This window comes from Rhinoraja longicauda, chromosome 4 (assembly GCF_053455715.1).
Source record: "Rhinoraja longicauda isolate Sanriku21f chromosome 4, sRhiLon1.1, whole genome shotgun sequence".
NCBI classification, from domain to species: Eukaryota; Metazoa; Chordata; class Chondrichthyes; order Rajiformes; family Arhynchobatidae; genus Rhinoraja; species Rhinoraja longicauda.
This window is the reverse complement of record NC_135956.1, coordinates 43,230,978-43,375,156: the sequence shown is the minus strand read 5'-3', so window position 1 is coordinate 43,375,156 and position 144,179 is coordinate 43,230,978. Positions and strand designations below refer to the sequence as shown.

General features: G+C 45.0%; 2 protein-coding genes across 3 annotated transcripts; one reads left to right on the top strand and one right to left on the bottom strand.

The window, feature by feature from the left end:
* Nucleotides 1-29,031: 29,031 nt before the first annotated feature.
* Nucleotides 29,032-105,572, top strand: dpy19l1l (dpy-19-like 1, like (H. sapiens)). Of its 2 annotated transcripts, XM_078397608.1 has the most exons (23): nt 29,032-29,437; nt 30,006-30,030; nt 33,612-33,699; nt 34,996-35,133; nt 36,376-36,496; nt 36,589-36,682; nt 49,514-49,571; nt 53,234-53,325; nt 53,434-53,533; nt 55,266-55,343; nt 58,504-58,590; nt 63,441-63,503; nt 69,736-69,816; nt 70,958-71,059; nt 73,004-73,075; nt 86,957-87,058; nt 93,670-93,722; nt 96,115-96,139; nt 98,618-98,737; nt 99,894-100,068; nt 102,411-102,510; nt 103,934-104,059; nt 105,208-105,572. In XM_078397608.1, exons 1-23 carry the CDS (start codon nt 29,179-29,181, stop codon nt 105,374-105,376), a joined length of 2,328 nt encoding a protein of 775 aa, XP_078253734.1. In that variant the 5' UTR covers nt 29,032-29,178; the 3' UTR covers nt 105,377-105,572. The 2 variants fall into 2 exon arrangements, with proteins under 2 accessions (XP_078253734.1, XP_078253736.1); XM_078397610.1 differs by lacking the exon at nt 86,957-87,058.
* Nucleotides 105,101-143,468, bottom strand: bmper (BMP binding endothelial regulator). Its single transcript, XM_078397611.1, has 16 exons — nt 143,426-143,468; nt 142,883-143,243; nt 142,712-142,797; nt 124,911-125,010; nt 121,704-121,786; nt 120,341-120,431; nt 119,929-120,011; nt 119,412-119,511; nt 118,102-118,211; nt 117,623-117,760; nt 116,637-116,741; nt 115,830-115,875; nt 113,799-114,125; nt 112,106-112,442; nt 110,920-111,050; nt 105,101-106,825 (listed from the first exon to the last, which is right to left on the bottom strand). Exons 2-16 carry the CDS (start codon nt 142,986-142,988, stop codon nt 106,647-106,649), a joined length of 2,022 nt encoding a protein of 673 aa, XP_078253737.1. The 5' UTR covers nt 142,989-143,243; nt 143,426-143,468; the 3' UTR covers nt 105,101-106,646.
* Nucleotides 143,469-144,179: the final 711 nt, after the last annotated feature.

Here is a 144,179-nt window from a genome sequence, read left to right as displayed (position 1 = left end):
CTTAGTGTTGCTCATGCTGTGCTCACGTAGCCTATGTAGAAGCATGGGGAGAGGAGCAGGAGAAGGTCGTCTTTCACAATATCCAGCATTTGGTGTGTACTGAAGTCAGGTTAATTGGTCTGCAGTTCCTTGTTTCTTTATCACCTCTTAAACAGTGAGGTTAGATCTCCTGCCCTGTGATCTGTAGAATTTCAGAATGCACCTACTGTTTCCATGCCACCTCTTCCAATTCTCTGGGATGCAATTGTTATGCCTTGGAGATTTACCTCCGTCCCTCCCTTTAATTTCTCCCTTCCTGCTTTACTAATTTCCTTTAATTCATCCTTTTCATTCAACTCTTGGGAAGTTACTTGTATCCAATTCTGTGAATCAAAACTAAAGTTTTTGTTTAATTACTCTAAACTTCCAGATCTATCTATCTATCTATCTATCTATCTATCTGTCTGTCTGTCTCTCTGTCTGTCTGTCTGTCTGTCTGTCTGTCTGTCTGTCTGTCTGTCTGTCTGTCTGTCTGTCTGTCTGTCTGTCTGTCTGTCTGTCTGTCTGTCTGTCTGTCTGTCTGTCTGTCTGTCTGTCTGTCTGTCTGTCTGTCTGTCTGTCTGTCTGTCTACTATTGAAACTCTTGGTTTGTTTGTGTTTATGTTTGTACCATGCCCTCTACACAGCCAAAACGGTACATGATCGCGCCACGGTTGTAGGCCCACCCTACTCACCATTCCCCTGTGGTGTGAATAAACCCACTTTTGTTACTTTTTAAAAACAATTTACCTATAAACCTTAATAAATGCGTCCCTCCCTCCCCCCCCCCCCCGGAGGACCAGCGGGAGGACCGGCGCCCGTCCCGAGGTGCCCCGCGCCTGATCTTCCTCCCATGCTGCAGCGCGCCACAGAGGCTGTGGCAGAGGGTCCAACAAGATGGTTGTCGCCGCCGCTCGCAGCCGAGCTGCAGGAGAAATGGGGCCGAGGTCAGTGCCTTCTCCCTGTCCACTCTCACCCACCCACGTCCCCGGGGGTTACTCCCCGCCCGGCAACGGGTCCATGCAGTCGCCACCGTCTTTGGGAGGGGGAGTTGGGGGGAGGGGAGGTTGGGGGGAGGGGATGGCGGAGGGGGTCTGGGGGATGGGGAGGGAGGGGGAGGGATAGGGAAGGGTTGAAGGGGAAGGGGAGGAAGAGGTGCTGCACCAATGCAGGAGAGGTTTGGACACAACGGGTCCACTTGGTCTAGTCATTATTAATTCCCCCCTTTCTGAGTTGGGATCTATGTCTCTCTTCAGTCGACCTCCATTTTGCAATCCATCATCATGTCCACTGCATTCCCTCTCATTCAAACTCTTGGTCCCTTTTTTGTTGAATTCTTAACCAGACCCAATCTTTAGGCTGTTTTTTCGGGAAAGTTTACCTAACGTCTCTTTGGATCTAATGCCAACTTCAGCAAGTGGAGAGAATTCCATTTTATTCCTTCTGCTGTTTTTTTTTTGTAGATGCTGGTCATTGGAATGTTTTAAGTGAGTCATTTACTGCAGGATACACAGCCTCTGATCTGATTTTTGCAGTTGTCTTATTTCTGTGTCTGCTCCCTGCCCCCCCCCCATGATGTTGATGATGGGGGACTGGATACTGGTAGTGCCGTTGGCTGTCAAGGGGAGGTGGTTAGATTCTCTCCTGCTGGGACTTTGGCAGCACAAATCGTACATGAACATTGTGCAATTATGAGTGAACATCCTCGTGTCTGACCGCATGGTGGTTTGGAAGGTCGTTGATAAAGCAGCTGATGATGGTTGAGACACTGCCCGTCAACAATCACAGTCATCCTCTTTTGACCAAGAAAAGACACAAAAGTGGGTCAGGCAGCATCCCTGGAGAATACGGGTAGATGATGGACACAAAAAGCTGGAGTAGCTCAACGGGTCAGAGAGCATCTCTGGCAAAAAGGAATAGTGACGTTTCGGGTCGAGACCCTTCTTCAGACCCGAAACGTCACCTATTCCTTTTCTCCAGTGATGCTGTCTGAACTGTTGAGTTACTCCAGCGTTTTGTGTCTATCTTCGGTTTAAACCAGCATCTGCAGTTCCTTCCTGCACATGGATACGTGCCATTATGGTCAGGACCCTTTTTCAGGTTGTGAGAAAGCCTGGTGGATCTGATGAAGCAGGGTGGGTCTGAGGAGATTTCCCAGTGTCCTGAGAATTCTGCAGATGAATAACACCCACCACCCCCCCTCCCTAGATTATTCTAGATTGTTTAAATAGTTGGACTCAAATTTTCAGGCCTTGATTAGGAAGAATTTCAGGGGATAAAAATGCTGATACCACAGAGTGGATTGTATAAAGTTGAATTTATGAAGCGAGACAGTGGAAATTGGCTGTTGTGCTTGGGTGTTAAGAGGAGTGGTAGCAGAGGTGTTCTGGAGCAGAACCACAGGAGATAAAAGCAGGAGAGATCACTTGGCCCCTCAAGCCTGCCCCATCATTTAGTGTTCTCATGGCTGATCTGCCCCAGCCAGATCCCACAGCCTTCAACCCCCTGATCTTCCCAAAATGTTTCTTCCTCCAGTGTAAACATTCCTAATGATTCGGCTGCACAACTGTGCAGGCAGAGAATTCCGGAGATTTGCCACTCTCTATGTGGTGAGGGTTTTGATAAGATAAGGAGTGACTGTCAGCAGCAGAGTCGGTGACCAGAGGGGGGATGGGTGATGATTCTCAACACTCCAAAAGGGTGACAAAAGCAGATTCAACTGAAACCTTTTGAGGGAATTGGAAAGGAAGAGGCGACGTTTGCAGGACCAGGGTGCAGAGACCGAGAGTGAGACTCACAGTGCACTTGAGGAGTCTCTTGGATGCGGGTGTGTGATACCCCAGCAGCTGCAAGAAGCAGGCAGCACAATGGCACAGCGCTAGGCTTGTTGTCTTACACCGCCAGAGACTTGGGTTCAATCCTGACTATGAGTGGTGTCTGTCCAGAGCTTGTACATTCTCCCTGTGACCGCGTGGGTTTTCTCCAGGTGCTCTGGTTTCCTCCCACACTCCAAAGACGTACAGGTTTGTAGATTAATTGGCTTTGGTAAAATTGTAAATTGTCCCCAGTGTGTAGGATGGTGCTTGTGAACGGGGTGATTACTTGGTGGGTTGAAGGGCTGGTTTCCACGCTGTATCTCTCAAGTCTAAAGTAAGGTCTAAAGCCTCCTGCAGTTACGGAGCTGACCCACGTCTGTGGGTGGTCCAGTCTGTGTCAGCCGTCAGCTTGTGCAGGATTAGTTGGGCATTTCCAGGGCCCCAGCCTGTCTCCCCCCTCCCTCCCCCTCGCAATGTGACACCAATTGTCCTCACAATCATTGCCTGGGCCTTCTCATCTCCAGCCTGATCGTATTGTCCACAGCTCAGCGCTGAATCCCCCCTGAGATTAGCCCGCTGACCCCACAGCTCCACTCAGAAGCCCAACACTGTGTCAGTGGATGACGGGTTCTTGCAGTTAATCCCCCCACCATCACAGTAACCAACCACGCCAGCTCAGCCTCCCGGAGTCGGGCTTTAATGAACAAAGTTACACCCAGGGTGAAAATCATGATCCATTCTGTTGTGAACGCTCTGATTCACCGAAGAATTGGGTGAACCTCAGACTCCCGGGAGAACCCCCCCTCCCCCCCCTCCCCCCCGTAAGAGCTGGCTTGTTCCCTCTGGAAGAAAGCCTGTCAGGTGAGGGGGGAATCACAGAATTACAGTGAACAAGTACAACTGTCATCCACAGAGGGTGAGGGAGCTTCACGGTGCAAACAGTGAGGGAGGTCCTTCACTATATACATTCAGGGTGAGGCAGCTTCACTGTGCAAACAATGAGGGAGGTCCTTCACTATACACACTCAGGGTGAGGGAGGTCCTTCACTGTGCACACTCTGGATGAGGGAACTTCACTATACACACACAGTGGGGGAGCTCCTTCACTGTGCACACTCGGTGAGGGAACTACGGTTTGCACACTCAGGCTGAGGGAGCACCTTCACGGCGCACACTCAGTGTGAGGGAGATCCTTTACTGTGCACACTCAGGGTGCACAATACATGCGCATTTGCATGCACGTACATATACACCAAACCACACACATACCAAACACACATACGCACTCAGCAAAAACAATACATACATATGTACACCGACAAAAACCCTTATATGGTCACATACAATATAAACACATGCCCACTCAGACAGCAAATACACAAACACACTCTTGCTTTTTCTCTCACTTTTTCTCTCGCTTTTTCTCTCGCTCTTTCGCTCTCTTTCCCTCTCTCTTTTTCGCTCTTTCCCTCTCTCTCTTTCCCTCTCTATCTTTCCCCCTCTCTCTTTCCCTCCCTCTCTTTCCCTCTCTCTATTTCCCGCTCTCTCTTTCCCTCTCTGTCTTTCCCTCTCTCTCTTTCCCTCCCTCTCTTTCCCTCCCTCTCTTTCCCGCTCTCTCTTTCCCTCCCTCTCTTTCCCTCTCTCTCTTTCCCCCTCTCTCTTTCCCCCTCTCTCTTTCCCCCTCTCTCTTTCACTCTCCCTCTCTCTCTTTTTCTCTCTTTCCCCCTCTCTTTCCCTCTCTCTCCCTCGCTCTCTTTCCCCCTCTTTCCCTCTCTCTCTTTCCCCCTCTTTCTTTCCCTCTCTCTCTTTCCCCCCCTTTCCCTCTCTCTCTTTCCCCCCCCTCTTCCTCTCCCTCTCCCTCTCCCTCTCCCTCTCCCTCTCCCTCTCCCTCTCCCTCTCCCTCTCCCTCTCCCTCTCCCTCTCCCTCTCCCTCTCCCTCTCCCTCTCCCTCTCCCTCTCCCTCTCCCTCTCCCTCTCCCTCTCCCTCTCCCTCTCCCTCCCTCTCCCTCTCCCTCTCCCTCTCCCTCTCCCTCTCCCTCTCCCTCTCCCTCTCCCCCTCCCTCTCCCACTCCCTCTCCCCCTCCCCCTCCCTCACCCCCTCCCTCTCTCTCCCTCTCTCTCTCGCCAGAATCAATGAAATGACTTGCCTTTAAGCTGATGAAGGAGATTTGTAGTCTGCACAGTGAACTACTTAGCTACAGATCAGCACTCAACTCTGTATCTCAATCAAGATTAATGACTGCTTCTTTATTGTAAATTATTCAATATTTATGTTAACTATTTAGCTTTCTTTAACAAGTGTAAATTAACAAACATAAAAGGAGTTTAATGATTCCTTGCAGTTTGGCTGAGATACTGTGACTGGCTGGGACAACTCACTCACCTTCAGAGGACCAGGCAGCAGGCTGGTCGCCTCATTCAAAGCAGGGACCTGTCTCGGTCTGGTTGAGGAATCCAGCAGAAGCTCTCTCTCACCTCACCAACGTTCTTTGACAGGAAACATCCCAATCTCACAACTCATCTTTCTGTTAACTTGGAAGCAGGAGGATGCTGCTCATCCCTTGACCTCGTCCCACTGTTCAAGTGGTCACCATGACAGCTTTGGTGACTGTTCAAGTGGTCACCATGACTGCCTTCTCCCCTTTCCCTTCACACCTGTTCTCATCAAGAATTTGTCTATCTCTGCCTTTAACATATCTACTGACATGGCCTCCAGAGCCCTCTGTGGCAATGAGTTCCAGTTTAACTACCCTCTGACCAAAGAAGTTCCTCCTCACCTCATTTCTAAAAGAGCGTCCTTTAATTCTGAGGCTATGACCTCTGGTCCTAGACTTTCCCACCAGTGGAAACATCCTTTCCACATCCACTCTATGCCTTTCATTATTCTGTAAGTTTCAATGAGGTCCCCCCCATAACTTCTAAACTCCAGCGAGTCGAGGCCCAGTGCTGTCAAATGCTCATCATGTGCTAACCCACTCATTCCTGGAATCATTCTTGTAAACCTCTGGACCCTCCCCAGAGCCAGCACATCCTTCTTCAGGGTGGCACGGTGGCGCAGCGGTAGAGTTGCTGCCTTATAGCGAATGCAGCGCCGGAGACTCAGTTTCAATCCTGACTACGGGCGCCGTCTGTACGGAGTTTGTACGTTCTCCCCGTGACCTGCGTGGGTTTTCTCCGAGATCTTCGGTTTCCTCCCACACTCCAAAGACATACAGGTATGTAGGTTAATTGGCTTGGTAAATGTAAAAATTGTCCCTAGTGTGTGTAGGATAGTGTTAATGTGCGGGGATCGCTGGGCGGCGCGGACTCGGTGGGCCGAAGGGCCTGTTTCCACGTTGTTTCTCAAAATCTAAAAATCATATGGGGCCTAGATTTGCTTACAGTGCTGCAAATGCGGCCGGACCAGCGCCTTATCTCTCTCTGTAAGCCCACTACGTTCCTACACTCCTCCCTAACTTAGCAATCCTTCTAATTCCTACAGCCCTCCCAATCTCTATATCCCCCATCGACCCCTAGACACACCCCATCTATGTTACCACCTCTGGTCCTTACATCCCTTTCCATCTAACTCTCTCTGACTTCTATACCCCTCCCTATTTCTGTAACCCCCACCCACCCTGTACCACATTCCTGTAATCACTTCAACTTCCAGCTGTCAACTTGCACCATTTTCACCGCAGTGGGTTGGAGTAGTACAATGCAGAAACAGGTCATTCAGCCCATAATATCTGTGCATTGCCGAATTAAACCAATTCCTCTGCTTTCATATGATTCATATTCCTCCATTCACTATGCATTCATCTGCCTGCCTAAATGGTCCTTAAATGTCACTCTTGTGTCTGCTTCAAGCAAGACCCCAGGCAGTACATTACAAGCAACCACAACCACAACTGTATGTAAGGAAAATTGCTCTTTAAACTGTCCCCCCTCTCACATTAAAACTATATCTTTTAGTCCTTGACATTTTCACACTTGGGAAAATGTTCTGATTGTCTAATCTCTCTAGGTCTCTCGTAATTTTACAAACTTCTTTCAGGATTCAATTTGGCCTCTGATGCTCCAAAGAAAGCATTCCCAGTTGTCCAACCTCTCCTAAAAGCTAATACCATCCAATCCATGCAGCACCATGATAAAGCCTCTACATCGTTCCTGGAATGAGGGCAACCAGAACCGCACACAATACTCCAAATGTGGTCTAACGAAAATGTTACATAGCTATAACTTGACTTCTTGACTCTTATACTCAGTGCCTCAACCGATAAAGGCAAGCAGACTAGACATCTTCTTTAAAATTTAATTGATCTATGTTGCTACTTTCATGGAGCTATGATGGTACATTTTATCAGTGCATCTCTGAGCACATCCTTGAATATCTGCCTCTGTCTGCCTGATGCCTGCTGCTCTTGTTCCTCTTGGAACAGAGTGCCTGCTTTGAAAGCCTGAAAAGGTTTTGCCATGAACTGCTTCCATTGCAGAGCAGCGTGATGGAGTGGCCTAGGATGGTCTTTGGAAGTAGAGTGTGAAGCCCACTCTCTGACCAAGTATAAAATGGTTTGGAGTTGGCCTCTGAGTGCATGGAAGTATGGAGTGGGAGAATGTTGCCTGGCCCCAAGCCGTCCAGAACCAAGGAGTCCCACAAGAAGAGACATTCCACAGGGTCAATGTATGGAACTCTCTCACCCAGGGGCTGTGGCGGCTTAGCCACTGAGTTCACACAGAGACAGACCTCTGGATATTGAGGGGATCCAGGGATCATGCAGGAATATTGCACTGAGGGATTAATGAATGGGGTTACATTTGAGTGTCTAAATGGTCTCCTCCTGCCTTGAATTCTGAGTGTCTCTGCACAGGCATCACGGCATCGAGTGAAGGTCATAAGGTAGGGCCCAAGTATTGGTATTGATTTATTATTGCCATTTGTACCGAGATACTGTGAAAAACTTTGTTTGCGTGCTATCCATTCAAACCATATTAACTCCAAGGAACTTAAAGCTCTCGACCATCTCCACTTCAGCACTATTGATACAGACAGACGTATCTTCAACCATGCTTCCTGAAGTTAATAACTAGCTCCTTTATTTCAATAACATTAAGGGAGACATTGTAGCCTTCACAGCATGTTATTAAGCTCTCCACCACTGTTGAGAATTATCATGGAGGGTATTTTGTCACATCCTCATTGATTGTGGACTTTGGGCCAGCGAGTCAAGATCTGGGAGATGCCGACTCCTTGGACCAAGGGTTTGGAGATGGGTTTTGTCACTGCTGTCATGATGAAGCATCAGGAAGACCATTTTCACCTATCTCCACTGCGTTGTTCTTTGAACTGCAAACCCTTCAGGACATGTAGAAGGCAGAGAGGAAGGGGAGGCGGGAGTGAAGTAAGGGGAGGAGTGGAGGGACATAGGGAAGAGGAGGCAGGGCTTGGAGGGGAAAAGTACAAGAGGAAGGTAAGTCCTCCTTTCCTTGTCAATGCACCAATTGCCCATTCCCCCTTGCTCACTCTCCCTCTCATCCATTCCCCCTTGCTCACTCTCTCTTGCTCACTCTTTCCCCTCAGTCACTCTCCCTCAAACATATTCTGCCCATTACCCATTCTCCCTTGCTCTCTGCACACCTTGCCCCCTCTCTTGCTCATTCTCCCCTTTCATTTATGATTGAATGGCGGTGGACTCGATGGGCCGAATGGCCTAATTCTACTCCTATAACTTGTGTGAAGCTGGAAAGGGTACAGAGAAGATTTACGAGGATGTTGCCAGGAAAGGAGTGTCTGAGCTATATGGAGAGCTTAAGTAGGCTGAGACTCTATTCCTTGGAGCACAGGAGGATGAAGGGTGATCTTATTGAAGTGTATAAAATCATGAGAGGAATAGATCGGGTAGATGCACAGAGTCTCTTGCACAGAGTAGGTGAATCAAGGACCAGACGACATAGGTTTAAGGTGAAGGGGAAAAGATTTAATAGGAATCTGAAGGGTAACTTTTTCACATAAAGGGTGGTAAGTGTATGGAACAAGCTGCCAGAGGAGGTGGTTGTGGCTGGGACTATCCCAATGTTTAAGAAACAGTTAGACAGGTACATGGATAGGACACGTTTGACGGGACATGGGCCAAATGCGGGCAGATGGGACTAGTGAGCTGGGACATGTTAGCCAGTGTGGGCAAGTTGGGCTGAAGGGCCTGTTTCCAGGCTGTATCACTTTATGGCTCTATGACTAGGGAGCTGCTCTGCACCAAACAAACAACCAATGGGTAACATGACCCTGAGGTGCAGGACTTAAAGAGGCAAAGGATTTCTCTGAGTGGGTGGTGTTATTCCCAGAAGGACATCCCAGGATGGTAAAATCCCAGAGTCTGGAACAACCTGCTGATGACACGGCTGCTCCCCCCGCTCAGTGTGGTCTGCACCTGTCAATGTGATTGGAGAGATATTGTTAGCATTAAATTTACCATTTACATTTCATTGTTGACATAATTGAAGGATGGGTGCTCTTATGAAAATTAAACTTGTGGTTCTCATGGGCAGCAGTAACCCTGTTAAAATGTAATGAGATTTTTTATGCGTCTTGTTTTGATTTTTATTAAATAGAATAAGGGAATGAGTAATTCCGTGAGTCTGGAGTCCGACAGAAGGTTATTGATAGCTCTGTGTACAATAGGCCTCTCAATCCAACCTTTAATGGTTTAATAATGCATTATACTCCAACCTAAAATACTTTTTACTCGAGTGCTTATTGTGATTATTGAAAACACCTGGATCAACCATTTATCACGGTTCCACGCAAAAAGGTCCATCTATCATTAGTCTGTCGCACGCTCCTAATTCAATTACTCCAGAGTGCTCAGTGCCCACACAGTAACTGGTCTGGTTAAACATTGCCCGCACATTAACAGGGCTACTTAACTAGTGCCTACACAGTAACAGGGTTAGTTAAGCAGATGCACTGAGGGAACGCTGCACTGTAGGAGGGCAGTACTGAGGGAGATCAGCAGGCAGGGGCAAAGCTGGGGGAGCATAGCATTGCAGGAAGGAGGTACTGAGGAAGCACCACACTGTGGGAGGGGCAAATTTGACAGATAACCGCACTGTCGGTAGGGCAGTGTTAAGAGTGCCACTGTGAGAAGGTGGAAGTGAGTAACTGGATGAATCAGTCTGAATCCAGGACCTGAGTGGGAATGTGGCATGGACACAGTGTGTGGCAGGATATGTCCTAGAGTCTTTGATTGGGTGGTGTGAGTGTGCTGAAACCAGTGTGGAGCGTTTGGAAAGCGCCAGTGTGGCATGGCTGCAGTGACTGGCAGGGACGGGTATTGTCTGTTATGGTGGGAAGGAGAATGAGAGATTTGGAACACACGTCAGAGGGTGCCAGCGGTCAGGCAGCACACTGCTCAGGGAAGGGCATTAGTGATGAGATGGAAGAGTTTGTGTCAAAAATTAGACTTGCAAAAATTGATTCGATTTAGTTGTTTGTGGACAAAGTGCCTTCCGTCAAATGGGGCATTTTTATAAGAATGAAAGGTAAGGGTGGCAGATAAAGCATTGAGGATGACAAGCGATATAGAGGCTGTGGTTGGAAAAAAGGGGGCTTTGGTCAGGTACAGGCAGCTGGGAATGTCATTCCCTGGAGGAGTATCGGGAACGCAGGAATATACTCAAGAAGGAAATCAGGAGGACAAAAAGACGACAGAGAGGATTAAAGAAAATCCAAAGAGATTTAATAAATATATTAAGAGAAAAAGAATAACTTGGGAGAGAGTAAGACCTCTCAAAGACAAAAGTTGAACTCCCAGTATGTTCCTTAATGAATATTTCTCCTCTTTTTGTCTAGGAGAAAGAGATGAAGACCAGAGAACTTGGGAAAGTTAATGGAGATGTTTAGGGGATAGTTTGCATTATAGTCAAGGAGGTGCTGGATGTCTTCATATGTATGAAGGAAAGTGAATTTCTTTTGGCTGATGAGGTGTATCCACGAACACTGTGAGAAGCTACAGAAGAAATTGTGGGAGCCCTGGCTGAGATATAGGACCATGGTGAGTTGCTGGAGGATTGGAGCCTCTTTGTGCCTCGATTTAACAAGGGTGCAAAGAAAAACCAGGTAACATCTGCCCAACATCTGTATGCAAGTTACTGAAGGGGCCCTGAGGGATAAGGTATACATGCATTGGAATGATAGGTTGTTTGTGTATGGGAGATAATGTCTCGGGAATTTGATTGAGTTTTTGACGAATTAAACAAGATAGTCAATAGGGCAAGTGGTAGACATAGTCTTTGTGGACTTCAACTATGTATTTGATAAAATACAGCACGATAGGCTGCTCTGGAAGGCTAGATCACATGGGATCCAAGGAGTACTAGCTAATTGGATATATAATTGAAGACAGGAGAGGATGAAGGTGGAAGGTTGTTTTTCAGTCTGGAGGCCTGTGACTAGTGGTGTGCCTTGGGGATCAGTGCTGAGCCCATAGCTGCTTGTCATCTATATCAACAATTCGGATGAGAATGTACAAGGCATGATTAACAAGTTTGTAAATGATGTTATAGGTCATAACAGGTGATATTGGTGGTAAAATAGGTGGACAGTGAAGAAAATTATCAAGAATTAGAGTGGGATCTTGATCAGCTGGGGATGTGAGCCAAGGAATGGCAAATGGAGTTTCATTCAGATAGGTGCAAAGTATTTAATTTTGGGAAGTCAAAGCAGGATAGGGCTTTCACAGTGAACAATAGGGCCCTGGGCGATGTAATAGAACAAAGGAATCTAGGGGTACAAATATATAGTTCCTTGAAATTGGTGTATTCAAGATGGTGACAAAGGCTTATGGCACACAGGCTTTCTAGTCAGTGCATTGAGTACAGACATTAGGATGTGATAATGCAGTGGTATGAGATGTTAGTGAGGCTGCACCAGGAGCATCCTGTTCAGATTTTTTCACCCTGCTAACGGGAAGATGCCATTAAGTTGGAAAGAGTGCTGAGAAGATTTAGGAGGATATCACCAGGACTCAAGGGACTGAGTTATAGAAGAGGTTGGGTAGGCCAGGACTTTATTCCTTAGAGTGCAGGAGATTGAGGGTGAGTTTATAGAAATCATGAGAGGCGTACATCGGGTGACTGCACCATCTTTTTTCAATGTTGAGGTATCAAGAAATGGAGGGTATAGATTTAAGGTGAGAGGGACAAGGTTTAATAGGAACCTGTGGGGCACCTATTCACAAGATTGTGGTGGGTCTATGGAAATAGTTGCCAGAGAAAGTGGTTGAGGCAGGTACAATAACAACATTTAAAAGACGTTTGGACAAATGGATAGGGAAAGGGACATGACCCAAATATAGGCAAACAGTACTAAGCATAGATGGGCACCTTGCTCGGCATGGACAAAATGGGCAGAAGGGTCTGTTTTCATGATGTGTAACTGTCAGTGCGCTGGGCCCAGGCTAGGGGTCAGTCACTGGAGGTGAGGCTGGGGCAAAGCCTGCAATCAAGGCCAGGGGGCAGAGAATGTCTGGAAACGGCTCAGGACATAATTAGATTCCACATCAGAACTGGAAAGGAGAGTGAAAGGTCAAAGATAAAAGGAATTTGATTGGATAAAAGCCAATTACCAGAAGACAAGAAGGAACTGAGCTGGATAAATTGGAAAGTAAAACTGTCAAATGAGACAATGGGGCTGGCATAAATCTGGCTGCTGCAGCAGTAAAGGGGGGAGCGGGGGAAGTCTTCAGGCAGCTACTCTGTCCACATCTGGCCAGTGCAGGAGCTGTAGAAGGGACAGCAGCACAGGTGTGTGCAACATCAGGGCAGATGAAACCTGGTTAAAAGGAGAATGGTCGAGGAATGGGTGAGCATGACATTGTGAGGAGGGAGGGGACTTTCGGAAAAGTTAGTGAAGAATTAGGATGAGCGACTGCACGCCTTCTCATTCTGCAGTGTGAGGTCTGAACCCAAGGGGTGTGATGGTGTGGGTGGAGGAGAAGGTGCAGTCAGCATCAACTGGACATCTGTGAATCCTCCAATCTCTCATTTACCTGTTAACGCCGGCAACGTGTCCTCCAATAAAATCTAATTCAGTACAAAGATGTGGCAGATTCTGAGAAAAGGATCAGGAGGAGAAAGGTCTCCCAAAGGCCTCCATGCCGATAGGGTTATTTGAAGGGAGATTGTCGGAGGAGTGGAGACATTAATAAAGCCATCAGTGCAGGTTGTAGAAGTGTGAACCCAACGGCTGGTCCCAGCACAGACAAATGCCCCAGGCAGCCAAAATCACATCAGCACATTCCCGAGACCTCCAACTCCCACCAATGTTCTGTGAGCAGCAAGTAATCCAGGTGTTTTGAGGAGACCACCCCTCATGTTGGCCGAGGTGCCCGATGAGGAGCAGATCACGTACTGGCAAACATGTCTCAGAGGGAGTAACTTCCAGAGAACCATCCCAGTGTGTAGCCAGTATGTAGTGCGTGGTGAGAAGGTCTCGGCGTGCTGCAGCCCCAAACAACTATGCTGGCTCTGCCACTGTGGAACTGGGAATCTGCCCAGAGAGGGATGCCCGGCGAGCCAGACCCCTACTAACCCCAGAAAACCGGGAATCAGAGAGGTGACGGAGGGAGTCGGTGACGGATGCTGGACAAAAGGCCCGGTAAGAAGAACTGGGGGGGATCTTACCTTCTATACCTTCAAGGTCAGCTGCAGGATGTGCCCCCGTGGAACAAGGGCTGAAGAGGGTTGTGCAAGGAGAGGGACGACTGTTCGCGGGATGGCCGGAATGGAGGTGACAACTGAAACGGGCCTATGTGGTTAGCTGCAGCTGGGAGAGTGAAATGTCGCCTCTTGCACATGGACTCTGTGGGGTGTTCGGTACAAACTGTACTAACTGGGAGATGGTGCTTATGTATGGTAATAGTGTTGCTGATCTGTATGACATAAAAAGTATTGCACAGTACCTTGGTACATGTCATAATAAATAAACCATTGAACCATTGAGGATTCAAGGTCTCCCGGGAGGTTGCTGATAGATTTCTCAGTGATAACCTGGCAGTAGAGTGGGTAGGGGCCACATCTAAGGATGAGTGAGCTGCTCAGCGCTGTTAATCCCAATGGAGTTCCCAGGATCGTCAGCAGTCAGTGTTTGGCACCTGGGCACACGTTGGATCCTGGGACAGTTCCATCAGGCACATCCGATTGAAGGAGAGTGAACGAGGTGCAGGGAGAGGAGGAGGAGGGAGGGGTGGAGCGGTGTTGGCAGGGAATCTGGGTTCGGGGCCTGGGCAGGTGAAGTCACGGTTACCTGTGCTGGAGAAATTAAGTTCAGTGACGTTCAATGAATGATTGAATGAATAACTTTATTGGCCAAGTATGCGCATATACAAGGAAAGTGCCTTGATGCTCCGCTCACAAATGACAACACAAACATATAGTTAACAATTAAGAATAAAACTTAAACACATCAAAACAATAAGGATACAACATTACGGTCTAAACATGTGGGTGAAAGTAAACCAGAGCAAAAAAGAGACTACAGACTTTGGTTATTGAGTAGAACTACTACTCGTGGAATAAAGCTGTTTTTATGTCTGGCTGTGGCTGCTTTGACAGTCTGGAGTCGCCTTCCAGAGGGAAGTGCTTCAAAGATTTTGTGGCCAGGGTGAGAGGGGTTAGAGATGATCTTGCCCACTCGCTTCCTGGCTCTTGCAGTGTACAGTTCGTCAATGGGGGTAAGGTTGTAGCCAACAACTTTCTCAGCTGATCGAACGATCCATTGCGGCCTCCGGATGTCGTGCTTGGTGGCTGAGCCAAACCAGACCATGATGGAGAAGGTGAGGACGGACCAATGGATCAAAGCTGGAAAGAACCAAGGAAGCAGGAGGGTACAGAGAGGGGTGGGCGACATCTCAACAGCAGACTTGGAGTGGGTCAGTGTAACTTGGCGCAGGTTAGTGTGTGTTCATGATTGTGAGTGTGAGCTGGTGTGTCAGAATAAGTTGGTATGGGTGTGTTGAATGTGGGTGAGTATGATATGGTCTTGGTGAGTGTGAGTTGGATGTGGGTAAATGTGAATTTAGAGTGGGTCAATGTGAGCTGGTGTACAGTATGTCATTGTCTGCTGGTGTATCGGTGTGAGTTGGAATGGGTGAGTGTGAGTGGATGTGGGTGAGTGTAAGTCGGGCTTGGTGAGGTTGTGCCAAGGTGGAAGGTGTTGGAGTGGCCAGACCAGGTTGTATGGCCCTCCTCTCTCCTGGGCACCAGTGACCCTCCGGCTGAGGAGGTCAGCCCGGGTTTGTACATAGGGCAGCACCCACAACGGGATCCCACAGCAGGTCCTGTTTCCCACTCCCACTGGAACTCCCTTACATTTCCCGGCTGGTACAGTGATAGGGCGTGGTCTGGGCCCTCCTTTGGACTGTACCAATCACTGGGAATGATTCTCTTGGACCTAACCCTCCAGGTGAACGTGGTGGGAGGAGGGCGTACCCGGGTGTCCAAGGGGTGAATGGGTAGAGAAGGGGCGAGAGGAGTGCAGAACTACAGTGCAGGAACAGCTGCAGCGCTGCAGCTCGGCGAGGGTTAACCCACAAGCAGTGCGCGCTGGGCTGGGAGAACTGGTCTTGTGATCCCAGTCTGACCGTGCTAAGCTGGTCATGTGAGCAGGGGCGCTCGGAGGGGACCAGACGTCTGGCCCAACTCGTTAGACAATAGGAAGTGGGCAGGCAAGAGGAAGTGGCCTTTGGACGGGGTCGTCAGGGAAGGGGGATGCGGGGGGGGGGGGGGGGGGAGAGTGAGGGGGGCAGTGTATGACCCAGTCTTTGCTTAACTCCTGAAGCACCACTTCCGTTGGCTGAGTTAATTTCAGCTGTGAGCAACCCAGTAGACACTGCATCCCTCACTGCTGCATCCCATGTACAGCAAGATCCCACACGCAAGGAGCCGTTCCAATTAAAGTGTGAGCTGAGGAGAAAATGCCAAGGGCAGGCAGGTAATGTAGCTCCTCTTCCACTCTGCCACCCTGGTCCACAGCACAGGTGGGGAGCACTGTGGCACTCCCACAGGACTGCACGCAGCCCCGCTGCACAGTCAGGGTGAGGGTCAGGTGGACTCTGGTAAGGACACCGACTGCACTGGGTCTCCCCAGTGAGGAGTGAAGCAAAGACTGGGTCATACACTGCCCCCCTCCCTCCATGGGTGATGGTTAAGTTAAAGGGGTCATCTTGTGAGCAGCGGCAGTGGGGAGCTGGGGACAGAAGGGCAGGGGGCGAAGGTAGGGGGCAATCCAAGGTGCTGGAAATAACATTTATCCCTCATTGGCCATCAAGGCAAGGGCAGCGATTTTTGCTTGTCCTCAACTGCCCTGGAGATGTGTGGGTGAGCTGTCTTGTCAAATGTGGCTTCCTGACTATTATACTAAATGCCTAACCGATGAAGGCAAGCATACCATACACCTTTACCACTCTACCTACTTGCGTTGCTACTTCCATGGGACTATGCACTTGGACTCCAGGATTGGTCTGTATATCAAGCTCTTAAGGGTCTTGTCATTAATCGTATAATTTCCCCTTGCATTTGACCTCCCAAAAATGCATTACCTCACATTTGCTTGGATTAAATACCATCTGTCATTTCTCCACTTGTAACTGCAACTGATCTAAATGCCCCTGTATCTTTTGACAGCCTTCTTTGCTGTCTGCAACTCCGACAATTTTTAAGTCCTCTGCATGCTTACTAATCAGCCCATCTATATTTACTCAAAAAAACCAGAAGTTCCAGCACTGTGGAACACCACTGGTCACAAACCTCCAGTCAGAATATCACCCTTCCACCACTGCCCGCTGCCTTTTAAGGAGAATTCAATTCTAAATCCGAAGTACCAAGTCACTGTGGATCCCATGCATCTTAAAGTTCTAGATTAGTCTACCTTGACGGACTTTATTAAATGCCTTACAGAAAATAATATCCTGGGTTGGAATGATTATCTTCTAGCAACTACAGCTATTCTTGGAGTGAGGAGTGAACCCAATGATTGAAGCCTCTTGATTTTGCAGTTCAATTACTTCAGGTTTACCAATGCTCCTTGGTGCCAGATTTTGGATGATTGCCACCTGGATGTCAAGAGCAGACATTCACACCTCACCCCTGGAATTCAGGTCTTTTGCCCAGGTGTAGATCAAGAGCACTTTGAAGGGTGGAGTTATTTGGTCCCGGCGATAACCAGATCAAAAAAAGCTGCACGTACTGGAAATCTGAAATAAAAACAGAAAATGTTGGAAACACTTAGCTGGCCAGGCAACTATTCTGATGAAGGGTCAGTGACCGGAAGTGTTTACTGCTTCTTTCCACGGGAACTGTCTAATCTGCTGAGTGTTCCAACACTTTCTGTCTTTATATTGAAGGCATCTAAATTGAGCACTGCTGAACAGGTCCACCCCCAGGATTCAAATGTCAGCACTGTGATGAAGCAGGTGATTACAGTGGCACAGCCTAGAGAATGGCTGTGTCCTGGGACAGGTGAATTCAGTATTCAATCAGTGCAGGGGTGTGTGTGTGTGTGTGTGTGTGTGTGTGTGTGTGCATGTGTGTGCGTGTGCGTGTGCGTGTGTTTTTGCTTGGTATGAATGGTATGAATGTTCATGTGTGTATATAAATGTGAGAATGTGAATGTATTTGTGTGCAAGCTGGAAAACCATTCTTCCCAGTTACTGGTAACTCTCAAATCTGCAGACACCAGACCGTTTCCCAACCCAGAGCCGCATGTTTAAACTAGATTGTGGGAGTGGTGCCTTGAGAAGTTGCTATTTTATAGGTGACTCAGTAAAGTGAAGCCCACCCTCCTTTAGATGGACCACACAACCCCCGTGTGTACTGTGCAAAACGAGAGAGTGGTCGCCAATGAATGGCCAGTGTTCATTCCTCAAGCACTCTGTGGCCATTCAGCCCATCGATGTGGTGAGATATTGCTGTGCCTAGCGAAGCCCTTGAGTGAGTGCCAAGGATAAACAGTGAATGGTGGAGGGGCAAAGGGGGGAGTCTCCCTGGCTGGGGTTGGACACATTTGAAGGTGGGCTGCCCCACAGCACCCTTCGGGACGTTCCACACGCCGCCCGCGGTCTCCTGCTGTGGGTATCCCAGAATGTTCACTTTATTGTCTCTGAGGTGATTAGACTATGGGAGGAGGCTGGGAGGAAATACTGAACCTCCTAAAATATTTGCATCAGTCAAACATCTTGCACTAAACAACATAGTGTGAATAGTAAGAATCCTTAAAGTCAGCACGAAGGTTTTGGATCTTGGAAGGGGCTGAGTCAGTGAGTTCCCTCAATGTCGCTGGTTTGTCCTAGCCTCCTTCATTTACCTCAGCTGAAACAGTTGCTGATCTATCCCAGCCGGATGGTCATCCTGTGAATATAAATGTTTCATTTGCATACTTGCTGTTCTCTGCTTTGTAATCTTTAAAGCAATTTGCATTCCAAGTGCTTGAAAATTAAATCTGCAGTCTCCCATCGGGACCCTGCATTGAAAGGCTGGATCAACTCTTCCCATACCACAAGGAGAGCGACGGCAGGAAGTCTGTGCCCCTTCCTCAGGTGCACAACCCCTCCCCCACCCTCCCTCACCCTGGGGTGAGGGCTGGGTGGGAGGATATGAATCAAAATATGGGAGCGGAGTTTGGGTGACCTTGCGTGTAAATGATGTCTCTCTCCAGTGTCTGGTTAATAGACAATAGACAATAGTCAATAGGTGCAGGAGTAGGCCATTCAGCCCTTCAAGCCAGCACCGCCATTCAATGCGATCATGGCTGATCACTCTCAATCAGTACCCCGTTCCTGCCTTCTCCCCATACCCCCTCACTCCGCTATCCTTAAGAGCTCTATCCAGCTCTCTCTTGAAAGCATCCAACGAACTGGCCTCCACTGCCTTCTGAGGCAGAGAATTCCACACCTTCACCACTCTGACTGAAAAAGTTCTTCCTCATCTCCGTTCTAAATGGCCTACCCCTTATTCTTAAACTGTGGCCCCTTGTTCTGGACTCCCCCAACATTGGGAACATGTATCCTGCCTCTAATGTGTCCAATCCCCTAATTATCTTACATGTTTCAATAAGATCCCCCCTCATCCTTCTAAATTCCAGTGTATACAAGCCTAATTGCTCCAGCCTTTCAACATACGACAGTCCCGCCATTCCGGGAATTAACCTAGTGAACCTACGCTGCACGCCCTCAATAGCAAGAATATCCTTCCTCAAATTTGGAGACCAAAACTGCACACAGAACTCCAGGTGCGGTCTCACCAGGGCCCGGTACAACTGTAGAAGGACCTCTTTGCTCCTATACTCAACTCCTCTTGTTACGAAGGCCAACATTCCATTGGCTTTCTTCACTGCCTACTGTGAATTTTTTTTCTATTGGAACCTAATCAAATGTACAGCACTTTGGTCAACGTGGGTTGTTTTTAAATGTGCTATACAAATAAAATTGACTTGACTTGACTTGACTACTGTACCTGCATGCTTTCTTTCAGTGACTGATGCACTAGGACACCCAGATCTCGTTGAACATCCCCTCTTCCTAACTTGACACCATTCAGATAATAATCTGCCTTTCTATTCTTACTTCCAAAGTGAATAACCTCACACTTATCTACATTAAACTGCATCTGCCATGTATCCGCCCACTCACACAACCTGTCCAAGTCACCCTGCAGCCTTATTGCATCTTCCTCACAATTCACACTACCCCCCAGCTTAGTATCATCTGCAAATTTGCTAATGGTACTTTTAATCCCTTCATCTAAGTCATTAATGTATATCGTAAATAGCTGGGGTCCCAGCACCGAACCTTGCGGTACCCCACTGGTCACTGCCTGCCATTCCGAAAGGGACCCATTTATCCCCACTCTTTGCTTTCTGTCTGTCAACCAATTTTAAGTTATTATCCAGTGTTCAGTGGTGTCTTTCTAATGACATAGATTAATGCAGCATTCGAAACTGGCCCTTCAGCCCAACATGACCATGCTGACCAGGCTTCATGACTGAGCTAGTCCCATTTGCCTGCATTTGGCCCATATCCCTCTGAACCTTTCCTTTCATACTCGTCCAAGGTTCATTTGATCAATGGTTCAATGGTCCTTTTTTGTCACATGTACCGAGGTACAGTGAAATTTGCTTTACCATAGTCATACAATAAAAAAGCAACAAGATACATAACTACATAATGATTAAACATAGACTTAAACAGCCACCACAGTGGCGTGTGAGAATCCCCAAGGCACAGAGCATTAGTAGAGACCCACAGCCATCAGTTCGATGTCCGGGCCACACACACGCTCCTTCACTGTGATGTGACCAGAGATGTACCGACCGCTGTCACTCTCTCTGCAGTCCCTATCCCAAACAGTCAGAAAGCCATCCACACTGGCACTGGACTCCGGGATGTTCTCATGGAGTGATGTCGCCGCAAACACTGAGATCACTGCAGTCACGGCACCCCCTCCGAGTCCTCACCAGTGCAGGCAGCAACATCCATCCTGTTTTTCGGTGACCTCACATTCCCCACTGTGATGGAAGGCAAATAACGTAAACCTTCTTTCCTCCTTTTTTCCCGCAGTTGGGACGATCGAAGCTCCCGCAGTCGGCAATCGAAGCTCCCGCATTGGGGCGGTCGAGGCTCCTGCGATCGGGGCGGTCGAAGCTCCTGCAGTTGGAGCGCCCGAAGTCGATCTCTAACAAAGCTACCGCCAGGTCAACGATGTTAAGGTCGCAGTGCAGACGGAGATACGATATGGAAAAAGTCACATCTCCGTCAGGGAAGAGACAAAAAAGGTTTCCCCCAACCCACCCCCTACATAATACAAAACTAAAGATACACTAAAACATACAAGTAAAAACAGACTAAAAACAACAAAATAAGAAAGGGATGAGATAGGAGGTTGGCGAGGCTGCCATGTACGAGGCCACCCGGTGGACATCATCGTCATTCTGCCTGCTACTTCAGCTTTCCCTGGCAGCACTATCCTTATGCCCACTACCCTCTCCATGAAGAAATTGTCCCCCAGGTCTTTTATAATCTTTCCCCTGTCACCTTAAACCTTTTCCCTTTGGTTCTGGACTCGCCTACCCTGGGAAAAAGATCGTCACCATTCACCTTATTTTGTCTCTCATGCTTTTGTCTATCTCAATAAACTATAAGATTACAAACCTCTACAAGGTCACCCTCAGACTCCAAAGGAAAAACAGTCCCAGCCGATCCAGACTCTCCTTATAACTCAAGCCCTCCAGTCCTAGTAACATCTTGGTGCATCTTTCTGCACCCTTTACTGTTTAATTTTATCTTTTCTATAGCAAGGCGACCTGAACACACAATATTCCAAAAGTGGCCTTAGCAACATCTTGTATCATGACGTCCTCATTCCTGTACTTAAATACACTGACTGATGAAAGCATACATGCAAAACACGTTCTTCACTCTGTCCATTTTCAGGGAACTGTGTACCTCTATCACTCGGTGTCTCTGCTCTACAACACTCCCCAGGGTCTTACCCTGCGCTGTGTAAGTCCTGCCCTGGTTTGTTTTATCAAAATGCATCATCTCATCTGAATTAAAGTCAATTGGCCAGTCCTCAGCCCACTCGCCCAGTTGATCAAGATTATTTTGTAACCCTGATAGTCCACTATACCACCAATTTTGGTGATATCCATTAAATTACTAACCATGTTCATCAATAATGTCTTCCCAGTGTCCAGTGATATCTCAATTGTCCATTGGTCCCCAAATGCTTGTGGGGTCCCAAAACCTCTCTGCAAATGCTTAGTGTTGTCTCCTTCGGGAATGTGCTGTGATGTCTTGCTCCATTCACTGTGATTTGTCTGTAACACAAGTCAATCTTCTCTGTGTCCAGGGTCTTCCTTGTCCTTACAACACCAGCTGATTTTGTGCTTTGCCATGTATTGGAGAACCCCTTCCACATGCAGCTGGCCCACCATGCAAATCATATTTCACTACAGAAGATTGACAAGATTCCAGAAACTTCCATCAGTCAAATATAATGCTGAAATAGTCCAAGGAAGAGACAATTGTTTGTTTGGTGAAAAAACAAGAGGTCTTGGTGCCAAGCTGAGCTAACAAGAGAAATGTTTACGTCGACTTTGCTCCCACAGCCAGTCCCAGCCTTCTCTTTCCGCTCTGCTCACTTGAAGTCTAACCAGGGAACCTTGATCTCACCCCAGCTCATCCTGCCACTCCCACCCCAACCTCCTTGCCCGCTGTCAGCAAGTGCCCATAAAATCAAGGCAGACGTTTATTTTAAAAGATTGTGATTATTTTTGAATGAAGCAGCAGCTCCCTTGGTTTGCGAAAGACACCATTTAATGGTACATTGCATGTCTGGAGCGGGAAATAGGAATAACATTCAGGGACAGCACAGGGAGAGGGTAGAGGGGCAGACAGGGGTCACTTGCTCCACTGTGATCAACACTGAATCCCTCTCCCTGCTTCCTTATGCCAATTTGCTCACATACGACCCATTCTCATGTGCTTCACACAGGGTGATCCCTCGAAACCCAGGAGCAATGCAGAGACAAAACTCAACTCTATCCGATAGGAGAGCACTCAGAATTGAAGATGGATTTCTGTACCTTGGACTGTACTCCAGACAATATCCCAGACTGTACCACAAACTGTTCACCCCGGGCTGTAACCTGATTTTGTCCTGGACCGAACCCAGACTGTAATCCTGTCTTAACCTGGACTGCAACCCAGATTGTAACCCGACTGTACCCTGGTCTGTAACATTACTGTACCCAGACAGTATACAGAGCAGGATACTGGGCATAATCATGTGTGTGATATCTTTTCAAAGATTTCTGATAGAGCACACCCATTCATTTTCCTAAAAAAATCAGCAAATTATACACTTGTATGCATGCTGACCGCCTATTCCCATTTTCTAATTGCCTTGCTACCATTTTCTTAAAAGCAGATTCCAGCATTTTACCTGCCACTCAGTTATCTTGTTCCTTACTTTGTCATTCCCTGCATTTACATTTGCTGTTTTGTGGGAGCTGTCGTGATATCTGTGGAAGTTTGGAAGGTGATAACCAAGCAACCACAATCTCTATTGTCACCTCCTTCAGAGGATGCAGGCCATTGCTGTTGGGACGCGTCACCTTGATGACTCGTTCACTTCCTCAGTACTGGTTTTCCTTTGATAAATTCCTTTGAGCCGTTCACTCACTCCATTCCTGTTGCTCCTCACCTTTCCCAGGAGGTTTTTCTGTGAAGAATGAAGCAAAGCTTTTATTTAATTTCTCTGCTCATTCTTTACTTCCCATTATAATTTATGTTCCTTTTGTTAGGAACCGACATTAACTTTTTGCTATTTTTCATTATTACATCTCCATAGAAACTCAAAATCTGTTTCTCTCTCTCAGTTTTACTTGTATTCCCCCTCCCTTACTATTCCTCAGTGCTCCAGTTGCTGAATTCTGTTTGGTCTAACAGTAACCGTGAACCACCACAGAGAAGTTGTGGTTGGTCCGACACAAGCATTTGCTGCAATTTTTCTTGTGGCAATGGTCATGTGGTTGAATAATACCAGAGTCCAGAAGCAAATCTCCACATCGGTTCCTAAACATCTCTGGTTGAATGGGGACCGGCCTCACTGGATGAGGAGGGACCTCACTGAATGGGGCAAACCTCACTGAATGGGGAGGTTTCACTGGACTGGATTAAGCAGACTGGACCAAGCAGGAGTAAAGGGACTGGATTAATGAGGGCAAATTGCCAGCATTGGACTGCAGTAGTTCTGATGAAAGATCATTGACCTTAAACATTACCTTTGTTCCTTTCTACACAGATGCTGCCCGATCAGCTAAGTGTGTCCAGAATGTTTATTCTTGGGCTGCAGTAGATTGGACTGGATTGACTGGACTGAAGCATTTAAAGTGAATTGGACTGCACAGACCTATGGAGGGGTGGTGTAAATTATTGATTGCAGTGGAAGAGATAGACCATTCAGTGGATTGGATGAAGGAGAGACTGAGTACTGGAGTAGATTATTGATTGGAGTGGATGAAGAATGGACCTAGGACTGGGGTAGATTATTGACTGGAGTGGATGAAAGACAGACTAAATACTGGAGTGGATTATTGATTGGAATGGATGAACGATGAACCAAGGACTGGGGTGGAGTGGGGGATTTGTTTGGACTGGAGCAGCTGCCGTGGGCTTCATCTGGCCCGTGAGGTTCCTCCTGCAGACGATGTTCTGCAGGAGATGCAAAGCTGCCTGTGGTTCCGGCACCTTGACGCCTGCCCATCTAATCCTGTCATCAGCTCTCTGTGAGAGCAGTCAAGCTTGGGCCTACCGTTTGTTTCTTTAAGTTCCTTTCCCCAGACAGGAATCCAGGGGCCTAGACGGATATTATGCAAGTGTTATCCCAGCCACCCAGGTGGAAGGGAGTGAGGGGTAGTGTTCGGCCTTCAGACAGTTGTGATTGCAGCTGGAGACCTGGCACAGCTGTCCCACCAGGGGGTGATTGGCCCAACCGTTCCGATTCAAGTATTCAGCTGGATATTGAGGAGCATCTATGCAGGGAAGTATGGAGATTGCAAAAGCCAAAAATGATGAAGGAGGTGTTCAACTATTTGAACATTAACTGCAATAATAATAAAATAAGGGGCAACGTTACAGTGGAGATCCTCAAGATTGTCACTGGGACGGGTCCGTTTCTTAATAGTGTGGACTCGGACTAAAAAGCATAGGATCTGTGGTAAAGGATGTGTAAATAGTTTTGCAGTCATTCCTGATGCTTTCCTGGCCCTCCTACCCCCTCACTGCACTCCCTCCCCGCACTCCGTCCCACCCTACACCCTCCACACTCACTCCCTCTCACCCACATTCTGTCAGCCTACACTCTATCTAACTAACCACCCCATATGTTTCCTACACTGTCTTCGCCTGACAACACCCTCTCCCCTCTCTTCCCACTCCCTCCCCTTGTCCAGTTCTCCCCTCCATTTCCTCCAACACGACATCACCGCAGTCCTTAACCTTAGCAAGGGAGCAGCTTATCCCCCTTTGAGCATTGACAGCCTCCGCTGGAATCTAAGAAGGAAATGCTGACAATGGCATTATGTGGCCTTGTCTGCCCCCTAGTGAGGATACATCACTGTCAAGAGTTTGTGCCGAAATACTGTGGGACTGGAGTATGAATAAAGGAAGGGGGGCTATTACAGAACACTTTCAAAGTGCAGGCACAAACAAGAATGGCTAATTGGACCCCTCCACTGACCCCCCCCCCCCTCCCTTTGCAGGGTTCTACTGTAATTATTTTACTTTAATGTAATGAAAGTTAAAATGGCAGTCAGCAAGGGCGACACGGTGGCGCAGCGGTAGAGTTGCTGCCTTACGAATGCAGCGCTGGAGACTCAGGTTCGATCCTGACTATGGGTGCCGTCTGTACGGAGTTTGTACGTTCTCCCCGTGACCTGGGTGGGTTTCCTCCCACACTCCAAAGACATACAGGTATGTAGGTTAATTGCCTGGGCAAATGTAAAAATTATCCCTAGGGTGTAGGATAGTGTTAATGTGCGGGGATCGCTGGGCGGCGAGGACCTGGTGGGCCGAAGGGCCTGTTTCCGCGCTGTATCTCTAAATCTAAAAAAATCAATCAGAGGTCAGGGAGATTTCAGAGACAATTTAACTGTGATTATCTTTGAGAAAAGAGGAACATCTGATGGTAGTGATAGAGGTGGTCTGCCTGCTGCTGAGAGAGTCGCTGACAGAAGTGCCTCTCACCAGTGGTTGATCAGCTCCTCCCCAAACTTCATCCTCACCATTTGACACTTCCAATAGAAATACAGGAACTGCACCAACCATCGAGATTTTGATTCATCAAAAGCCTTTGATCTGGTCAGTCTAGAAGGATGTGGAGTATCCCCCTTTTAGGATTTGCTGCCGTAAGAATTTTGCTCCATCTTATGTCTGCTTCATGAGGTGTGAAAGTCATGATTTTATGCAATAGGCCCACAACAGACCCACTGTCAGCGCAGGCAGGTGCAAGGCTGTGTCATTACTCAACACTTTCTCCAATATACCTGCCATTTATAATGCACCATGTCGCTAACAAGATGGAGTGGAACCGATCTACAGAAAAAGAACAGGTAACTGTTCAATCTATGTAGCTCCCACCCAAATTTCCATCACCTAGTTGTGCCAGCATATGTATCCAATCAGGTGGTAAGCTCCGAGTCAATGTTAGCAACTTGACTGAAGCTTATGAGAGAATAGCCTAACGTTCGCAAAAGAAAGATCTAACGTCAACCTCTCCCCATTGTATGACACTCTACTGTGACGGTCAAGCCCGATGGCCTGGACCACTTCCGAAACCTCAATAACTTCTCAGCAGAGGAGAGGCATCCATGATGAAATTGACTATCATTTCTATTCTTTGGCCCAGTGAAGGGTGTTTGAAGAGCACAGTCTCACAGCCACTGGTAGAAACCTGTGGTCCATCAAGCAGCATTAACCACCCCTCCCATCCTTCCCACACAGAACAGTGGGTTGTAAGCTGCCCAAGCAAAATATCAGGTGCTGTTCCTCCGATTTGCATGCCACAAATTGGAGCACCTCATAACAACCCAGCGATATGAATATTGATCACTCTAATTGCAAGAAACCCCTGCATTCCCTTTCTCTCTGCCCCTTCCCTACCTTAGTCACCCTGCTTGTTTCACTGTTCGAATCCCTTTGTAATCACCTCCTCCACAGCCAACAATGGACCATCTTGGACTCCTTGGCTGGCTCTGATTTGTTCTGTACATTTTCATACTATAATTTTCCTCTCCCCTGACTCTCAGTCTGAAGATGTGTCTCGACCTGAAACGTCACCTACATCTTTTCTCCAGAGATGCTGAGTTACTCCAGAATTTTGTGTCTATCTTCGGTGTAAACCAGCATCTGCAGTTCCTTCCTACACAGTCACATGACTGACCCTAGCCTCTGAGAACAGTCACCGAGCCCCACCGTGGCCAGAGATCAGGCAGAGGCAAAAATCATTGGATAAATTCTCGGCCTCCTTGGAAAGGTTGACATTCCCACCAATCTGTAGCAACTCCAGGTAGTCATACCGGTTGTTGTCACAGAAGGGGCCATTTAAACCAATAAGTTCACATTAGCTCACACAGCAATCCCTTTCCCATCAATTTATCCCACCTTCACACCCCCCCCCCCCCCAACTGTGTGCCTGCCTGCCTGTCTTCCTCACGCCCAAGATTCTACCATTCACTTACGCACTCGCAGAAAAATGCAGAGGGAAATGAACCAACCAATGTTTGGGACATGAGAAGATACTGAGATGTGAATTGCTGGGGTGAATTGCTGGGGTTGAGTTGCAGGGGTGGTTGCTGTGGCTGATTTTCTGGTGGTGAGTTGACTGAATTACTGGCTACTAAGGGTGTGTTGGATGGTGGAATTGCTCAGGAAGACCTGCAAAGTGTGTACAGTATTACTTTGAGTGGGCTGTTAGAAGTAACTAGAGTGGTTTACGAGGAGTGTGATGACTAAGGTTGGTTGCCATTGTTTTATATTAGCTGTAAGTTTTTTTATAGTGATCTATGATTTGGCTACCAGCAAAGAGTGGCGCTGAGATAGGATTTTAAGGTTTTGAAGAAAGCTAATAGCATGTTGGCCTTCATTGCGAGAGGATTTGAGTTTAAGAGCAAGGGGGTCCTACTGCAGTTGTACAGGGCCTTGGTGAGACTGCACCTGGAGAAATATGTACAATTTTTGTCTCCTAATTTGAGGAAGGACATTATTGCTATTGAGGGTGTGCAGCATAGGTTCACCAGGTTAATTCCTGGGATGACAGGATTGACATTTGATGAAAGAATGGGTCGACTGGGCTTGTATTCACTGGAATTTAGAAGGATGAGAGGGGATCTTATAGAAACATATACAATTCTTAGAGGATTGGACAGGCTACATGCAGGAAAAATGTTCCCAAAGTTGGGGGAGTCCAGAACCAAGAGTCACAGTTTAAGAATAAGGGGTAGGCCATTTAGGACTGAGATGAGGAAAAACTTTTTCATCCAGAGTTGTGAATCTGTGGAATTCTCTGCCACAGAAGGCAGTGGAGGCCAATTCACTGGATGTTTTCAAGAGAGAGTACATTTAACTCTTAAGGCTAAAGGAACAAAGTGATATGGGGAAAAAGCAGGAACGGGGTACTGATTTTAGATGATCAACCTTGTATACACTGGAATTTAGAATGATGAGAGGAGATCTTATCGAAACGTATAAGATTATTAAGGGGTTGGACACGTTAGAGGCAGGAAACATGTTCCCAATGTTGGGGGAGTCCAGAACAAGGGGCCACAGTTTAAGAATAAGGGGTAGGCCATTTAGAACTGAGATGAGGAAAAACTTTTTCAGTCAGAGAGTTGTGAATCTGTGGAATTCTCTGCCTCAGAAGGCAGTGGAGGCCAATTCTCTGAATGCATTCAAGAGAGAGCTAAATAGAGCTCTTAAGGATAGCGGAGTCAGGGGGTATGGGGAGAAGGCAGGAACGGGGTACTGATTGAGAATGATCAGCCATTATCACATTGAATGGCGGTGCTGGCTCGAAGGGTCGAATGGCCTCATCCTGCACCTACTGTCTATTGTCATGATCATATTGAATAGAATGGCTCAAAGGGCCGAATGGCCTACTCCTGCGCCTATTTTTCTATGTTTCTCTGTTTGGTTGCTTGATGATAGACACAAAAAGCTGGGGCAACTCAGCGGGACAGGCAGCATCTCTGGAGAGAAGGAATGGGTGACGTTTCGGGTCAAGACTCTTCTTCAGACTTCTTGATTGCTTGAGGTGAGTTGCCTGCGGTTGGGAGTGAGTTACCCAGGGGTTGATTGTTAGGGGGTGAGTTGCCTGGGGTTTGGTTGCTAGTGATTGAATTGCCAGGGGTTGGATGCTAGAGGTTTGAATGTTTGCTGGGTGAGTTGCCTGGGATTTAGTTGGTGGGGCTTAATTTCCAGGGTTTGATTGCTAGAGGATGCGTTGCCATGCATTTGGTTCCGAGGGGATGAGTTGCAAAAGGTTGGTTGCTATGGCACGAGATGCAAGAGGTTGGTTGCTAGGGGATGGGTTGCCAGGCTGCGCTCCTCGCTTTGAACGCTGGGCCGTGCGTGTTGGGAGTCTGGAGGTTTCGCACTCGCGGCTCCGTGTCTCCTCTTGGCTGCGTCGCGCCGTCCTCGCCTGTGATGTTGCCGTGGTGACGGTGGCTGCTTCGTGCGCGGGAGGAGAGCGCAGGGCCGGCCCCGCCGCCACGCACAGCCCGAGGCCTCGGCCTGGCCTGCAGGCATACGCGGCGATGGCGATGAAGATCCGCATGAACACCAGGAACAGCCGAGGTCCCGCCGAGGAGCGGCAGCGCTGCCCGCCAGCTGGCGCCAGGGCCTTGCAGAAGGGGACCAGCCCGCGCCGGGATAGGCGCAAGGAGTGCACCCCGCCCAAGGCCAAGCCCACGCCCGGGCTTTTGGGGGTGTCTGGCAAGTGGGTGTCCGGCATTGGGGGGCACCTCTGCCTCGACGAGTCGGCGCTCAGCAGCTTGGGGACCACCATCCTGCTCGGTAAGGTGGTGGCAGAGGGTAGGATGGAGGAGGAAGGGAAGGCGGTGGCAGGAGAGGGAAGAGTGGAGGATGGAGAATGGGTGAGGGAGGAGGAGTGCAAAGGGGGGGGGGGGGAGGGTGTTAGAGAGGGGAGGGAAGGAATGGGTTTGGGAGGAGGAGAGGGGAGGGGGTGGTGAGGAAGGGCGAGGGAGGAAAGGGAAGGGATGGATTTGGGAGGAGGGAAGGGGGTGGATGAGGGAGGAGGAGAAGGAATGGGGTGGATGAGGGAGGAGGTGGGGTGGATAAGGGAGGGGGTGGATGAGGGGGAAATGGGTGGGGAGGAGGAGATGGAAGTGGGTGAGAGAGAAGGAATTGGGTGGGTAAGGGAGGAGGAGAGAGAAGGGGATGGGTGAGGGCTGGATGTTAAGAGGAGTTGTATGGAGGGGGGGGGGGTTATGGGAGAGGCACCACTTGGTCTATCTCTGGTGCACTGTTTCTAACTTTTGTGGAAGGGATTGGTGGTGAAACAGGATAATGTAAGAAAATACGTTGGGATCGCCTATTCACCATTTTGACTCCTCTCTCACAGCAATCATCGTGGGAATTTTGCATTGGTGAGTACATTGCAATAAATGTAAGGTTATCACAGCTGCTGGTTGGATACTGAATCCAATGACATTTTAGTCACATGAAAATAATTTGATGTAATGAACTACTGCATAGCCAACCTTATGAATGAAAATCAATATTGCTTATTCGTGGTGTACTAAGTATTCTATCTCCTTTTTATAAACTGTGATGCAGAATATGATAAATGGGTGGTTTTATTACTTGGATTAGTTATCAACTTGGTGAAAAGGGTTTGAAATTCAACATGTTCTGGGAAAAAATTGAGCAGTTTTAAGGAGAGATTTGAGTAAATCTGATTTTCCCACCTTTCACTGCCAATGTGTTGCAATTTGTTATTAAATGAATTGTTAGTCATGACCCAATTTGTGAGAAGACGTGAGTTTATTTTTTGAAAAGGTGGAAACTTTATTCCCATTGCATTTTGCGCAAGAAATTGCAGCGAATTGTGGACGCAGCCCAGACCATCACAATAACCATCCTCCCTTCTATTGAAGATAGACACAAAAAGCTGGAGTAACTCAGCGGGACAGGCAGCACCTCTGGAGAGAAGGAATCCATTTATACCTCACGCTGCCTCAGCAAGGCCAGCAGCATAATCCAGGATGAGTTGCACCCTGACCACTCCCTCCTCCCCTCTCCCATAAGGTGACCCACACCTCCAGATTCAGGGACAGTTTCTTCCCAGCTGTGATCAAGCAACTGAATCATTCTACCACAACCAGAGAGCAGTGCTGAACTACTATCTAGATCGGACTTTGTTGGCTTTACCTTGCACTAAACATTATTCGCTTATCATGTATCTATACACTAAATGGATCAATTGTAATCATGTATTGTCTTTCTGCTGACTGGTTAGCACGCAACAAAAGCTTTTCACTGTACTTCGGAACACGTGAAAATAAACTAACTAAAGAGATGTATTTGTTACATTAGATGTGTATTGAGTCTGATTCCAGTATGGTAATGTAAGAGCTATCATATAATTAATTTTTCTCAATGTTTGGTCAGGTTGGGGAGATGAAAAATTGCACTATAGTGGGTGAGATTAGTTTTTAGGTGGTGAAAGGAGCTCAGGTTCATTGTCAACCCTGCGCAGGAGGGCTGGGGAGGAAAACAAAGTGTTGACTAAATCCTGGAGTCTGAATCAAGGAAGAATGGCTGGTCACTTAAAATAAAATATGCCAAGAAAAAACAACGTTTAACAATTTTCTAGTTCGTTTGAAGATGTAAAAGCTGAGTTGATAGAAGGAACCTGTGGCTCAGGTGTGTTTGAAATTTGTGAACGCACACAATGAACTCAGGTTATTGAGGGAAGTGTGGAATGTAGATTGGTTATTACAGAGAAGAAAGAAAGTCAGAATAAATATGTCTTTTGGGGGCTAGAATGATGTGAGTAGTTGAGTGCTCCAAGATTGCTTCTTGACCCTTTGATTGTTTTCTATTTGTTTTAATGACTTGGAAGAGGGGTTGCAGTGTAACATATCCAGGTTTGCTGATGACATGAATGCTGTGGGAGTGCATGCAGTGAGGAGTTTATTTGGATTCCTTAGTGGGGTGTAGAAGTCCATTGGACAAAAACATAGCAGATGGAGTTTAATGTAAAAAGTTGTGATGTTTCACAGGCTCCCCAGATTTGTGGCTGTGAGTTTGCACTGATGAGCAGGCCATAGTGTTCAAACAATTGACACCATACACGCAAAACATAATGTAGAAAGAAGGAACTGCAGATGTTGGTTTACACAAAAGAGCACAAAGTACTGGAGTAACTCAACGGGTCAAGCAGCATCGCTGAAGAAGAGTCTCCACCTGAAACATCACGTATCCCCATTCTCTGGAGATACTGCTTAACCCACTGAGTTACTCCAGCATTTTGTGCCCTTTTGGGCAAAACAAAATTATGTTCCGTGGTGTGCCTTGTGTAATTGATGGAAGGAAGATGCCTCCTCTCAACCACCCACCAATCAGTCCTCTGGGACATCTCCCAGTTCCACATGGGTCTCACCAGTCACTTCAGAAAACATAGAATCTGACTGGAAGTAGATTGTCCTCAACCCTGATTAATTGCTGAGAGATAGGAAATTAGATTTATTAGCTTTGTGAAGAGGCTGAAAGCTAGTCAGTTCTCCTAAAGGTTTTTGGTTTGTCAGTATACTCTGACCCAAGGGTAGAACCATGTTGGTCGTTGTTCAATATTTTTGTCTTGGGCATAACTCAGGATTGAGGTTGATAGGATTCAATTGCTGTCCTTGTAGGTACTGAGGCAACTGATAAGGCCAATATGGATCTTGCGGCCTCTGCTGCAGTGGGCCAGTTGGTGGAGTTTGTGTGGTAGAGTCTCTGCCACTTACACTAGGTTCCATCAGTTTTAGCCAAATGGATCAGCCTCTGGTGCCATCCTAAGCACTACTTTTCCAACATGTGTGGTCAAGCACTAGGTTTCTCGTAGGTTTTGTTTAGTTTATTGTTGCGTGTACCAAAGTACGGTGAAAAGCTTTTTTGTTGCGTGCTCTACAGTCAGTGGAAAAACTCTACATGGTTACAATCAAGCTGTCCACAGTGTACAAAGACAGGATAAAAGGAATAACGTTTATTGCAAGATAAAGTTCGATTAAAGATAGTCCAAGAGTAGGTCAGGTAGGTCAGGCCTGCTCTCTCGTTAGTGACAGAATGGTTCAGTTGCCTGATAACAGCTGGGAAGAAACTGTCTCTAAATCTGGAGGTATGCTTTTTCACACTTCTGTACCTCTGCCTGATGGGAGAGGGGAGAACAGGGAGTGTCTGGGATGAGACTCATCCTTGATTATGCTAATGGCCTTGTCGAGGCAACGTGAAGCGTAGGTGGAGTCAATGGAAGGGAGGTTGGTTTGTGTGATGATCTGGGTGGTGTCCACAATTCTCTGCAATTTCTTGCGGTCTTTGGAGCTGTTCCCAAACCATGCTGTGATGCATCCCGATAAAATGCCTTTCTATGGTGCATCTGTAGAAGTTGGGGAGAGTTATTGTGGATGTGCTGACATCCTAAGCCTTCTTGGTGTGCTTTCTTGGCGTGCTTTCTTGGCCATTGCTTCAATATGACCAGTCTAGGACAGGTTGCGGGTGATATTTACTCCTAGGAACTTGAAACCTGAAACCTTCTCTACTTCGGCGCCGTCAATGTATACCAGGGTATACTTCACTTCCTGAAGTCGATCACTATCTCCTTTGTCTTGCTGACATTGAGGGAAAAGTTGTTATCTTGACACCAGATTATGAAGTTCTCAATCTCCTTCCTGTATTCCGTCTCATCATTATTTGATATCTGGCCCACTAAAGTGGTGTCATCTGCAAATTTGTAAATTGAGTTGTATATGTATTTGGCTGTACAGTGGTTTTCCCAGTAGTTGGTGACAAATAAATTGAAGGCATTTCTTAATTGTTTGAAAGCTAATTTCTAGCGGTTTATATTCACTGTTCAATTAGTGAGTAAAATTAAGTAAGTCTGCTGAATAAACAACTGTTTTATAGATCTTTTCTCAATTGTCAAAGCAATGCTTAAATTGTTCAATTTTATTCCAATTCACTTCAGGTACCATATAGCTAGTCTCTTTGAAAATAATCGACATTTCTCTCACCTTTCAACATTAGAACGTGAAATGGCCTTTCGTACTGAAATGGTAAGCATTTGATTTAACTTATTAGTGGTTGGCTTCAGGTTCCCCAGTATACCTACAGTCAATTGAATGGCATTGGGTAGTTTACCAACAGCTGGTTTTCTGCATCATTTGATCTATCAATCTGTAGCCTTGATTCTGAAAAAAACACCTGATTGCTGCAAATGAGCTGCTTTGTCAATCTCAAATTGATAAACAAACACAATCCCTATTACGTCTCGCACTACGGTCACAAATAGTAAATACCTCTGATTAAGCAAATTAATTTTGTATTTTAAATGAAGAATGCTTTTTGGAGGACATTGGTGTGACCTGACATTTTGATGGATACAATGGAGGAAATTAGATTAGGAAGAAGGAGAAATCCTGCAGTTAGCACTACATTCTGCTTATTGAGTATTAGAGCGATGGAAGCCTTTCCAGTTGAAAGGGACTATACAGTTGAGTGTGTCGTGGGCAAGGAGGATCTCAGTAAGCGTTGTAAACACCAGCGTTAAAAACATATTCCATATTTGACGGTCAGAATTGAGTACCATTATGCAAGCTAGTCTTATTACCACACTATATGGCCCACTGTGAACCAATTTTGCTGATTTCTGCTCCCTGTATTTTGGGATTTCCCATGTTCCCCAAATCTCTCCCACAATCCCTTCCAGTCTAAACAAAATCCAGCTGTTTACCTTAAGGTTGTAATTCTATTCACACTACACAAAGCCTCTCCAACCCTAATGTGGAAATAAAGTAAGATCATTGAATGAGGAATGGAACTAAGACAGTTGATCATTGCTGGTTGATTATTGCTCTTCATCTTAGTCTTCCTTTCCACCAGATGCCATGGAAATACTGTTAGAAGTCAGAGCATGAGCTCAATGAATTTAGAACTATTCAAATAACCACAGCTTGTAGAAATGAGGTATCTTTTTTGCCCAAAATTGTTAATTTAGAAATTAAATCTATTCATGTATTAGATGGTGGGGGGGGGGGGGGGAAGAGACTAAACAAATTAATTTTGATTGTAAAATAATTATTCTGATATTCTTTTAAATACTCTATATATAACCAACTAAAATGTCAGCTGTAATGTAGAATGGTTGGGCTTTCAACAGTGCTGTAATTGGAATAGAAAAAATAGTTTAATATTGCATGAACTTTCCATAGAATGTAGAATGTTCGTGCATTGAGCTGGAGTTCATTGTTCCCAGATATTTCTGGATTGTTTATCAATGTTAGTTTTGGACTTTGAGGTTTATCTTGGTCATATTGACTTATAATGCTTCTAAACACATTTTCTGGTTTTAGGGGTTGTATTATTCATTCTTTAAAGCCATTATTGAGGCACCCTCATATAATGAAGGTTTAACTTGCATAATGAACGATCGCTTGACTGAATATCCCTTGATTATCAACACCTTGAAGCGGTTCAACCTTTATCCAGAGGTTGGTAATTTATATGAAAGAATGTAGAGTATAAAAATGAAGACGCCAGCTGGTATTTAGTAAATTAAGCATTCTTTAATGTTCTCCCTTCTTCCCTTTACCCTGATATTGATTTCGCTTGCAGCTCCATTGCACATAAACACAAACTCATTCAGAACAGCACTCCTCAATGCTGGCTTGTCTGTGATCTTACATACTCGCCATCCTTGCTCTTCTAGATTTCCTTCATCTTCAAACTCAACCCCTTCACCTCCTCCTCAAATCCTCTGGTTTACTTTGTCTCTAGACTTTTACTTGGGAGATTGATTCATGTAACTTTCTGCTTGCAAAGCTTTTTTTTCTGTTTGGAATCAAGCATGTTGACTGTGACATGCATGGCTTCTGTAAGGCATGTTGCAATACTTAAAAGGCAGTGCCACAAATGATTTGTTTTTGGCATGAGGTGAGTTGTTGGGGCAATAATTAAAGAAGGACCATTGGCACGTTAAACACTTGGATGTCACTTTGTAGGAAGGAACTGCAGATGCTGGTTTACACCGAAGATGGACACAAAATGCTGGAGTAACTCAGCGGGACAGGTAGAATCTCGGGATAGAAGGTGACATTTCTTTTGATGTGTTGTTTTCACACCTTACACTTCCTTATCTCTGTGTCTCCCTCTCCCCTGACTCGCAGTCTGAAGAAGGGTCTCGACCCAAAACGTCACCCATTCCTTCTATCCAGAGATGCTGCCTGTCCCACTGAGTTACTCCAGCATTTTGTTGTCACTACTCTTTTATTAGTGCCTCCAGTTTTATAATATTTCCCTGCACTAACATTGTGGCTAGCGACTCCACTTTGTGGCTAGCTCAGTGTGGCACTGCCTGAGTATTGCGCCACGCACCTCGGAGCTCATGTCCTGAATATACTTGAAAACCCAAAGCCTTCTGCCAATTGGCTGGGATTGCTACTGATATTCAGGTGTGTCATTGTGATTGTTTTTCTACAAAACTATACATGTTGTTGACAATAATGATTGCTGCCTCATAAACAAGCTTTTGGGTGATTGTCACCAGATGCCAGGAGAAATTTCTTCAATGCCTGGGTGATGAACCCCATTAGTGGGATGGGATGGGGTAACATTCTTGAGCCTGTTTAAGCTCTTATCTTCAGGTATCATTTGTATGAGAACTATGGGAAGCGCAATATTTGGTTTAAAGCTGAACTCTGTGTAATGGGAAGACTTGACTCTTTTTTCGGTAGGTAGTGCTGTCTAGCTGGTACCGCATTTACATTGCCATTGCAGATTTTCTTGGCATTTCGACCAAAATATGTTGGCGTGTGGACCGAGGTCAGGGCTTCACTCCTGTGGAGAGTTGTGAAGGCAAGTTATTTGCATTGCACGTACTTCAAAACCTGCTTTTGAATATTTACACAGGTACTAAGCAGAAAATGTCTTTTGTTTTTATTCAACAGGAATGGGAGACCCTGCCTATTTTTATGTCACATTCGTTTTTATCCTAAATGGGTTTATGATGTCACTATTTTTCATTTATGGAACATACTTGAGGTAAGAATATTTCAGTACCCTTAATAAATGAATCTGCCACATGTTGGTTTGGAAATAATCATGTTTTTTTGTCCTAGGGCCAGTTACTTGACCTGCCCAACTAGCAGGTTCAGTCAGTTATCACAACCAGTAACTGGGAGATTGATCATTATTGAATTATTTTAGTAAATGCTTGTTGACATGTACATCTTTGCATTTATGGTGCAATTAATATGTTAATTGTTTTATGTAAAGTATCTTTTAGGAGGTTGCATTAGTTTGAAAAATCTAATTTACGTGAATTGTTGATCAATGTGAAGTTGGTTGCCTTTTGTGAGAGGTTTAGTTGGATCATGGCCAATGCTGCAGTATTTCAAGTCGAGTGTATTGTTACACGCACAAGTACAGAGAGGTACACGGTTCAAGGAAAACCTTTCTTGCTAGCAGCAGCAGCATAGGGTCAAGCAAACACACAAAATCATGTACAGCACAGAAACAGACCTTCGGCCCACAGTGGCTGTGCCAATCATGACACCAAGTTAAACTAAACTCCTCCGTGATCCAACTTCCACCATTTTCTGCATATCCATGTGCCTATCTAAAAGCCACTTGAACACCAGTATTGTATCCGCTTCTTCCATCAGTATGGGTTAGTATGGGTTGATTAGTACGGGTGTTAGAGTTTATGGGGAGAAGGCAGGATAATGGGGTTAGGATAGATCAGCCATGATTGAACGGCAGAGTAAACTTGATAGGCCAAATGGCCTAATTCTGCTCCTATCATTTATGATCTTATGATCAACTTGGCAGTGTTCCAGGCATCCGGTTGTAAAACAAAACATGCCCGATGTATTGCCTTTAAACTTTCTCCCTCTGACCTTTAAGATAAAGCCCTGTAGTCTTTGACATTTCCACCCTGTCTATCCTATCTGTGTCTCTCATAACTTTATATAGTCTATCAGGTCTCCCCTCAACCTCCAATGCTCCAGAGAAAATCCAAATCAATCCTTGCAGCTAATATCCTCTAATCCAGACAGCCGGCTGTTGGACCTTTTCTGCACCCTCTCCAAAGCCTCCACATCCTTCTTGTAATGTAATGATCAGAACGGCATACAATTCTCCAAATACAGCCTAACCAAACCTGCAACATGACTTCCTGATTCTTGTACTTGTGGCCCGACCAATAAAGGCAAACATACCATAAATAACCTTTACTAGCCTATCTACTTGTGTTGACACTTTCAGGGAGCTATGGATTTGTACCCTGAGATCCATCTGTACATCAGTGCTGTTAAGAGTCTGGTTTATTTTCACCTACATGTTTAGACCGTAATGTTGTATCCTTATTGTTTTGATGTGGTTATGCCTTAATCTTAATTGTTAACTGTGTGTTTGTGTTGTCATTTGTGAGCCGAGCACCAAGGCACATTCCTTGTATATGCATACTTGGCCAATAAACTTATTCATTCATTCATTCATTCATTCATTCATTCATTCATTCATTCATTCATTAACTGTATTCCTTCCCCTTAGATTCAACATCCCAAAGTAGAACACCTCACATTTGCTTGAATGAAACTCTATCTGCCATTTTTTGTGCAGTATCCTTAACTGCCTTCTGCAACTTAATCAATTTTGGTGTCATCTACATACTCACTAATTTACATTTATGCCCAAAATGTTTGTTTATACCACCCTCGATGTTTAAAAACTTGCCCCTCAGGTTCCTATTAAATCTTTCTCCTCTCACCATAAACCTCTAATTCTTGATTCCACGAGCCTGGGAAACAGGCCTTCTGCAGTCACCCAAATTATTCTCGTGATTTTTTTACACCTCTATAAGATTACTCCTCAGCCTCCTGCACTCCAAGGAATAGACTCGGCCTCCACAGCCTCGGTGGTAAAGAATTCCACAGATTCACCACCTTCTGACTAAAGAAATTCCTCCTTATCTCCTTCCTAAAGTAAAGTCCTTTAATTCCTAGGATATGACCTCTAGTACTAGACTCTCCTCTAGTGGAATCATCCTCCCCATATCCACTCTATCCAAGCCTTTCACTATTTGGTATGTTTCAATGAAGTCCCCCCTCATTCTAGATAATCAGTCATTTCCCAAGGATAGAAGAGTCTAAAACTAAACTGAGTACAGGTCAAAGCTCATCATCTGTTAACCCACGCATTCCTGAGATCATGCTTGTAAACCTCCTCTGGACCCTCTCCAGGGCCTGCATATCCTTTCTCAGATTTGGTGCCCATAATTGCTCACAATATGTCTTTATTCCTACTACCAAAATGCATGACTCCACACGTTGCTACACTATATACATCTGCCACTTCTCTGCCCACTGTCCCAACCTGTCCAAGTCCTTTTGCAGAGTCCCTGCTTTCTCTGCACTATCTGCCCCTCCACCTATTTTCGTATAATCCGCAAACTTGGCCACAAAGCCTTCAATCCCCTCATTCAAATCATTAATATACAACTTGAAGAGTAGCGGCCCCAGCACCGAACCCTGCGGAACTCCGCTAGTCACTGAAGTCATCCTTGTAAATCTCCTCTGCACTCTTCCCAGATTAATGGCATCTTTCCAAAGCAAGGTGAATATTCAGGGGTACACAACGTATAGAAAAGACAGACAGGTGGGCAGAGGGGGTGGGGTTGCTCTGATGGTAAGGAATGATATTCATTCCCTTGCAAGGGGTGACATAGAATCAGGAGATGTTGAATCAGTATGGATAGAAATGAGAAATTGTAAGGGTAAAAAGACCCTAATGGGAGTTATCTATAGGCCCCCAAACAGTAGCCTCGACTTAGGGTGCAAGTTAAATCAGGAGATAAAATTGGCGTGTCAAAAATGTAATGCTACGGTGGTTATGGGAGATTTCAACATGCAGGTAGACTGGGAAAATCAGGTTGGAAATGGACCCCAGGAAAGAGAGTTTGTAGAGTGCCTTCGAGATGGATTCTTAGAACAGCTTGTACTGGAGCCTACCAGGGAGAAGGCAATTCTGGATTTAGTGTTGTGTAATGATCCTGATCTGATAAGGGGACTAGAGGTAAAAGAGCCATTAGGAGGCAGTGATCACAACATGATAAGTTTTACTCTGCAAATGGAAAGGCAGAAGGGAAAATCGGAAGTGTCGGTATTGCAGTATAGCAAAGGGGATTACAGAGGCATGAGGCGGGAGCTGGCCAAAATTGATTGGAAGGAGGCCCTAGCAGGGAAGACGGTAGAACAGCAATGGCAGGTATTCCTGGGAATAATGCAGAGGTTGCAGGATCAATTTATTCCAAAGAGGTGGAAAGACTCTAAGGGGAGTAAGAGACACCTGTGGCTGACAAGGGAAGTCAGGGACAGCATAAAAATTAAGGAGAGGAAGTACAACATAGCAAAGAAGAGTGGGAAGACAGAGGATTGGGACTCTTTTAAAGAGCAACAAAAGTTAACTAAAAAGGCAATACGAGGAGAAAAGATGAGGTACGAGGGTAAACTAGCCAATAATATAAAGGAGGATAGCAAAAGTTTTTTTAGGTACGTGAAGAGGAAAAAAATAGTCAAGGCAAATGTGGGTCCCTTGAAGACAGAAGCAGGGGAATTTATTATGGGGAACAAAGAAATGGCAGACGAGTTAAACCGTTACTTTGGATCTGTCTTCACTGAGGAAGATACACACAATCTCCCAAATGTTCTAGGGGCTGGAGAACCTAGGGTGATGGAGGAACTGAAGGAAATCCACATTAGGCAGGAAATGGTTTTGGGTAGACTGATGGGACTGAAGGCTGATAAATCCCCAGGGCCTGATGGTCTGCATCCCAGAGTACTTAAGGAGGTGGCTCTAGAAATAGTGGAAGCATTGGAGATCATTTTTCAATGTTCTATAGATTCAGGATCAGTTCCTGTGGATTGGAGAATAGCAAATGTTATCCCACTTTTTAAGAAAGGAGGGAGAGAGAAAACGGGTAATTATAGACCAGTTAGTCTGACATCAGTGGTGGGGAAAATGCTGGAGTCAATTATAAAAGACGAAATTGCTGAGCATTTGGATAGCAGTAACGGGATCGTTCCGAGTCAGCATGGATTTACGAAGGGGAAATCATGCTTGACAAATCTACTGGAATTTTTTGAGGATGTAACTAGGAAAATTGACAAGGGAGAGTCAGTGGATGTGGTGTACCTCGACTTTCAGAAAGCCTTCGACAAGGTCCCACATAGGAGATTAGTGGGCAAAATTAGGGCACATGGTATTGGGGGTAGGGTACTGACATGGATAGAAAATTGGTTAACAGACAGAAAGCAAAGAGTGGGGATAAATGGGTCCCTTTCGGAATGGCAGGCAGTGACCAGTGGGGTACCGCAAGGTTCGGTGCTGGGACCCCAGCTATTTACGATATACATTAATGACTTAGACGAAGGGATTAAAAGTACCATTAGCAAATTTGCAGATGATACTAAGTTGGGGGGTAGTGTGAATTGTGAGGAAGATGCAATAAGGCTGCAGGGTGACCTGGACAGGTTGTGTGAGTGGGCGGATACATGGCAGATGCAGTTTAATATAGATAAGTGTGAGGTTATTCACTTTGGAAGTAAGAATAGAAAGGCAGATTATTATCTGAATGGTGTCAAGTTAGGAGGAGGGGGAGTTCAACGAGATCTGGGTGTCCTAGTGCATCAGTCAATGAAAGGAAGCATGCAGGTTCAGCAGGCAGTGAAGAAAGCCAATGGAATGTTGGCCTTCGTAACAAGAGGAGTTGAGTATAGGAGCAAAGAGGTCCTTCTACAGTTGTACCGGGCCCTGGTGAGACCGCACCTGGAGTACTGTGTGCAGTTTTGGTCTCCAAATTTGAGGAAGGATATTCTTGCTATGGAGGGCGTGCAGCGTAGGTTCACTAGATTAATTCCCGGAATGGCGGGACTGTCGTATGTTGAAAGGCTGGAGCGATTGGGCTTGTATACACTGGAATTTAGAAGGATGAGGGGGGATCTTATTGAAACATATAAGATAATTAGGGGATTGGACACATTAGAGGCAGATAACATGTTCCCAATGTTGGGGGAGTCCAGAACAAGGGGCCACAGTTTGAGAATAAGGGGTAGGCCATTTAGAACGGAGATGAGGAAGAACTTTTTCAGTCAGAGGGTGGTGAAGGTGTGGAATTCTCTGCCTCAGAAGGCAGTGGAGGCCAGTTCGTTGGATGCTTTCAAGAGAGAGCTGGATAGAGCTCTTAAGGATAGCGGAGTGAGGGGGTATGGGGAGAAGGCAGGAACGGGGTACTGATTGATAGTGATCAGCCATGATCGCATTGAATGGCGGTGCTGGCTCGAAGGGCTGAATGGCCTACTCCTGCACCTATTGTCTATTGTCTATTGTCTATTGTCAAGGTGTCCAAAACTGAACACAATTCTCAACACAAGTGTGGCCTCATCAATTTCTTGAACAACTGTAACATAACATCCCAAATTTTATATTCAATTAAAAACACAAAATGCTGGAGTAACTCATTGCATCAGGTAGCATCTTTGGAGGGAGAGGATGGGCGATGTTTCAGGTTGGAACTCTTCTTCAAATGTTTTTCCTTTGTTAAAAAAGAAGCTGACTGACCCACTGAGTTACTCCAGCACTTTGTGTTCTACTCAAGATTCCAGCATCTGCAATTCCTCGTGTCCACATTCTATACTTGTATCCCTGACACGTGAAGAACAGCATATCAAATGTTTTTGCCACCTTATCTGCCTCCACACTGCCTATACCTCTAGATCCCTCATACAGCTTTTTAACCTTTTGCCTAACACCCTATATTCACTCTGAGGAACTTCCTGCCTACATCATTTGCCAAAATGTAGGTGACATCTGGTTGCTCACTTTCCCCCCTTTGAATGTTCCACAGCAGCCTGCAACTTTGGCACCAGGGAGCCAACACACCATCTTGGAGTTCCGTTTACTGCCACAGAATCTACTGTCTGTCCTGCTAACTAATGAGTCTCCATTCATTATAGCCCTGTCTGACTTCACCCTACCCCACTGTGCTCAAAGCCTGGTGCCAGAGACCTGACTGCTGATGCTGCTCTCCTCTGAATGGTGGTCTCTCCCAACAGTATCCGACAGGGATACTTGCTATTAAGGTAAATGGACACGGGATTCATGCACTCTCTGCCTGTTCCCTTTCCTGATGGGAGAGTATTTACTTTTTGCCTGCACCTAGTGTGTGACAAAATCACTATAACACCTATCTGATACTCACATTCTCCTGGACATCCCTGAGGTCATCCAACTGCAGCTCCAGTTTCCTCAAGCAGTCAATCAGGCTTAGATTATTCTCACTAGAGTGTTGGAGATCGAGGGGTGATCTTATGGAGATTCATACGATTATGAGGGGCATAGAGAGGGTAGATAATCAGTCGTTTCCTAAGGATGGAAGAGACTAAAACTAAAGAACCTGAATTATTGACTGTTTAAATCCCAGTACTGATGATGCCTGACCCACTGAGTTTCACCAGCACATTGCTTGTTAAACCCTAATAGTTTTATATACAAAACTTGCATATTTTTACTCACTAATCAGAAGTAAAACCTGTAGTTTTCCACACTATACACAGTAAATAAATCTATATTTCATGTTTGATCACAAGAATTGCATTTTCATTGAGTGTTTTGGATTTGTTTAATTTTATTTTTGGAGCTGGTTTGGGTAGTCACAGAGGGAAATCTTGCTGGATTTTAATTTCCTGCAAAGCGTTAACTCCCTCTCAGCCACTTTGCTCCCGGATCTTACTGTTCCACATCCTGCATTGCTAATCTGCTGTTGTGTATATGTCACAGATTTTTAATTCTTTAAACGACTTAATGAAATTCTTGGAAGTTTACCATTTGGAGTGGCTGCAGCATTGGAACTTTAGCCCTTGTGAAGTGATAAATATATTTGAGTGATGGGATTGGCTATTGCAAAAGCATTAGTGGTTTGGTGACATTGCTTCCTCCTTCTATCCTTCCTCTTTTCCATCAATTCCTGAAAACTCTGGTGGTGGAGGAACTGGTACCAGGTATAATCAGTATGTTATTTTGATAACAAATGGTGCAGAATATAAAAAGCACAACAAAGTTATTTATTCTCATCTGGGAGTTGTTGACAAGACGAGCTATCTCCAATTTCTGTGAGAAGAAAAAGGCGTGAGTGGAAGTTGGACCACTGGAAAATGATACTGGAAAAGTGATAATGAGGAATTAAGAAATGGCAGAGGAATTGAATAACCTTTTTGGATCAGTCTTCACAGTAGAAGACGCCAGCAACATGCCTGAAATTCAAGAGACTCAGGGGGTGAAGTGGCTATTAATAAGGAGAAGGTGTTTGGGAAAATGGAAGGTCTGAAGGTAGATATGCCACCTGGTCCGGGTGGGATGCATCCCAGGGATCTGAAAGATCCTTTAGAGAGTGTGGAGGTAGTAGTAGTGACCTTTCAAGATTCACTAGTGATTCCAGATGATTGAAAAATTGCAAATATTACCCAACTGTTCAAGAAGGGAGCAAAGTGGTGAATCTGTGGAATTCATTGTCATTGAAGACTGTGGAGTTCAAGTCAATGAATATTTTTGATAGATAGATAGATTCTTGATTAGTAAGGGTATCAGGGGTTATGGGGCGAAGGCAGGAGAATGGGGTTGAGAGGGAAAGACAGATCAGCCATGTTTGAATGGCAGAGTAGACTTGATGGGCCGAATGTCCTTATTGTGCTCCTTGAACCTATGAACTGATGAAAAAAACTGGAGATTCATCCAGAGAGTTGTAAATCTGTGGAATTCTCTGCCTCAGAAGGCAGTGGAGGCCAATTCTCTGAATGCATTCAAGAGAGAGCTAGATAGAGCTCTTAAGGATAGCAGAGTCAGGGGGTATGGGGAGAAGGCAGGAACAGAGTACTGATTGAGAATGATCAGCCATGAATGGTGGTGCTGGCTCGAAGGCCGAATGGCCTACTCGTGCACCTAATGTCTGTTGTCTATCTGAAACAAAAGCAGAAAATATCAGAAACATTCAGGAGGTGGAAAGAGAATCTGAGTTAACATTTCAGATTGATGACTGTCAGAATGTCCTTTGCTCTTGTAGTTTAGCAACTGACTGGCTTGCTAACTAACCAACTGAGAGGGTATTTAAGAGTCCACTGGATTGGGCCTTGTGGCGCAGGGGTGCAATGGTAAAGTTGCTGCCTTACAGTGCCAGGGACACAGGTTCGATCCAGACTCTGGGTGTTGCCTGTATGGAGTCCTCCCTGTGACAACGTGGGTTTTCTATGGGCGCTCCAGTTTCCTCCCAATCTCCAAGAACTTACAGGTCTGTAGGTTAATTAACTTCTGTTATTGTAAAGTGTTCCTGGTGTGTAAGATCATCCTAGTATATGGGGCGATTGCTGGTCAGTGCAGACTCAGTGGACCGAAAGACCTGTTGCCATGCTGTATCTCTAAAGTAGAGGCAAGTTCCATATGGGCCAGACTATTTTAGGATCAACATGCCCATTACTTAGTTTACTGGGTTTATGTTTATTTTAGTTTTTCTATTTTAGATTTATTCAACTTGTTAAATTGAAATGCTCCTGCTATGAACTTGTTCATCCTCATTGTTGTTTTGAGCCTCTGGTCTTTTTGCATTTCTTTGGTGTTTTTCATAACCTTAAGGCAGCACAAAGCACTTTGTGGCCAATGAAGTGTGATTCCTGTTATGAACGAAAGATGCCAACCAATCCCAAGCACTGAAAGGTGATAATGAGTGGGCAGCCTCTTTATGTTCGTGATTATTGATTGTTGGATAAATATTGGCCATAGGATAATTTGCGTACTCTTTTCTTTTGAACAGTCACTCAAGACCTTGGTCCCCTCTTGACTTTCCTCATTCAGCTGTGCCTTGGTACCATCCAAAAATGGTGTTGCGTTCATTGTCCATTGTTGACAACTTTTCCTTTTAGCAAATCTTGGTCTCTATCCTGTTTCTAACTGATGAAATGTATTGTTCAATATTTCAGTACAGGCTGAGCAGAAATTCCCTTCCATTAAATATTCAAGCTACTGCCTGAAGTTGCGGTTACAGTTTGCATATTCCAACTCTTTCCCTGGTCTGATACTGCTCCACATTCAGGACAACTCTGGTGACCCCAAGATGAGATTGGGACTGACATCCCAGTATAGCAGCCACTATATTCCTGCAATTCATCATTTATGGTGAAATATATAAACAAGAAATGCGTATTTAGAAAGTCCTGTAATGATTTGGTATTGCATAAAGTGTGAGTTGTAGAAGCTACAAAGGAGACTATTCGGCCTATTGTGACCATGCCAGCCAAAGAAGGTTATTTAGTCACTCTGAAGCTTTACAGGCTGCCGCTCCAAGTGTTTAAACATCTACTATAAACCTACCGACTCCCGCAGGTATCTGGACTATACATCCTCCCACACTGCCTCTCAAAAGACACTACTTCCTACTCTAAATTCCTCCTTCTCACTGCATCTGCTGCCAAGATGAGACTTTCCATTCTAGGACATCCGTGATGTCCTCTTCCTTTAGTAAACATAGCTTTCCTCCACCTCTGCCATAGATTGATCCCTCACCCATGTCTTCTCTGTATCTTGTGGTTCAGCTGTTGCTTTCTGGCCCTCAGGCGCAAAAGGGGTAGAGCTCCCTTGGTCCTCACCTCATTAGCTGCATCCAACACATCACAACATTTCCGTCACCTCCAACGTGATCGCATCGCTAGTCATATCAGCCCATCTTCACCCCTTCCTCAGAGACTGTTCCTTCCACAACTCCTTGGTTTACTCATCCGTTCCCACCCAAATCACCCTCTCTCCAGGTATTTTCTCAGCAACCGCAGGAGAAATACCTATCCCTACACCTCCTCCCTCGCCTACATCCAGGAATCCCAGCAGTTCTACCAGGTGTGGCAAAGATTCATGTGTACCTCGGCTAGCGCCATCCACTGTGTCACAATGCAGTTCACAGTGTGGCCTCCTGTACATTAGCGAGACCAAGCGTAGAATTGCACTCGGTCCGCCAGGTATCCTGAATCTCCTGGTTGCTAACCATTTTAACTCCCTTTCCCATTCCCACGTTAACCTTTCTGTCCTGTGCCTCCTCCACTGCCAGAGTGAGGCCACAAGCAAACTAGAGAAACAGCACCTCATATTACGTAGCTTACAACCCAATGCTATGAACATTGAATTTAAAGTAACCTCTAACTAAACCGCCACCACTTCCCTTCTCTGTGCCCCACCTGGACATGCACCTATTTCTCCCCTCCACTACCCCCCCCCCCCCAAATTGGTTTGAAGAAGAGTTTTGACCCAAAATGTCACCTATCCATGTTCTCCAGAGATGCTGCTTGACCTGCTGAGTTACTCGATCACTTTGTGTCCTTTTGTGTTTAAAAATAATGACGGTTTTGTTGCCACTGTCCCTAAAGGCAGTGACTTCCAGAACCCCCCCCCAACAAAAAACGGCAATAAATGATATTAACCCCTATTTCTCTTTTCAGTGAGAGATATTGTATGGTAACAGGTCTTTGGGCCCATGGAGTCTGCTCTGACTATTGATCACCCATTTACACTAATCTTACATTGATCCTACATTCTCATCGTGTAATCTTTTCTGCTAAGAGAAATAGCAATTTCCTGTTCACCAGATTCGGGGCACTTGTTATGCAAGCAACTCAGTTACATTTTTCTGCTGTCACCCTTGTTGCAAAGTAAATAGCCTCAGTTTGGGCTGTCTCCACTCATAAGTAGCATTATACAGTAGTTGCATCACCCTCTTGAATCCTCACCTGTTAATACATCCTCCTTGTGTGAAAACCAGAATTTGGATTGTACCCTATATGTTGTTTTATCCTGCCATGCAAAGGGTGTCAGGGGTTATGGGGTGAAGGCAGGAGAATAGGGATGAGTAGGAAAGATGGATAAACCATGATTGATAGGCACAGTAGAATTGATGGGCCCAATGGCCTAATTCTGCTCCTTGAACTTATGAACCTTATCTTCAGTGATCCGTGCATACCGATTGCAAGGTCCCTCTGATCCTCAACACAATTCAATATTCTTTCAGGATCAGTCTGAAGAAGGGTCTCGACCCGAAACGTCACCCATTCCTTCTCTCCTGAGATGCTGCCTGACCTGCTGAGTTACTCCAGCATTTTGTGAATAAATACCTTCGATTTGTACCAGCATCTGCAGTTATTTTCTAATATTCTTTCAGGGGTTGTTTATTCCCATGCTTCAGCTGCCTCTTAGATTAGATCACATTTTAATTAGGAAAGAATCTCTGTAATGCAAGATCTGTCTCCCAGTTTTACCGTTAATTTAGAAAAAGTCTTTTAAGAAAAAAATCGAAAGCATTTTTAGCCAGACGTATTTCTGAAGTGTAATTCTTAATGAGTGCAGTGCTACAGTCAATTTGTTCACAGGAAGCTTTCACATATAACACTGGAAAATGATCAAAATTTATTTTTGATGATTGTGGTCAATGTGCTTTTGACCTGAATGTCAGGAGCTCTCATGGATTTTTAAATAGTATTGTGAGAGCTCTTGCATCTATCTTAAATATTAGATGGGTACTGTTGTTGACCTTTTATTTTATTCATTTGTGGAATAAGGGCAACAATTTTCCATTTGAGGGAAAGGGACAATTTTTAAAAAAAGGTTCTACTTGTGTCTCGTGGTTATTATGCACCTTATAATTACGCCGTTTTGTTTCTGTTTAAGTTGTCTGGTGATTGTGGAGAATTGTGGAGTGAATTGTTTCTGGGTTGATTGCGAGCTAAGGCAGATGTTCTGAGTTTCACCAGAGGGCGCTCATGTTGAACAGCCTGGTGCATCCACTGATGATGTGGCTATTTTGATCTGTGTGCTTGAGTTCATTGAAAGGTGATATTTTATTCCCTCTATTCCTTTTTAAGTGGGCCTGTATTTTATGTGTGAGTAAGTTAATAATTTTCAGTCTCTCGTGTATGCCCTCAGTTTACCCAGGATTTGTAATAAAGGCGGTTTAAGGCTGAGATAAAATATGAGGCTCAAGGTTATGAATGTCTGGAATAATGAGTTGCTGATTGAAACGGGGATGGAAGGGGCAGATGTGGATTTAAAGGGGTATGGGGACTCGGGAGGTATATGAATTGACATATGCAAAGGATGAATTGTAACATGGACTGGAGAAGTCGAATAGCTGTTTCCCTACCCCGATGATGTGTAATTCATGCCTGGGATTCTCATATATTGAACAATCATCAATTTATATCAGAAAAATTTACGTGCTCTGTCCAACCCTGCTTACTACCTGTATATTTTGTCGTCTTCTGAATCTGGTACTCAATTTTGCCCCTTCCTAATTTTGTTTTCAAATTTTAGACATGACTTCAGGAATAGAAACTTTGCAGAATGAGACAATTGAAAACTGCAGCCCACTTGATTCTATAGACCTTATGGGATTTATTAAAACTTAACTACAGGGTTAACGAAGATGGACTGAAAGATGCTGATTGTAGCAGCTCCAGGATAGTCCCTGATGGCTCCTCGTCCTACTTAAAGAATAGGAATGTTCTCCCAGTGTCTGAGCCAACATTCATCATTTGCCAACTTTACCAAAACAGAATATTCTTGTTGTTTTCACATCTGATTGGCTGCTGTGGTGGTGGGAACGAAGGTGCAGAAACGAATGAGTCCAAGCAGCATCACTTAGAGATCTGATTGTTTGCGTCTCGTTGAAGAGAAGACGGTTCTTTATTAACATAATTAGTTGTTACCAAACAGTGGATCTGCAAAAAAATTACAATGTGCTCTGAATAAAGAAATAAGATTATAAAACAATATTCTATTATTTTACAGTGGGAGCAGGCTTGGTGGCGTGATCACTGTTGCTTGCTTTTTTTTCAATCATGGTGAGGTAAGAATGGTAGTTACTTTTGAACTCCTTAAACATTCCCATATTAATTTCAATGTAAACTGCAAGGTTCCTGTGGGCTATGAAATCCTGATTTGTTGTTTTGATCAACTATATTATTGAAGGAACTGTATAAAATTGTAGGGGAATTGATAAAAAAAGCTGCTGCATTCCTAATATGATGCAGGCTTCAGTGGAGCTTTAACTCCTTGAAGATGCTGCAGTCCATTTCCTCACCAGCACTGTCCCCATTCCTCTTAACCTGACATTGTAGCAGCATTGACTCCATACATTCCATAAATTTATCTCGACCATAAGGATATTTTGCGACTGGATAATGTAAAGCTGGGTTTATCTGGTAGTTGGCTTTGTCCCGGAGTGCATACATGCAGACAAGTACTGTATGGTGATGTAATTTTTGATGAATGGTTGTGAAGGAATGGGTGACCACATGGAATGATGCCAATTTTTCTCACCTTTCCAACCTGCAGAGGCAGGATTGATGGGCAGTGCAGCATTCAGACAAGAATCTAGCTGTCACTAAGAATGTGGGTAGGCTGCATGAACAGTGGATCCCTGGATCTGTTGGTGCTTTGCAGAAGAGACCCAGTGTTGCCCAATGGTTGGTGACTTGGTTCTTCATAGAAACATAGAAAATAGGTACAGGAGGAAACCATTTGGCCCTTCGAACCAGCACCGCCATTCATTGTGAGCATGGCTGATCATCTACAATCAGTAACCTGTGCCTGCCTTCTCCCCATATCCGTTGATTCAACTAGCCCCTAGAGCTCTATCTAACTCTTTTAAATTAATCCAATGAATTGGGCTCCACTGCCTTCTGTGGCAGAGAATTCCATAAATTCACAACTCTCTGGGTGAAAAAGTTTCTTCTCACCTCAGTTTTAAATGGCCTCCCCTTTATTCTTAGATTGTGTCCCCTGGTTCTGCACTCCCCCACCATTGGGAACATTTTTCCTGCATCGAGCTTGTCTAGTCCTTTTATGATTTTATACGTTTCTATAAGATCCCCTCTCATCCTTTTAAACTCCAGTGAATACAAGCCTAGTCTTTCCAATCTTTCCTCGTATGACAGTCCCTCCATCCCATGGATTAACCTCCTGAACTTACGCTGCACTGCCTCAATAGCAAGGATGGCCTTCCTCAAATTAGGAGACCAAAACTGCACACAATACTACAGATGTGGTCTCACCAAGGCCCTATACAACTACAGAAGGACTTATTTGCTCCTGTACTCAATACCTCTCGTTATGAAGGCCAACATGCCATTAGCTTTCTTCACTGCCTGCTGTACCTGCACGCTTATTTTCAGTGACTGGTGTACAAGGACTCCAAGGTCTCATTGCATTTCCCCTTTACTTAATCTGTCACCATTGAGATAATAATCTGCTTCCTTATTTTTGCCGCCAAAGTGGATAACCTCGCATTTATCTACATTATACTGCATCTGCCCACTCACTCAACCTGTCCAAGTCACCCTGTAACCTCCGAACATCCTCTTTGCAGTTCACACTACCACCCATCTGCAAACTTGCTAGTGTTACTTCTAATTCCATCATCCAAATCATTAATATATACTGTAAATAGTTGCAGCCTCAGCCCTTGCAGCACTCCACTCTCCACTGCCTGCCATTCTGAATGGGACACGTTTATTCCTACTCTTTGCTTCCTGTCTGCCAACCAATTCTCTATCCATATCAATACCCTAACCCCAATACCATGTGCTCTAATTTTGCTCACCAGCCTCCCGTGTGGTACCTTATCAAAGGCTTTCTGAAAGTCTAGATACACTACGTCCACTGGCTCTCCTTCATCCATTTTACTTGTCACATCCTCAAAAAATTCCAGAAGATTAGTCAAGCAAGATTTCCCTTTCATAAATCCATGCCAATCCTTTTACCGCTATCCAAATGCGCCGTTATTACCTCTTTAATAATTGGCTCCAGCATCTTCCCCACCACCGATGTCAGGCTATCTGGTCTATAATTCCCCGTTTTCTCTCTCGCTCCTTTCTTGAAAAGTGGGATAACATTAGCTACCCTCCAATCCACAGGAACTGATCCTGAATCTATTGAACATTGGAAAATGATCACCAATGCGTGCATGATTTCTTGAGCCACCTCCTTGACTACCCTGGGATGCAGACCATCAGGCCCTGGGGATTTATCAGCCTTCAGTCCCATCAGTCTACCCAATACTATTTCTTGCCTAATGCAAATTTCTTTCAGTTCCTCTGTCTCCCTTGATCCTCTGTCCACTAGTATATCTGGGAGATTGTTTGTGTCTTCCGAAGACAGATCCGAAGTACCTATTCAACTCTTTCGCCATTTCCTTGTTATCCATAATAATCACACCCGTTTCTGCCTTCAAGGGACCCACATTAGTCTTTACTAATCTTTTTCTCTTAACATACCTAAAGAAGCTTTTACTGTCCTTTATATTCTTGGCCAGCTTCACTTCATACTTCATCTTTTCAGCCCTTATTGCCCCTTTTGCTATCTTCTGTTGTCCTTTGAAAGTTGCCCAATCATGTGGCTTCCCGCTACTCTTTGCCATCTTATAGATCTTTTCTTTTAGTTTTATTCCATCTCTAACTTCCCTTGTCAACCACGGTTGCCTCTTACTCCCCTTAGAATCTTTCTTCCTCTTTGGAGTGAAATGATCCTACATTTTCTGGATTATGCCCAGAAATTCCTGCCATTGCTGTTCCACCGTCATTCCTGCTAGGATCCTTTTCCATTCGACCTTGGCCAGCTCCTCTCTCATGCCTTCATAGTCCCCTTTGTTCAAGTGCAACACTGACATTCCTGGTTTAACCTTCTCCCTCTCAAATTGCAGATTAAAACTAATCATATTATAGTCACTACCTCCAAGCGGTTCCTTTACCTTGAGTTCCCTTATTAAATTTGGTTCATTGGACAACACTAAGTCCAGAATTGCCTTCTCTCTGGTAGGCTCTGGTAGGTTCACTACCTTGAAACTGTTGAAGGAAGTTACATTCATTACAGTGTCTTTCCCCAGCATAAATACCCCAGCAATGTCTGAAACACATCACATCAAAAACATGCTGCACTCTGAAATTTCCCTAACGTTCTGTAGTATGATTTAGAAGGACAACCTTCCCGGCAGCTGGTTGGGAGATATCATTTATTCATTGACTTCATCTGTGTCTGAGTGAGAGCAATGAAGGTGCACTCATCTCCCTGACAGTACTTTCATGATCAAATGTAGACACAAGGAACTGCAGATGCCACAAAGACAGAAAGTACTGGGGTAACGCAGCTCTGGACAACATGGATAGGTGTCGTTTTGGATCGGGGCCGTTCTTCAGACATTGGGTCCTGATCCACAACGTCACGTATCCAAGGCTATTTAAACCTTGTCCTTATACTTTGGAATGTCCACCCATGACATTGTGACCCTTCATTGAATAATTGAGTATCTCCCAGTACCTTTCCTCTGAGTAAAAAAAAAAAAATTGCTCATGTCAACTGGAACCTGAATCTGGGGGTGGGTAAGGAGATGTTACTGAGCAGCTTTGTGGGATGCAGCTGATAGTTTGAATGGTGAGGGGGCAAGGCTTGAGTAATGCATTAGATTTGATTTATGAAGAATATGTATGTTGAGCTGCTGTGCTTTCATTTTAGTGCACGAGAGTCATGTGGACCCCTCCTCTCCGTGAGAGCTTCTCTTACCCCTTCCTAATTCTGCAGATGCTGCTTTTAACCCACATACTAAGGTATTAACCTCAGTTTTGCTGCTTGAGAAATTTTCATGTTTATTGTATGTGCAAACATAAGTGATCTCTCGGTAAAAATGTTTGATTTGTCCATTTTTCTGTGAATAGAAGCCACTCAGTGGAGAAGAAGACATTGGCTGCATTTTGTATTGCAAATATCTTTTTCCTGCTTCCATGGCAGTTTGCTCAGTTTGTGCTGCTCACACAGGTAAGGATTGTTGGGACAATACTAAGAATACAAGATTACCTTGTCAACTTTGATGAATCAGTTTAGGGATTTAATATCAAACTGTTGTATGTTGGGTAAGCATGAACCAATGCAACTCCCTTGTTCAAAAAAGGACAGAAGGCAGGGAACTCTAGGCCTTTTTCTAGCTATTATTGGCAGGATTCTATAATTAATAATCAACGAGGAAACAGCTCATCATTTAGGAAAGCTGTATATAATTAAACCTAGTCAACAGTTGATAAAGGAGAACCTTGTAAATGTGCATTTGGATTGCAAAAAGGTATTGAGCAAGGAGACCTGTGCTTAAATTGGGCAAAATTTGGTAAATTGGCCAAAAGTGTGTTAGAGCAGGGATAATTTGTTGCATTTGTATCGAGTGATCGTGAGACTGCACCGGGATACTGTGCGCAGTGTAATTTCTCATACCTTAAAGATATTGTAACTGGAGCCAGTCCAAAGGAGATTATTTAATCTAATTCCTGGGATACAAGAGTTGTCCTTCTGAGATAGACTAAATAGTTTGTGCCTGTACTCCTTGGAGTTTAAAAGAAATGAGGGTGACTTTATTCAAACATATATGATCCAAAGGGGACTTGGCAGGGCAGATGTCATGATGTTTTCACCAGTGGGAGATTCTTTAACAAGGGCCATAACCATAAGATAAGGTGATGGACATTTAAAACAGGTATGTAGAAAATTCTTCTTGCAAAGAGAGGTGAGTATATGGCATACTTTACACTAGCAGGTGCTGAAAGCTTGTTTATTTGATGTATTTAACGTGGAGATGGATAAATATTTGATGGATGGAAGAAAGGAGAGGTGTGGAGAGGAGTTGATGCCAGCGTAGATTAGCAATGATCATATTAAATAGTGCGGCAAGCGTGGAGGACCTGAAGCCTATGTTCATGGTCTTGTATTCTAATACACATTCTAATCATTATATCTCAGATGCATAACTCAGAACATAAATGTCAGATTTTTTTTTTTTTAGCTGACATTGAGATTTTAATTTTTTTAAAACTTAACTTTGTGCAATCTCCAGATAATTTCACGGGCAGTTGATGTTGTTTTGTAGCTGCCTAATTTTGTCCAATTGTGGTCAGAATTTGTAGGGTTTCAGTTACTTGTTGATCTTTTTAATATAATCCTTGATGTACATGAAGGTGCAAGTAATTCGCTGACGCAAAATTCTTTGACAAAATTCTATTTGATGTGCCATTAGTGAAATGGTTGTTGAATCTGGTTGAAGAGAAATGACGTGTGATCTGGTTGATTGTGGTAAACATGATCATCGTGACTGGGTTGTCGATCTGATTGAGCAGAGGTGCTGAATTCCATTGTCATCACACAGCTCCCTGGCCTGCACCTTTCATCGATAATTGGCTCTCTGGGCTTTGAGAGGCCAGGTCAACCATTCTGAGAGCCTAAATTGAAACATTTTTGTGAATAATGTGACCTGAATTTGTATTTCAGTTTGAGTGCTTTCATACAGTGCATGTGTGTGGTTAAACGTAAATAAAATTCAATCATTTCAATAAATGCTTGGTCACAGAATTCTTTAAGTTGTATGATAGTAGTAAAGTATGTGCACTCTTTGAACATGTTCCCTAATTCTTACGGGATTTTTTTTCATTGATACTCCTTTTAAAATTATGGTTAGTTTCTCTGTTAAGTTGTCATACTAAAACTCTTCTTTTATTCTGTCTCTCAGGTCGCATCACTGTTTGCAACATATGTTTTGGGTTATATTGATGCCTCTAAGCTGCTGGACATTATAAATGCTCACATGGTAAAATGATCTGTATATTCAATTTATTATTCATTCATGTCTATCCCTAATGCTCCTTCATAAAATGTGGGTGAGCCAGCAGTTTGAACTGTTGCAGTCCACATGGTGTGGTACAGTAAACTAAGTGCATGTTAAGATGTTTCAGGACTGAGACCCTGAAATGCTATAGAATTGCTGATCTATTTTCAAGTCAGGGTGAACTTGGAGGGGATCCCGCAGGTGGTGATGTTCCCATGTATCTGTTGTCCTTGTTCGTTTGATGGTAGAGATTATTAGTTTGGGATGTGCCAATGAAGTAACCTTGGCAAGGATTTGCAATGCATCCTGAAGATAATACTGTAAGCATTGTGTGCCAGAGGAAGATGAATGAATGTTAAGGGTCACTACCACAAATCACTGCCACATAAGTGAACTGGAAGTGTGTTAATTCACGTGTTAAATGAATCGATGTTTTATAAAATGGACAGTTGCATAAATAGTCTGTTTAATCAGTTCATAAGTCACAGGAGCAGAATTAGGTAATTCGGCTGATCAAATCTCCTCCACCATTCAATCATGGCAAATCTATATTTTCCTCTCAACCCCATTCTCCTACCTTCTTTCTGTGACGTTTGTTATCCTTGCTAACCCAGAACCTATCAATCTCCACTTTAAAAATACCCAAAGGCCGCCAACAGCCCACAGCTGTCTGTGGCAATGAAATTCCACAGATTCACCACCCTCTGGCTAATGAAATTCTTTCTCATCTCCTTTCTAAAGATACGACCTTTTATTCTGAGGCTATGCCCTCTGTTCCTAGACTCAGCCACATTCTCTCCACGTCCACTCTTGGCCTTTCATTATTCGTTAAGTTTTAATGAGGTCCCTCCCTCACCCATATAAACACCCGCGAGTACAGGCCAGAGGCCATCAAACGCACATCTTGCATTAATCCAATCTGCCTTGGGACCATTCTTGTAAACCTCGTCCAATGCCAGCACATCCCTCCTCAGATATGGGGCACAAAACTGCCCACAGTATTCCAGATGCAGTCTGACTGGCGCCCAGTAAAGCCTCAGTATTTCATCCCTGGTTTTATATCTGGTCCTCTCAAAATTATTGCTAACATTGCATTTTCCTTCTGTCCTACTGATACAACCTGCAAATTAATCTTATGGGAATCCTACACCAACACTCCCAAGTCCCTTTGCAGCTCCGATTTCTGAATCCTCTTCCCATTTAGAAAATAGTCCACACCGTTATTCCTACTGCCAAAGTGCATGACCACACATAATGCTACGCTGTATTCCATCTGCCACTTCTTTGCCCACGCTCTCGACCTATCCACGTCCTTCTGCAGACTCCCTGCTTCCTCTGCACTACCTGCCCCTTACTCTTATCTTTGTATCATCCGCAAACTTGGCCATCAATTCCATCATCCACATTACTAATATATGACGTTAAAAGTAGCAGACCCATCACCAACCCCTGCGGAACACCACTGGTCACTGGCAGCTAATCAGAAAAAGCCCCCTTTACTCCCAATTTTTTCCTTCTGCCATTCAGCCAATCTTCTATCCATGCTAATATCTTCCCACAAATGGAAGAAGGATGAGGGGGGAATCTCATTGAAACTTACCAAATCGTGAAAGGCGAGATAGAGATGCATGGTACCAGGAAGATGGATCGGATGGAAGAAAGTGATGAGCCTGTGATTGACCGGGCTTTGTTCACCACTCTCTGCAGGTTCAGGCGGTCAAGAGCAGAGCAGTTGCCACACCAGGCTGAGGTGCATCCCGTCAGAATGTTTTCTGTAGTGCATTTTTAGAAGTTAGAGAGAATCCTTGTAGATAGGCCAAATCTTCTCAAATGCTGAAGAAAGTAAATAGGCTGATGCACTTTCTTGATCACCACATCAGTGTGATGGGACCTGGTATGGTGCTGGTAATATAGGTGCCCAGGAACATGATGTTGTTGACCCGTTCCACTGTAGCTCTATTGATGAGGACAGGGATGTCTTCACCCCATTCCCTGTTTGCTTAATTCAAGTCATGAAGTAAAATGTCCATTTTCTTTTAAAGACAAAGCTCGAAAACCATGAGGAGATGGTGATAAATTGCTAGAAGTCATAGGATTGCTGAGAAGGCTGGCAGGTAGGAGATGCTATCCCATAGAGGAGTGTGAAGTGATATCTTTGGCAGGAAGGAAAAGGAGAGATTATTTTCTTACTCAATTCCTTGGGATTGAGTATGACCTACATCCATTCCAGTTTTGTGGGTTCAAAGTGGCTGATGAGGCCAATGTGGGAGCCACAGACTATTCCAAATTAGTCAGTGGCCGAGCAAGTGAATAGTTGGTACTCTCCTGCTGCTTATGCAGGGGCTCTGCGGCTCCCAATGTATGGCTTTGAGACTCTCAGTATCTTCCCCAATGCTCCTTCACTACTTTGTGGTCAGGGAATTAGTGGGGATGTTGCATTTGTTTAAAGAGCACATTCTTGACTCTTTCCCTGTCTGCCTAGTAATCTCTTCCCTTGATGGACACTAATTGCTGGAGTAACTCAGCGGGGAGAAAAAGGATGGGTGAGGTTTCTGGTCGGGACCCTTCTTCAGACTCTGAAGAAGGCCCCCGACCCGAAACGTCAGATATCCCTTTTCTCCAGAGATGCTGCCTGACCTGCTGAGTTACTCCACCATTTTGTGTCTATCTTTGGTATAAACCAGTATCTGCAGTTCTTTGTTTCTATAACCTGTTCCCTTGATATAGATCAAAACGGAGTGTCCAATTGGTGAATGTGGTGTTGCGTGCATGAGCAATGTGGTCTGCCCAGATGAGCTGACAGAGTAAAATTAGGGCTTTAATTATGGAGATTGTTCGTTTGTCCTTCCAGCGAAGTTGGAGGATGTTGTAGAGACAGTTGTAGGAGTGACAAAAATGTCCCATTGTGGATGGAGGCTTGAAACCAAATAATCTACAGAGTTATGGAGAAAGAGCAGGCAATGGCACTACTGTGGAGGCTGGCAGAAACTCAGGGCTGAATGGTCTCCTGTACATTTACACTCTTTTGGCAGTATATGAGGGCTATGCTCCATGACTTGGACTGAGCGGATGTGAAGAGCGGGATTAGAAGAGCAGAATAGTCTTCCATTATTTACCTCTTGTTTACTTTTATTGTCCACAGATTTCCCTAGTGGTTTGCTTTATGCTGATGTTTGGAAATACCATGCTGTTAAGCTCCTATTATGCTGCCTCTCTGGCTGTTGTTTACGTAAGTAGATAGGGCCCAGTGGAACTTTTCAGTCTTTATTCTGTTTAAATCATTTTTATTAGTACTGTGATATCTTGTTTTTTTTTTTGTTTCTGTGGTCGGCATGTGTAACAGCCATTTTACTGATCCAAAGATTAGTTTGGAGCCTTTCTGCTACATCGACAAAGCCAGCAAAGCGAGCAAGTATCCTTTTCCCACTTTCCCTTGCTCTCCATGCGAAGGCAGTAATGTATTTGTCCAGAGACCAGTATTGATTCTTCACTGGGATGCGGAGCAAGAGCCTTTTATAATTTGCAGAGAGAAGGAATGCAAGTGATATTTTTCGGTAATAGATCTGTTCTGCTTTTTCAGCTCCCCTCCATTTAGGGTTGCCAACTATAGCACTCCCAAATACGGGACAAGGTGACGTCACCGCCCCACGTGACCTCACCCAGCCAGCGGTCACATGCTCCCGCTCCACCAATGGCTGCCCCCCGGGCTGGGAAACGGGTTGCTATGCAACCTCTGTTAGGCGGCGCCGGGACCTCCAGCTACACAGTCTGCAGGTAGACACAAAATGCTGGAGTAACTCAGCGGGTCAGGCAGCATCTCTGGAGAGAAGAAATGGGTGACTGAAGAAGGGTCTCGACCCGAAACATCACCCATTCCTTCTCTCCAGAGATGCTGCCTGACCCGCTGAGTTACTCCAGCATTTTGTGTCTATCTTCGATTTAAACCAGCATCTGCAGTTTTTTTTCCTACTCAGTCCACACTTACACTGCCCGGATGGTAGGCACAGATTTTAACCAGCATCTGCAGTTTTTTTTTCCCACTACAGTGTCCGGACCTACAGCGCCCCCCAGGCCTAATACGAGACAAGGGCGGTCCCATACGGGACATGCCAATTTAGCCCAAAATACGGGATGTCCCGGCTAATACGGGACAGTTGGCAACCCTACCTCCATTCCCCATTGTCTTAGGCCTAGATGGTAATATGTCTCTTCTCTCCAGCGCTCATTGTTCTTCTCTTCCCTTAAGATTAAGTAGCCATGTGGATTAACATAAATATCCATGATTACTGTAAGCTGTCGAGGTAGAGAGCAGCTCTGGAAGTGCTTGTGTCATTCAATATTGTGTCATTGTGTCAAACAAATGTCTGTTTCAGAGGATCTTCTGGCAGCATCACCGTTCAAATCTGGGAGGGGAAAATAGAGAAGTACTAGTGACCTAATGAAGAAGGCTTCTCTCAACCAGATAATTTGAGATTTAAAAAAGTGGCTGAGTCCTCAAATTCCCAATTGCCTTGAAGGCAAATGTGTTGTGACAAGAACATTCATCAGCTCCTTGCAAATATATAGACATTTCAAAATGTAATTGGAAATAAGTTCTACAACTCTTTGTGAGCATCACAGTAATAATACTGTTAATTAATTTGCATGAAATAATGCAGCGTTAGTCTATTGGAACTGCACTGGTGAACAGAAAGTGGTGTTTTAATAAATAGAAGTGGGCGGATACATGGCAGATGCAGTTTAATGTAGATAAGTGTGAGGTTATTCACTTTGGAAGTAAGAATAGAAAGGCAGATTATTATCTGAATGGTGTCAAGTTAGGAAGAGGGGATGTTCAACGAGATCTGGGTGTCCTAGTGCATCAATCGCTGAAAGGAAGCATGCAGGTACAGCAGGCAGTGAAGAAAGCCAATGGAATGTTGGCCTTCATAACGAGGAGTTGAGTATAGGAGCAAAGAGGTCCTTCTACAGTTGTACCGGGCCCTGGTGAGACCGCACCTGGAGTACTGTGTGCAGTTTTGGTCTCCAAATTTGAGGAAGGATATTCTTGCTATTGAGGGCGTGCAGCGTAGGTTCACTAGGTTAATTTCCGGAATGGCGGGACTGTCGTATGTTGAAAGGCTGGAGCAATTAGGCTTGTATACACTGGAATTTAGAAGGATGAGGGGGGATCTTATTGAAACATATAAGATAATTAGGGGATTGGACACATTAGAGGCAGGAAACATGTTCCCAATGTTGGGGGAGTCCAGAACAAGGGGCCACAGTTTAAGAATAAGGGGTAGGCCATTTAGAACGGAGATGAGGAAGAACTTTTTCAGTCAGAGAGTGGTGAAGGTGTGGAATTCTCTGCCTCAGAAGGCGGTGGAGGCCAGTTCGTTGGATGCTTTCAAGAGAGAGCTGGATAGAGCTCTTAAGGATAGCGGAGTGAGGGGGTATGGGGAGAAGGCAGGAACGGGGTACTGATTGAGAGTGATCAACCATGATCGCATTGAATGGCGGTGCTGGCTCGAGGGGCTGAATGGCCTACTCCTGCACCTATTGTCTATTGTCTATTGTCTAAGTGGCTTTGAGGTCAATTTACACAGAACAGCATGAGTGCCACAGACTAAGCGACCTTTTGGGCTGTAACCATTCTGAGATGCATCCAGCTCAAAACATATTTGCGCTGGGTTTTCCCACCTCAGATGCGATTGGTGGTTTAAATTTCAATTAATGGATTAAATGCAATGGGGAGAGAAAGAAATTTAAAAAATGATAATAATAACTGGTTAACCGTAAAGTGAAGTTTCATTTATAATGTATCTGGGTGACAGGCAAAGATAATAATAATAACTTTATTTGTTTTGCACTTTTCATACAATTGAATGCAACCTAGAGTGCTTTTCACAAAAACACAGGTCTAAACAAAAATACAATTTAAAACAGTGAGGGCATAGACAGTTAATAACATAAAAAGCACAGATTTATATAAAAATATAAAATAAAAAATAAAAATTGAGAGACAAAAACAACCATTGAAATCAAATACAGAGTTCCATATACTATCTGAGCACACAAGGTGCTGAAGAGTATGCTGAGATAAATACAAGAGAATAAAGGTGATTTTTACAAAGGCCATACTTTAGCAATATTTCTGAGGTGATAGAAAGCACATTTTGTTACCTAATTTATGTGAGATTTTAAATTAAGTACGTTGTCAATTTTTACCCCCAGGCTTGTGACTTCTTGTTTGACATAGGCACTCAAATTTCCAAGTTTACCGAGTAACGTCTCTCTCTTGGGTTTTGATCCATGTAATAAAATTTCAGTCTTGTCATCATTGAGTTTAAGAAAGTTAGCATTCATCCATTTTTTAATGGAAAATAGACAGGAGGTCAAAGAACTTAAGGCATTTATATCAGTGGGTTCGTCAGAGAGGTATAACAGAGCTTTATTTGTCATTCGGTACCAAGGTACCGAACGAAATTACATAGCAGTCATACACAAAAAAGAACACAAGACACATGACCCCAACACAAACGTCCATCACAGTGACTCCAAACACCCCCTCACTGTGATGGAGGCAACAAAACTTCCACTCTCTTCCCCACGCCCACGGACAGACAGCTCGTCCCCGACCGACCCGCACAGTCCCCGCGGCTGAGTCGCACCGGGCGCTGAAACATCCCGCGGCCGAGCCGGGCGATGGAAGGCCCCGCGGCCGAGCCGTGCGCAGCTAAGTCCCGCGGCCCCGCGGTGTGATGCTAGGCCCCGCGGCCGAGCCGCACCGGGCACCGCTAAGTCCAGCGGCCGAGCCGCACCAGCGATGTTAGGCCCCGCGGCCAAGCCGCGCCGGGCGATGTTAAGTCCAGCGGCCGAGCCGCACCAGCGATGTAAAGTCCCGCGGCCGAGCCGCACCGGGCGATGTTAGGCCTCGCGGCCGAGCCGCGCCGGGCGATGTTGCGCCCCGCGGCCGAGCCGCACCGGGCGCTGTTAAGTCCAGCGGCCGAGCCGCACCAGCGATGTTAGGCCCCGCGGCTGGGCCGCACCGGACGATGTTAAGTCCAGCGGCCGAGCCGCACCGGGCGATGGAAGGCCCGGCGGCCGAGCCGCACCCCGCGCCGTGAGGAAGAGACCTAAAAGAGAAAGGTTTCCCCCAAACTCCCCCACCCCAACACCCCCCCACCCACACCACCACCCCCCACACATACACAACCAAAAAAAAAAAAAACCATCCCAACACCGACACACAACAAAAAAAAAAGGAAAAAAGACGAACAGACTGCTAGCGAGCCGCAGCCGTTAGGCGCCGCCACTTCCGGGGTCACTGAGTGTCATCCGCATAACATAAAATTTACATTATGCTGTCTGATAACTCCTCCTGGCAGCAGCATATACAAGGAAAAGAGTAAAGGGCCAAGGCAGCAACCTTGTGCTACACCAAAGGGTATATCATGCAGCTGTGACACATAGTCCCCAAGGCTAACAAACCTCTTCCACTTATATATGATTGGAACCAATTTGGTACCTGATCTGATGGGCTGATCATTTTTCTCAGCGATCTATAGGAATGGATAGGAAAGACAGAAGGGACAAGATGAGCAAAAATATTTTCACTCAGAGAGTTGTAAATCTGTGGAATTCTCTGCCTCAGAAGGCAGTGGGGGCCAATTCTCTGGATGCTTTCTAGAGAGAGTTAAATAGAGCTCTAAATGGTAGTGGAGTCAGGGGGTATGGGGAGAGGGCAGGAACGGGGTACTGATTGTGGATGATCAGCCATGATCACATTGAATGGCAGTGCTGGCTCGAAGGGCCGAGTGGCCTACTCCTGCACCTGTTGTATATTGTCTATTCAGTAAACTTCAGATCTGCAGACTCATGGGTTTAAAATGGACAAGTTGGAGAAAGGAGGGAAGTCTGGAGAAATGGAGGCTTGCCAGTAAAGGTCATTCGAAAAGCTCAAACTATGAATAGTAAAGTATTAAATGACTAGGTTTTCTTAAATAATCCTACACATACTGAGTTAAGTTTAGAAATTAGCATTCAGTAACATTGTCAATACTCACTGACAAGGATTTTCTTTTTCGTTCTATTTAGGGAATGATTACCTTGAAATCACGTATTTCACAATGTTGGCCACAGAATGTTCTGGGTTCATGGGTAAGTTGTACCTTTTTACAGCTCTGTGTGATTTATGTGTTACAATACAATCTGCAACTTACAGGTGTGAAAATGTGGCCTTGCTTATGGAATCTCACTTATGACACCACTCCGTGAGGTATAACTAGCTAATTTGGGATGGATCCCTGATGGTGGGACTTTAGCGTGTTAATGTGGGCAACTGATGAATGCTGTTGCAAAAACTGGAGGAATTATATCAGGAATTTGTATGGACAATATTGTATTATTGTATGGACAATAAAATTCAGATGGGGGCGGCGGGTATTTCTGGTTCAGGTGGTGGGTTCAGACCTTTTGTTCTGGATGTAGTGGGTGCAGTGTGACTTGTGGTCTGGTAGTGCATGAGTGGTTCAGTGGGAGCAGAGGCTCTGCTAATGCAAAAAATACTAATTGTCTTTGATCCTTGTTTGTGTATACTGTTATAAGATACTGAGTGTAGGTTTCCCCACCCAATAGAGTGGTTGCCAGTAGCCTCCAAACTACAGACAGCGAGGAGTACCGTAGTGGCCATGACAGACTAGAGAGGACTTTCACATTGGCATGCATTGTATTAAGCACTGAGATGGCTCTTACACCATGCTAAGTTAGTCTCATTGGCTGCCTCTGAAATTGCATAATGTTCCTCACTTCCCAGACTTGAAAGAGGCTCTTCGTTGTTCTCACGATAGTCAGGCATGGAATGCAGTTATCTCTAGCTTACCCAAAGTTCACAGTTACCTAAATTCAAACACATGAATGTTATGGCATGTCACAGGAATAAAATGTACTTCCAGTCTTGGCATCTTTTCTCCAGAACATAAACAGATACTGGAGAGTGGAAACCTCTGCTAACTTCCAACCTTTTACCTGGAGATAAGTATATATAGCACATCCTGATAACTTGTTTCAGATGTGCATTGACAATGAACAAATGTGGGTCCCTTGAAGACAGAAGCAGGGGAATTTATTATGGGGAACAAGGAAATGGCAGACGAGTTGAACCGGTACTTTGGATCTGTCTTCACTAAGGAAGATACAAACAATCTCCTAGATGTTCTAGTGGCCAGAGATCCTAGGGTGACAGAGGAACTGAAGGAAATTCACATTAGGCAGGAAATGGTGTTGGGTAGACTGATGGGACTGAAGGCTGATAAATCCCTAGGGCCTGATGGTCTGTATCCCAGGGTACTTAAGGAGGTGGCGCTAGAAATTGTGGACGCATTGGTGATCATTTTCCAATGTTCTATAGATTCAGGATCAGTTCCTGTGGATTGGAGGGTAGCTAATGTTATCCCACTTTTTAAGAAAGGAGGGAGTGAGAAAACGGGAAATTATAGACCAGTTAGTCTGACATCAGTGGTCGGGAAGATGCTGGAGTCAATTATAAAAAATGAAATTGCGGAGCATTTGGAATACAGTAACAGGATTGTTCCGAGTCAGCATGGATTTACGAAGGGGAAATCATGCTTGACTAATCTTTTGCACATTTTTGAGGATGTAACTAGGAAAATTGACTGGGGAGAGCCGGTGGATGTGGTGTACTTCGACTTTTAGAAAGCCTTCGATAAGGTCCCACATAGGTAATTAGTGGGCAAAATTAGAGCACATGGTATTGGGGGTAGGGTACTGACATGGATAGAAAGTTGGTTGGCAGACTGAAAGCAAAGAGTGGGGAATGGGTCTCTTTCAGAATGGCAGGCAGTGACTAGTGGGGTACCGCAAGGCTCGGTGCTGGGACCGCAGCTATTTACAATATACATTAATGACTTGGATGAAGGGATTAAAAGTACCATTAGCATATTTGCAGATGATACAAAGCTGGGTGGTAGTGTGAACTGTGAGGAATATGCTACGAGGTTGCAGGGTGACTTGGACAGGTTGTGTGAGTGGGCGGATGCATGGCAGATGCAGTTTAATGTGGATGTGTGAGGTTATCCACTTTGGTGGTAAGAATAGGAAGGCAGATTATTATCTGAATGGTGTCAAGTTAGAAAAAGGGGACGTACAACGAGATCTGGGTGTCCTAGTGCATCAGTCAATGAAAGGAAGCATGTAGGTACAGCAGGCAGTGAAGAAAGCCAATGGAATGTTGGCCTTCATAACAAGAGGAGTTGAGTATAGGAGCAAAGAGGTCCTTCTGCGGTTGTACAGGGCCCCAGTGAGACCGTACCTGGAGTATTGTGTGCAGTTTTGGTCTCCAAATTTGAGGAAGGATATTCTTGTTATTGAGGGCGTGCAGCGTAGGTTTACTAGGTTAATTCCCGGAATGGCAGGACTGTCATATGTTGAAAGACTGGAGCGGCTAGGCTTGTATACACTGGAAGGATGAGAGGTGATCTTATCAAAACATATAAGATTATTAAGGGGTTGGACACGTTAGAGGCAGGAAACATGTTCCCAATGTTGGGGGAGTCCAGAACCAGGGGCCACAGTTTAAGAATAAGGGGTAGGCCATTTAGAACGGAGATGAGGAAAAACCTTTTCACTCAGAGAGTTGTAAATCTGTGGAATTTTCTGCCTCAGAAGGCAGTGGAGGCCAATTCTCTGAATGCATTCAAGAGAGAGCTAGATATAGCTCTTAAGGATAGCAGAGTCAGGGGGTAATGGGGAGAAGGCAGGAACGGGGAACTGATTGAGAATGATCAGCCATGATCACATTGAATGGTGGTGCTGGCTCGAAGGGCCGAATGGCCTAATCCTGCACCTATTGTCTATTGTCTATTGAAACAAAGCTACATCATCTAGCCAGCCTTTTTCTTGCCTGGTCTGCCAACCTTGCCAGTGCAAAATACTATGTCCTGCAAATTTGGAATTAAAGCCAGAAATGTTAGTTATGATCAAGCAGCCAGGCTGCAACACTGGAGAGAAATGGAGGACAGTTTGAGAATTGAAAATGAAAGAAATGTTGCAGGAGCTGAAGAAAAAATAAAAGTGCTTCCTCTCTCATCTTCCACCCATCACATGCTTTTACCTTCCTCCACTTCATACCAGTGCCTCTGATGTGTCTTTCTCTTCAACTTAGGATTCCCTCGGATGGTTGCAGAACCCTCAGCTGATTTATCTGATTTCTTGCACTTGCCCTTCCTCTCCCTCCCAGAACCACATCAGGGTGTTCTTTGTCTTCATCCTTCATCTTAGCAATCATCACACGCAGAGGATCATGTTCTACACCGTAAAAGGGCACAGAGTGCTGGAGTAACTCAGCGGGTCCAGAGATACGCCTGACCTGCTGAGTTAAATACAGCATTTTGTGTCTTTTGTAAACCAGTATCTGCTGTTCCTGGTGTCTATTTTCTACACTGGCACTGCTGTTGTGATACCACTGCTAAAGTCTCCTCCCTCCTTTTATCATTCTCAATGCATCATTTCTCCTGTGCACCTGATGCTGTCTTCAATGGGACCCTCTTGATAACCATAGCTCCTTCTGCAAAAGTGAAGAATGTTCCACACCTGCTATTTTTAATCTAGGACACCAAACTCGCCAGTTTATGAGAATGATCCCAGTACTGATTGGGTTAACATATGATGGCACTGGGCCTGTACTCGCCCTGGAGTTTAGAAGGATGAGGGGGGGGATCCTCATTGAAACTTACCAAATAGTGAAAGGTCTGGATAGAGTGGATGAGGCAATGATGTTTCCATTAGTAGGAGGGTCTAGGACTAGAGGCCATAGCCGCAGAATAAAATGACACTTAGAAAGGAGATAAGGATGAATTTCTTCATTCAAAGGGTGGTGAATCTGTGGAATTCATTGCCACAGATGGTTGTGGAGGCCAAGTCAATGGATAATTTTAAGGTGTAGATTGATTGACAGATTCTTGATTAGTAAGGGTGTCAGGGGTTATGGGGAGCAGGCAGGAGAATGGGGTTGAGAGGGAAAGATAAATCAGCCATGATTGAATGGCGGAGTAGACTTGATGGACCGAATGGCCTAATTCTGATCCTGTATACTTGTGAACATGAAATGCTTCCAGGCGAAACAGTAGTTCATGTCTTCTTTTGATTCAAAATCCTGTGTTCACCAAGGATGATGTAGTCTGCTGTGAGCTAGAGACAAAACTCATCATGGTTGTCTGCTTTCTGAACCATTTTATTCAATCTACAAGCATGACTTGACCTGCTGGTCACCAGATAGTTTAATTTTTCTGCTGATCTCTACCTTCTGTCCTGGTTCTGAGGATGTTCAATTTAAGCAGCAGCAACTTCACTCTGATAAAGATAGTCTGAAGAAAGGTCTCAACCCGAAACGTTGCCCATTCCTTCTCTTCAGAGATGCTGCCTCTCCCACTGAGTTACTCCAGCATTTTGTGTCTACCTGATAAAGACAATGTTCATGATAGAAACATAGAAAATAGGTGCAGGAGTAGGCCATTCGACCCTTCGAGCCAGCACCGCCATTCAATATGATCATGGCTGATCATCCAAAATCAGTGCCCCATTCCGGCTTTTTCCCCATATCCCTTGATTCTCTTAGCCCTAAGAGCTAAATCTGACTCTCTCTTGAAAACATCCAGTAAATTGGCCCCCACTGCCTTCTGTGGCAGAGAATTCCATAAATTCACAACTCTCTGGGTGAAAAAGTTTTTCCTCAACTCAATCCCTTATTCTTAAACTGTGATCCCTGGTTCTGGACTCCCCCCAACATTGGGACCATTTTTCCTGCATCTACCCTGTCCAATCCTCTAAGAATTTTATATGTTTCTATAAGATCCCCTCTCATTCTTCTACATTCCAGCGAATACAAGCCCAGTCGACCCATTCTTCCATCGTAAGTCAGTCCTGCCATCCTGAGAATTAACTTGGTGAACCTACGCTGCACTCCATCAATAGCAATAATGTCCTTCCTCAAATTAGGAGACCAAAATTGCACATAATATTCCACCTGCATGATCCAACATTGGCTTCTGCAATTCCAGATTAAAGCCTCTGTTCGTATTATTTTGGCAGTGCAGTTTTTGGTAATGATGCCGCCTTTGGGATTTTATTCTTCAGTCATGTCTGTAGTGCACTTATTCCATTACCACAGCCCCTTGCCCTGCATTATCACATTCTTTAATCTTTCTGCCTTCCATCATATTGCCTGCAGAGTGTTTTCACTCTCTTTAGTTTAGTTTATAGATACAGCAAGGAAGCAGGGCCTTCGCCCTACTGAGTCCATGCCAACATTCGATCACCCGTCTACACTAGTTCTATGTTATCCCATGGCCTACATATTAGGGGTAATTTAATAGAAGCCAACTAATCTACAAACCTGCACAACTATGGGATGTGGGAGGAAACCAGAGTACACAGGAAATTCATGCGATCACAGGGAGAACGTACAAACGCATCACAGACAGCACCTGAGATCAGGATTGAACCCAGGTCTCTGGCGCTGAGAGACTTTATCAGCTTCACCACTGTGCAGCCCTTCTCTGTATGTTTCTCATTTCCAATGCCACAATATTTTATTTTCTCTTGGTAAGCTGTAATGGAGGGTAGTGCATTATAATTTTATTGGACAATTTTATTACCTGGAATTCAAGAATTGCATTTTATATTTTCCTGTATAAGATGAAAAAAAAGCTGTGCAGGTCAGATAGCATTTATCAGGAAAAAACTGGATTAATCAGAACGGTTTTAGTTTAGTTAGAGTTTGGATACATCACCTGATGAATGATAATACAGGCTTGGGACTAAATTCTATGCTATGCCTATGCTATGAAATTCCATTGAATTTACACGATTTAAGAGCCAATGATAAAAATAATCATGTTGTTGAATGAAATATAGGGAAGGTAAATAAACATCCTGTTTGAGATGGAGTTGTGGACTTGGTGTTTATTGGCCTGTTAACATTAGGGTTTCAGATATGAAATTAGGAAACTGTTCTTCTCGGATATCCATGAACTTTGTGCCTAACAGAACAGGCTTTAGGACATGAATGACTGTTCAGTTCCTAACTTTGTATGATATACATACTTTGATGCCTCCCCCCCCCTCTAAACACCCCACACTGCTCAAACAGCAGGTCCTTGGAATTTCAAACAGAATTAGCTTTTAAGATTGATTTAGTATTTCAAAATTTAGTTTTATGGTTATGAAGATACTGCTGACTTGACACTTAAAAAAAAATTCTTCCCCATATTGTAAAATAATAATCATACAAATGTGATACTCACGCTGAGTTTTGCAATGAAATAAAGTGCAATTAAACAATAACATCTTTTTAATATGTATAAATCTTTTGCAGATAATTAAAGGAATTGCCTGGCTTGTTGGAACCATAATCCTGAAATTTCTGGCTTCTAGATTATTAGGAGTTGCAGATGATGTAAGTATCCACGTTATGAATGAAATATATTAAAGTTACAAAAATATATATTTCGGCTTCACAATTCTTTTTAGTCAGTAATGTACTGACTTACATTTCCTGAACCAGTTGATATGAGGTAGTGTAATTTGGCACAACAACACTTTTGGAAGTGATTTATGTTACTTACGATGAAGACATAATCTCTCTATGCAGTATATTGTACTTGGGAACACCAGGTATTTCCTATTGAGAGCGAAACAGAAATGTATTTATTTGGCACATTTATGTGGCAAATGACTCATCATTTCACAGGAATGTATTCAAATAAAATCCTGCACCAAGCCACCCAAAACGTGCTACTGGCTTTAAGGAACATTTTATGAAAGGAGACACAAACATTCAGAGTGAGGCTATTTCAGAGCTAAGGGCAGGCAGTTGAAAGTGCATCCATCAAACAGTGGAGCTATTAATGTGTGAAAGATCAATGATCAAAATTGGTCAGTGCTGCCGTCTGGGAAGGTTAAAAAATTTTAAGAATTGTAGATCGCTTCCGGGTGACATGATGAAATAAGTAAGTCTGGCTGGGGTGTGGGAGACGTTGAGCCTTGAGATAACGATAGTGTGTATCAGGTTTTCTGCAGTAATGCTGTAGAAATAGGCTGTATTGGTAGACATCCTCATTATTTATTGTAATTTCAGTGGACCTTGACTGATGTATCAATACACAGCGAAACTATAGAATTGTTTTATTTTCGTTCATTCATCCTTTTCACCAAAATGTATAATCCATTATTCTTGCACTACAATGCTTTTCACTGTAGGGGCTAAACGTTGGTTGCTCCGGAGACTCAACTCTAAATCTCAGCACTTAAGTGAGTTCTGCACTGTCAGAAGTACACTTTTCAAAGAGCTGTAAATCTGATATGTGCCACAAATGAGGACTCAAAAGAATCTGCTGCATTGTATTTTAGAAAAGCAAAGGGAGTTATTCATACAGACTGGGTCCATATTTATCCCATAATCCATATATTCAGAAATGGGATCGCCTTTACCACTCTACAATCCATGGGAGCTGGCGTTAGCTTGGCTCCTGTGTTTCCTATGATCACATTTGAAATGTGAATGATTCATAGCTAACCTTGTTTCTCCTTTTTTGCAGGCACACATAAGTAATCTACTAAAATCTAAGTTTACCAACTACAAAGACTTTGACACCTTGATGTATACGTGTGCTGTGGAGTTTGATTTCATGGAGTTTGAGGTAATCTTTTATTTTGGAAACCGCTCTAAATATTATTAAAGTGCTTAACGTAGAATGTGATTCCTCTCTGCACCTGCTGAGGTTGAATCCGTCTAACTCAAGAGTAGCGTGATGGCAGCACGTATTCTTTCCACATTGGTTATGGCTGGATAGGGTCATTTCGTGAGGTACCTAGGCGCATTTAATATTTAGTTGCAACTCTACTCTTTTTCTTCTTAGAGTCTAGCCACCCCGAGTTAAAGTCATCTTCATAGAGTGATACAGCGTGGAAACATGCCCTTCAACCCAACTTGCCCACACTGGCCAACATGTCCCAACTACACTAGTCCCACCTGTCTGCATTTGGCCCATATCCCTCCAAACCGGTACCTGTCTAACTGTTTCTTACACGTTGGGATAATCCCTGTCTCAAGTACCTCATCTGACAGCTTGTTCCTTACACCTACCACCCTTTGTGTGAAAATGTTACCCCTCAGATTCCTATTAAATCTTTTCCCCTTCTACTTAAACCTATGTACTCTGGTCCTCGATTCACCTACTCTGGGCAAGAGTGTGCATCTACCCGATCTATTCCTCTCATAATTTTATACACCACTAAAAGATCACCTCTCATCCTCTTGCGCTCCAAGGAACAGAGTCCCAGCCTACTCAACCTCTCCCTCTAGCTCAGACCCTCTAGTCTTGGCAACATTCTTGTATATCTTCTCTTTACTTGCTCTAGCTTGACAACATCTTTCCTATAACATGGTGCCCAGAACTGAACACAATACTCTAAATACAGTCTTACCAAAGTCTTATACAACTGCAACATGACCGCCTAACTTCTATACTCAATACTCTGACTGATGGAGGCCAATGTGCCAAAAGTATTTTTGATCACCCTATCTACCTGTGACTCCACCTTCAAGGAACCATGCACCTGACCTCCTAGATCCCTCTGACTCAACACTCCCCAGATGCAACACTCCCCAGAGCCCTATCATTCATTGTGTAGGTCCTGCCCATATTAGACTTCCCAGAATGCAACACCTCACATTTCTCTGTATTACATTCCATCAACCGTTCCTCAGTCTACCTTTGCAAATGGATCAAGATCCTGCTGTAATTTATCACAACCATCTTCTCTATCTGCAAAATCATCCTCTTTTGTATCATCTGCTAACTTGCTAATCTTGCCATGTATGTTCTCATCCAAATCATCGATATAGATGACAAAAAGTAACGGGCCCAGCATTGAATCCTGAGGCACACCACTAGTCACAGGCCTCCAGTCTGAGAAGCAACATTCCACCATCACTCTCTGCTTCCTTCCATGAAGCCAATTTTCTATCCATTCAGCTATCTCTCCTAAGATACCATGCGATCTTTCGAGCTGTTCTCTTTGTCCTTTATTATCCCAATTCAATTGCCAACCATTTTGGATCTGCAGTGCTTTTTCAAAAGCCAAGCTGTGTTTCCTTCACTTCTGCCTTATTTGTTACTCTTTATTTAGAATGTAAAACAAAAATCCCGGTACCGAAGAATGGCTGCTGGAATCAGGATTTGCCAACTCTTGTCAGTTACTACCCAATGTATGAAATAAGTAATGCTCATAAAGATGTTATAATAACTTGAGCCAAATTGACACTGTCATTATGCAGTGTGCAGTTTATTAGGACATTTTTAATGCTTATGAAGAAGTGCTTGAGTATTCCTGTTTGTGTTAAAGAACTTCAAGAACCCTGAAAGATCCAGAGACATTACAGGAAATCACCATCCTCTGGGTTGTTCTAGAAAGTATTTCAGCTGGTGCTCGACATCAGTATAATGAAAAGTCAATGAGAGAGGCATGTCTTGAACTGTAACTTGCTCATGGGCCACAATGTCGGCTGGCAACACAAACCTTGGGTTTACTCAGGAAATGGAAACAAATATTATTGTTAATCTGCTTTCTTTTGTTTTCAGACTCCCTTGAGATATACAAAAACTCTGCTCCTCCCGGTGACTGTCTGCGTTTTTACAGTTATTGTTGCAAAGGTAAATCCAGTTGTTGTAAGTTTAGACTTTTGTTTGGTTCTGAGCAAAATACTTGTCTAAGCTTGCTAGTATATACACAAATATCCTGTGACTGCTCAGCGGAGGTCCACTGGTCATTGACACATGTAAAATCTCCCTGTTTGGGAAGCAGAACAATAGTTTTCTTCAAATGGGTTGGAATGTGATGATTCCAAAAACGATTTTTCTTCATTAACTGTTGGGGCACTAATATATCATACAATATATGCTTATGCAGGTTTATTTATAACATTTGTCATTTCTTTTCCTGTGATGAAGCAACTTGTTTAAAGGTTGTTATGGCAGCATATGCCTCGTGTCTTTCCTGGTCATCCCAATCATTGGAGTTGTCATAGAATGATCAACTTTCATCCCCAGGGTTCATTCACACATGATAAGCAATGTGGTACAGACGTTTCTTGCTACCAAGGGCTGTTAAGGTATTGCACAACAAAGACACTTGACTGTGAAATCACTTGTACATCACTTGTCGAACCTTGGTGTAGTTAAAAATAGTTGTTATGAGGACTTGAAGCTGCTGTGTCTTTTATTGATCTTCTGCCAGCCTTCAATCTGACCCCACCGTTCTCTAACCATCTTTAGTTCTATTTGTTCATGCGTTTCAGAGTAAGCTTGTTTTCACTGCCGGGCAATTCTGTCATACCTTACTGGGCCTGTCAAACATTCAGCGATCAAAACAAGATCTTATTCCCATAGCCATTCGGAGAACTGCTCCGTCGAATCTTTGAAAAATACTACAAATGTGTATTACTCAACTTGTTTGGCCTTTTTGTACTTGAGCAGAAAGTTTGCCAAACTCTCCGTCAGAAAGGCAGATCAGCGATCTCCCCCTCGCCGGACTGAACTGGATTGACTAAACCTCTCTAAGTGTCCTAACAGTGGCAGCTGTGGCTGCCATATGTCAGGATTTGTCTTGAGATTGTCTTCTCTCTCTCTCACTTTTTTATGATGGATGAATCTGCAGGGTTTGATGCAATCTATCCCAGTTTATTGAGAGAGGCAAGAAAGGCAATTGTTGAGGCCTTGACAGAGATCTTTGTATCCTCTGTAATCACAGATGAAGCCTAAGAGTTCTGGAGAATAGCCAGTGTGATTTCTCTGTTCAAGAAGAGCAATAGAGACAGACCAGGAAATCTTGGACTAGTAATCCTTGCATCAATGGTAGGGAAATTATTACAGAAGATTCATGGGGATAGGATCTACTTGCAGTTGGAAAAACATGGACTTATTAAGGATAGACAGTTGGGGAGATCATGTCTTGCAAACTTGATTGAGTTTTTAGAGGAGATAACTGAGATGATTGGTGGAGCAGTGAATGTTCTCTACATGGGCTTCAGTAAAACATTGAACATGGTCCCTTGTGATATGCTGATCCAGAAGATAAGGCATATGGGATACACAGAATCTTGGTAGACTGGATTCAAAATTGACTTGGCCAAGAAGCCCAGGAGTTGTGGTGGAGAGCTGGTACCTTGACTGGAGTTGTGAGACCAGTGGTCTTCTGCAGGGATCAGTGCCGCTGGTACTTGTTAGTGATACGTTAATGGTCTGATTAGTAAACATGCAGAAAACATGAAAACTGGTGGGGTTGTGGGTAGTATGAAAGTTAAAGGTATACAACAGGATATAGATTAGTTGGAAATTTGTTTTCAAAATGCTCTCCCACTGAAACGCGAGCACCTGGCAGACTCGCATCACGTACAAGGTTCAGTGTGTTCCCTCCTCTATTTGGACCATCCACATACTGTTCAAGAAGCCCTCTTGGATACACTTAACAAATTCTGCTCATGTGGACAGAACGGCCTGTTACTGTTCTTTATGATTCTTTCCCTCCAATAATTTGCTTCTACACGCTGATGGCACCAAGATATTTGCTTTCCTTATTATGCAATGTTGGATGGAAACGCACATGACAAGATTAGCAAGTTTGCAGATGAACAAAAGGGGGTGTTGTTGCAATTTGTAAAGATGGATGTCAAAAATTTCAGCAGGATTGGTTGGCCAGGTGGGCTGAGGAATGTTGATGAAATTTAATGCACAGAAATGTGAGGAGTTGCATTTTGGAAAGTAACATGGGCAGGGTCTAAACAGTGAATGGTAGGGCTCTGGGGAATGTTCCTTAAAGGTGGCATCACAGGAAGAGAGGGTGGTCCTAAAGGCTTTGAGTGTTGAGTATAGAAGTTAAGAGGTCATGTTGCAGTTATATAAGATGTTGGTGACGCCGCATTTAGAGTATTGTGTTCAATTCTGGGCACTGTGTTACAGGAAAGATGATGTCAAGTTGGAAAGGGTACTGAGAAGATTTACGAGGATGTTGCCAGGACTCGAGGGTATGAGCTGTGGGGAGCGGTTGAGCAGGCTGGGACTCTATCCTTGGAGCACAGGAGGATGAGGGGTGATCTTACAGAGGTATATAAAATCATGAGAGGAATCGGTCGGGTAGACGCGCATAGTCTCTTGCCCAGAGGTAGGGAAATCGACAACCAGTGGACATGTGTTTAAGCTGAAGCAGGAAAGATTTAATAGGAATCTGAGGGGTAACTTTTTCCACACAGATGGTGGTGGTGTATGGAATAAGCAGTAAGAGGAGATGGTTGAGGCAAGGACTATTGCAACATTTAAGAAACAATTAGACAGGTACATGGATAGGACTGGTTTAGAGGGATCTGGACCAAACGCAGGCTGGTGAGACTAGTATAGATGGGACAAGTTGGGCCAAAGGGCCTGTTTCCATGCTGTATGACTATGTTTGTTTCCATCAGAAGTCAAAATCAAAGAAATATGTATTTGAATAAATTTGAAGTGAATTTTAGAGCTGCTTATCTTGTCTTGAGTATCTTAAAACAGTAGGGAAGCCCTAGTAACAGAATAAGTAATACTATAACCTGCTGTCAGCTCACTTGTCCAGTTGTACCCCTGTCATTTTATTGCGGACAGTTATTGGGTTCTACCAACATAGTGATAAATATTCACAGTAAAAATGTGATAATAATTGCACTCCCCCTTTCTCCTTGTTTATACCTGAGGGTATTATGGTCATTAGTGGCAACTTTATGTGTCCTGGCAGAGTGAATAACATAGCACAGGCCTTCTTATGGATTTGTAACTCACTATACTGCAACATCAGCCACTGATAATTGGCTTTGTGCTGGTGTAAGGCTGACAATCTTTTGAATTCATTTACTGCTGGTGAATATTCAATTCTGTGAAAATATATTGGTTTCCAGTGCATTGGTTTAGCATTGTTGAGTTGCGCAGCATGGAAACAGACCCTCCAGCCAGACATGTCCATGTTAACCAGGCTGACCTCCTGAGCGAATCCCATTTGCCTGTGTTTGACCCATATCCCTCTAAATCTTTCTTATCCATGTACCTGTCCAATTGTCTTTTAAACATTGCAATTGTACTTGTCTTTTCACTTCCTCTGGCAGTTGGTTCCACCCTTTGTGTTGAAACATACCTCTGAAGTCCTCTTTAAATCCTTCCCCTCTCACTTTAATCCTATGCCCTCTAATTTTAGACTGCCCTACCCTCTGAAAAAGACTGTGACGATCCATGCTATCTGTAGCCCTCATGACTCTGTAAGATCACCTCTAAGCTCCAGAGAAAACAGGCCCAGGCTATCCAATCTCTCTTTATAACACAAACTCTCAATTCTTGGTAGCATTCTTGTGACTCTCCCTACTATAATCAATCCGAAGAAGGGTCCTGACCCGAAACGTCACTTATCCATTTCCTCCAGAGATAATGCTTGACCTGCTGAGTTACTCCAGCATTTTGTGTCTATGTTTGGTATAAACCAGCACATGCAGTTACTTTTTATTACATCACAACATCCTTGTGAATCTCTCTAGCCTAATCACATCCTTTCCGTTGCATGGTGACCAGAACAACTTTAAGTTGTGAGTGTATTGCATCTGTCTAATAGCAACTAGTCGGGTTATTTGATCCAACAATGCAATGACACACTTTTAAAATTGCATTTTTGGTGAATGAGTATTTCTTGCTCTAAATCAAGTTCTGGTTATTTTCTGCCTTCTACCAAAAATCCATTGAGTAAAGGTGGGGAAGGTAGAATTGTAGACTCGTCCTCGTATACCAATCTTCTGGTTGGCCTGTCAGATGGTGAGAGTATAGGTGGTTTAGCATTGAGGAATTTAGCAACCATGAAGGAGGAAAATAATCAAGCAGCAGCAAATTAAAATGTGTTAAATTTAATAACAGTATTCAAATATTTTAAATGGAATCAGAGCTGAATAGTTTGCTGAATGTAATGCAATATGATAGAACTTTATTTATCCCAGGAGAGAAATTGATCTGCCAACGGTCATTGAGCACAATACGATACATGAAACATGAAATTAAAGTGACGAGTGGAAAGTCCAGGATTGGGGATGTGCAGAGATTTTTTGGGGGGGGGGAGGGGGAGTCAGTGTACCCCACGATGGAAGAGGAGGCGGAGTTGGACAGTCTGATAGCCACAGGGCAAAAGGATCTCCTCTGGTTCAGGTTCTTGTTTATTGTGCAAACACCTCATAAGTGGTTATTTCGTGCAGGTCGGAGTGAGTAGAGTGGTGATTAAATTTTGAAGTGGGCCTTTTTGACCAAGTTGAGGAGATCTAGTTGCTCAATCCCCTTTTTAAATGAGTTAACATCGGGAGCAGCACGTGTGTTGGGTGGTAACATAATCCATTCCCTTATTATCCTTGGGTAACGGGAATATTGGCAGCAAAGTTTATTGAAATTTAGCGAGTTGATGATGTAGGGACCAGTATTTTGTCTTGTTTCATGGCAGTTGGTGCTCTGGGATGACGGAAGATTTGATGGTGTGATTTTGTGAATCTCCTTGTAAATTGCAATAAGTCTTAGCCTGATTCTGCAGAGCTCTAGGGTATCTCATCCGAGAGAAGTCAGCATTTTATTCACGCTTGATTTGCGCTTGTAGTCATTACATACAAAGCGGGCTGCTTGGCGTTGTACTTTCTCCAGAGTTGTTGTTGAAAGGATCCCATACGGCTCCACAATACTCCAATTTGGGCCTGACCACGGACTTGTGGGCGTTCTCTTTGATGGATGTACTACATACGTGAAAATTTATTTTAAGAAGGCCAAGAGTTCTATTTGCTTTGTTAGACACTTGACTAATATGCATTGCCCAACTTAAATCTTTGCTTGATTTGACTCCTAGATATGGGTGATGGTCGACAGCAAGCAATGTATGGCTACCCATGTTGTATTCCAATAAAAGTGGTTTAGTCTTGTGTGAAACATACATGGTATGACATTTGGTGGTATTGAATGACATCTGCCAGGTTTTTCCTCCACTCACAGAGAGCATCCAGATCCTTCTGTAAGGACAAGCTGTCTTCTAGAGTTTTAATCTCTCTATAAATTTGTGTTCTGTGTAGCATCTTGGTGGGACCAGTCTGTTGCTGAAGGTGCTCCTTAGGTTGACCAGTGTGTCATTGAGGGGGTGAGCTGTATTGTCCAAGATGCTCTGCAGTTTGAGGAGCATCCTCCCCTCCGAGACCATCTCCAGTTAAACCAACTCCACCCCGAGGACGGAGCCAGCTTTCTTGATGAGCTTGTTAATTCTGTTGCCGTCCGCGGCCTTTGCCCTGCTACCCCAGCTTACTGCAGATGTTGAAAGAGCGGAGCTTCCTCAGAAAGTACAGACGGCTCTGTCCCTTCTTATACAGTGCCTCTTATACCAGTCCAATGCAAATCAAACAAATTAAGAAAGTCTGGAGAGGTTAACACATCATAACCCACCTGAATACAGAATGAGTGGGATTCGGTTGTAAACTTGAAACTTTCTTCTCTCCTGCCTGTCATGGGTCTCAACGCCAATTGGAATTTGAGCACAAACTATAGAGCCATGTAGAGCAAGAATTGCACTCTTTGGAAGTCCAGTGCTTCAAAAGTAGGAAACAAAAATGATGGGAACACTGAGTAGGTCAGGCAGCATTAGTCAAAAGAAAAAATTGATAATGGTTCAAGTCGTGATCTTTCACTAGAACTGAGATTATTTTCCCTGGGGTAGGGGAGACTAAAACTAGAGGGTACAGGTTTAAGTTGCGTAGTGTACAGGTTTAAGTTGTACATGTTTAAGTTCTGTTTCTAAGCTGTATAACTCTATGATTCTGGTAATTATTCTATGCTTTTCCTGACGGTATATTAAGAAAAATCTAATTCATTTAAAAGCAAAGCTATTAGCACTAACTCCTTGATTAAACTGGTGCATTTTCAACTACATTGTTGTTGAGCTGTTAAGCATGTAATCACTTGCAGGGTATCTGAAAACCAACCAAAAAATAACAGGCAGTTATACAACTATCCATTTACAAACAAGGCTAATTAGTAAATAGATTTATTAATTTTAAATGAGTATTTTATAAAGTAGTTCCTTGGCTTCCTAATTTTTCAAATGAATATGATGCCATTTGAATAGGAGGAGAAATATAGCCAAATCAAACAGGGTGCAGAATGTAGAAATTTGAAATAATACAAAAAATACTCAGCAGCTCGCGCTTCATCCTTGGGAAGAGAAACAAGTTAACATTTCAGCTTAAAGACATGTTTCCTCCACCACAGATGCTGCCTGAGCTGTTGTGGGTTTGCAATATTTTCTGGTTTTAACAGGAATGCTCAACATCTGAACGAGTGCATTTTATCCCCAGTGTATCTTTCGGCAGAAGGAGGGCTTTGATTATGGTTAAATCATTGATGCAGTTGCCATTAATCAGAGGGGTGTGATGTGGGGAGACTGGAATGCTTTCCTCAACTTCAGCTTACCACAGAAATTCATCTTGATTTTATGTTTCGGAAAAACATCTTCCTACCGTTTCTGGATCTCACCATCTCCAACACAGGAGATAGACTAGTGACCGACATCTACTACAAACCCACTGACTCCCATAGCAATCTTGACTACACTTCTTCCCACCCTTTGTCCTGTAAAAACTCTATCCCCCTACTCCCAATTCCACCGTCTACGCTGCATCTGCGCCCAGGATGAGGTGTTCCATACGGGGGCATCGGAGATGTCCTCATTCTTTAGGAAACGGGAATTCCCCTCTTCCATTATAGATGAGGCTCTCACTAATTATCCTCCAACATTTCCGCCACCTCCAACGGGATCCCACTACTGGCCACATTTTCCCATCTCCACCCCTTTCTGCTTTCCACAGAGACCGTTCCCTCCAAAACTCCCATGTCCACTCGTCCCTTCCCACCCAAACCATCCCCTCCCCAGGTACTTTCCCCTGCAACTGCAGGATTTGCAACACCTGCCCTTTTACCTCCCCCCTCGACTCCATCCAAGGACCCAAACAGTCTTTTCAGGTGAGGCAGAGGTTCACCTGCACCTCCTCCAACCTCATCTATTGTATCCGCTGTTCCAGGTGTCAACTTATCTACATCGGCGAGACCAAGCTAGCTCGGCAATCGTTTTGCTGAACACCTCCGCCCAGTCCGCCTCAACCAACCTGATGTCCCGGTGACTCAGCACTTCAACTCCCCCTCCCATTCCCAATCTAACCTTTCTGTCCTGGGCCTCCTCCATTATCAGAGTGAGGCCCAGCACAAATTGGGTGAACCTCATATTTCGCTTGGGCAGTTTACACCCCAGCGGTATGAATTTTAACTTCAGGTAGTCAGTCCCTGCTTCCCCTCTCTATCCCCTCCCCCTTCCCAGTTCTCCCACTAGTCTTCCTGTCTCCGACTACATCCTACCTTTGTCCCACCCCCTCCCCTGACATCAGTCTGAAGAAGGGTCTCGACCCGAAACGTCACCCATTTCTTCTCTCCTGAGATGCTGCCTGACCCGCTGAGTTACTCCAGCATTTTGTGTCTACCTTTGATTTTATGTTTGCCTTACAATGGCATGCAATGGGTTTACAGTAGAGACGATCTCGGTGAAGACTAGTGTCAAATCAGGCTGCATCATTACCTAAAACTTTTCCTGATCTTTCTTGCTTTGCTGTTGTGTCTCATCTCTTACAAACTTCCCTTGGGATTGAAGGTAATCAACAAAACTAATAAGAAGCTGCTCAACCCTATATGTCAGAACCAAGGTCACCCAGACTTGAGTAAGTGAGCGAATGATATTTATATTGCACAAGCTCCATTGCTGAGCTCCAGGCTGTTGGCAACTTGTTCATTGAAGTATACGAAAGGATGAGCCTCACATGCACTAACTGCAAAAACAAATTGGCACCACACTGCCCTGCGATAACAACGGTTGTGATGAGACCCGGGAAAATATGGATGACTTCTCATTTCTCAGGAGTCACCTTGATGAAGCCAAATATTGATGATGAAATTCATCAAACCCTTCTATGTTTTTGGTCAATTGTAGAAAAAAGAATTTTAAATTTAAGACCTCAAACCCAGCACAATACTCATGGTGTACCTCAAGGCATGGAGAAATAACACTGATACTTTGCAAAATCGTCCAACTTCGCTGGAACTATACACAAAACAATGTTGCTTATCTCTCCCAGGCCAATGCCTCCAGCACTGGGGCCATGGTTCTATTCAGTTGCCCCATTGGGCAGGCCATGCCATTGACTATCTCGACATCAGCTCCCAAAGCAGGCGCTCTATTCTGTTGAGGGAGGAGATTACCAGGTGGTCAAAAGAAGAGATACAAGTTTAAGCTCAGAAACCCTATAAAGAAATGCAATATCCCGACTGATTCATGAAAACCATTGTTCTATGACTACTGGATGGGGGGAAAAGAGAATTTGGGATAGGATTGGGAACCTGAGTCTATTTGTTTCGTGCACGCGGAAGTTTGTTGTAAGCAGTAACAGGAGTCCACACACCCGATTGTCCTAACAGCCACATCCTGCTCCCTTTGTGGAAGAGTACATAGGACAAATATTGGCATTAGCACAACTCCACCAAGGAAGTGGAAGGAAGTCATTCTTGACACTGAGGGTCTGCCTCAGGAGAACATTGTTGCTGGTACAGTTTTTTCTGATATTCAACAGGTAATTATTTAGACTAACTTTATCCATTCATAAATGATTTCCTTGTACAAATAGATTAGGTTAAATTACTTTATTGTCATATACACAAGGGTGCAATTAAATTAATTCTTATGAAAGTTGCAGAGGAGATGGTATACCTACAGTAATGATAAATTCAACAATAAATACAACAGCGAGTGTAAATCAGCAGAATAGTGCAAGATTGTGTTGCAAAAGAATATTAAAGTGTAGTAATAGAATAACCAAATAATATAGGGTTAAGCACATCTGGGAATAGGGTGTGAAAGAGTTCATTGGTTGAGGAGTCAGATAGTGGAGGAGAGGAGATGTGTTGGACGTTGATTTCTCTGTCTTCGTTTAAGGAGTAGACTCACAAGTATATACTACAATTCACTGACTCGCATAGATATCCTCATTACACTGCCTCCTACCCTATCTTTTGCAAGGATGTCATGCCTTTCCCACATTTTCTCCGTCACCACTGCATCTGCTATCTAATTGAGCTTTTCACTTTAGGACATCCGAGGTGTCTTCATTCTTCAGTAATCTCGGCTTAGCGTCTGCTGTTGTGAATGGGGCTCCTCTTCCTGCAGTCTTGCATTTTCAGACAGCCCACCCTCTAAGACAGAATAGTGATAGAGGTCCCTGGTCGTTGTCTTTCATCCAACCAACCTCCACATCCAGCACTTCTCTGACATTTCTACTAGGTTCAATGTGATCCCACCAGGTGTCATATCTACCTGATCCCTCCTCTTTGCGCAGAGACCATTCTCTCCGCAAGTCCTCGGTGTGCTCATTCCTTCCCTCCAACCATTCCTCTTCCCCGCACATTCTCCTGCAATCGCAGGAGATGCAACACTTATCCCCCCACTTCCTCACTTAGCTCAATTTAGTGTCCCCAACAGTCCTCCTATGTTTCAAGAGTTTAGAGCTGCAGCATGGAAACAGTCCATTGAATCCATGCCGATCATCAATCACCCATTCATACGAGTTCTATATTTTCCTATGTTGGAATATAAAAACAGGGATGTAATGCTGAGGCTTTATAAGGCTCTGGTCAGACTGCATTGGAGTATTGTGTAGTTTTGGGCGCCATATCTGAGGAAGGATGTGTTGGCACTGCAGAGGGTCCAGAGGAGATTTTATGAGAATGATTCCAGGAATGATTGGGTTAACATATGATAAGCGTTTGATGGCACTCAGTCTGTACTCGCAGGAGTTTAGAAGGATTATGGGGGACCTTATTGAAACTTACCGAATAGTGAAAGGCCTGGATAGAATGGATGTGGAGAGGATGATGTTTCCATGAGAGAGAGTGTCTACACCAGAGGCCGTAGGCTCAGAATAAAAGGACATACCTTTAGAAAGAAGACGAGGAGGAATTTTCTTTAGTCAGAGGTTGGTGAAACTGGAATTCATTGCCACAGACTGCTGTGGATGCCGTTAATGGATATTTCTAAGGTGGAGATTGACGGATTCTTGATTAGTATGTGTGTCGGGGGATATGGGGAGAAGGCGGAAGAATGGGGTTGAGAGGGGACAATAGATCAGCCATGATTAAATGGTGGAGTTGACTTGCTGGGCCAAATGGCCAAATTCTGCTCATATAAATGTTGAACTTATCCTACGTTTGCATTCAATCCCTATATGTAATTTACTGCAGCCAATAAATTCACAAACCCACCGTGCCCAATGAATCAGAGGTATACATGCACCTCCTCCATCTTCTATTTCATTTGGTGTTCTTGATCTGGCAACCTCTACATCAGTGAGACCAAGCATAGAATAAGCGACTGCTTGTGAACACTTGTGCTCTGTCTACCTTGGCTACTGGAGCTCCAGTTGCCAGCCATTTTAATTCCCCTTCCAATACCAATCATTCTGTCCTCAGTCTCCTCCACTGCCAGAGTGATGTCATACGCAAATTGGAGTTCCACTTGTGCAGCCTACAACACAATAGCATGAACATTGAATTCTCCAAATTCACGTACCTCCCTTGCCCCCCCTCTTTCTCTTTTGTATCCATCGGTTCCATGTGTGGCATGATGCATTGTATTTTAGTCAGATGTAATTCTCTGTTAGATATACATTAATGACTTGGATGAAGGGATTAAAAGTACCATTAGCAAATTTGCAGATGATACAAAGCTGGGTGGTAGTGTGAACTGTGAGGAAGATGCTATGAGGTTGCAGGGTGACTTGGACAGGTTGTGTGAGTGGGCGGATGCATGGCAGATGCAGTTTAATGTGGATAAGTGTGAGGTTATCCACTTTGGTGGTAAGAATAGGAAGGCAGAGTATTATCTGAATGGTGTCAAGTTAGGAACAGGGGATGTACAACGAGATCTGGGTGTCCTAGTGCATCAGTCACTGAAAAGAAGCATGCAGGTACAGTAGGCAGTGAAGAAAGCCAATGGAATGTTGGCCTTCATAACAAGAGGAGTTGAGTATAGGAGCAAAGAGGTCATTCTGCAGTTGTACAGGGCCCTAGTGAGACCGCACCTGGAATACTGTGTGCAGTTTTGGTCTCCAAATTTGAGGAAGGATATTCTTGCTATTGAGGGCGTGCAGTGTAGGTTTACTAGGTTAATTCCCGGAATGGCGGGACTTTCATATGTTGTAAGACTGGAGCGACTAGGCTTGTATACACTGAAATTTAGAAGGATGAGAGGAGATCTTATCGAAACGTATAAGATTATTAAGGGGTTGGACACGTTAGACGCAGGAAACATGTTCCCAATTTCGGGGAGTCCAGAACAAGGGGCCACAGTTTAAGAATAAGGGGTAGGCCATTTAGAACTGAGATGAGGAAAAACGTTTTTAGTCAGAGAGTTGTGAATCTGTGGAATTCTCTGCCTCAGAAGGCAGTGGAGGCCAATTCTCTGAATGCATTCAAGAGAGAGCTGGATAGAGCTCTTAAGGATAGCGGAGTCAGGTGGTATGGGGAGAAGGCAGGAACGGGGTACTGATTGAGAATGATCAGCCATGATCACATTGAATGGCGGTGCTGGCTCGAAGGGCCGAATGGCATCCTCCTGCACCTATTGTCTATTGTCTATTTTGGAAGGCACTTGATCTACTTTGGTTTGGTTTGGTTTATAGATACAGCATGGATATAGGCCCTTCAGCCTACAGAGCCCATGCCGACCATCAATTCATATTAATTCTAAGTTATTCCACTTTCTCATCCACTCTAACACATTAGGGCCAATTAACCTACAAACCTAAATGCACATCTTTTGGATTTGGGAGGAAAGTGTAACATCTGGAGGAAACCCACGCGGTCACAGGGAATGTGCAAACTGCACGCAGACTGCCCAAGAGCAACATCGAACCGGGTCTGTGGTGCTGAGACAGCAGCTTTACCAGCTGCGCCACTGTGTCACCCATTTCAGTTGCTGAAACTGGCTAACACACCCTGGAGCCCATGAGATCTAACCTTCAGCACCAGCCCACTACTTAAATAACCTTGCTAAAGTTCAATGGACTACACTGCCCTCATTGATCTTCTTGGATACCATGTCACAAAACTCAATTAAATTGGTGAGGTATGATTTCCCATGCACAATGCCATGCTGACTATCCCTCATTTGTCCTTGTATTTCCAAATGTTAGTAGTTCTTGTCACAGAATCCTCAATAATAACATACCCACCACTCACTGGACTGTAGTTCTCAGACTTGTCTTTGAAGCCTTTTTCAAGCAGAGATATTATGTTAGCCATCTGCCTTTTTTGTTGGCATCTCACCCATGGCTATCGATGACACAAATATCTCTGCAAGTGGCCACAATTTCACAATTTCTTCAGTATTGGAGTATCCTCCTTTTGGTCACAACTGTCAGGACATCACTGCTGCCTGTCGGCAAACTAGGTGGCAATGGCTGGGATTCAGCATGGGGTCCCTACCTCCAAGAGGTGTTTTTAGATCAGCATCAATGTGCAAAGAATCCTACCTTCTCTCTTATATCTTTCACCTAAGGTGGTGTTATATGTGTACACTAGCCACCTGCTTTGGCTAACTGGTAATGATTTCTCATATAAGGGTTGCATGAAGCTGCAGACTAAGGTGAGCCTGGATTAATGTCACCAATGAGACGTTTTTCCTTGGAGCATGAAAGTGTTTATGTGAATATTAAACCAAACACAAGTAAAGAATACTGTTGATAGACAACTCGCGAAACCATGTATAACTTTCCTGATCCCCTGAATGAAAATATAAGCCCTCTCCCCCAGCCACCTCCTGTTGCCTGATGAATTATTCAGAGCTTTAAGGTCCTGGTGGTAAGGACCAATGGGGCAAAGAGATTTAAGATTTGAATGAAGTATTGATTTTATGATTGAAAGCAGATTCACTGTACCTGTCAAATGAGGATTTGATAAAATTGTAAAAAGGAAATAAAGTTGCAGACTCTGGGGATAGTGGGGGAATGGAACCACGGGGAGAGAATAGGGGAGTGGGACCACGGGGAGAGAGCAGGCGGGTGGGGCCCATGGGGAAAGCTCTTTCAAAGAGCCAGCCCGGGCACAATGGACCGAATGCCTTCTGATCCTATGGTAAAACCGGTGGTTCAGTCCATGACGTGCAGTTTACATGAAATCGGAAGGAAGGTTCACAGGACAGTTAACAAGCTTGTGAAAAGAATCTCCTTGTACTTCCAGCATAAAGAGTGCCCCTCTTTGGAGAATGTGGAAGCTATTACAAAATTGATATTGTTGCTATTCTAGACAGTTAATTTTAAGTTATTAAGTATTTTAAATGAGTTATTAGTGCATTCAGTTCACATAGAATAAATTTGAGCTTGAAGCAGAAGTATCTACATAAGGGATGTGCACGTTGTCTTTTAGGTGGATAGGATGGGATCTCAAAGCTCACCCTCCACCGTACGACACGTTCATTGTACTCCCATCCTAAGATTGCCTGACCGATTCTACAAAACTCGAATAGAGGTACACTCACCAGGTTCTATTTCTGTGACATTTGGGTTGGGCAAAGGCAGCAGTATCTGAAGTAAAGAGGGGTAAGAACATTTAATATTGTGCAATTATTTCTTAGCTTTTTCAGTGGACTAATTGGGTAGTGAACCATGCAAGTAATACTGTTGATCTAGTTCTTATAACATTAGATATATATCTTCAGGAAGATTTGGCAAAATGGCGGCGCTGCCCTTGCAGCTGCGGCTTACCTGCGGTCCATTTGTCTTTGTGTTTTTTTTGTCTTTTTGTCTTAATTGTAGTTGTGATGTGGTGTTTTTGTGTTTGTGTACTATGTGTGTATGTGGGGGGGAGGGGGGGAACTGTAAAATTGTAAATAGGTGTCCCTTCCGAACGGAGACCCGACCTTTGTGTTCTGGGTGGTGTCTCCGTTCCTGCTGTGGCCTACCATCGGCCCAACTCCTGGAGCTGGCGGCCCCCAGGGCTCTGGTTCGCAGAGCCCGCGGACCGGACTTACCATCACCGGAGCCGGCCGTCTTCGGAGGCTGCGGGAGCGGCTGCGACTCGCCTTGGGCTCGGGCCGCGTGGATGCCGACATCGGGAGCTCCGGCAGCGGCAGCGGGTTCGCCCGCCCCGGATCGCGGGGCTTGGGTCGCGGACATTTCACCGTCCGGCGCGGCCTAAAATATGCCGCGGGATGTTTCTCTGCTGGGCGGGGGCTTCAATGTCGGGAGCCACGACCGCCCCGACGTGCAGCAACAGCAGCAGCGTGTTCGCCCGCCCGGATCGGAATTATCATCGGCGGAGCCGGCCGTCTTCGGAGGCTGCGGGAGCGGCTGGGACTCGCCTTGGGCCGGCCCGCTGCGGACCGTCCGGCGCGGCCTGCAACCACAACAACCTGACTGCAGGAGAAGACGGCAGGAGAAGGGAAAGACATTGTGGCCTTCCATCACAGTGAGGAGAGGACTGGGGGAGACTCACTGTGATGGATGTTTCTTTGATGGATGTTTCTTTTTTTGTGTGTTTTGGGGGTTGTGTAATTTTAATGCCTATTTAATGCTTTTATTGTTGGACTGTGGGTGACTGAATTTCGTCCAATATTGGATGACAAATAAAGCTATCTTGAATCTTGAATCTTGAATTTAAATTTTACAAAACACTATTGACCCAGATTTAATGATTTCAGGCTTTTATGTAAATTTACTTAGAATTAAATAATAATTTTTATTTTGCAATGTATTATCAGAAAATGCACCAGCAACACACAGGGGTGGCCTGGCTTCCAGAAAGAGTGGATGCAAAGATACAAGCAAACTTCATTAGAGCAGAGGGAAGGCCATTCAGTCTCTAAAGTATTCTGTTTCCCCCTCTTCTCTTGAAACTACATGAACCAGGGTCATCGAGCCCACCTTGAAAACTCCAGTTAAGGGAGAGTTGCAGCCTTCCACGACTCCTTGGTGTGGAGTGAAAGAGGGTTCCTTGATCTCATTATTGAATGATTTGGTTCCAGTTTAAGATTACGTACCCTTTCCTGTTTCCTCTGTCAGATTAAATAGTTTCTGTGTCTATTGTATCAAATCCTGTATCCCAGGGTATTCAAGTCAGATTTATGCTGGCTGTCATTCTGTTATAACCCTCCAGCACAGTCCTGTGGGTTAACCTTTCCTACAGAAGAGGGGCTGCACACTGGTGTACAGTCAGGAGCTCCTGATCTTAGGAGTTGTTTAATGTTGGCCCCTCATCTCATGCAGTGTCCTGTCGTTTAGTCAAATATGGACAAGGAAGCCTCATCCTGATTACTCCCCATGCCCCCTCAGTGCATAAACGCTCACCTCTATGTGAACTGACAGTTTGAGGAAATCCTAAGAACAGGAATCGGAATTATCGGAAGGGCATGGAGTGTACTTTGAGAGGTGCCAGTAGCTGTATTGCAGGACCACTGACTGAGCGAACTGAGTTATAAAGGAGGCACATGCTGCAATCTGGAGCAAAAAATGAATTGTTAGAGGAACTGCTGGAGATCATGATGCTGAGTCTCCACATGAGGAGTTGACACTAAAATTTTTTTGATTCTCAAATATATATCTGTCGAATTGGGTCATGGGCAGTTGACAAAAAAAAACTATTTCAAGGAATATATCTACATAACCTGTTGCTCAAAAGTCTTATTAACTGATGGATTTGTTCATGACAGTAATGGATCATGGTCGGCATGGCTATGGCACAGCGATAAAATCCCATCTTCATTACAAACAATAGAGCCGGCACCGACTCCTAAGCAGCACCCTGTCACAGATGTTCAGCCAGAATAACCACACTACTCTGTCTTCCTCAAAATAAATTAGCTAACGAGATCGTTTTCGGCAACAAGCTGCCAGTTTTCATTATCATTACTACGTGTTTCATTTCCGAAATCTCATGATTGGTGAATTAAGTTTAATTGCTATAGTGGTGGGATTTGAACTCTGAATTGTTAGTCTATGTCCCTGGTAGTTTAGGGAAGCACAATAAATGCTGGGCTCAAAGCTGGAGAGGAAACCAGTGCCTGGGAAAGAAGCCTGAAAGGAATAGGTGGGTTCCAATTGTGGGTTACATGTGGTTGAGTACTGACAAACTATTAGCGAAAGGTTATTATAGCTGTATCTTTTTTCAATGTTTCTCAACTATTTTTTTGATTGTGTTTTTTAACTTATCAAAAATAGCACAGAAACAGCATTTTGTGTCCAGCAAAAACTAAAAGGTTTGTCAGAAATTGGAGAAGTGAAAATTACTTAAGTCTGGCAAATTTGTTGAAATATTTGAAGCACCATATTTAAATGATTTTAGGCTGGGTTAGGAGTGTAGATAGGCAGGAGAGTGCAAATGGTAGGTAGAGTTTAGCATCGGTGAATGCGTCTTGGCTGACAGCACAGTGATAGGCATCATTGTGTGCAGGATAATTGAAGCACTAAAAGGCAAAGGGAAATTAAATAAGGGGAAAATTATTGCAATAGATTTTAATTGTGGCAGCAAACTATGAACTTAGGAAATAGAGCAGGGTATTTTCTGATGGGTGAACAATTCTAAAGCAGTGCAAGTTGAAAGTATTATAGGTGCAGTTGGAGTACTGTGTGCAGTTCTGCTTGCCATGCTATCAAAAGGATGTGATTAAGGCCAGAGAGGGTTCAGGAAACATAGTAATGCTGAACGACTGGAGGGCTTAGGTTCTAGGAGAGATTTGGACAAGGGAGGCTGACAGATGACATTATAGAAGTTTCCACATGAGTTCTCTCCTTCCTCACCAGGGGCATAAATAAGATGGACAGTCTTTTTCCCAGAATAGAGGAGTTTAATACAAGAAGGCATGGATGGGGTAAAGATGAGAGAGGGAATGTTCAAAAGGGATCTAAAGGCAAAGTTGTTCACTAAAAGGGTGGTGGGTATGTAAACAAACTCAGACAGAGGTGGTGGTAGAAGCAGGTACAATTGCAATATTTAAAATGCATTTCAACAGGTATGTGGATATAAAAGGTTTAGAGCAATATGAACCAAAAGAAGGAGAATGAAATGAGAATAGAAGGGCATCTCACACGGCTGGGCCTGAGTGAAGGGCCTGTTTCTGTGCTGCATGACAATATTCCTCAGAAATTCTGAAGTCCATGTGCATCGATCATGTGCGGAAAAGAATTGAAATCTAATTGAGTGGTGGCAAGTATACAGGTGGAAGGTGCAAGTAACCGCAGATGCTGGATTATTGATCAAAAAACAAAGTGCTTGAGGAACTCAGCAAGTCAAGCAGCATCTACTCAGGGAATGCTCAGATGATGTTTCAGGCTGGAACCTGGAATTGAGGTTGTGTTGCAGCAGGGCAAAGCTTCATTTAGACCACAGAAGTAGCGCACATCAGGGCACTGCATCTTTGCAACATGGATGGATCTTGTTGGAAAAGCAAAAAGAAGTAGTCTACATAAAGAGATGGGAAAACGGCTGGAGACACAGCAAACAATAGGTAAATACAGGTGAGGAGGATTTGATTCGCAGATAACAATCAAGTGGGTGAGGGACGGCTCATGATAGCAACAGAGGCTGACAGGTGATAAGTGAAGAACTTGTGAGGTGGCTGCCGATTCTGGAATTGATAGGAAAGGGAAAGTGAATGGAAATGATTAAAGAGTGGTAGTAGATGGGAGCAACAGAGGGAGGGGAGGGGTGGGAAGGACCCAGTGTGGAGGAGTGTATAGAGAGAGAGGAAAAGAAACAGGACGATAGGGACCCTGGGGTAAGGTGGGGAGAAGTGGGTGTGTGTGAAGATCAGGATAGATAGGAGGAAAGAGAAAGGGATATATGGGTTACATGAAAATAGAAAGTTCTGTACCTGTGTCTTTTCCAGTCTTCTTGATGTGATGGCTCTTGACCTGTGTGTACCTGTTAGTCAAACAGACTGGAAACAGGCTCTTTGGCCCACCGGATCCACACTGATCATCAAATATCCATAATACTAATACTGCTGCTGCCATTGTGACCCACTCAAAGTTTGGAAACCCTGAGAGTTGCATCCTGTTTACCAGGATGCCTTGATCTTTCTTCCTGTGCTGTGTCAGGAAAACAATTCTCACTGGTGCAAGATATGGACGGCACTGAGTCCTTCAAAGGTACTCAATAAGCTAGGCAGCATCTGTGTATAGGAAACAGGAATTAAGGGGATCTCTGTCTTCCTCTTCACAGATGTTGCCTGACACTGTTGATTGTATTTTTTTTCATTTCAAAGTGCAGTATTTTGCTTTTGATTAACAATATTAAAATGCATGTATACATTTCATGAAGTGTCTCATGAGAGTTAATGTAGATAATGTAAATGTGAATGGGATATGGGCTTTGCTTGGGTTGGAAAACAGCCAAACTAGAGGATATTATTTCATCAGGTGCAGATAGTGGTGTGTCCCAGAGAGCTGTGCTCTATACTTTATTCAAGTCTACAAATGATTTGAACAACAGAGCAAGGAAATAATGTTGGAAGTAGCTGGTAACAATGCATCAGCATCGAGGAAGAGAGTTGGCGACGGTAGGAGAATATGGCTTGGCTGACAATATTTAGGCAGCTGTACAGATATAAGGAAAGTAATAGTCAACTTATACCCTAATTCATAATGGAGGAATATGGAGCGAGAGAATTTGGGTGCTTGAAAGGGGAGAACAGGTTACAAGCACAGCCAAAAGAATTCTGTATGTAATGGCAATATCACTAAAAGCATGGAAGCAAATAAAGCTTTGTAGTTGGTTTTATCTCAACAATAATGAGATATAGAAGGAGATAGAGTTCTTAGTAGCATGGTGATGGAGTTCAAGAAGGAGATGGAGAACAGCAACATGGCATCAAAGCACTATCCTCTCCCTCAATGTCAGCAAACCAAAGGAGCTGGTCATTGACTTAAGAAAGGGGTGGAGTGTACACTCCAGTCTCAATCAATGATGCGAAGTGAAGATGGTCGAGACTTCAAGTTCTGCAGTATAAAAAATCACCAACTATTTGTCCTCGTCCAACCACATTGACGTGTGGTAAAGAAAGCACATCAATACCTCTGCTTCCTCAGAAGACTAAGGAAATTCAACATGTCTCTTATGACATTCCAATTTCCCAGATGCACCATATCACCGTAGTTAGGTATGGCATCTGTTCTTGCCCAAGATTGCAAGAAATTGTAGAGTTGCGATCACAGCCCAGTATCCTCCCCGCCTCCCTCCCCCCACCACCCTAAACCCAGATGACTCCAACTGCTTCGAAAAAGCAGCCAACATAATCCAAGAACACTTGTACCTGGTCATTCCCTCTTTCCTCTCTCTCCTATTGGGCAGAAGATGGAAAAGCTTGAAAGCATGTACCACCAGATTAAAAAACAGCTTCTTCCCTATTGTTATCAGACTCTTGAACAGACTTCCCATATGCTATCAATTTATTTTTGATCTTCCAAACTACCTGTTGTGGCCCTTGCACGGTTATTTTATCTACACTTTTTCTAGTAACACTATATTCTGCACTCAGGTTACTTTCTCTTTTGCACTACCTGATGTACTCGTGTGCGGAAAGATTTGCCTGGATAGTACATCAAAAGTTTTTCACTATCTTAATAAACCAATACCGACACTATTACTCTTCATTCTCACTCATTCTATTATTCCATTATTATTCATTCATATTTTTGTACGACTTCAGATTGAACTACAGTTTATGCTTTATGCTTGATGTTGTACTTATTGCTGTATTAATCATTACCATGTACACTGTTTATTCTATTTGCTTCATGTGAACAAGCAATTTCATTGCACCCTGATGTCTTCTACAATAAACTAATCACTAATACACGGGTCACTTGGAATGACACAGAGGGGTTCATGGGTGATGGCAGATATTCTGGTTGGCCACCTCTCAGTATTCCTCCTATATGGAGAATCTCAAGCCCTCTGTGCAGCAGTTAGGCCAGCAGCTTTCTGCCTCTGTCCTCTTTGAATATTGTTTTCACCTCAGCGAAACTGCTATGCTATGAATACTGTACTTATCCAATCTGTTCTTTTAAATGCGCTTTTGAATGAAGTCTTTTATCAACTTGTAAAAGTATCAGGAAATGATCGTCATATGTTTTTGTTTGCAGACTTTGAAAGAGCTGATCTGTTTGTTGAAAGAAAGAAATTCGCAAAACACAGAGTAAGTGTCCTGATGGTATCTGTGGGCCATGGGTTTTGAAATGAAACACACTGAGCTTTTACCAGAAGCATTCAAGGCAGAACAAATGGTTCCTCGAAGCAGTGTATGCTTTTTTTGTGTTTTATGCTTGATTGCTGAAAACATTTGTAGTGCCTGATGCAAATTCTACATGGTTGCATGTGTATTGTGTGCACATGCACAGCTGTTGGTGTGGTGTCACTGCATGTGCAGTCTGGCACTGGCAGACTGTCTGAGCTTCCCTCCTCTCTCATCACTGCTCCCCTGGGAAATTTGTATATGTGTCTGCAGTTAACATTCTGCTGGGCTGAGCTTGGGGATGGGAGATCTGAATAGAGGATTAGCCCTGCATTGGCATTATTTAAAAAGATCAATTACGTCCCGGTCTTGGTGAGGTGGATGTTTGCTGACCCCATGATGTGCCTTTTACTGAGGCCAAAAATGAGGTTTGCATTGTATTATCTAGGCTGTGGGAGCCTCACATAATCTCACTGGCTTTCCAGCTGGAGAGTTGGGGTTGAGGGCAAGGGGTCCTTGGGAAGGAGCCTAAAGAAAGAAGGCCAGAAGGAAAAAAGGTGGTGTTCATCAGCGTCTTCTGGGAACTGCTACTACTTCCTGTCCAAGGCTTAGTGCACCCACAGTGTAAAATATTTTAAGCCACAGGTGACGCAGATCCTTTGGGCAACAGTTGATGAATGCAGCACTTCCCATTTGACAACACGCTGTTATGACAGGTTGTCTCCACACAATAGACAATAGATAGACAATAGACAATAGGTTCAGGAGGAGGCCATTCGGCCCTTCGAGCCAGCACTGCCATTCAATGTGATCATGGCTGATCATTCTCAATCAGTACCCCGTTCCTGCCTTCTCCCCATACCCCCTGACTCCGTATCCTTAAGAGCTCTATCTAGCTCTCTCTTGAATGCATTCAGAGAATTGGCCTCCACTGCCTTCTGAGGCAGAGAATTCCACAGATTCACAACTCTCTGACTGAAAAAGTTTTTCCTCATCTCAATTCTAAATGGCCTACCCCTTATTCTTAAACTGTGGCCCCTTGTTCTGGACTCCCCCAACATTGGGAACATGTTTCCTGCCTCTAATGTGTCCAACCCCTTAATAATCTTACACATTTCGATAAGATCTCCTATCACCCTTCTAAATTCCAGTGTATACAACCCCAGTCGCTCCAGTCTTTCAACATATGACAGTCCCGCCATTCCGGGAATTAACTTAGTAAACCTACGCTGCACGCCCTCAATAGCAAGAATATCCTTCCTCAAATTTGGAGACCAAAACTGCACACAGTACTCCAGGTGAGGTCTCACTAGGGCCCTGTACAACTGCAGAAGGACCTCTTTGCTCCTATAATCAACTCCTCTTGTTATGAAGGCCAACATTCCATTGGCTTTCTTCACTGCCTGCTGTACCTACATGCTTCCTTTCAGTGACTGATGCACTAGGACACCCAGATCTCGTTGTACGTCCCCTTTTCCTAACTTGACACCATTCAGATAATACTCTGCCTTCCTATTCTCACACATCCACATTAAACTGCATCTGCCATGCATCCGCCCACTCACACAACCTGTCCAAGTCACCCTGCAACCTCATAGCATCTTCCTCACAGCTTTGTATCATTTGCAAATTTGCTAATGGTACTTTAAATCACTTCATCCGTCATTAATGTATATTGTAAATAGCTGCGGTCCCAGCACCGAGCCTTGCGGTACCCCACTAGTTACTGCATGCCATTCTGAAAGGGACCCTTTTATCCCCACTCTTTGCTTTCTGTCTGTCAACCAATTTTCTAGGAGTGGGCTCTGGAGTAGAGAGGTAATGGTTCAGGCATGTGCTTGCCCAGATTGTGTGCTTGAAGGTTCAGGGAGTGAAGGATCGTTCATTTGGTCCGTTATGCCCCAGATGTGAACATGAAGGCGATCAGTCGATCACCCTCTGTGCATACAGCGCTCAAGAGATGAGGACTTTCAGCTCTGTCCTTGGCTGCACAGCTTCCTGTGGGTGCTGGCTGTCCAATTAACAAGGTCCCCGCATTGCTGAGGGAAGTATAAGGCCTGAGGCATCCTAGGGGAGGTTTTGGATTAAAAACTGACAAAGTGTGAGAATGCAAATTTATTTTAGCCTTAGTCCTTTAGTAAATTATAAACTGAAATGCTAGCTCACCATTGTTGCGGTGTGCTCTCATTTGCATCCAATTTAAACTTTAAAAATAAGTGCTAATTGCTAGCTAAAGTCTGTTTCAAAAAGCAAATGCTGGAGGAACTCAGCTGATTCCAGCTGCAGCTTTGCTTTTGATTCCAGTAAAACATTGTCTGTTGTGTCTCCCATTAAAGTATATTTGTTTTTGTTGTAGGTTGATGACTTCAACTCAAGGAGAGGTAATGCATTTATCACCTTTTCCTAACAAAGCTACATTTTATGAACTTGTTACCGGATGTCTAAGTTTAGTTAACAATAAAATCTTGATACTGGACGTTAATCAGCACCTAATTCAGTGGTTAAGTACAGTCTAATTAAGTACCATCCTTACATTTAGGTTTGGGGTGTATATTGTCTTGGTATAAAACCCAGGTACAGATGGTTTTCTGCAGCACCAGTCTCACTCTCTCCTAATCCATTGGTGTTCATGGTCAACAACCAATGGACTTGCATCTTTGACCAGCATTGATATCCATCAGAGAGAGCTGCATCCAGATGCTGACTTTGGGCAGTTCACTTTACGTGAGAGTAATTCTGCTACAACTAGACATCTTATTAACACTACCCGCTGCACATGTACTCACAATAGATATTGAATGAAGGGCTTCACATAGATTGGTGTCTTTAGGGCTCTGAGTTCCTGGGAGATGGGATCATTGATGTCAGAATGTAACTTGGATGAAACTCTGTCCCATTTTACTCTGGTTTATGTGCCTCAGTTACTAGAGCCAAGCATGCCATACACCTCTTCACTGTGTTGTCACTTCCAGGGAATCATGTACTTGTACCCCCAGTTCTCTTTGATCAACAGCACTCCCCGGGTGCCTACCATTCACTGTGTGTGTCCTGCCATGGTTAAACTCACCAAAAATGCATCACTTTTTACTTGTCTAAATTCCATCTGATATTCCCAGTTGATCTGGAACCTTGGACAACCTTCTTCACTGTCCACTGTGGCACCAATTTCCATGTCATCCATAAGTTTACAACATTGTCATCTAAATCTTTAATATAGATGACAAATAACAAAGCTCCCAGCACCGATCCCTGCAGCAGGCCACTGGTCACAGGCCACCAATCTGAAAAATAATCTCCACTACCACTCTCTGGCTCCTTCCACCAAGCCAATATTGTAAATGGGTTGGTTATCTCACTATGAATTCCATATTTTCTAACCTTTCCAACTAACCTATCATATGTGACCTTGTCAAAATCCTTGCTGAAGTCATTGTGGACTGATCAGTGTACTCTATCTGTTTTCTTGGTCACCTCTTCACAAAGCTCAATCAAATTCATGAGATATGAGTTTTCGCACAAAGTTATGTTGACTATCTCTAATCAGTCCTTGTCTTTCCAAATGCAGATCGATTCTGTCTCTTGAAATCCCTTCCAGTAACCTTTCCACGACTGATGAAAGGCTCAACAGCCTATAGTATTGTGCTTTATCATTACCAACCTTCTTAAATAAAGATGCAGCATTAGCTAACATCCAGTCTTCCAGTACCTCATCTGTGGCAAATAAAGATACAAAGATCTCGATCAAGACCTCGACACTCTCCTCCCTTGCTTCCTTTAACATCTTAGGATACACCAGGTCAGGCTCTGGGAATTTATCCACCTTTATACGCTCCAAGATCTCCGACGCCTTTTCCTTCGGAATGTCAATATGCTTCTGGTCCCTCTCCTGAACTCGGTCACTTCCACGTCCTTCTCCACTGTAAATACAGATGAGAAGTATTCATTTCCCCCGCCTCCAGACACAGCTGACCACACTGATCCTTAAGGGGACTTACTCCTCATTGCACTCAGAATGTTTTATAATTCCTTTTATCTTTGTCAGGGATATCTCATGGCCCCTGTTTGCCCTTCTAATCTTCTTATGTGTACTGCTCCATCTTCAAGGAATTAGCTTGATCTCAGCTGCCTATACCTGACATTTGCCTCCTTTCTCCTGACCATAGCTTTTATATTCCTTGTCAACCAGGGTACCCTAATCCTGCCAGCTTTGCTCTTCACTCTTAACAGATAAATGCTGGCCCTGAACTCTTCCATTATCACTTTTAAAGCCTCCTACTTGCCATATTTCCCATTACCTGCAAACAGCCTTTCCCAACTAATTTTTGAGAGCTCCTGCATGATACCATCAAAATTAGCTTTCCCCAATTTAGGAATTCAACTTAAGGTAAAGTTCTATCTTTTCAATTACTTTATTGAAACTAAAAGAATTATGGTTCCTGGTCCCAGCGTGCTCCTCCACTGATACATAAGCCTCTTACCCTACCTTTATACCTAAGAGGATGGCCCCTTCTCAAGTAGGGTCATCAACATGCTTCAGAAAACATTGCTGGACACACTTAACATATTCTGCCCCATCTAATCTCTTTATATGAATGAAGTCCCAGTCAATAATAAAATCACCTACAAGTACAACCACATTATAGCTGCACGCATCTGTGATTGTCCTCTTTATGCTCCTCTCTTTTCTGCTAACTATTGGAGGGCTGGAGCCGGCTATGGGTGTCTGTCCTGAGGTCATGTTTCATCAGTGATGACCATGTCTCTATTCAAGGTGTAGGGGAGGACTTGTGGGTGATTCATATTGGCATAGCTGTTCGTGATTGGGTTGTGTAAAGCCAGCATGTGACTTGTTTCCACAGATGGTCTATCACGTTTTCCAGTTGTTGGCGTTTGTCCTACTGGGTGTTCTCATCATGAGGCTCAAACTTTTCCTCACACCTCACATGTGTCTCATGGCATCTCTGATTTGTTCCAGACAGGTAAGATAAGCATCTCCAGTGGAGTTTAATGTGTGTCCACTGCAAACCCTGTTAGAGGACAGTTTTGATATTTGATCTTCTTCCAGAAATGTACACCATCAATGGAAGTCAATTGAAAAGAGCATGGGCATCACTGCCGGACTTCCTCTGGCAGTGACCCAGGCCCAAACACCTTCTGTATTTTATTTGTGTCCGGCCTTCCATCACAGGGTCAGATGGCGGGTGTTTACTGATGGTTGCACTGATGTGGGGTGTTTACTGATGGTTGCACTGTGTTCAATGCCAGTTGCAACTTATCAGCAAGGGCTGCATGAAGCATGGTCTGCCTTGAAAGCTGAACAACATGCAGACACGGGTTGCCCTGAAGAACAAGAAGGCACGGGTTATTGAGTAACATTTGCTTCACATACGTGCCAAGTAATGACCATGTTTAATAAGGGAGAGTCAAAATCCTGCTCCCAAAAACTGTATATCCCAGTGTTTGGGATGAATGACTCATTGTCAGTATGGATCTGATGAAAGACATGAACTATGAAATCCTTTTTCTCTCTAGATAAAGAGTATCCAAGGTACAACTATGTTGCATTGACACCAGTTCAGATATGCCAGCTTGAAACTGAAGTTCAGTACTCCCCGAGATAGAGTGAGCTGATGTTCCTTTACTCCTACTGAGGGAAGAAAACTGGTGGAGAACCGAAGGCTATCTGTTGGCAGAGTTGGGTATGGGCACTGGTATACCCAATACCAGTGGGTATTAAGGAATGTGATCGTGCTGAGGATATCCGCCTTCATGAGCCTTTCACAACTGAGTTCACTTTCTCTGGAGGATATATTGCCCTCTAATATTCCAGCAGTGAACAATAAAACCACCTAAATCTATTTTCCCCAGGGCACTGACCTTTAAAATGGGTTATTATTTTATATCTCGTCTAGGCCTGTCAATTCTTCATAACATAAACTGGGGGTTGTGCAATGTCGTTATAGAAGTCCGTTAAATCACCTGTTTCCCTATGAACTAGATGCTGGTATTTTTTAACTTTGGATATAATGTCTCTTCAAAATGTCTTTGACCTCCTCTGTCTTTTTACACCAACCTGGTACTTCCTTTGTAGCATTGAAAGTTTGTTCATGAATCTTCTTTTTCCTTCCTTTGAAGTTTTTTTGGTGGATCAAGAATAAATCCCATCACCGGATATTTGTGTGTGTGATGCTGGCGACAATGGCTTTGCAGGGAGCCTTCAACCTGAGGGAGCAGTGGAGCATCATTGGAGAGTTCAGCAACTTCCCCCAGGAGGAGTTATTGGAGTGGATTAAAGAAAACACCAAGACGGGTAAGTTACTCTTGTGACATTGAACAGAACTCCATACCAGTAAATGCATGATTTCAAACCAATAGGGTGATCAAACACAAGTTTTATAAATATAATTTGGTTGCTCCACACACGTGTTCCGAATGTGCCAAACTTCATGTACAACATTTTGGAACCTGCTGTGGGAAAGTGCTCTGCCAGATCCTGTTCACAGGATTGTAGTTATTTTATGGGTGTTCTGATTTAAGATTGGGTGAAAGGGGGCACTGTGAGTTCAACTTACCCCTTTTTAGCAGCATTCAATTCAAAGCAAATATCTTATGTGCTGTTCTTATGCACTTCTCTACCTGTTATTGCCTGGCTCTGTGACATGCAATCCACGAACCTTCCACGTTCTTACTGTGCGATCATACATTAAGTTATGGGACTAACAGTACAAGCTCTGGACCATTGATCCAGAAACTCAAATTCAGAATGATCTTGTGTAGGAAGGAACTGCAGATGCTGGTTTAAACCGAAGATAGACACAAAAGGCTGGAGTAACTGAGCGGGACAGGCAGCATCTCTGGAGAGAAGGAATGGGTGACATTTCGGGGCGAAACCCTTCTTCAGAATGATCTTTTCAGTTCCTCAACTAGTGAATTCATTTCAAATAATTTGAAAATTGATTTTATAAATGCAGTCTTTGTAGCAAAAGCTGTCTGATTCTTCTTCACACTGGCTGTCCTTACCAGTTTGGCCATATGTGACCTTAAATCAGCCAGTGTGGTTGTAACTGGCTCAAAACTAGCTTCTTAGTTGACTGGTTGTCAGTTATGTGCAGTAAATATGGGTGTTGCTCACAATGCCTAAATCCTATCCACAAATTAAAATGACCATGTATTGCCTGGCCTGGTTTGTTTGTCCCAAATAATACCTCCCATTTATCCCAATTGAATTCAATTTCACAATGAGCTTTCCTTGGGTGCTTGGTCAGCACTGAGCATTCTGTAATGATCAGCTCTCTCCTTGCTCTCTCTTTATCTAATGGTGTAACTTCAGCAATTCTCCAGCAGTGGGGTTTGTTAAATAAAAACAAATGCTGGAAGGAATCATCAGTGGCTCTGCCTCAGTCCAGGTTTGTAAAACAATGGTCAGGGCCTGTTTTTTTTCCTCTTGGCTTCTGTTAAAATCTCAGGATGCATTTCATCAGTTCTGATGATTTTTATGTATTTGGTCTTGCAACCCGGTGTATCCTGTTCAGCGGGATAATGCTCCATTTTAATGCAGTGTTTGCATTGGACCCATTTTCTTTTCTCCCTGATACTAATTTTACCCCAGACCTCTCCAGGTGTTTATTAAAGGCTCTCCTCTTTTTTTTACATTGAACCTGCCCTGTATGTTTCCTGATAAATATCAGGATTTGGCAGCTTCTCGGAAAGGTATTTGATTTGAGCCTTACTTGTAAACCTTGTACTACTCTTGCAATTTACTCACAAAATAACACTTTCTACATCATCATGTAAAACTGGCCTTGCCCTATCTGAGAACTTTTATTTATTTTATTTTATTAACTTTGATTTGCATAATAATTCTAGCTGAATTATGATCACTGTCATGACAGTGCTGCTAATTACGCCTCTTGCAGCTGAAACGCATCTCGGCACCAGATAACTGACTGCATTATAATGTAGAGGCACAAGGAACTGCAGATGCTGGTTTACAGAGCAGCATAACATTCTGCACCAATGTTATCAGCTCAGTTATAACTTCTAAAGGGGTTCCTTTTTGCACCAACCTCATTTCTCGTATTTTGCTTATGTTTTTAATACATCTGTGCATGATGATATTTCTATATACTATGGGCAGTGTTCTCTGTGACGCAGCTGGATGAAATCACTGATTTATCTGTCTGGTTAGGGTCCAAACATAAGGAACTGGTCAGTAGCCAAAGGCAAATTGTTTTAAACAAAAGTTTTGCTTCTATTTATTATTGCAGTTTCTGTGTACTCTAACTGGGAAAGGGAAGCCATCCAAGTATAGTAATTGGAACAGGGCCCTGGCCTAGTGCTTTAATCAGGCTGAGTGGTTGTGTGGTCAGAGGATAGGAGCAGGTCACTCAACACTTATTTACCTTGGACGTTAGTACAGGATACACAAGGAAAACAGCCAGATGCAGAAACAGGAGCAGTGCGGTTCAGGTACTTGATTTAATGTTGATTTGCCTCCAATTTATCGATGGATCAGGGTACTATTTGGGAGTGTGTGTGTGTGTGTATAGACCATAGAGGGTTTAAGTATAATTCATTGTATTTTAAAACTGAATGACCAACAACTATTGACAGATATCTATTAGTAAATAAAATAATTCATTTGTAATTCAGATGCTGTGTTTGCTGGAGCTATGCCCACAATGGCAAGCATCAAATTATCGACAGGGCGTCCTATCGTAAACCACCCACACTATGAAGATGCAGGCCTGAGGTGAGTAACCGCTGCTGTTCTTTGTCACTGTGATATCTACATCTGCTTAATTTCAATGGCATTTTGACCATCTTTTGTTTTTGAATTGATTTGTTTAAATGTTTATTTTAATATTAGAAAATTCTGCTACTGGGGACCATGGAGATGGGATAAGCATTTTAGAAAATATTTTGAGCATTTTGTTAAGAAAATATATTTCTAGTTGTATTGTGATCTAGTTTTACTACCTTGTGTTTTATTTCCATTTTCTGAATCCTCCCTTCCTTCGTAAACTTTCCATTTTCCTGATTCTGCCCTGTCAATGTGCTTCCCGAATAGCTCGCAAAATACCCATAAAATAGAACCTTTTATCAAGGCATCTTCTCGGCTGAGTGTAAACGTCCTCAGTCTGACCACCCTTCACTTGTCTAACATCTTTGCCCTGTTTCAGTATCACTGGTCTGGTCTGACCTGGCGATGTGGCCTCAGTCTCTTGGTATTTCTGCCAGTTGAACTGATCTGATGCTGATCTCAGTATCTGAGAAGCTGCAAAAAATCTGAAGAACCAAGTGTGTCATTCCATCTATCAAGTCACTGATTTATGGACACCAGAGGTTGTGGAGAGACTTGATAGAGAGATATAAAATTGTGAGAGGCATTGATATAGGTTAGACAGAACCCTTTTCCCAGGGTGGAAATGTCCAACATTAGAGTACATAGCTTTAAGGTGGGAGGTGGAAAGTTTAAAGGAAATGTGTGGGGCAAGTTTTTATTGCACGGACGGGGAGAATGATGGGGGCCTGGAGCACATTGACATGGGTGTGGTGGAGGCAGATACAATGGTGGCATTTAAGAGGCTTTTAGATAGGCACATGGAATAGAGGAATATAGATCAGTTTAACATGGTGTTATGTTCGTAACAAACATTGTGGTGTACTGTTCCTGTGCTGTACTGTTCTGTACGCTCCTCACTGCATTATTAATCCGCCATTGATGGTTCAGTCTTGGGATAAAAGCCCTTCATGTTTGACAGTCCCGGCCTACAAATACGCATGCTTCTTTCCTTCTCTGTTGCCAGGGCCACACCTCTTGACAAGATGGTTGCTTTTTAAAACCTCCTGCTGGATTTCACTCTCACCCAGAACCTTAAATTCAAGTTCTAAGATGGTGGCACATTGTGTAGTGGGATTGCCTGCTGGTACCACCCCACTTCTCCTTATCTGACAGCATTGATTACCACCCGTCCCATGCTCCTCCATTACTATTGATCACTTATATTATCCTCTGAACTCTGAGAGTTCTTAGCTTTTTTTCCCCCTGTTTTGAATCTACGTCCCTTCAACCGGCCAACCTGAACCACATGCTCATTACCGAAGCATTTCCTCCTAACCACCTCCCCCACTCTTCCCCTTTCCAAAACAAATCTCTGCTTATTCTCAAACAGGGAAAGAACAAAACTGGTGTATGCGATGTACAGTCGGAAGTCGGCAGAGGAGGTGAAGAACGGGCTCCTTAGCCTGGGAGTAGAGTACTTTATTTTTGAAGAGTCCTGGTGTTTGAGGAAAACGAGGTGTGTGAAATTTTTTAAGGCTTTAATTGATCTGAGTTACATTCATGTTCCTTCATGCAGGGACATTTCTCCTCTGCTTCCGCCTCTGCCTAACCGAGGGATACTCCCAGTTTATTGCAGTCAAACAAGCTCCCTCTTTCATGTTTTTTTAATCTCATTGTTAATGAATAATATCCCTTCTGAAATGCCAATTAAGTTTTTATTTACGAATCCTGTAGATAAGCCATGATATTGCAGCATCCTTCATCTCCCTAAGGCAGATGGGCACTGCTGGAAGTATCAAGCTTGTATACTGCTGGTGCACTTATCCAGGCAGGTCTCATCACACACTTGGCTGAAAGTTGCAGATGAAGGCTTTGTGGAGATGAGTCACTTGCTGTAAGTTCCCAGCCTCTTGATTGTCCAGCAGCTGCCAGATAGGTGAGATTGCCCACTTAGGCTACTGGTCAGAGGTGGCAGCAACTCTTTGAGCTGCTGTTAGTTCCGGACATGACGGTGTTCAATGTCCAGCGGTAATGGTTATATTGAAATCATATCCCTTTGTTGTGGTCTATTTCTGCCATTTTTGTTTTGCTAACTTGATTTCCATGCTAATTTTGGAATTGGGTATTCCTCAAAATAATTACTATTGTGAACAACATAAATTCTTGCCAACTCCTTCTTCGTTAGCCCCATGGTCCTTTGGCAGGAATGAAATTTGTCTCGTGTCCCTACCATTCAGCATCAGACTGAGTTCCTCATGCACCAGGCATTATCATTAGTACAAATGGATAATACCCATCTGCCTCCAACACAGCTCAGAACTCTAGACATGGATGTCAGTTTAAAACAGAAGCCACGAATCAGATATGTGTAGTGAAAAAACTGCAGATGCTGGTTAAAATCGAAGGTAGATACAAAATGCTGGAGTAACTCAGCAGGTCAGGCAACATCTCGGGAGAGAAGAAATGGGTGACGTTTTGGGTCGAGACCCTTCTTCAGACTGATGAAAGGTCTCGACCCGAAACGTCACCCATTCCTTCTCTCCCGAGATATTGCCTGAGCCGCTGAGTTACTCCAGCATTTTGTGTCTACCTAGGAGCCACAATATTGTCTGTTGATGGGTAGCAGTTTCTTCTACCGTGCTGAAATGTTTCTGTTCTCCACAGAGAGGGCTGCAGTATGCCAGAAATTTGGGATGTGGAAGATGTGGAAAATGCAATGAAAACACCTTTGTGCTCTGTGATTTCCAAATCACCGGCTCCACACTTCACTCTTGTGTTTCAGAATGATATTTACAAAATCTTAAAGATGAAGAAAAGTCATAGCTGGACATAAAGGTCTGTGGATGGACAGGTGTGGTTAAACATTTCTGTGCTGATATGGGCGCCCAAATTTCTTGTATATGGCAACTGGAGGTGTGAATGAAAACAAATGTAGAAATATGATCTTTGTAATTGTTCCTTTATAAGCAGTATTTTCATGTCTTTATGGAGTTAATGCATATGTGATTATTTTCAATAAAGATTTTGTGAGTAAACATTGAGCTTCTCGTATTTTATGAAAGTTGTAAATGTTCCCAGTCTTTGTCCGTTTACTTTCCATCCTTTGATGGAGATGACCTGGTCTGTGGCGTATTGTCCCATCCTCTGTTGATGTCCCAGTCCCATCTGTCCCTTTGATGGAGATGACCCAGTCTGTGTTGTTCCCATCCCATCCTCAGATGGAGATGTTCCAGTCCCTACAGTATCCATCTTATTCTCTGGCTGAGAAGTTCCAGTCTGAGCTGTATCCATCCCATCCTGGGGTTTTTTACAGCACTGCAGTCCTCAGTTGCTCAGCATTTTCATTCCAATATGCAGTCACTTCCAGAACTAGATTGCACACTGGATGAGGGAAGGAAGGTAGTTGAGAGGAAGGCAGTGCAAAGGAATAAAAAAAACCATTAGCTGTGATCCTGGTGTGTGTGTGCATCATCTTTGGTTTTCATACTGGCAAACACCTTGACAATGGAGTCACAGTGGTTGATCTCATTTGTGTCTGAGGCAGAGTAGCTGGAATACCCACAGATGCAAAGCAGGGAGAGATCCTGGTCCTGGAAGAGCAGCCACACTGGGGGTGGTAACATGGAGTGCATCATTGATCCCTGGTTGTATCTCCACCTGTGACAGGCTCTTTGCAAGAGAACAGTTTAAACGATCCAAGGTCGTGTTCCTGTACTGTCTGTCTTGGCTTAGGACAGAAACATGTCTTGCAGTCAAGGGAGAGGTGATGCTGAAAGCCCTGCTGAGATAATGTCCTTTACTCTTTTCAAATAGCAAATTCATCAGCATATTCACACAATCAGATGCAATGTGTGTTTAAGGTATACAAATGCATAGAATAGTAAAATAAATGATTTTGTTTGACTGGTTTGAGTCTTTATATTAATTTAAAATTTAGTTTGTTTATATAATCAGCACATTTTTCTCAAATTCTGTCCAATGGGACTCTATCCATTAGCTCATTCCAGAATCTACCACACGCTCCTCTGTTCCCTTCTTGTGCATGGTGGAGATGCAGCGGGTTCAGGCACCCGAGGTCTGTTCACATTGAGGAGCCTCGGCGGTCACCGGGGGCACAAGGCTGGCTCTATGCACCATCCCCTGTGGAGCACCAAGTTGGCAGGGCAGTGGCAGCCCGCCACACATGGCTTGTTGCATGGGCCGATTTCATTCCAGTTCTCACAGGTCTTGGGGCAGCCCGGGCCACACGTATTGTACACGGCACCGTGTTTACACTGCGTAGCTATAAGGAGGAGGAGCAAAGATTAGAAACAGCAAACAATGTTGGTGATGTTACAGATATTCCACTAGTTTCTGCTCCCTGGGTCTGGCACTCAGGGGGTGGTTGGTATATTGACGATTAAATACCCAAAGGATAACATAGGTCACAGGTTCTCCCTGCACTCTCGCTTGAGGGCGTCAGCAGGCCCACTGCAGCAGACCGGGGAAGAGGACCTGGGAGAGCACGCAGCAGCGGCCGAGCTATAAATGCAGCTCAGGGCTCCAGTGCAGCTAAGACCTGCAGCAGCACAGAGAGGAAAGAGGTGCTAGGGCACTATAAGATCTGCTATGGAATTGGTGAGTATTTTTCTTTTACTATATTTTTGCCTATTCTGATTGGTCAAGAGTTTAAAAATCAGGATACATCAGTGTCAGCAAGGTCTCCCAAAGCAGTACAAATGAACCAATTCAACGAAGAGGTACAACTAATTAATTGTAACTGGGTTGGAGTTGAAATATGTGGGAACTGGTGGATTCCAGTGTGGTAAGCAGTGGGTATTTCCGCAACATGACTGCTGCTGAAGGACCCAACTCAGCATCAATGAGATAAAGCCTGAGCTATGAGCTTGGCGAAACACGAGAGGGGGAGAATGACCTGGATACAATATTCCAGACGACAGTCACACCCCTTAGATTAACTACCTCTAAACTGGCAAATGTTTGGACAGAATGGCGTGACTGTAGATGGAGCAGGTAGCGTGATCCAGAGGATGGTTCCACAGGACCCTCAGCCGTTATCTCTAACCAACAGATATGGGGTTCTTTGCTCCCCAAGTAGATAAGAGTGGGGACTGCAGGGAAGATCTACAGTGCATTCAGAAAGTATTCAGACCCCTTCACGTTTATCACATTTTGTTACGTTTTAGCCTTATTTTAAAATGGATTAAATTCTTTTTTTTTAATCATCAATCTACACACAATACCCCATAATAAAAAAGCAAAACAGGTGTTTAGACATTTTTGCAAAGTAATTAAAAAGAAATAATTGAAATATCACATTTACATAAGTATTCAGAGCCTTTACTCAGTATTTTGTTGATGCACCTTTGGCAGCAAGCTTGGCACACCTGTATTTGGGTCATTTCTCCCATTCCTCCCTGTAGATCCTCTCAAACTCTGTCAGGTTGGATGGGGAGCGTCAATGCACAGCTATTTTCAGGTCCCTCCAGAGATATTCGATCGGGTTCAAGTCCAGGCTCTGGCTGGGCCACTCAAGGACATTCACAGACTTGTGACGAAGCCACTCATGTGTTGTCTTGGCTGTGTGCTTAGGGTCGTTGTCCTGTTGGAAGGTGAACCTCCACTCCAGGCTGAGGTCCAGAACGCTCTGGAGCAGGTTTTCATCAAGGATCTCTCTGTACTTTGCTCCGTTCATCTTTCCCTCGATCCTGACTAGTCTTCCAGTTCCTGCCGCTGAAAAACATCCCCACAGCATGATGCTGCCATCACCATGCTTCACCGTAGGTATGGTATTGGCCAGCTGATGAGCGGTGACGCTTGGCATTCAGGCCAAATAATTCAATCTTGTTTTCATCAGACCAGAGAATCTTGTTTCTCATGGTCTGAGAGTCCTTTTGGTGCCTTTTGACAAACTCCAAGCGGGCTGTCATGTGCCTTTTACTGAGGAGTGGCGTCCGTCTGGCCACTCTACCATAAAGGCCTGATTGGTGGAGTGCTGCAGATATAATGGACCTTCTGGAAGGTTCTCCCATCTTTACAGAGGAACTCTGGAGCTCTGTCAGAGTGACCATCGGGTTCTTGACCACCTCCCTGACCAAGGCCTTTCTCCCGATTGCTCAGTTTGGCCGGGTGGCCAGCTCTATCAAGAGTCCTAGTGGTTCCAAAGTTCTTCCATTTAGGAATGACGGAGGCCGCTGTGCTCTTCGGGATCTGCAATGCTGCAGAAATTGTTTTATACCCTTCCCCAGATCTGTGTCTCGATACAATCCTGTCTCGGAGGTCTACGGACAATTCCTTCGTCTTCATGGCTTGGCTTTTGCACTGTCAAAGTGGAACCTTATATAGACAGGTGTGTGCCTTTCCAAATCATGTCCAATCAATTTAATTTACCACTGGTGGACTCCAATCAAGTTGTAGAAACATCTCAATGATAATCAATGGAAACAGGATGAATCTAAGCTCAATTTGCTCAATTTTGCTCAATTAAGCAAAGAGACTGAATACTTATGTCAATGTGATATTTCAGTTATTTCTTTTTAATTACTTTGCAAAAATTTCTAAACACCTGTTTTCGCTTCTTCATTCTGGGGTATTGTGTGTAGATTGATGATTAAAAAATGAATTTACTCCATTTAAAAATAAGGATGTAACGTAACAAAATGTGGAAAAAATGAAGGGGTCTAAATACTTTCTGAATGCATTGTATGTTAGCTGTTTGTAGCACCATGATAGGGGAGAGCCATTTGTTGCAGGAAAGATACATGTAGTTATGGGGACAGTAGAGTTTGGGGAAGATATACTGTTTTCTTCAGTAAAGGAAGAGTCCCTAGACTCCATTGCCTGGTTTAGGACATCTCTTCTAGGTTGGAGAAGAACTTGGGGCGAGAAAGAGGGAAGATCCAATGGTAATGGTGTACTTGGGCACTACAGTGTAGCTGGAACAAGAATGAGGTTCTGGTGGATTATGAACAGCAAACTTGAACAGCAGAACCACATGTGTGATAATCACCCAGAGAGTTGTGAATTTGTGGAATTCTCTGCCACAGAAGGCAGTGGAGGCCAATTTACTGGATGAATTTAAAAGAGAGTTAGATAGAGCTCTAGGGGCTAGTGGAATCAAGGGATATGGGGAGAAGGCAGGCACAGATTACTGATTGTGGATGATCAGCCATGATCACAATGAATGGTGGTGCTGGCTCGAAGGGCCAAATGGCCTCCTCCTGCACCCATTTTCTGTTTCTATGACTGTTTCAGTCATGTGCACATTAACCAAGGGTAAATAGAGTTGAGAAATAAATGGATGACTTAAAACTTAGCGTGGGAGAAATTGTCTCTGATTTATGGGGCACTGCTACCAGTACTGGGAAAGAGAAAACTGTTCAGTTCAGATGGGCCCCACCTGAACCCCACACTGGGACCAGTGTCCTGGTGAATCACATACCAGGAAGGCTGTCAAAATTGTAAATTATCCCTGGTGTGTGATGGATACTGTTAGAGTGTGCGGGGATCATTGGTTGGCGCTGACTCGGTGGGCTGATGGGCCTGTTTCCACACTGTATCTCTAAACTAAACTAAAAGATAGTAAGGAGGAACTGACCATCATAATGTGATAGGCAAGGGCAGAGGATGTGAGGAACAGAAATTTGGTTTTATGTAACAAAGCAGAATTACCAAGGGTAGCCCAGCAGCAAAATATTGATAGATGGAGGAATAGAGGGGTCTGGAAAAATGGCACAGAAGAGGCCAGCGTAGATTAGCTATAATTCTATTAAGTGGTGGGGTAGGCTTGAGGGGCCACACGATCCTTTCCTGGTCCCACATTCTTGTTCGTGGTTCAGACTGGTTAGTACTTCAAATATCCCTTGCTGAAGGATTTGATAGTGGGAAGCAGGCTGACAGTTTACGACGATGGAAACGCCGTGTGTGTCCGATGTGGATATGTCCACGGTAAATGTGTGGCCACTGGCACGGTCTGTGGCTGAGGAACAGGAGGCACTGACCATTGATCCCTGGGCTGGCCACCTGAGCTGCCCTCCAATACACTCATTGTGCGGGCAGGTCTAAACCCACATCTACAGTGCCCTCCATAATGTTTGGGACAAAGACCCATCATTTATTTATTTGCCTATGTACTCCACAATTTGAGATTTGTAATAGAAAAAAATCACAGGTGTGCCAGGCAACCCTGGGTGAATTCCCCATGATGGTGCCAGAAGTGAAAGAACAATCTGGATTTTCTGTTAGCCATCCAAACAAACCTCTATCTTAGTGCGATGAGTAACAGTATCTCACAATGACTTATACAATGTCCACACCATTCTCGACAGGCTACGATATGCAAGCTGCTGATCAGCTGAGTGCGGGCCATAAACTCACCCAGGCAGCTCAGCTCCGGCTTCCAATGGACACGCACCCCCTCCCTCTGACATGCCCGTGTGTAGGCGATCAGCGACTCACAGTAACAGTTCTTGTGTACGGGGCACTCACACATATCGGTGACGCAGGATCTGTGGCAAAGGAACACAGGAGGAAAGGACACAACTACTCAAGACGAGACTATCAACGTACATCTACCATGCTGTGCCATTTGCTACCAATCTTCCTCCAGCTACATTTTTACAAGCCCTATGCAGGTCTGCCCCCCCCCCTCATGGCTGTGAAGTTGAATTTCTGTGGATGAGAAATTCCAGGATACTGGGGGAGTTCATGGGACTCTACATGAGGTTACTCCTCTGCCAACAGAACTAGGGCAGACCATGTCACCATCATTTTGTTTTTGCCGGGACTGGTGTTACTGGCACTCGCTGTTGCTGGGGTGTGTGTGGCTGGGATATTGTCACCAGGATCTGCTGTTGTCAGGGCTGGTGTCACTGGGATACTGTCACCAGGATCTGCTGTTGTCAGGGCTGGTGTCACCAGGACCTCGCTGCCACTGGGCTGGTGTTGTTGGAACTCGCTGTTTCCGGGGCTGGTGTCACTGGGATAATGTTGCCAGGACTCGCTGCGGCCTTTTCTCCACATTACAAACTATTTCAGAGATGATGGATGTCCTGTAGCCGTGAAAGGCCATTTCTTGCTGTCGAGATGCGAATTGTGGGGAGTGGGGGGTAATGTCACTTCCTGACCCTGGAGTGGGTTTGAAGCCTGCGACTCCTCTCGATGTCACATCAAACAGGTGAAGCAGCACATTTCCTCCCTCAGACCGCATTCAGGCATGCTCACAGCCATGGGAGGACCTCCTGGGGACACGTATTTATGTCACCACCACAGGGAGAGCCCCAGGAAACTTACCTGTACCTCACAGTCACAGCAAATGCCCTGCGTACCCTAACATCATAAGTAGACCAGAGGGGATACACCTGCATCCCAACAACCACAGGTAGACATCAGGGAGACACCTGTACCCCAGTCACAGGAAGACCCCCAGGGACAGACATGTACCACCACAGCTGCAAGTAGAAGACCTCAGTGGACACACCTGTATTCCTCCAGTGACAGGTTAACCTCAGTACTCCTACAGCTACAGACAGAGCCCAGGGATACACCTTTAGTGGAGACTCACCTGTAGAAGAGCACGTAGTCGACCTTGGCATGGCAATTCCTGAACGGCCAGGACTTGAGTCTCTGGCACTCGCGGTGAGCGCGGAACTTGACCTTCACGGTGCCGGTACAGGTGTGTGGCCAGAGCCTTCTCTGAGCCTGCTTACACACCTTGTCTCTGTCCACACGCCACGACTCAGCAAAGGCATCAACGTCAAACTTGAAGTTGCCGTCTCCTCCAATTAAGTCATCACGCTTGTGTGCGTTGTAGTTTCCGCACAGGCCGCAGAGTTTGCCCTTCAGAGCAGGAGTAGCCATGACCTCAACAAAACTGTCCCCGTCCCAGGATACGTCGATACCTGGGGACACAAGAACATGTTACTCTCTGCACTCCCTCCCCCAGCCACCAGGGCTGGATCCAAGTCCCAGCACGGGGTCAGCAGCCACCGTGCCATACCGAGGAGCCTTATGTTGTAACAAAACAATCCAACAATAGCCACCATCAGCCACCTGTACAACCTGCAGCCTGCCTTCAGTTCACCCTCTGTCGCTGGGTAATTTGGTACAGTACTGTGAAATATCTTGTGTAATGGGCCAGACCTGGAGATGATGACCAAAGATCTCTCGCTGATGGGTTCTGCACTGGCCAAGATCAGGACAGATCCAGCCCTTCTGCCTCACCTCCTGTTGTCAGGAATGCTCCTGGTGGGTGACTGTTACATGTAACCTACATTTTAATCTGGAGCATATATTTAGTCATAGAGAAGGTAGAGAAACAGCACCTTTGGCCCACCAAGTTCATATCATTCGCCATTCCAGCAAGTGCTCCATAGTTGTCTACCTCAGTGATTAATGTGATGGTCTAGATCCTCCTTAAATGCTTCTTTTAAAATTATGCACTGCCTTACACAACCTGCAGCTGCCCAATCATCTCACTGTCCATCGGTACATCTGGAGCATTGGAACGGATGTAGCTCGGGAAATCTGTTAATCTGTACACAGCAAGATCCCACAAGAGCAATGTGTGAGTGACTAGACATTTACTTTCAAGGTTTCAGAGTGACAGATATCGTCCAGTCCATCACCAAGACTAGCCTCTCCATCGATGGCTGGGCAGCACCGCCTTCCCCACTGTTATGAGAACACTGAACGGACCTCTCATGCGATAGTGCTGAATTTCTGATCCCCTAGTTTACCTCACTGAAGACCTTGGATTTTTTCATCTGCATTTTCTCTTCAGCTCTTACACTACGTTCTGCACTCTTGCTTTCTTTTGTCTTTTGCACCACTTAATGTTATGATTTGACTGAAAAGCATGCCATGCAAAGTTTATCACTGTCATCTCAGTACACACGACCAATACAAATAATAAACCCAAACCAATAGTAGTCCCGGGAAGCACAGGTGATGGGGGAAAAGCTTCTTCACCTGCAGCTGTGGGACTGGCATTTCCTGTGCGTGTGTCTTTGAGAAGGAGGTAGTTCAAGCCACCACAACTTGATGGACTGTGAGGAGAGGGGAGGATTGGTGCAGTGGTGCGATGAAAAGAGGGACTGCCCAGCTATGGGGGAGGGGATTCACAGCTGTGGGGTGGGGAGGAACTGCCCAGTTGTGAGGTGGGAGAAGAGGTTGCCTAGCTGTGAGATGGAGGGTGACCCATGGTAGGTTGATGGAGGAGTAGACCTTTGTAGGGACTGCCCTGCCTCCCCCCTCACCTGCCGCGGTGGTCACCCTCAGCAGGTATCCGTCCAGCGTGATGGAGAAGTGCGGGTCCTGGTGCGGCAGTGCGATCTTCAGCCCGTCCCTCCTCACGGTCAGGTGCTGCCCGAGGCTGATGGTGCCGGTGCTCAGCACCAGCTCGATGGACTTGGTCCAGGAGTAGGCCTGCGTCCTGCGGGCATCGTTCTGCACCAGCACCTGGAAGCTGGCCGCACGAGAGCAGTCCTTCGCCAGCACGTACTGGCACGTTCCCTGGAAGTTAAAGGCCCTGCCGTCGAAGGTGTTGTAATGTGGGTCTCCGAACACCGTACAGACCCCCGGCTCTGCAGTACAAAAACACAGGGTCAGTACAAACACACAGGGTCACTGCAAAAACACTGGGTCAGTGCATAAACACTGGGTCAGTGCACAAATACAGGTACGCACAAAAACACAGGGTCAGTACAAACACACAGGGTCACTGCATAAACACTGGGTCAGTGCACAAATACAGGTACGCACAAAAACACAGGGTCACTGCATAAACACTGGGTCAGTGCACAAATACAGGTATGCACAAAAACACAGGGTCACCGCATAAACACTGGGTCAGTGCACATATACAGGTATGCACAAAAACACAGGGTCACTGCATAAACACTGGGTCAGTGCATAAATACAGGTACGCACAAAAACACAGGTCAGCATAAAAACAGGGTTAGTGCAAAAACACAGTGTCACTGCATTAACACTGGGTCAGTGCATAAATACAGGTACGCACAAAAACACAGGTCAGTGCACAAATACAGGTACGCACAAAAACACAGGTCAGTGCACAAATACAGGTATGCACAAAAACACAGGTCAGCGTAAAAACAGAGGGTTAGTGCAAAAACACAGGGTCACTGCAAAAACACTGGGTCAGTGAACAAATACAGGTACGCACAAAAACACTGGGTCGCTGCATAAACACTGGGTCAGTGCATAAATACAGGTACGCACAAAAACACAGGTCAGCGTAAAAACAGAGGGTTAGTGCAAAACACAGGGTCCGTGCAAAATACGAGGTGTGCACACAAACACACGGTCAGCCTTAAACTCAGGGTCTACACAAAAACATATGATCAGGACTTCTGCTGCAAGATCAGAGATGGGCCCAGGGTCGTGACAGAGTGGCTCCAACAGTGAGGCTTGAAATAACATAAAGGATGAGATACAAAAAATGCAAAGCATTCAGCAAGATCAGTGTGTATCTGAGAAGAGAGCACAGGTGATGGCGTTGAGGGTGTGACTGGTCGAATAGCTCAGGCAGAACCAGTGGATGAGGTGTGGCTGGATCTTCAGAACCCTTATGATAAAGAGCCACATAACAAGGATATTTAAACTTAAAGCATTTGAGTCTGGGGTAATGCATAGGAAAGGGTTTAAGGACAGGAGATGGTAATCAAAATCTTTTGGAGCAGCGGGTGATGGTGGCTCTCTGCAGGGTTCAATGCTGGGGTCCTGCTCTTGAGAGCATGGGTCAGTGATTTGCTAGATTGGATTAGAGATAGGGAGGGGTGTTGGGGCCAGTGAGGATTACAGCGATAGGCCAAGGTTTAGGGGCTGGCTGGGTTTACATAGATAGGGAGGGGTTTAGGGCCTGGAAGCGTTTATAGAGATCGGGGTGGGTAAAGGGCTATAGAAATAAGGAGGAGTGTAGATGGGGGTTAAAGAGAGGAGGTAGTGTAGTTGGAGGGTATTATAGAGATTGAGACGGGTGCTGGTGCTGGTGGGAATCACATATAGAGAGGGATTTAGGGGCAGGGTTTTTGGAGATAGGGGAGGGTACAGTGAGTGAATGGGGTTATACAGATAGTGAGCAGTGTAGATGGGGGTTGAAGAGAGGAAGTGGTGTAGGGGCTGGAGGAAGATGCAGAGATATTGAGAGGTGGAGATGGGTGTTACAGGGAGGGCAGGATGAAGGAGGCCGAAGGAGTTAAGGAGATGAGGGTTGGTGAGGTACAGTATGTAAATATATTTAATTTTTCTGGGGGGATTACACTCACTTTCGGGACAAATGGCGCAGCATCCATTCCTGTTGATGGCTTTCCCCTGCCGGATTGAACACACTGTCAGTACAATGATGACCATTGAGTAGTTTGTTTCCCTGTATGGCCTCAAGAATACTTTCACTGCCTCACGTAACTGAGACTGGGAAATGGAAATACGGGACGCGGAAGATTATTCAGAACTGCGCCGTGTGACATCAGCAGGAGAGAGGACCTGAGGCTTGCACCTGGAATGCTGACTGAACTGTTCCTCTCACTGGACACATGAGAGTAAAGTGTGAGACAGACAGCATTGGATGGTGTGGTACACAGCACTGGATACACAGCATGGGACAGTGCGGGACATAGCACTGGATACACAGCACTCGACAGTGCGGGACATGGCACTGGATACACAGCATGGGACAGTGAGGGACACGGCACTGGATACACAGCACTGGACAGTGCGGGACATGGCACTGGAGACACAGCATGGGACAGTGCGGGACATAGCACTGGATACACAGCACTCGACAGTGCGGGACATGGCACTGGATACACAGCACTGGATGCACAGCAAGGGCCAGTGCGGGCATGGCACTGGATATACAGTGCGGGACAAAGCATTGGATACATCAATGGACATAGTGTAGGGCACATGGCACCCTGCACAGCCACAGTGTGGGACATGCATCACTGGGCACAGTGCAAACACGTAACATTGGTCACGTCGAGGGGCACGCAGCACTAGGCACAGTGTGGGACATGTGGCACTGGGTATAATGCAGGACTCAGGCACTGGGCTGACCCAGTGCATGCACTCACCATGGGGCAGCTCTTGACTGGGGGACACTCCTTCCTCCGACATTCCATCACTCCCTTCTTACAGACACAGAGCGAGCAGTTGACGGCTGACCACATCTCTCCATCCTGAGGATTCAGCAGAGGTAGCGTTTGATTACCACATCTCCGTGGGACCGTACTTATAAACCATGCATCACAGCCCTCATATGTTGACCACTAGATACTGTAAAACCCTGTCCCGTCTCTATCACCCGTGGGTGGAGCAGGAGTTCCCACGCTGCACCCTGGCTGGGCAGCACTGCCTGTCTCAGGTAAACCCTGTGCTCCACTGTTGGCTCCACACCACAGCTTCTCGTTTCCCTTGAGCTGCTTCACCCCGTCCCCCTGCGAGGTGAGGCTGAGATCCTGGCGGCGACCTGAAGCAGGACCCAGGCAGTTCGTGGGCCATCAGCATCAGTCCCCATACCTTTCTAGCAGGCAGTCCGTGAAGAATCGCAACTCGAGGGTCAATGGGAGCAGTGGGACTGGGAACCCGAAGGGAACACCAGACGGGGAGTCCAGTAGGAATGCCAGGAGAGTGAGTCTAGTGGGAGATCCAGGACAGAGACTTCCAGTGGGAAATGGGCAGAAAATTCCAGTGGAATTGTCAGACAGCAAGTCCAGTGAGAACACTGGGAGAGGGAGTCCAATGGGAACGCTGGGAGAGGGAATCCAGTGGGAATGCTGGGAGAGAGTCCATTAGGAACACTGGGAGACAAAGTCCAGTGGAAATGTTGGGGGAGAGGGAGTCCAATGTGAACGCTGGGGGAGGGAGTCCAGTGGGAATGCCAGGAGAGGTAGTTCCAACAGGAACAGGTCTGAGGGTCCCCATCATGGACTACACTCTTTGATAGTGACGGTGAATGTCCAACCCAGGGTGGACTGTGGAACAGTCCGCTGCAAGGATATGACTTCAATTAACCATCACCTTGGGTGTGGAGCTCACCGGTGTCCCAGATTGCACTCACCTTGTATACCCTGTTTCCAACTCGACAAACTTTGAACTCCTCAGGGGAAATGTAAGACAGGCATTCCTCACAGCACTGCTTCCTGCCCCAACATGTCCCTGGGGCCGAGCATCGCTTCCTGCAGATCACACTGGAGTCCTGTGAAGACAAACAGGTCAGCAATATGATACAACCTAATGCCCACTCACACGGCAACTTGTGCCCATTCACCCAACCTGCCGCCCACTGACACAACAACCAGCCATCCACTGACAGAACAACCTCCTGCACACTCATACCACAACCTGCTGCCCACTGCTCAAGCTCTGCCTCAAATGCACAGTGACTGAGAAAAATCTGCCTTCAATAAACTGACTGGGAGCAATCTCTGCCTCCAATACAACATGACTAAGAACAATCATTGCCTTCCCCTCTGTTGACTGACCCCTTTGTTGATGAAGTACAGCCCCTGTACAGGACAGGGGTCTGGCTTGGCTTACCTTGCACACACAGGAGGTGCAGTTGTCATACTCGATCGAGGTGCCGTGGTCGTAGACCTCACTGTGAAACAAACAGCTTCCGGCTCTCAGGTCAAATACCCGCCGCTGACCTGCACCAAAAGCAAAATCAGACAGTGCATTGCTGGAGGGACAGAGCTGAGCCCAGCTCCCACATCAAGAGAACTTGACCGGCATCAGGAGCAACCACATCCAGGGTAGTGTCACAGAGCCAAACAGCACAGAAACAGGCCCTTTGGCCAAATTCACTCATGCCGACCAGGAATGCCCATCAAAAGAAGCCCTATTTGACAGCACCTGGTTCATATCCCTCTTCACCATTCCTATCCATGTACCAGACCAAATGTTTTTAAAATGTTGTTACTGTATATACCCATCTTTTACGCAACACTCTTTATGTTAAAAAAAAGTTGCCCCTCAGATTGCTAATAAATGTCCCCTCTCACTTAAACCTGGTTTTTGATTCCCCTATCCATCATATCTTCATAAATGATTGGAGCAGCATTAGGCCATTCGGCCCATTAAGTCTACTCCACCATTCAATCATGGCTGATCTAACTCTCCCCTTCAACCCCATTTTCCTGCCTTCTCCCATTTGTCCCTCATGATTTTATACACCTCTCAGCTTCCTGTGCTCTAAGGAATAAAGTCCTGGCCTGCCCAATCTCTCCCGATAGCTCAGGCCCTTGAGTCCTGGCAACATCCTCATAAATCTTCTCTGCACTCTTTCCAGCTTAATCCGACATCCTGTGATGCTGCAGTAGGAGGTGATCCAGGTCTCTGAGGTTGCTGTCCTCTTCTAGCTCTGCCCCGTGTACATGGCAGACATTGACACTCCGACCTGTCTACTCTGTGCTGGCATTTGAGATTCCTGCTTCTATCTTTCCCCAGCAGGACATCTACCTCTTTGCCAGACTTCTGTGAAACATGCCTGTGAGCGTCACTCCCTCCTCGAAAGAAAACTCCAGTCTCAACTCCTGCAGGATAAGCCAGGCTCCTCTGCATTTGTGGATTCACCGACTGTCTTCCACAACAAATCCATGGCCTCATTGATGACCACGTTTTCTCTGCGCCATCCTTCTGATAATTTTAACCCATCTTGGTTCCATTTCCAGCCCGGGCCTTCCCTGTAGTTAATTATACTGTTGCCTTCTCCAGCTTGCCGCTTGATATTAACTAGTTAAAATTCATCATCACACTTTGATTATCCTTATCATTATACTCCTCATTAAATATTTTCTTTAATCTGGGCAGTGCTCCCATTGAGTTAGGAGGAAACAGAATTCACTCACCAAAACACCTGGGGCAGCATTTTCCAGTCGGCACTCGGCTGAGGTGCTTTGGGCAGGACAGGACAGGGCAGAGTTCGCGGACACAGTGCAACGCACCAGCCTGTACACGATCAGAGATCAGGGTCAACACAGAACCACACAGAGCCACAGAGCAGAGTTTCCTTAAGTGGGAGTTGAGGGAGCATGGAGCTGGGTGATTTGAGTGGTATGGTATCGGGGAGCTGGGAGGACAGGGAGCTGGGGAGCAGCTTTCTAGGGTATGGGTAGTGGGGGGAACCAAGAGCCGGAGGATTGGGTAAATAAGGGTGCAGGGTGTGGTGGATTGGGGTGCTGGGAATGGGAAGCCAGGGGATTGGGGTGCTGGGGATATGGGGAGCTGTGGGAGCAAGGCACTGGGAGGGGAACGAGTAAACAGGGGATGGGGAGCAGGGGGGGTCGGAAAACAGGGACGGGGAATGGGGGAACTGGGAGCTGGGGAGCCGGGAGACAGGGGATAGGAGCCTCCGTTGACACTCACCGTGCAGGAACACCCGATACAATGGTCACCATCTGGGTGGAAATGTTCTCCTTCTTGGTAGTGGTGACCGAAAAACTCACAGCCTGAGGGAATGCAGAATGGCAGAGATCAGGTGATGTAAAAGAGTCAGTGACGACCCACTGGTGGGGAGCCAGTGTACAGGGTCACAGTAGCCAGGGAGCCCAAAGCTGAGAATCTATCTGCTGGGGCCGGCTCATGGCTGGATCACAAGGTCTGCTCCCATGAACTGATGTCCCAGTCATGGAGTAAAAACCAGCAAGAACATGCCCACACCTGCCCCTCTATCCTTAGCCCTGCCCGCAGCCACAGTGACCACAGCCACTTCCACAGCCCCTCCCCTTTCCCAACAGCATGTTTGGAACTGGACCTCCCCCGGTGAAGGTTCACTCACCCGGACACAGGGGGCAGCATCCATGTTGTGGCTGGATGGGGTTCTTGCAGTGGATCACACACAGCACCTGCGCCTCAGTTACAACACCTTCCTGCAGGAGGACACACGTTCAGACCGTTACCACAGTGGGTGAATAGGCTCCTTCAGCAGATCACCCCATTGGCACAGGCCCATTGTCCACATTCAACATATCACGAGCCCTCGCCAGCAATGTCCTGGAGTCACCATGTAAATACACTGGCTACGGGAGCAGGTCGAGTCTAGATGTCTTCTGGGGAGCGACTCATCTTCCCCTCCACTTCCCTTAACAGCTCGGGCAGCTTTGTGTGAACGGAGAGGAAGTGAGGAGGTCTCCACTCACAATCATCTCCCTCCAGACTGGCTGAACCAGACTCTGCTCATTCCACAGCCCAGATCTCAGTAATGTCTGCCTCCCTCACATTCAAACAAAACCAATCAACATCGCTGATGTTCATCCAGCCTCAGGCTGACCAACAGAATGCAAAATCTTTCTTTTCATGATTGCCACAAGGAAGTGGATGCTGATTACGGCATCAGTTGGACCCATGGGCTTGTATTTCCAGAGGATGTTCCTTAGACATTTCTGGTCTGTGATCTATCTCTCACCTGTACAGTCCCCACTAGAAGTTTGTTTTGCTGGTGGGACATGATGTATCCAGGGATTATGACGGAGGAGTCTAGCCCCCAGTAAGTCGGATCCTGCAGATATGACTATGCTAGGTTGTTGTTTGGTTAGTCCGTGGGTACGTTGCTATGCTGACTGGACTGGGAAAAGCTTGTTTTAATCTGGTACATTGGTAGGTTTGAAATCTTTGTCCTGGAAGTAGTGGAGGCTGTCACTGAGTTATTCAGATGGGTGGATTTCTGGAAGTTATGGGGACCAAAGGATCTCCGGAAAGGACAGGAAAATGGCACTGGAGGACAAAGAACAGGTATGATCTTAGCAGAGGAGTGGGTTTCACAGGTGGAGTGGCCTCTTTGGTGCACGTATGTAGCAGGACAAGCTACATAGCAGGTGATAAACAAATCTGGACCAACAGTCACACTGCTGAAGGAGCTCGGAAGTTCAGGCAGCATCTGTGTGGGGAAACAGAAGACAATGTTTCAGGTCGAGACTACTTTCAGATGAAGGGTCTCGATCCATTTCCCTCCACAGATGCTGGCTGTCCACTGAGTACTTCCAGCACTTTGTTTGTTGTTCCTGATGATTAGTAGTTCTCAGAGTATGAACCTTGCCCTTTTACACCGGCACTGGGATTATCAGTAATCTCAGAAGCTATTTGTGTTATGATTCAAGTTGGCCGACTTGTGATTATCAGCAGGACACAGACATACAACCTACCTGACATGTTCGTGTCATGCAGGATTTGGAAGGGACCAGCCATTCTTCTGAGCTGTTGAACACCTTCCCATCGAACATGCACTCTTGAGAGGCAAAAACACAAGAGGAAGTGAAAACCATGTTCAAATCACAAGATGATTACCACACCCTTCCACCCTCCTCCACACAATTGTACACAACAGGAGGCCTTTTGGCCCACTGAACCTGGGCTGACACTCGAAAATCAGACCCATGCCCTCATGTGTCTCCAGACGTTGAAATCTCCAGTACTTCCCCGGCCCCCTTAGACAATTCATGGTAAATCTGTCTCCATCACTCTTTTTGGCATTGTCCAGACCAGAATAATGTGTCACTTCAATAAACTCCCCTCTTTTCAGTTCCCTTTCCTTTGGTGTCCTCTGTCACCATCCCTCCTACCACAATTCATTCTATAACCCCTTCATGATTCAGAACAGTTTGTTTATATCACCCCTAACCTTTCCCCAACCCCCAGCATCTCCAGTCTCTCCACAGAACTGGAGCATCCCCCCCCCCCCCCCTCCCCCCCCCTCCCCCCTCCGGGGCCATTCCTGTAAATCTCATCTCCCATGGCAAGGCCATTTACTGGTGGGACTTAATCCTTAAAAAACGATTTTCTATGTTTCTATGTTTCTAAAGTTCGATAAATAATTATCCTTGCCTGATTTTTCCTGACCTTACCATAGTCCCCTCTGGAGTTACCCCTCTCTGTGTTGGAACAGGATCGATGGAAGCCAGGGGATACATGATGAAGACAGATTCTACACACTGAATGCTAGAATTGAGAAGATTATGGGGTGACCTGATGGCTTTGTTAAGGTAGTTGGGAGATCTGATGAGTGTCCAGAGTACATGCATTTCTGCTGCTTGTGGACTGGGACAAGGAGTAGCTCCAGAGACTCTGGAAAGAAAGTTTAGAAATTACTACCACAAATAAGAATTGATGCATATTTGTGTGAGTATGCTTGAGAGAGTGTGTGTGAGTGTGTGAGAATAAATATGATTTGAGAAGAGAGACAGGTGGTGAGAGAGTAAATGTAAATGTCAGTGACTGAGAGTGTGTGTACGAGGGAATGGATGAAAGTGAGAACGTTAATTGTGTAACTGAGTGTGAGAGTATCTGTGTGCACATCTATGTGTGAATGTGCAAGACTAAAAGTGTGATAATGAGTGTGTGAAAATGAATGAATCATTGTGTGTGAAAATAAGTGATTTAATTTCTTTGCATCTATTAGGGAGTGCAAGATGTGTGTATCTTTAAGTATGACAGCGTGAGTATGCAGTTGTGATTGTGAAAGTTAGGTTTTTGTTAAGTGTTTAGGGATGGATGGTGAAAGGTTTTCATTCTGACCTTGATGTTCCCAGATGTTTTAGTGGCCAGAGATCCTAGGGTGACGGAGGAACTGAAGGAGATTCACATTAGGCAGGGAATGGAGTTGGGTAGACTGATGGGACAAAGGCTGATAAATCGCCAGGGCCTGATAGTCTGCATCCCAGGGTACTTAAGGAGGTGGCTCAAGAAATTGTGGATGCATTGGTGATCATTTTCCAATGTTCTATAGATTCAGGATCAGTTCCTGTGGATTGGAGGGTAGCTAATGTTATCCCACTTTTTAGGAAAGGAGGGAGAGGAAAAACGGGAAATTATAGACCAGTTAGTCTGACATCAGTGGTGGGGAAGATGCTGGAGTCAATTATAAAAGACGAAATTGCGGAGCATTTGGATCGCAGTAACAGGATCGTTCCGAGTCAGCATGGATTTACGAAGGGGAAATCATGCTTGACCAATCTTCTGGAATTTTTTGAGGATGTAACTAGGAAAATTGACAGGGGAGAGCCGGTGGATGTGGTGTACCTCGACTTTCAGAAAACCTTCGACAAGGTCCCACATAGGAGATTAGTGGGCAAAATTAGAGCACATGATATTGGGGGTAGGGTACTAACATGGATAGAAAATTGGTTGACAGACAGAAAGCAAAGAGTGGGGATAAATGGATCCCTTTCCGAATGGCAGGCAGTGACCAGTGGGGTACCGCAAGGTTCGGTGCTGGGACCGCAGCTAAAGGAAGCGTGCAGGTACAGCAGGCAGTGATGAAAGCCAATGGAATGTTGGCCTTCATAACAAGAGGAGTTGAGTATAGGAGCAAAGAGGTCCTTCTGCAGTTGTACAGGGCCCTAGTGAGACCGCACCTGGAGTACTGTGTGCAGTTTTGGTCTCCAAATTTGAGGAAAGATATTCTTGCTATTGAGGGCGTGCAGCGTAGGTTTACTAGGTTAATTCCCGGACTGGCGGGACTGTCATATGTTGAAAGACTGGAGTGGCTCGGCTTGTATACACTGGAATTTAGAAGGATGAGAGGGGATCTTATCGAAACATATAAGATTATTAAGGGGTTGGACACGTTAGAGGCAGGAAACATGTTCCCAATGTTGGGGGAAGTCCAGAACGAGGGGCCACAGTTTAAGAATAAGGGGTAGGCCATTTAGAACGGAGTTGAGGAAAAACTTTTTCAGTCAAAGAGTTGTAAATCTGTGGAATTCACTGCCTCAGAAGGCAGTGGAGGCCAATTCTCTGAATGCATTCAAGAGAGAGCTAGATAGAGCTCTTAAGGATAGCGGAGTCCGGGGGTATGGGGAGAAGGCAGGAACGGGGTACTGATTGAGAATGATCAGCCATGATCATATTGAATGGAGGTGCTGGCTCGAAGGGCCGAATGGCCTCCTCCTGTACCTATTGTCTATTGTCTATTGACTTGGGGCACCATGGAGGAGGTGACTCACTCGTGGATCAAATCAACAGATTTAATATTATGCAAAAGCAGTCAGCAGCATCAGAATAGTACATGGGCCGTGCGTGAGCTGTGTTTACTGATGATAAGCTGGGGGAAGTTCAGCAGCCACTTACTCGGCTCAGATGTGCTGCATTAAAACAATCCAGGTATGCTGTGAGTCAAACGCAGCCCAGATATGCTGCACGTAGAACACAGCTCAGGCATGTTACACAAAGAACATAGCCCAGGTGTACAAACCTTATGATGGATAGAGTGAGAATTGGACTAGACTGGGACACCAGCCAAGCACAGGCACACAGACACATGCACAAACATACAGGCATACCGACAGGTGCACATACTGACAGACAAAGGCACAGATGGACAGGAACTCTAAAAGACTGTAACCTGGAAGCACCTTTGCAGTTCTCGCAGCAGGCTTCAGACTGTTTGATGACGAGAGCACAGTCTTTGGGCAGAGCAGGACATTTCTCTCTGGTACATCTCACCTCCTTGTTCTGCAAAAGAAAGGAACAATTAGCGGAAGGACAGGGAACTAGGAGTGCACCGGCTGACTGGTGCAATACTGGTCGTAATGAAAACACCACTGAAGCAATGTCGAGGAGCAAGGGGATGCTGTGGGGGCAGGGGGGGGGGGAAGTAAGGAGGAGGAGGAGGGCTGGGCGAGGAGGGATGGGGTAGGAGGGTTGAGGTATAGCATTAGGAGGGATGGGGTAGGGAGGGTTGAGGTATAGCATTAGGAGGGAAAGGACAATATACAAGGTAAATAAATGCCTTCTTGTTGTTCCTCTGGGAGAGCTCTAATCATTTTAGCTTAACCCTGCTCATTAAATTCCAATGTAGGCAATGTCTATAGGACACAGGCCATGTGTCACTGTCACCAAGATTGGTGAAACTTTTCTAATTTCAAAATAAGAGGCAGCCCTGACCAATCCTCTTACTCTGTGGGAACAGGGGCTACACTTGGGGGAAATGTCACACACCAGCACCCTAAACAGTGGGGCCTGCAAACAATCCTACACCCTGACTTTCCCTAAGAACCTCTGACTACTGTTCTCATTGCCCCTTGGCTTAAAGGGTTAACCTGGAGTGAAGTGTATATGGACGTGGCCTGTACTCCAATTAGTTTATCTAAAGGATAACTACTGAGGTGTTTAAGGTGATGAAAGGAGAAGCAGTTAACCACTCCTTCCTACAGAGGATGTGGAGCTCCCTCTCACTCTTCGGTATCACAGAGATTTCAGGAAACAACTGGCCCCTATAGTTACAACCCAAGAACAACCAGATGAGTCATTCGCCTGTCTGTGGAAATGGTAATCCACCTACCGATTATTTCATTCCCTGCAGGCAAGTTATTAAAGACAGAACATGTCTGCCATAAACTGCCATGTACCATTGAACAAAATTCCTCTGTGGCCACATAAACCAAATACCATGGTCCGCTATTCTGCACTCTATCTTTCGTGAAATCAATAACATTGAAGTAACATCTGTGTCAAATTCAGTTAATGAAGTGGCCACAAGAGAGATGGAATTCAATAATTATACCATCTAGAGCAGGGTCCAATCAAGTGTCCCGTTGATGGAAAGCCAACGATTAATGTAATGAAGTACCGTGCTCTGGATGAAGAGCTACATATTAATACCAGACTCCTTGCTCTGGCTTATTAATGAAGAGCATCAGCCATGATTCAGTGCTTGCTGATAAAGCAAACGGAATTATGTTTTTCTTGCAAATCAAACAAAACAGCCAGGAAGACTGTTGTTTGAGGCCTTTAACCCAGGTTGGCAATGGATTGGTGGTTATGAAATGCATTTCTTTTAGTTAATTACTTTTATTGAATCATTTAGTTTTTAAACTCTTTGGATGAGAATTCTTTGTCCAGAATCCAGCAGCCCACTGTCTGAGAAATAAAAGGCGCTGGTCCTGTGATTACTCACCCCTCCTGTTAACTGTATCCTTTAGATAATCAGTAAGTTGGAAGATGGCCATTCCTCAATTCCAACACATTTCTCTAAAGACCCCCACCTGTGCGATCAAGCAAGAGCAAGGTGATGAGTCTAAGTACATGGACTACATAGGGATGGACCATTCGGCCGCACGGCTCTATACTGGGGTTGCTGCTTCACACAAACTTTCTCTTGCTTTCTCCACCTCGACCATCCTGTTCCTTTTCTCTCATGTATTTTGTCCTTAAATCCATCTCTCATACTCTGTTATTTTCATTATTTCGTGTGGAGTGAGCACCACACACCTCTGTGCAGTGGAAAGACTTTCCTGCTGGATTCTCCTTTTGATCTATTAGTGAGCCTAGTTTTCAACTCCCTAGAGGCAGAAACATCTTCTCTGTTCCAACCTATTGAATAACAGCTTTAGGGACTCCATCAGTTCACCGTCCAACATTGTCTATTATGGAGAAACTATCCCAACTCAAGGTTCTTATGCTGGGATTAACCTTCCATGTTCGTCGTGAAGATGGGGGTGGGGGAATAGGGAAGAGATATCTGAATATACACAGGAAAAGGAAGAGGCTATACAGCCTCTTGCTCTGCTCCATCATTCAACAAAGTCAGACCGATCTGTCATCTCCTGCCATTACTGCCTCTCTGAGTATTACTTAATATAACTAGATGACAAAAATCTATCAATTCAGATTTAAAGCAACAATCTATCTGGCATTGGTTGCTGTTGGTGGAGAAGTGCTCTGACCTTTAACATTTAGGAGTGTTTTACAGTTTCACTGAGAAATCTGATCTCCGCTCCTTGGCTCTGGACTCACAAAGACCTTCTCTCCATCCCCTCTCTTAGCTCGCTCACATCTAGAAAACCTCAATCAAACCACCTCAACCTGCTACATTGCAGGGAAGACAAACTTAAATCATTAGTCTGCAATTAATACTTGGACCCTCCTGCCAATCCTATTTCCTAGCACGTCTATCATTTGCCCTTAGTTGTCTCATCTTCACCCAACAGTTTCTTATGGGAACTTTATCAAATATCACTGCGGGTCCATAGAAATGTCCAGCAGCAAACAATCTACTGGAAGAACTCAGCGGGTTGAGCCACATCTACCAGGGTGGGGGTGCGTGGGGATTGGATTGTGGAGAGTGGAGGGTTAAGGAGTCGGGTCCAAACCGACTCCTTAACGTATAAGAATACTGCTTGACCTGCTGAGTTTTTCCAGCACGAAACGTTTGCACTAAACGTTATTCCCTTTATCATGCACTGTGGATGACCTGATTGTCATCATGTATTGTCTTTCCGCTGACTGGTTAGCATGCAACAAAAAGCTTTTCACAGTATCTCAGTACACGTGACAACTAAATTAAACTAACCTGAACTAAAATAAAGCAGATAGTTTGTGCTCTAGATTCCAGCATTAGCAGTCTTCCGTGTCTCCAAAGAAATATCGCCCTGTCCACTAAAATCCATCACGTTTGTCAGACTACATACCGTTCACTGATCCAGGCCAGATTTCTATGGTCAGCTGAGAAACTGAGCTCGTATTTACATTATCCTTAACTATGGATCTGCAATCTCTGCACCATGCCCAGAATCCCAAACAGCTCATAACAATGCAAGTGGGCAAGACCTGCTATCTGTGGCTCTGTGCACCCTCTTCACAAAGTCCCCCTGCTTTCAGATCATCAAGACCAGACTGAAGTTAATCATGCTGTGAAGTCTCCTTCCCCAGAGTGCTGAGACGAGCTGAACCAGATGTGAACGGGAATCCCAGTTACCTGATAACAGCAAGCAGCAGTCCAAGGGTAGAGGCCCAGTGATTGATCCCCTGGACACCATTACTCATCTGGCCTATTACCATTCCACTTCTCTGACAGTCAGTGAAAGCTTGGACCAGCACATCCAGTGGGCAGTTTTCACCCATCTTGGTTGTGAGAGGAAGGTAGAGGTGCAGTTATGGGACCAGTTCAAGTCCGAAAACTGGGCATTAGAATATGGAACATAGAAAAGTACAGCACAGGAACGGACCCTTTCACCCACAATGTCTGTGCTGGACATGATGCCAAATTAAACTATTCTTTTCTGCCTGCACGCGATCTATATTGCTCTATTTCCTGCACATCCACATGTCTATCTAAAAGTCACTTAAATGCCACGTTTTTAACTGGCTCCAGCACCACCCCTGGCAGCATGTTCCAATCTCTCTGTAAAAAGCTCGCTCCGCACATCTACTTGAAACTCTGCCCCTCTCATCTTATAGGTATGCCCTCCCGTCCCTGATATTTCCACATGGGGAAAAAGGTTTTGACGGTCTACCCCATCTATTCCTTTCCTAAATTTAAATATTTTTTATCAAGTCTTCCCTCAACCTCCAACATTCCAGAGAAAACAATCCAAGTTTATCCAACTACTCCTTATGACTAATACTCTCTAATCTTGGCAGCATTCTGGTAAACCTCTCCTGCACCCCTTCCAAAGCCTCTACATCTTACCTATAAGGAGGCGACCAGAAATGTACACAATATGCAATACGCCCTAACCAAAGTCCTATAAAGCTGCAACTTAACCTCTTGACTCTTGTAATCAATGCCCTGACCAATGAAGGGAAGCATAACTTCTTTACCATTTTATCTACTTGCCACTTTCAGGGAGCAATGGACTTGGACTCCAATGTACATCAATGCTATTAACATTAACTAGCAGAAACCCCATCTACCAACACTCTCCTCTGCCTAACAGAGCTGGTTCTTACCCTTAACAACTTCTCCTTTGACTCCTCCCACTTCCTCCAAACCAGAGACGTAGCTATGGGCACTCGCATGGGCCCTAGCTACGCCTGCCTCTTTGTTGGGTACATCGAACAATCCCTGTTCCGGGCGTACACCGGCCCCATCCACAAACTCTACCTCTGCTACATCGACGACTGCATTGGTGCTACCTCTTGTACCCATGCAGAACTCACTGACTTCATACACTTCACTTCCAATTTCCATCCTGCCCTTAAATATGCCTGGACTATCTCCGACATCTCCCTCCCGTTTCTGGACCTCACCATCTCCATTACAGGAGACAGACTAGTGACTGACATCTACTATAAACCCACTGATTCGCACAGCTATCTGGACTACACTTCTTCCCACCCTGTCTCCTGCAAAAAGTCTATCCCCCTACTCCCAATTCCTCCGACTACGCCGCATCTGCGCCCAGGATGAGGTGTTCCACACTGGGGCGTCAGAGATGTCCTCATTCTTCAGGAAACGGGGTTTCCCCTCTTCCATTATAGATGAGGCTCTCACTAGGGTCTCTTCTACATCCCGCAGCTCTGCTCTTGCTCCCCCTCCCCCCACTCGTAACAAGGACAGAATCCCCCTCATTCTCACCTTCCACCCCACCAGCCAGCGGAACCAACAAATCATCCACCAACATTTCCGTCACCTACAACGGAACCCCACCACTGAGGGTATCTTCCCATCCCCTCCCCTTTCTACGTTCCGCAGAGACCGTTCCCTCCGTAACTCCCTGTTCCACTCGTCCCTTCCTACCCAAACCACCCCATCCCCGGGCACTTTCCCCTGCAACCGCACGAGATGCAACACCTGTCCCTTTACCTCCCCCCTCAACTCCATCCAAGGACCCAAACAGTCTTTCCAGGTGAGACAGAGGTTCACCTGCACCTCCTCCAACCTCATCTATTGCATCCGCTGCTCCAGATGTCAACTTATTTACATCGGTGAAACCAAACGCAGGCGCGGCGATCGCTTCGCTCAACACCTGCATTCGGTCCGCGTTTGCCAAATTGATCTCTCGGTAGCCGAGCACTTCAACTCCCCCTCCCATTCCCAGTCTGACCTTTCTGTCATGGGCCTCCTCCAGTGCCATAGTGAGGCCCACCGGAAATTGGAGGAACAGCACCTCATATTTCGCCTGGGCAGCTTGCAGCCCAGTGGTATGAACATCGACTTCTCAAACTTTAGATAGTTCCTCTGTCCCTCTCTTCCCCTCCCCCTTCCCAGATCTCCCTCTATCTTCCTGTCTCCATCTATATCTTTCCTTTGTCCCGCCCCCCTGACATCAGTCTGAAGAAGGGTCTCGACCCGAAACGTCACCCATTCCCCTTCTCTCCTGAGATGCTGCCTGACCTGCTGAGTTACTCCAGCATTTTGTGAATAAATACCTTCAATGCTGTTAAGGGTCTTGCCATTACTGTACAAGGATTCATCAGCAGATCTGAATTAATATGCCACAGTCATTACCAACTTCATAAAGAAATGTGTTGTTGAGTGCGTACCTGCAAAAATATTCAGAATATTCCCCAACAAGCCTTGGATGAATCGCAATCTGCTGAGGGGTAGATCTGTGGTGATTAAGACATGATCCAGTATCATATAAGAAGTCTAGGTATGACCATTTGTAAGTCACCAAGAGTGTGAAGAGACAATTTCGAACTAAGCTGGAGTCATAGACAGACACTTGACTGCCGTGGCAAGGCTTTGCACACTATCACTTCCTACAATGTGAAACCCAGTAGCATAAGTGGCAAAGATGCATCACTTCCGGATCAACTTTTTACGATTTGAAAGAGAGAGCAATGACACACATACATGACTCTATATCCCACTGTCTGATTCTATGTCAGAATATCCTTCAAGAGGTTGAATCCAGGCAAGTCTCCGACCCAGACGGAGTACCTGGCTAAGTACTACAGATCTGTGTGGACCAACTGGCTGGAGTATTCAACCTCTTGTTCCTGCGGTCTGAGGCTGCTGTTCATTGACTACAGGTTGGCATTCAACATTATCATACCTTCCAAACTCATCCCCAAGCTCCAAGGCCTGGGCCTCTGTACCACCATTTGTACTGGATTCTTGACTTCTGAAGGGTTCCGATCCGAAACGTCACCTATTCTTTTTCTCCAGAGATGCTGCCTGATCTAGAATTACTCCAGCATTTTGTGTCTATCTTCTGTATAAACCAGCATCTACAGTTCTTTGTTTCGAGAAACAACTTCCCTTTGTTCATATGACCTCGTCCCTCCTACACTCGACTTCCTCCTTGGCAGACTTCCTCCTTGGCAGACTTCCTCCATGGCAGACTTCCTCCTTGGCAGACTTCCTCCTTGGCAGACTTCCTCCTTGGCAGACTTCCTCCTTGGCAGACTTCCTCCATGGCAGACTTCCTCCTTGGCAGACTTCCTCCTTGGCAGACTTCCTCCTTGGCAGACTTCCTCCTTGGCAGACTTCCTCCTTGGCAGACTTCCTCCTTGGCAGACTTCCTCCATGGCAGACTTCCTCCTTGGCAGACTTCCTCCTTGGCAGACTTCCTCCTTGGCAGACTTCCTCCTTGGCAGACTTCCTCCTTGGCAGACTTCCTCCTTGGCAGACTTCCTCCTTGGCAGACTTCCTCCATGGCAGACTTCCTCCTTGGCAGACTTCCTCCTTGGCAGACTTCCTCCTTGGCAGACTTCCTCCTTGGCAGACTTCCTCCTTGGCAGACTTCCTCCTTGGCAGACTTCCTCCATGGCAGACTTCCTCCTTGGCAGACTTCCTCCTTGGCAGACTTCCTCCTTGGCAGACTTCCTCCTTGGCAGACTTCCTCCTACACTCGACTTCCTCCATGGCAGACTTCCTCCTACACTCGACTTCCTCCATGGCAGACTGGTAACGGCATATCATCCACACTGATCCCAAAAACACGGTTACACCTCAAGACCGTGTGCTTAGCTCCCTGCTCTACTCTCTGTACATGCATGATTGGGTGACAATACCATCTATAAGGTCTCCAATGTTTGGCCAAAGCACAGATGGTGATGAATCAGTAAACTATGGAAGAGATCGAAGTTGAATGTCAACAAAACCAAGGAAATAATCGTTGACTTCAGAAAGGGAAGTTGGGTGTCAAGCAGCAGTTTGCATTGGTGTGTTGGCAGTGGGGAGAGTTAGCAACTACAAACTCCTGGGTGTTAATGTCTCGGATGATTCTGTCCTTGTCCCAGACACATTGGTGTAGCCACAAAGAAAGCGTACCAGAGTGTCTACTTTCTTCGAAGTTGAATGCAATTCGGCAAATAACTAAATACTCTAACAAACTTTTACAGATGCGCTGTGTCTTCATTATCATAGCTTGATAATTCCAATCATCACTCCGGAACACAAGAGGCTGCAGAGAGTGGAGGACACAGCTCTCCCCACCATCAAAAGGATCTACAAGAGGAGCTGCCTCAAGAAAGGCGGCATCTATCATCAAGGATCCCCACCACCAGATAAGGCCCCCACCTCATTGATACTGTCAGGCAGGAGATATAGAATCCTGAAGTCATACACCGCTCGGTTCATAAACAGCTACTTTCCTACAACTATCAAGTTCCTGAACCAACCTGAGCAACCTTAACCCTCAGCAATGAAACACTACAGACCACCTCTTAGATTTTAGATTTAGAGATACAGCGCGGAAACAGGCCCTTCGGCCCACCGAGTCCGCGCCGCCCAGCGATCCCCGCACATTAACACTATCCTACACACACTAGGGACAATCTGTTTTTTTTCACATTTACCCAGTCAATTAACCTACATACCTGTACGTCTTTGGAGTGTGGGAGGAAACCGAAGATCTCAGAGAAAACCCACGCAGGTCACGGGGAGAACGTACAAACTCTGTACAGATGGAGCCCATAGTCAGGATCGAACCAGAGTCTCCGGTGCTGCATTCGCTGTAAGGCAGCAACTCTACCGCTGCGTCACCGTGCCGCTCAAATCTTGCACTATTATGGACTTGTTTTGCACTAATGTCTTGCTTTTTACTCAGCCTTTTTGTTCCTTTTTACTGATGTAGAATTTATGTCTAATTTATGTTTTAGTGTGTTGTTCGAATCAATATGCCTGTAAGATAGCTGCAAGCTAGATTTTCAATCTAGCTGCACTTCACTGGCTGGTACAATGTACTGGGTGGGTATTATCTTGCATTGAAACCACCTGTTGGGATAAAGCTCTCTGTTTACTGACTATGAACTACATGTGAGCATTGACCCTGTCAAAGTGAATGAGTAAAGATGCCTCTCTTGACTTTCTTGCTCAAACGGTCCTGAGCTTGGAGGCGGAAGTGTGGGTATTTTCTGAGTGTCAGCGTGGGAGTGCAGTGAGTGCAGGTGCTGTAGATGGCGCTGCACCCCGCAATACAGCCGCGCTGGTGCAGTCCCAGTGCAATGTAAACCACTTTTCTGATCAATGCCAGGGTAAACTGCAAGGAAACTGGCCCTCCCACACTCAGTGCCCACTATGCCTGTACAAGGCACCAGAGCCCTGAGGAATTGATGCTCATCGCCTAACCAGGAGGCAGCCTAAATCATGAGAACACAGGGCAACGAGGGAACCCTTTCATATGGTGGAGTTATTGTCACTGCCAGATGGCATCTCACCCACACCTTCTCAAGGGCAGTGGATGGGAAATAAATACTGGCCTATCCAGCAATGCTCAGATCCAGATAGTGAATGAAAAAGGCCAACAGTCTTCCTCCTGTCTCACTCTCGTACTCAGCTGAAGTCTGCCAGCTGAACGATCGAGTTGATTCCAGATACTAAGCCACAGAAACACAGTTGTGAGAGGGGTTTGTTGAAGTATCATGTATCAATGTATCCAGTTCATTGGCTATATTTAAGAGGGAGTTAGATGTGGCCCTTGTGGCTAAAGGGATCAGGGGGTATGGAGAGAAGGCAGGCACAGGTTACTGAGCTGGATGATCAGCCATGATCATATTGAATGGCGGTGCAGGCTCGAAGGGCCCAATGGCCTACTCCTGCACCTATTTTCTATGTTTCTATGTTTCTATTTCTGCATTCTGAAGGGGTATAACTCACATGGGCTATGGTTAAGTGGCTGGGTCGACCACTTCTCCATCCCTCATTTTCAGTAATTTGTTCATTTAGACCTGACCTGGAATTCTTCATAAAGCCCTTGTGACTTCTTATCTAGAATACAGATTGGATTACAAAATCACTCTATGGAAGCTAAAAATATTAACATCGGTAAAGTGTCACAGAAATGTTCAAAACATTAACCTGAACTTGAAATGTAACTGAAAATAACCAGTGAGCCAGTGAATGAGTGAATGAAAATCCTTCTTTGATCATGATTTCAGGAATTGAAAAGTACTCAATCAGAACCTTTGACTTGTGCACGTGGGACCATCAATCAAAATATAATGCATTAGCATTTGTTTGCTGATATTTTCCACGAGTTAATGGCTCTCACAGAATTGAAGAACAGTTTTGCTATAAACCTTCCAAAGTTCAAATCCTGTTGTAGAGTTTCAATCAACTGGAGATCAAGAAAATTCCTAGTCCTAGTCACAGCATGGAAAAAGGTTGTCCCAACTGATCCATGATGTCCAATACACTCTGGTTTAGTCCCATTTATCTGCATTTGGCCCATAACTCTTTAAACTACATATATCTGTCCAAATGTGTTTTGAAAGTCTTAACTGTATCTGCATCTATAGCTTCCTATAGCAGCTCGTTCTAGATATGGCTATCTTTTGAGTGAAAATGTTGCTCTTGCAGTCCCTCTTCAACGTCTCCTGTCTCACCTCAAAGCCAACCCTCTAGCATTAGAATCTTCACCTCTGGCAAAATGACTGGGAGTGTTCACTTTATCCATGCCCTCATGATTTTTGTAGACTTCAATAAGATTACCCCCCCCCCAGCATCCAATGCTAGAAAGTAAAAAGAAAAAAGTCCGAGACTATCCAGCCTCTCCCTATAATTCACCCCACAACTCCATGTAACATTGTGGCACTTGTTTTTTGCAGCCTCTGCAACTTAATGACATCCTTGCCATAGCTGGCAATCAGACCTTCCCATGGCTGGGCACCGGTACTCCCAAGTATGGTCTTACCAACAACTTCTACAGCTCTATCATAATGCCCTAACTTTTGAACTCAATCGCCTTCCCAAACAAGGCAAGTGTGCCAAACACCTACTTCACCACTGTGTCCACTTTCAGCCATTTTCAGGCAACCATGCACCCTGAACTCTCTTTTTACAACACTCTTCAGGGCTCTACCATTTACTGTGTAAATTCTGATTAGATCCTGTTGTAAACTTAGACAGCCTTCCACACTGACCACTATGCAACAAAGTTTGGTGTCATCTGCAAATTTACTGACAATATTAACTACATTGTCATACAATCCATTAATGTATATAACAGACAATAGTGGACCTAGCAACAACCCCTATGGCACATCATTGGTTATAGGTTTCCAATTAGAAAAACAACCTCAACAACCACCCTTTGACTCTCACCACGCTAATTTTAAATCCAATTGGCTAGTTCACCTTGGATTCCATGTGATCTTAACCTTCTGACTAGCCTACTTTGCGAGACCTTGTCAAAGGCTTTGCTAGTCTATACAGGCAACATCCACTGCCTTGCTCTCATCAATCCTATTTTCCATTTTCCACAATTTCCCATGCACAGCACCATGCTGATTATCTCTGTTCCTGTCAATCCAAATGCTGGTAGATCCCATTCCTGAAAATCCACTCCAACAACGTTTGTACCACCAATGTCAGGCTCATCAGCCTGTAAGTACCATGGTTGGACTTTAATAATAATAATAATAATAATGCATTACATTTATATAGCGCTTTTCAAACACTCAAAGACGCTTTACAGGGATTATTAGAACATAGAGAAATAAATAAATAGATAAATAAGTAAACGAATAGAAAAAGGAGACAGAAGGTGAGGTGACGGTCAGTGGTTGAAGGCAGTGCTGAACAGGTGAGACTTCAGTGATGTTACTGCCTTTTATACATAACGGTACAATATTAGCCACCTTCCAGTTTTCCAGAACTTCACCTGTGGCTTAAAATGATTCAAATATCTCTGCAGAGCCTCCGCAAATTCTCCCCGAGCTTCCCACAAGGTCAGGCCATAGGGATTTATTCAACTTTAAGCCCTTCAACACTGCCAATACATCTTCTGTGGTAAGTTGTATATAGTCTAAGACATATCAAAACTTACATGGCTCAATTCCTTAGTTTCCATGATCTCCTCCTCAGTCAAAATATTTGAGAAATATTCGTTTAATTTTTTTGCCATCTCCCGTGGCTCCACACAAAGTTGGCGATGCTGATCTTTAAGGAGATCTATTCCTAGGCCTACATATGGTACTGACTGTAACGGCAGTAACCAGTTTTGGAATGTCCCTGCACTCTGGGAACATCCTGGAGAAACTCACTCCCAGATACCAGCAGCAGAGCCCAATGAACTGCATTCTGAAGCGGGATATAAAGGTCATAAATGTTGCTATGCTGAAAATTGATATCACAGTCAATGGAAAATCAAATTAGCAGGAGTTGTTAAATGCTGTTAAATACCTTGAAGGGCCAAATAGCCTCTTTCGATGCCAGAAGAATTCTGTGACATGTCCTGAAGAGACAGGTCTAAAAACAACAGCATTCAATGCAGCTTCTTGGATACTCTAATCTAGAGTACTCAAGTTTGTATAATTATTTTCAAGGACCGATACCCTTGACCAATATCCTCACACTTGCAGTAACCATGCCAAGCTACTCGTTGTTATTAAGTCATGAGGGCATCCAGCATGGAAAAAGGCTCTTTGCCCCGCTGAGACCCCTGACTATCAATCACCCAACTGTTGTATGTTTCCCATTGAACAATCCAACCTCATCTACTGCCATTCTTTCCAATGTGGCCCTTTTAGAGGAATATCAAGATTGTGATTTGTTAATATGATGCTGATTAATGGATTTTGGAACTGCCAAAGAATTGGAGATAATGAGAATTTACTCTCACCACATTGCACACAATTTTTTGAGTGACTCCAACTCCTCCAGTCTCACAGGTGAACAAGAGAATCCAATGACACAGGGACACTGAACTGAAATGTTAGCTCTCTCTCAACACAGTGGTTTATGATCATCTGACCTTTGCTGGCACTGTTTGCTGTTCATCTTTGCCGGGTCATCTCATAGTGTTGTCGATGTGGTAAGGGCAATCTAAACCATTGTAATGCAAGGGCAGGGCCTCCTGTGGACATACAGTTGCTCCTTGCAATAAGGCAGGGCCAGCAGCAGTATCTGCTGGAGAGCCAAGGCAGAGCTTCATTGGCTCTCAAATTCCAACACGAATGGAGAGCAGTTTTTCAGACTGATTGGTACTGTGCAGCATATTCTCCACCGGTCAGTCCTAGGACCAGGACTTCCCTGAATGTATATAAGTAACTTACATTTAGTTCACGGGACACCATTACTACATTTGTAGATTACACAAAATTTGGAAGTGGTGGAAGCTGTGAAGAGGTCAGTAATGAACTTCAAGGAAAATGTCAGGCTATGGAATGGGAGGATAGGAGGCAGATGAAATTTAATGTGAAGTGCCCCATTCTAGCAGGAGGAATGCATGGATACTAGAAAACATAATTCTGAAAGGGATACAAAGAAAAGAGATCTCGGATCTTTGGGCATAGTTCATTGAAAGTGAGGGGGCAGCTTGAAAAATGGTTACCAAAGCATAAGGAATTCAGTGCATTATATACGGAGACACAGATTACTAGCGTATAGAAGGCTTAATCAACTTCAATGGTATGTTCCAAGTGATACAATGAAAATCCTTGTTTTGCAAGCATCCAGGCAAATTATACCATGCATAAATAAGTACATCAGTTAGTGCCGAAAATAAAACAGAATACAGAATACAGTATGGTGTTACAGTTAGAGAAAGCGAGACAAAAAGTGTCAGGGCTGCAGTGAGCTAGATTGGGAGATCCGAATGAGGGATTTTAAATGGTTACATGCGAGCAGACGTGCTCACGTAGGAGATGTGGTCATATGGGATCAGACATGGTGATGTGGGAGTAGGTGTGGTTGTTGTGGGGATGCAGGTGTGGTCATGTAGAAAGGGTTATGGTTACATGGGAGGTGGTGTGTAACCTGCAGCTGTGGAAACGTAAGGCCACAGAGGAGGGTTTAAGCTGTGTTGGTTGAGTGCAGTGTTGGAGCAACAATCAAGTAGCCTGAACTTTCCTGGACAATGCAGCAATAATGTAATGGGAGTGGTAATGTGAGCTCCATCACACTACTGACTTTGGCCTTCCATGAGATGGAGGTTTCCAAGGGTGATCCATGCAACTAGAAACTGCAAACAGTCGAGGTACTGGCCAGTGCCACACTCTACAGCACAGCACGCTCCATCACGGGATTCTGCACCAAACTGAAGTCTTCTTGCCAATTGTAAAAGTCCTGAACTGATCTGTCTTTGACAGGCTGGTTCCAGGCTGCGATGTGCTCGAAGTGCACTGCACGAGTCGCCTGTAATTCAATACAGACCACAACCAAACTGGCAGTTTTATACTTCATGTACTCACCCAAACGGGAGCTGAACATCCAAACGTAAACCAATGACTTGGCTTCAACCCATGTCGATAAACATTTTCTCCCACCTCTCCACCTGCAGAGCTGTTAATCACACAAGCAGAGCAGTGCGTCTGTAAACATTCAGCACACACACGTCCAGGAAAATGACCCAACGGTGCAGCTGTGTTGCTGCTTTACAGAGGCAGCCAGCTGCCAGTACAGATGCTGGCAGTTGTTAGGAGACTGGATTCCCTTAAATGTTCAGCTACAGGAACCCAGAGGCAATGTTTCTTCCCCAGTCCTGGGTGCCAGAGCAAGAGAAGTTATTTAGAGCTGCTTATACCAGCCTGTCCATCAAACTGAGGCACATTGTGCAGTTTCAAACACTCTCCAATCCATGACTTCCCCACTTCTTGGCAAAATGATAAAAAGGCAAATCCAGTTATGATCCTCAGGAAATATTCTAAAAACTTGCCCCTGACATACCACAGCAAACAATCAAAGTCTAAAGGCATTGAGATTACATCACTGCTGTGAGTTCAATGCCAACCGCAGCCTTCCATTGCACATCTGTGTCTGCAATCCAAAAGAAAGTCATTCATTGACAGCAAACACTTTGAAACATTCTGAGCTAATGGCAGGGGATGCAGGAATGGTCCACCTTCTTTCTACTGGACACAAAATCCTGGAGTAACTCAGCAGGACAAGCAGCATCTCTGGAGAGAAGGAATATGTGACGATTCGGGTCAAAACCCTCCCCGACCCGAAATGTCACCCATTTCCGCTCTCCAGAAATGTCACCCACTCCTCCGCCTGTCCCGCTAAGTTACTCCTAGTATTTTGTGTCTATCTTCGTGGTAAACCAGCATCTGCAGTTCTTTCCTGCACATTCTTTCTACTGGAACACAACATGGGATGGGGTGGGGGTATTGTAGTTTGGTGAATTGAAAATAAACAACTGTGAACTAATCTCACATTGAAGATGATGGAACTAATCATCAGAATGTGAAATCAGAGGTCTGGTAATCAGAGAACCAGATTTTGTGAAACACTCAGAGTTTGTGAATACCCTCCAACAATGTTTGCTGCCCTCTCCCCACATATTCATTAACCCACATACCTGTAGGATCTACAAAAATAACAATGGAGCAATTTCCCATTGCCCACTCCATTCAGGAAATGGTGCGGGAGGCGAGCTGAGACATTTCCAGGGACATTTCCAAAAACGTAGAACAGTAGAGCATAGGAACAAAACCACGGGCCGACCATATATTGCCGATCATCATGCCAAATTAAACCAACCCTCCATCCACATGTGATCCATATCTCTCCATCCCCTGTTCATGTACCTGTAAAACTGTCTCTAAAATGCCACTACCATATCTGCTTCCACCACTACCACTGGCAGCACATTCCAAGCACCTAACACTCTCTCTGTTCCTGTACTTTAAACCTCCCTCCTCTGACCTCAAAGATATGCCTTTTAATATTTGACATTTTCATCCTAGGAAATCGATTCTGACTATCTACCTATCTGCAGATAATAATGTAATAACGTTTATCAGGTCTCCCCTCAGTCTCTGATATCCCAGAGAAAAACTAATACTAAAAGTGTGTCCAACATCTCCTTCTAACTATTCACAAAATGCTGGAGTAACTCAGCAGGTCGGACAGCATCTCGGGAGAGAAGGAATGGGTGACGTTTCGGGTCAAGACCCTTCTTCAGACACTCTCCTTCTAACTAATGCTTTCTAATCCAGGACCCGCTCCAAAGACACCCTTCCTGCAATTTGGGACCAAAAATGCACAAAATACTCCAAATGTGGCCTAACCAAAGTTTTATAAATCTGCAACATGACTTGCCTACTTTATACTCAATGGTCCAATTGATGAAAACAAGCATGTCATATGCCGTCTTTAGCATCCTATCTGCTTGCGCCATCACTTGCAGGGATATATGGATTTGATTCCCAAGCCCCCCCTCCCTGTCCATCAATGCACAGGGTCCTGCCATATACTGTGTACTTTCTTCTTACATCTGACCAACCAATATGCAACACTTTACACGTCCACTTTAAACGCCACCTGTCCTTTCTCTGCCCATTTCTCCAACTGATCCATATCCTGCTGTAACGTGCTGTTCACAACTGTGCCAATTTCTGTGTTATCTGCAAACCTATTAATGAGTTAATTTACATTTTCATCCAAAGTATTTTATGCATACTGTATATTACAAACAACAAAGGTCTCACCGCTGAATCCTGTGGAATACCACTAGTCAGACTTGAAGTCAGAGAAACAACGCTCCACCATTACTCTGTCTTTGACCAATCTAGTTTGGAATCCAATCTGTGGATCCCATCTTCTGGATCAACCTACCACGAGGGACCTTGCCAATTGCCTAACCAAACTCCACGTACAGTCTGAAGAAAGGTCTCGACCCGAAACGTCACCCATTCATTCTCTCCCGAGATGCTGCCCGACCTGCTGAGTTACTCCAGCACTTTGTGAATAAATACCTTCCACGTACACATCATTAATTGGCCTACCTTCATCAATCACCTTCCTGCCTCCTCAAAAAACTCAAATTTGTAAGACATCACCTATCATGCTGACCACTGAATTAACCTATTTCCTTGAAAGGACGAAAGCAAGCACGCCAAACCCTGTCATCCCAGCGCCTGACGACAGTGACCCATCAAGTCATGCATTCCGCAGGAAACTTCACAGCCATCTAGAGGTCCGAGCCTAGCAGCGGAGTTCAGCAGCAAAGGATGGCGCCACCGTCGATCATCACAGGGTCACCCCGAGGGGTAGAACTCATTGCTGATAATTTTGAGTTTCCTATTCAGCTTTTATACGGAAAGCCCTTCACGTCGTGCTGAGCGTTCTCGCCAGTGGGAAAGTACTGTGATGCCCGCTGCTTAACCCGGCCACTGGAGATGTGGAGGCTGCGGTTCGGGTGAGACACTCGGACAGGTGCTCCCTCTGTTGCGGGAGCGCAGCCCCTGCGGCCGATGCTCCTGCACTCACTCGGTGCCGAGCGGAAAAAAGCACCTGCCGCCTCAGCCATGTCCACACAAAGCTGCTGGGGCAGGCGACAGTCCCCGTCCTGACCTCGCCTCCACCACGGCAACCTAGCCACGCTCCTAAATTGTCTTCATGTCTCCGGATTTTCGGGGGAGGGGGGGGGGGGGGGGGGGTGCGTTGCTTCATTACAAAAGCGAAGTTCGGTGGGAGCTTTCAAATACCACCTGTCCGGCCTGAATCGGGAAAGATTCCCCACCTCCGCCCTAATGACTGCAGGCGCCCTGTCAGTGTTCAGACGGCCGGCACCCTTTCTATCCTCTAAGAGATATGATATGATATGATATGAATCGGAGTTTGTCTACTGCAGTCGGGAATGCAACAGGCAGTGAGTTAAATGAAGGTAGACACAAAATGCTGGAGTAACTCAGCGGGACTGTCAGTAATGGACATGGAGTGACAGTGATTGGCAGGGAGCTGGGACAGCTTGGCTGATGTTGGCGGAGGCAATGCTGCACTGTCCCATAGCCCGCCGCACAGCCGTGGCTCCGAGCGTCCGTCCGACACACACACAATCCCAACAGTCAATCGTGCAGTGCAGAAACAAATATTGTACCGCACAGAACTTGCCTCCTCACCCGACACCGGCTGGGATTCGTTCCCAAACTGCAGAGGGACATGGACCCGAAGCACTGAGCTTAGCAACAGGTGAAATCGACTTGGGCACCGATCTCCAAGTCTGGGATCTCCAGCATTCCGCACCAGGATTTCTTCCCGAAAACGCCGGGCCTCGCAATAAAGCGCGCCGGGCATCCTGTTGGCGGAGTTTCTTACCAGACACCGGCAGGAGATGCAGGGGTTATCTGTGATGAGTGGGATTTCTATCGCTGCACCTTCATCCTCGCAGCCGGCCACTGAACCTAGCGCACAAACAGGAGAGGTTACCACCCACAATAACGGCGGTCTGCACCTACATCCACGTCCCGGCCAACGGTGGGTCCTTACCTGTCAACAGAGAGGGGGAGACGGCGAGCTGGGACAGCAGAACCAAAGAGAGACAGAGCAAGAGGCGGCCGCGGACCCGAGGACAGCGAGCGTCCGGGAGCCACATTGTAACTGGATGTCAGTCCTGTCCGAGCGAGGAGGCAGCGAGGGTCAGATGTGGGCAGAGTATGCCGGCGTCCGCACGGCTCCACACGGCGAAGTGCAGCAGGCTGGCGGTCGACGGCAAATCATCGCCGTGACAGCGAGCTGTTCATCCCGCACCTCTCTTCGCTCCCCCGGACATGGGCTCTCACCATCCGTGCTGTTCCGAAGCAGCGCCCGCTGTGTGCGCCCGATGCAGTGAGCGGATCACGGACATAGACTGTGTCAAAGCAGAGCAAACATTCAGTGGTTCCACCTACTAACCCATCACACCATACTTCAACACCCCACTGGACACGTGCACAGATCGAGGGACCCCACCCCCACCACAGACGCCGACTGCTGCTCTCAGGAGATCCCAGTCTGTAGATTGGTTGGTTTTAAGGGTTGTCGGCATCTTACCTGTACCCCAGCAACGCGTGTCCCAGGACGATTTACGGTGCCGCTTAGCGCCCGAGCATTAATAATAGAAGCCTATGGACTCAAAACAGATCAAGAGAACGATTATTTTACTTTAAAACGCTGACGGAATATTGGTGCGAGACTATCGGAATGAAATAATTGATGCGACACTGTTGCGATAAAACTGTTGCATTGAATTCTGCCATGTAATCATTGCATTTACATCGTAGAGAAACTTGCAGTCGACCTTCTTACAGTGACATCTGAGGTGCAGTTTGAGAGAAACTGGCAGTTAAACTAAGTGAGTGTAGAAGTTGCGGGGAAACTACTTCAATGAAACGTGCGGCAAAGGCGTTGCCGCGTAATGGGTACTAGAATTATACATTGGAACTGTTGCAATGTCCTTCGAGTTTATTGCGGCCTGATTCAAATGAATTTAATAATTCGCTACCAATCGTATTTTTGTTTAACCGCGGCGTTTTTATTCTTTATAGCTCGTGTTAAATCGAGATAATTTACTGTTTACGATCAGCCCGAAATAGTACAATAATTCTGCCTTTCATCTTCGCGGCTAATCGTTGGGCGCTGCGTTGTTCGGCTCTCGCACAATGTGGCTGAACTATTTATATCACGGGCTTGGAACTCAATAAATCCCGTACAGGTCCGGAACAAAACCCCTCAGATGGGGCTAACAAGGATCTTTTGTCAGAGTGTTTTGGCGCCTGTTGAAGGTAATCTAACGTGCGGCTCATGA

Bases quoted from the DNA above. Each gene is read 5' to 3' on its own strand.
- bmper (XM_078397611.1), bottom strand. From the start codon at position 142,988: ATGTGGCTCCCGGACGCTCGCTGTCCTCGGGTCCGCGGCCGCCTCTTG. The intron at 116,742-117,622 runs GTGAGTGCAATC...CTGAATCCTCAG, and splicing joins TTGGAAACAGGGTATACAAG to GATGGAGAGATGTGGTCAGC. The intron at 114,126-115,829 runs GTGAGTGTAATC...TTTGTACTGCAG, and splicing joins CTGCGCCATTTGTCCCGAAA to AGCCGGGGGTCTGTACGGTG.
- dpy19l1l (XM_078397608.1), top strand. From the start codon at position 29,179: ATGGCGATGAAGATCCGCATGAACACCAGGAACAGCCGAGGTCCCGCC. The intron at 33,700-34,995 runs GTAAGCATTTGA...TTCTGGTTTTAG, and splicing joins TGGCCTTTCGTACTGAAATG to GGGTTGTATTATTCATTCTT. The intron at 98,738-99,893 runs GTAAGATAAGCA...CTTCCTTTGAAG, and splicing joins CTCTGATTTGTTCCAGACAG to TTTTTTTGGTGGATCAAGAA.